At 40.8% G+C, this 121456-nt stretch overlaps 1 protein-coding gene across 2 annotated transcripts; it reads left to right on the top strand.

Annotated features, from left to right (window-relative positions):
- Positions 1-15301: 15301 nt before the first annotated feature.
- On the top strand, positions 15302-116038 carry RBM20 (RNA binding motif protein 20). Of its 2 annotated transcripts, none has more exons than XM_039381135.1 (14): positions 15302-15457; positions 92469-93648; positions 95302-95363; positions 95520-95611; positions 95954-96045; positions 99893-100036; positions 100944-101075; positions 102885-102964; positions 103782-104469; positions 106298-106396; positions 107830-108499; positions 110896-111015; positions 111750-111871; positions 115764-116038. In XM_039381135.1, the coding sequence occupies exons 1-14, from the start codon at positions 15324-15326 to the stop codon at positions 115872-115874; spliced, it is 3726 nt and encodes a 1241-aa protein (XP_039237069.1). In that variant the 5' UTR covers positions 15302-15323; the 3' UTR covers positions 115875-116038. The 2 variants fall into 2 exon arrangements, with proteins under 2 accessions (XP_039237069.1, XP_027591056.1); XM_027735255.2 differs by lacking the exon at positions 15302-15457 and adding an exon at positions 50761-50812.
- Positions 116039-121456: the final 5418 nt, after the last annotated feature.

Below are 121456 nucleotides of genomic sequence, written 5' to 3'. Positions count from 1 at the left end.
GGCAGCTTCACAGCTGCTGCCTCCTCAAAGTAGAGCTTCAGTTGCTGTTGCCACCCCTCTTTTGCTGGATGCAGCTCGGCACGTTCAAGGTCACTCTTTCCCGTTCTTGCAGTGCAGAATGTGGTTGTGAGCACTCGCATCTGATTCCTTGGGATTGAATTCTTACTGTAGTACTGAGACCTGTCCGGGGGTGCCATATGTCTAATCTTAAAATAGATCCACCAGATGTTTAGTATCTGAGTGCAGTGTGATTATTTAGTGAAGATTATATTTCTTTGGGTTTTAAACAGCGACGCAATTGTGCTGTATTTTTAATTCTGTGGTCATTGCAATGAGTGCAGCCAGTGCTGCAGTGGTGGAAGGCAGGTTTTGAATCCATGTGATGTATCACTACCACGTGCTTGGTGCCTTGCTGCTGGCCTGATCTTGTGAGGTGTTCATCACAGTCCAAAAATAAAACTTGCTCACAATGTGATGTATGGAATAGTCTTACAGGGGAAGATAAGGGAGAGCTTTATTGCTTGTATCACTTCACATTGGGACTGCATGAAAACTGCAAAATATTATGCCATAGCAGTAGCCTTTCAAATTGCCTCTGGGTTTGCAAGCAGTGATTACAAAACTTCATAATCCATTATATAGCCTTTTTTTTCTTCATTCCACTAGCTTAGTTCCATAGAACTTCTTTCTTTTGGTGAATGTCAAGTAATCCTGAAGGGTAAAGGGATTGTTTTGGTAAAACATTTGCTGATGTTTCTATCTGATTCTGACGGTCTATAAAAAGGTTGTATTAATAAACAAATTATTATTATTATAAACAAATGAAATTGCATCACTTAACTACACAGAGCTAGCATTTCACTGCAACCACTTTCAGCTACAGCTATGCCACTTCAGCCTTCATCTCCTGAGGCTGCAGTGCTCCCACTATAAAGCAATTGGTCACACCTCATTATTGAAGTTATTTGCAATAGTGTACAAAGGACCAAGTAACAGATGTTTTGAAATGGCTAATCAATTTTTATAGATTTAATTAAGTTGATGCCTGCACATCTTTCCAACGTGCTTTTTTTACCAAAGCTAAGAAAAGGATCTTAATTACAAATTCAGTCAAGCCTCTGTGAGGCTCAGGCTTCAACATTAGAGCACAAATATTGCTTGCATGCAGTTATAATATAATATTCTAGTGTGGTCACTTGCACTGGAGTTTTGTGTCTCTGAACTTTACTCTTAGAAAGTTACATTTGGACTAAGATGTATGACACTTGTTGTTTGGAGTGACACACACAAATCCCCATAGACCAGAATGAAAATTCAGCCCTAATCATCAAAGGGAAGTGAGGACTAAATGAATGTGTCATGCGTATCCAATTTCTCCACTGATGATCCAGAGAAAATAAATCACAGTGGATGTCCTTCCATTTCTTCTTTGTTTCAAAAGCTAGAAGGAGCTCTCTATTAAAGTCACCCTGGGTTTCCTCAGGGAATACTAAAATAAATTAATATTGGCTGATTAAATGTTTTGACCCATATTGAAACCACTGAAAAATGATAGACCTATTTTATCATGGCAGCATGCCAGCTTATGTTTTGTGTACTACTGGAATCAGAGGATAAAACTGGAGGAGCACATCTTAACTAATAACCAGTTTCATTCATTTTTCATAAATCCTTTTTCTGAGATTGTACTCTTTGAGAGAGATTTCTTTTTCATCAGTCTTTTAGTGATATCTGGTGTCTATCTGTGCTGGGATCTCCTGTCATCTTCCCAATTATGCATCAGAAAAAGACAACAAAAGTGATACACAGAAAAGAGATAAAAATGGGGAAAGGCATTGCAGGAAGGTCTGGCTTGATTAAGTGGAAAATTTTAAATGGCACCCAGTGTAGATAGGTATCCAAGTCACATTGGTTTTCAATGAGAATAGGATAGCTCACGGTCCCTCATCTCTCTGAAATGTTCCCTTACACCCTAAGGCAATTTAATTTGGAAAGAATTGTTGGAAGAAATCTGATAGGTGTATAAAATGAGCAGTATAAAAAGCATGCTGCCACAGCAAGGGCAGTGCCTTGAGACTCAGAACCTGCTCAGAAGTTAATTGAAATCAATTTGAAAGACTTCTGTTGATTTAAATAAGCTCCGGGTGAGCCCTTGGGAGAGCTGGTTTCAACACCCAGGTTTACCATGGATTCTTTGAATGGCTTAAAGCAAGTCACTCAGAATGGAGGCCAGAAATTTTAAAGGGATCGCTTGAAGTGGGGGGAGTGTGAGAGGTTCTCCATGCAGCTTCACACTAGGGCTCTTTCCAGAAATGTGTTATGAGCTGGTAATGTAAAACAAATAATTTCTACTTAACCTGTGGTGCTTACAGTTGTAGGATGCTGTCAAGACAGTTTCAAAACATTTTAAAAATTAGGATTGAGCATTTAGGATTATTAAAACAGCATCTGTAGTCAGATTAGCTTGGATAAAATGCCAGGGGCCACCAATCCTCATGTTTCAGAGCATAAACTCGCCACCAGCTGGAATAACGAAGCAGACACCTCAAAGGAACAATATGCTACTGTTAAGCAATTTATTGTATCATTTACTATATGCTGTCATGCAGCCTTACCTTTATGTGGATGCTCCCTTGGAAAGGGGATCTGTTCTCACTGTCTGGGGGAATGGCAGAGCCATCTGTAACTTGTCTAACTGGGGCCATTTCCTTGGGGTGATGGAGGTTCCTGGTGAGTGCAGCACACTCAGACCCCCTGCGCTGGATCTTTCTGGCTGCTTTAACCTCACATAAGCTCTCACAGTGGTTCTGGTGCTGTCAAAAAGGCTCTGCAAGCTACAGGAGCGAGGCAGTGCCTTGTGGGATGGAGCCTTAGACATCTGTTCTGGTTTAAAAAATATGAACATATCCCTGTGTCTCTGGGATCACATTGGAATTGCCTGTTTGTGCTGAATCACAGATCTAGGATGGTGTTCCTGCTTTAATAATTCATCACTGTTCAGCCCAGGTCCCTTGGGGGTGAGTGCTGAATGCCTCTCAAGGCTCTGAGGAGCTGATACTCACTACCTACAGTTTGGTAGGTCAGTTGCTGCTACTGCTTTGCCAAGCGATACCTCAGAGACCCCAGTCTGGAATTCCAGCCAGTCCTTGGCTCCTTCCACCCTTCACCTCCTAAATTCTGTCTATTTTTAGGAATTGCTTCCTTCCCTCTGGATCCCAGTCCTACTTTCCTTCTTGAGAGCTCCAAACAGGAAAGTGCAAAATCTGCACCTTTCCACCTCCTCCCTCACCCTAATGCAGCACTCTTCTCCTTCAAAGGACCCAGTAGGAAGGCTGCTGCTGTCAGCAGGAGATGGGGTCACGGTCCCTGTGCCTTGTATTGCCCTAACCATCAGCAGCACTTGTAGTTTGGGAAGCTGGGATGAGTGTTAGCAGCTCTCAGATGAACACACACAGCCTGGGCTGGGCACAGATCACACCAAGTCACTGATGGCTCATCCAAGTCCTATGTGCAAAAAGCAGGAGATGGTTCAGATGTCTCAGAAAACCTTTTCTACAAGGTACTAGTAAGGCAGAAGAATTACCAGGAAAAAAAGATGGAATTTAAAGAAATGCAACACAGATAATGCATTTTTTCCCCCAAACTTTTAGTCACAGAGGACAGAGAGAAGGAACCACCAAATTCTGAGATTTTTTTGTATCTCCTCTTTAGAAATTATTTTGTTGCTAGATGAAAGTTTACTGACATTTTCCTGGATTGTCTGAGGCTACCTAGTGAGGCTGGTGTCACCTTACTTTAACATATCTAACAAATATTGTCCTCCAGGCTGTGATAATGGCTGCAAGTGCTACAAAATGAAGTGAATGAAAGATCAATTAGAAGTTAATTAGGGCTTTTGGCTTTTTCTGTCTACATCAAGAACAGAGCAGTAGAGATTTCTTGGAAAATACAGTTGAGGAGAGGATAAACATATGCTATCACACTGCACTGTTTGAGCACCATGTTCCGTGCCAGTGAAGCAGAATTTCTAGGGAGCTCATTGCCTACCTCTGACAATTCTCTTGCAATGATTCCACTGAACCTCAGGTTAAGATTAAGAGTGATTGTATCTCCCTACCTCATCCCCAGCTCCCTGGGATACCAGCAAGGTGCAGCCAGTGTAAGATGAGCAGCTTTAGTTCCCACTGCCTACAAATCCTGTATCCCCTTTGCACTTTGGGCCTTCTAGGAAGAGTCCATGGCTGCCTTGTCTGCTGGGTGCTGTTTCCAAGGCAGACAGAGGTATCTCGTGAGCAAACTCCTGATGCCCATTTGTACTGAAGTGGGCTGCAAACTTCTTCCATACTGACAAACTATTTCCCCCCCATTGTTTCTCCTACTCTATAATAGGCACGAAAAAAGCAAATCTTTAAGACAGCTGGTTGGATTTCCTGCCTTCTTCAAGTCTCTTCTCCATTGTGAGAATTTCTTGATGAAAAGTTTAGAAAGTTGTTTTTCACAATGTGAACTGAATAATTCATTATTCTCTAGTCATGTCTTAGAAAAGGACAGATAGTTTAGCTGCAGATATTAAAAAAGGTCATCTGGAAGAAAATATTGCATCCAAAGAACTGCTTCTGGTCATTGGCCAAGCTCTATGTTGTTTCAGCTTAACCCAAGAAACAACTTTTATGAGAATATTTTGAGAACTGATGGAAGTTGTTTTACACTTGCATGTTTATGCCAAAACAAAGAGAAAGAAAAATAATCACTGATCTTGTGAAAGCTTCACCAGAGTCAGATTTAGGGAGAGGTGACTTGCATATGAACTGAATTCCTGCTGCTTTGCCTTCTATATGTTTATGTTAGCTAAAGCAGCTTCAATACAAAAGGAAGATACCTACTGAGAGTCCCAGAAACTCAGAAGACTGGAAATTAGGGTAACTTTGGAGAGATGGGAACCTCTAGTTCAAATTCATCCTGTGAAAAGGTAGAGGAAGAGTTTGGACTTTCCTGACATTTCTCTTTACTAAGAACCTATTTTAATTTACTTACAATTTTATCAAACTGGAACTACTCAGGTTTAATTTTCCCCTTTGGGTTCTGTCTTACCTTCCCTCTGCCTGTCCTTATCACTGGGCTTTTGTTTATATCACAGAGGTCCTGAGAAATTTCCTCACTTCTCTCGAGCATGTGACCTCACTTGCAATGTCTGTGACACTGCTACACTTTTAGTGTGTGTTCTGAGAGGGTAAGGACACAACTGGGACTGTGAGGAAAATCAAGATGAATGATATAATTCTTTCAGGAGTGTTACCTTTCTTACGGGCTGAGTTCTACATGAGCCGACTGACAAAGCTTGCCCAAGGCTGCATATTTGGCGAGTGATCTGCTTACTGGAAAAAACTGTGTGAAATGTCAAGCTCTCTACGAAAAAACAAGTGGAAAGGGGAGAAAAAGGAAGAAGAAAGGTATGATTTTAAAAGTTGCTTTTTCTGTTTTATAGCTTTTTGTTCTGCTGGTACCCTGCTAAAGAAAAAGAGAAAAAAAATTGAAGTGTCTATGTTTTGTAACTACAACCTAATTAATTTCCTTGTGAATTACTAAAGCCAAGGGAGCTTAGTGCCTAAAATTGTTTGTATGTTGTGTTCAGGGAAACTACTGTGAGGTTTCCCAGTTTTATAACTGAGCATTTCTGGAAATCAGAATTAATTTCATAAGTGATTTTAAGTAAAGACTTTTCCTGGCCAAAGGCTGTTTTTGTTTTTCTTTGTATCCCAAGCAGGAAGTAATCCAAGTGCTTTGCTTTGGTCTGTTTGCAGACTGTATGGTAGTTCTTGCATTCCAGATTGTATGTGTGTAATATTTGGAAGATTAGTAATGATGTGTTATCACAGCCAAGGGCAGTCCAAGTCAAAGCTTTGTGGACTGTGACTGATGGGTGGGTTTTATGCCACTTCTTTCACTCTGGGATTACTAGATACATTCTCATCACACATCTCTTTTTAACAGTGGAGGGGAAAGGGGCTGGGTCTATGGACTGTATTAAAGCATCGGACTCTGTTCAGACAAGATTCTTTAAGTGAGGAGTACCCTAATATGATCATGTTTATTTTATATTTTGTATGTGGAGATATGTCTTCTTTGAGGCTCTTGCTTAAACAGATACTGCCTATTAGCCAAAATATTTAATAATTTGGATTTAAACAAGTATCAGTTAAACTGAGATTTCCTTAGGCTCCAGTTCAGGGCTTCCTAGGTGGGGCTGAGTTTAAGGCACACTCCATGTGTGAAATCTTGTTTTCTGTTCAGGGTCTGTGCCTGCAATGGCTTCTCTGTCTGGGAGAGCGATGCATGTCTTAGAGACACTCTATGACTTCCCTTCTCACCAAGTACAAATACAAACACTCAAAATGTTTGTGTGATCTCTCCTTTTGTCTCTCTCCACTAAAATGGCCTTTTCTTCTTCTCTACTTTGACTGTATCACTTTCAAGGCCCTCTCCAGATGCATGGTCATGCCATTTATTAATATAAATTGTTGACCATCTTCAAACCTCATGAATAAGGGAGGACTGTGAAGAATTGCTGGACCTGCAATAAACACAAGATATATCAACTTCTGTACTTCTTGCTTTCCAAGGGATTTGCATATTTCATTGCCATCCCAGAGTCTGCTCACAATCCTGCAAAATGGGACACCTAGGAATAGCTCTTGCCCCAAAGGTGGATCATGTTTAACTCATTCTTGACGGATATTTTGTGTAACCTATTTTTAAAACTGATAGTGTCAGGTGTTTCAAAATTTGGCATATTCTCTCATTTACCATTAGCAGGTTTAATCTGAACTTCTCTTGCTGTGATTTAAGTCTACTTTCTTCCATCTTCTTTACCCTGGGTATCATAACCAATTTATTCCATTCTTCTTTAAAGGTTGTTTTCTGCTTTCAGTCTTCTCATTTCTAGACCAAACAATGCCCTTTCTGTCATCCTTTTTTTTTTTTTGTAGGCTTTTTGTTAGTTCTGTCCTTTCTTCTGAATTTCTCAGTCCAATTCCTACTTAGATACCACTGCCAAACTGGATGTAGTGTTCTTACTGAGGCTTTACCACCACCAAGAAAAATAAGGGAATAATTATTAGTCAGATGAAACTCCTATTTATACAGCTCAGGTTGATGGATGCCTTCTTTGCATGATATTGTTGACTCATGTTCAGCTCTGATCCTCTGTAATACTCCCCGAGTCCTATTCAGAACAACTGTTATCTGTCTAGTCCTGTACTTTCCCAGACAATATTTTCTCTTCCTAAGTACAGGACTTAGCACCTGTCCTTGTTCAGCTGAATCCCGTGTTTTTCAGACAGTTTCTCTGATCTCTCCAAATCATTCTGAAAACTCTTGCTCTGCTCCAATTTGCCTACAGCACTTTACCCCACATGCATGTTTCAGATGTGTGATCTGTTCTGTTACCCAGACTGTTGAATAACAAGATAGGAAAAGGACTTAACCCTTACAGATTCCCAAATTATACGCCTTTCTAGTTTGACAGCAAACTACTCATACCAGCTGTGAGTGCAGGTTTCCAAGTAGCTGCGCATCCATCTCCTTGTAGCCTCATTTACAGTGTGTGACTACTTTTCTTTTAAGATTATTTTCTGAGATGGTGAAGCTTTTGCTGTGTTACCTGGGACCATGAGTTTTTGCTCTTCAATTCATGTTTCTTTTTATCCCAATATTTGTCTTTGCTGTTTGTTTTCTATGCCCTTTCCCACAAGACGCTAATAAAGAAAGAGGTAAACTTACTATGAAAGTGGGGAGTAACAAAGGAGAAGCCCTCCAGAGTTCAAGTCAGAATGTTTTTTATTCTTATCATTTCTGTATCCTGGGAGGCAGAAGTTTCAATAAACTAATCTGTCATCACAGATAACAATTTTCCCCTCCACAATTGTCTATCAAGACTGCTTTGCCATTTCTCAGTCCCTATGATAATTATTTACAAAATCTAATTCTACAATCCTACGGATATTCTTCAGAATCCCAATAGGAATATGACTTTAAAAGCCCTTCTAGTTTTTCTAAAGGGGAAGGATTAGGTTAACAGCTGTGGTAGTTCTGTGAGACAAGCAAGAACTGTAGTTTATGAGCTGAAAGGCTAATTTTAGAAGATGCCCTCAACAGGTGAGCAGATCATTTCAGGTAACTTCAGAGTCCTTTGCTTCTCTGCATCAAATGTCAATGTGAATTTCCCTGTTGACTCTTACTCTGAATATATAGATTGCAGGAGCTGAGCTAGATTCCAGATCAGTAAGATCATGTTTTCCACTGGAAGCATTCCAGATGATGATAAACATCATCAAACAACTTCAGGCTCAGCATGAATGTTGATGAAAGCATACCCCAGACTTCAGGAACACATAGTCTTACCTACCTTATCTAAATGCCGTGCGAGTTTGAAATCAGTATAGTATCTGTGCAGCAAATGCTGCATGGATTTGGCACGCTTTTGCAAGACATCTTTCCTTTCAGCTGTAAGTCTGGTCTTGCTGCACTGGGCTGCCTCTCTTTACAGGGCTGCATGTCAGAACATCAGTGGATTCCCCACTCTTATTGTTCACTCAGGGCCCACGGCTCCCTCAAGAAGGTTGTCTCAATGTAATGGCTCAGCGCCACTGTCTGGCATGCAGAACATTCCTGGTTTGTCTCCGGAGATCCGCACTGCAAGTGCTGACATGTAACACCACAGCTGTGCAATTTGTCAGCAGACAAGGGGAAGGAGCCCTGCAGTCAGGTCAGTCGGTCCGTCAGGAGGCACTGCAGCCCTGCCCTTCGCTCCGCAAGGGCTTTGCACCTTCCCGCAGGCAGAGCAGCTCGGCAGCTCACGCCAGCAGACAGGCCCTGCACAAGTGGCCTGTCAAAAACTCAGTCCTGCTGAACATCCTTCACAAGTGAGAGGTCCCAGGAATAGATCTGTTTGCCATAGGCCGGATCAGCATGTGTCAGTCATTTTAGTCCGGACCAGCCTTCCTGACAGGGTCTCTCATCCCCGGCTACTTTCAGTGATATTTATCTTTTCCTACTGTCCACCACATGCTGGGCTCTAAGAACATCAAAGCAGAGCTTAGGTATGATAACTCCATCAGTCACCAGATCTTTCCACTAAGTAGTTCTGAGAAAACTTTACTCAGAAAAATAATGATGAGAAAATAAATCTGGTTCTGTGTTGGAGACAGCATGACAAGCACAACCCCCCGTGGACAGTGCTCCTTAAGGAAATAGATGTTTTTATTGATAACTACACACTCTTGTTTTAAACACAGATGCTTTAAATGCTCAGCTCAGTCCACGCAGTTCCAGCATCAGTAGCAGTGTATAAGAACTATCAATAATCAAGCACATCCTTAAGTGAAGTGAGCTTTGTTTTAATACTAAAATTGAAGCAAAATTCATGCAGGACTTCGACAACAAAATTAAAATTTTTCTTGGTGAACAAGGGTCAGCTCTACAAATTGATAAAATCACCACAGCCAAACATCAGTTATAGCTGCATAAATTGTGCAGTGTTTGGTACTGTTCTACTTAGGCATACTTTTAGAAATCACTCATCTTCACATAAAATATAAAAACATCTTTGTAATCTGTGTCCAGTTTGTCCTTGTGCATCAGTAGTATTTATCCCTATCAAATAGTACTCAGCAGTTATGCAGAAATCAGTGTTTTATCATGGAGAAGGAAACCATTAAGGCTTAGACTTTGCCTTCAGCAATGCATATATCCATAGAACTTGTATGCACATAAAGAGGAATTGGTATTTAAAGGCTTGCAAAGTAAGCTTTTTAAGGGCTGGATATTATTTCTAATCTACTCTCTTATAAATCAAAAATTACTGAAGTAAAATCTGTACTGAATATATTAATTACAGGTATTTTTATTAATAGTAAAGGGGTACTAGTTATTAACTACAGCTTTGGGGATGAGAAGAAAAAGTCCCCACCCATGCATTAGAAAGCAGTGGGTTAAACAAATAGACAAGCAATTACTGTTAATTCTCTTGTGTTTCTGGGGTCATGAAGGATGAGAAACAGAAGTGAGGATGAGTGGAAGCAGATCAGTTATGCCATGATATGAATGGAAGTATGTAATAGTGAGGGCATGGAAAGATAAATTGGATTATTAACATGCATATTTTGGTTATCTGAAGAGCTGAAAGTAACATCAAGGATTTTTTTAAAAGCCTGCTGTTCCTCAGAGTTGTTTAACATTCATTTTTTACTGTGCCCATTATTCTTTCCTTAATTACCTTTTGCTTTTCTTTAAGAAGTTGGCTAAAGTAGTTAAAATGGTAAACATTTGCCATTTCTGAAGCTAGAAAGGAGCATGATACTAGCCCTTAATGACATAAGCCAGTATTCTGGGATCAAACAGTGTGTATAAACATCCTAGGTATGATCAGTTGCACATTCTAATGTTTTCTAAATTTATAATATGTGAATTGAGGATTGTACTGTCACAGGCTTGATGCGCTGAGGGAATACACAGCTTTTCACAGTAACCACAAAAAGACAACATTAATTTATTCCACATTGTTCTGCATCAGGACTAAAATTCTGCAGTGTTTGTCTTTCATTAGCTGGCTGCCCCAGCATATTTGAGAGTCTCAGCCTCCCATGGTTGAATGTCTGATAGCTTGTCTCCAAAGCTTATCCTTCTGCATCTTGATCTGCTTGAATCTTGAAGGCACATGATCTGCACACTGCAGCAATCAGTCCAGCCCCTGAGTTTTGTCTTTCACCTTTCTCAGGTCTGTAACAAGGCTGTCTCTCTCAGTGCATCATTAATAAGCTTCATTTTCTGATTGTTCAGGGGGTGATTATTTTGCTTCTAACCTTTGCTTAGTCAAATTCTTCAGGTGATGCTGTTCTCCTATAAAAACATCTGCTTTATAGCCAAATACTTCTAAAGGACTAGATCTCCCCTGTATTTTCCTTCCAAACCATTAGAAAACTTTCTGCTGCTTTCGAGTGTCAGAAAATTTAGTCTGTTTGCTTGTTTGCTTATAAAGCAACTTGAGCTGAATTTTACCTGGTCCTTTGTAAATGTACCCTGAGTATTTCTGTGCACCACCATTCCACTGACGTGCAGTCATGGGCAGCTCAGCCCGCGCAGGTGCAGGAAAATGCAAAGCAAGAGTAACTGCAAAAGAACCTACCACTTTTAGCCACCTGTTGCCATTCACACCCAGTGAAAAGAAAATCACTGAAAAGAAACAAGTGAAAAGTGGTGCTGACTGAAATATTTTTTAGGAGAAGCCAATAAAAGTGAATAGAGACTTACCCAAAAGGCAGATTTCATATACCCAGGCACTGTGAATTTCTGCTTCAGTCTTCAGCTTCTCTATCCAAACAACAATCAGAGAGAACAAGAAAACATGTACAGCAAGCTCCAGAAACAAAAGGGTTCAGCATCACCTGGGAAAAGCTAATATGGTAATAATCATAATCTGCCAGGTCTGAAGTTTTTTTCATTTTTTTTTCTGGACTTTGTAGGTATTTTCCTTCATTAGTTTTGGAAGTCGAGTAAGAGAGCGCTTTCCTGCCGCCTTCCAGTGTGTTAAGGAGTACGATGTTGCCATTCTTCCTAGATGAAGTCTTTTATTCCTGCAACTGGATACTTATATTACTTCAATCCTATTTAAGAGATGACATCTCATTCTATATGAAATCATGTTTGTATTTTAATGGCTATTGCTTCTGCAGAACCATCACAACACTGTCTAGATCACGCTTTGTAAATATGAATTAAAATACCTGTGCACTGTAGTAACAGTGAAAAACAGAGTTTATTCTCTGCTTTGTCTGGGTGCCTCACCCACTTTGGGGATAAGCCATGTTCCACATGCAGTGGCACCTTGGCTAGCTCTGCGCTTTGCAGCTTAAGCGAGCAGGGCACTTACTCTGGGGAACAAGGCTTGTGGCCAGGCCAACCCTGGCCAGAGGTACTTGTGTTACCTGGGTTTTCCATCTTTCTTTTTTTTTTCAACCACGTCTTTTCCCTGATAATGGAGAGATGATTATATATTAATTTTCAAAAGATTACATTTAAGGCAGTTGATTCATAAAATATTAAATTTCAGGTCACAGAATAACAGGTTCAGGCACAAATCAACAATAGGTGTTACTCAGACTAATAGGCAGATTGACTTGCTATAGTCTTTTATTCTTAGATGTGGTTCCTTGCTGCTGTGTAATTCTACGGTTAGTTGAGCTCTTAAAGCAATGAAATTATAGCTGGTTTTGTTATTTGATGCTGAACTATTTGGAGACACGGTATCCTGTGTGTTCCCATCTCCATCCCTTTTCTAAATTATGCTTGTTTTCTTTTTCCTGGGTTCTGCTGTTAATCTACCTCCTAAAAATGTAGTATTCTGGATGTGAGTTCATTTATACCAGAGACCTGCTTTTGATTTGTCCTCATGCAAGTTAGAACAGCAATTAGATCAGGATTTCAGTTTTAGCATGCAGACTCCTACAACTGGAAACCCCAAAAAGGCATTATAAAACATGGGGATTATTTAGTTGTATTTGGAGATGCAGTAAGCATATTAATCTCAGCTGAAATTATTAGCTAGGACTGTTTTTTTGCACTAGCACTCACCCATGGCATAGATACTTTGAAAAAAATCGACAGTTTTAATCTAAAATCATAGATATTTAATACATAGGAAGCCAGCAACAGGAATGTCAGCGTTTTGCCAGTATCATTGACAAAATTCCCATTAGCTGACAGTTACACAAATACAGAATATGACTCTAGCTGAGGGAAAAAACATACAGATACAATTTCTCTATGTGCATAAGTAACCATGTTCGCTATTAGGAGAATAGGATCTTGTGTAGCAGTTTGCACTTGTTCAGTTCTACTGCCAAAACCAGACCCTAAAACTATGTTGTTTGGCCCAGCCACTGTTCTTATGGCAGCGTTCCAGAAATACTGTTAGTCTTGGACAGAAAACTGCTTATGTTGATTTCTTGAATAAGAGGGTCCGTGGACCTTACTCAGACTGTGCTTGCTCACACCCTCCCATTTATTTCACCGTAGGACACCCTCTGAGTGAGCCTTGTGCTGGTGCATTGAGGTAAGGCAGGGACCAGCTGGCAGTGAGGGGTCAGTGCTCCTGATCTGCCACAGCAGATCATGCCAAGCCAAACAGTGAGGTATGGCAGAAAAAGAGAAAAAAACCTTGACAAGAAGCAGACATGGGGATAAGGACTGTGGCATTAGAATGAATGGAGAAAATCTTTCACAGAGTTTTAGGACCCCATGCTGAGACTGAATGCTGAGTTGTACACTGTATGCATTAAGTGCAGAAATAGTAGTGCCTAGTAAAACACACTTGATCCATTTTTACAAGTGATGTAATATGTCTGTGCGAAGTAACACGTTCTTGTGACTATCCACCTTCTAATCCAGGGCCATGCATTAGTGTCATAGCTGTGCTCCTGCTGCCCTCTGAGCCATGAGTCACCATCTTTCACTTCCTCAAATAATTACAGGCAGCAGAAAGGGCTGTCACTTGGTCTCTCGAGAGCTTTCTCTGCTGCTCAGGAAATTCACACAAAGCCGCTTTTTCTGTGAATGATCAGTGAGCACCTGAGATTTGCTTTAAACTTTGGGCAGAGATGGCCCCGCATCCTAAATTTTTGTTCCCAGGCATTGCCTCACCTGTCTGTCAGATCTTACTGTTCCTGTAGCTACAGAGTGATGGCCACCATTTGGTCCTTGCTGAACCAGAAAACCCATAATATTGCAAAATTTCCTTCCTTGGGGAAAGAATGTGAAGCCTCATTGTTTGTATTTCTCAGAATATAGTGTGTGCAAGTACATATGTCTAAACAAGTACTAATTGCCATTCATTTTTAGAAGGTGCATTTGGTCTTATGTTACCATTAAGTAGCTGTGCAGCTGAAATGCAGCTCAGTTCTCCACTGCCCTGCACCTGGTTGGTGCTCTCCATCTGCAAAGTGCAAAGTACGTGATTAATGCAACTAACTTAAAATTTTCCAGTCACCGGAGGTGGCATTTTGTTCCCATTTAGAAGGCTACATACTTGTAAATGACTATGCCAGGTGCAGGGGGGGGAACCTGACCCCCTTTAAAATTCATCTTTCCCCTGAATTAGGATTAATTTTTCAAAGAAGCCAGGATGTTTCTGCTTTCCTTGGTGCGTGTGTGAGTCTGTGTGCCAGGGGAGGGTGTGTGGCAAGGAGAGGCAGAGCAGGAACAAGAATTGAAATGGTCCTTGACTCAGCCCTCTCTAATAGAGCACGTTACAAAGGAAGTGGGAAGACCTGGAAGGAACATTTTCCGTGTTACTTATTTGGTACAAGTGTACAATTTCTGCTTCACTGGGCACCTGAAATTTCCTCCCAAAACATGGGCAGGCAAAACTTTTTGTCCCACTGTGTCATCATGCAGCAATTCCACTCCTTAATCCTGTGTTATTACAGCAGTGGGTAAAGCCTTCCCGGGTAGGTCTTGATCCTGCTCATGTATGTGTTTGGAAGGGGGTAGCCCAGGATCGACATCCTTTATTAAAAGCCCATATTAGTTGGGCCCAGACTTGGGGTTTGCTACAGAGATGACTTGTTACTCGAGGAGGTTTATATTGTTGGCTAGGGGACACTCTCCTCTCCCGTTTTGTATCAGCTGACAGAGCCTATGTCTGATAAATGACTAATAACATTTCTGCAGAGGTGCTACCGGCGAGGGATTAGAACCATATGCGTGCTTCTCCCCCTGCCCTTGGGAAAGGGAGAGATTCGGTGTTTGTAAACCGCTGCCGGAGCGCGCAGGGGCCGGTGCCGCTCGCTCTTCGCTGTACAGTCCGTTCTTTGCTACGCGCGTTCTCGCCCCCGGGCAGGGCCAGGTGCCCCGGACAGGTGCTCCCCGCCCGGCGGGGACAGGGGCAGAGCCTCTGGGCTGCCTCGGGCGCGGGTCCCTCCCTCCAGGCAGGTGCTGTGGAGGAGGGAGGGCACGGGCCCTGCGCCCAGGTGGGGCCGGGCCGGGCGGGGGGCACCGCCCGCCCCTCCCTCCGGCCCCGCCGGGGCTCCGCGCAGCGCCGGCCACCCCCGGCGGTGGCCGCAGCCCTCCCCAGGGCGGGCTCAGCCGCAGGGGGCTGCCTGTCCCGCCGCCGCCAGCCCGGCGGGGGGGCGGCAGGGGGAGCGCGGTTGTCTCCAGGGCCGGTCTTCTGCCCCCTCCCTCCCTTCTCGCTCCCTCCCTCCCCTCCCTCCCTCCCGCCGCCGCGGCCGCCGAGGGCTGCGCGGCCACCCGCGCCTCCGGGGCAGCCCCGCATGGTCCTGGCCGCTGCCATGAGCCAGGCCCCGGCTCCCCGCGGCGCTGACCCGCCGGAGAGCGATGCCCGCAGCGGGGCCCCCGGCCGAGGGATGCCGCCGCCGCCGCCCAGCCTGCCCCAGCTCCTGCACAAGTAAGAGCCGCCCCGCGTTCCGTCGCGCCGGGAGGGCGGGCGGGCAGGCGCGGGTCGCTCTCCCTCCCCGGCGGCGGTGCCCCCCTTCCCTCCCCCGCGCCCAGACTGACAGCCGGGGCGGAGGGTCGGCCCGGCATCGGCCCCGGCCCCGGCCGAGCGGTGCCCGCGGGGCTGAGATCTCCTGGCCGTGCGGGTGGCGGCGGGGCCGTCCGCTCTGATGGGGGCACGGAGTGCCCCAAAGACCGGCCCTGGCCCCGCTCCCCAGCAGAAGTTTTCTGCCCGAAAAGCCGCCCGTGCCGGTTTGCCGAGGGTTCACCCTGGCACCGCGTCTCTCTCCCCGGCCCAGCTCCCGGGCCGGGGAGGTCTCCCCCGCCTGCCCCGGGGCGGTGTGAGCCGCCGGCCCGCACGGCCCGGCCCCGCTCTGCTGCTGCGGATCCCCCCGGCAGGCCTGGGGCGAGGGGCTCGTGCTGTGCCAGGAGCGATCGCATCCCTGCAAAACTGTCACGGGAAAAGTAACCTGTATGTGCGTGGAGGGCTTATTAATGAGCACAACGATGCGAGTAGCATTTTGCTGTTTCGTTTTCCATCCAGAAAGAGGGGGAAAAGCACTTCTGGTACACAGATGCAGTGGTGCCAGCGATACTTTTCTGGCTAAACGAGAAGCTTGAAGACAAGCCGAATGCTCTGTAGTTAGTACGTGAAGCATGAGTAACGCCTAAGTTGATCTATGCTGATTCAAGGTGGTTTCGTGCACGGTATCTGACTTTTCCCAGGTCATACTGTATTAAAAGAGGTAAGGGCTTTTAACAGAGCGCTTGATCTACTAATGAGCGCCCAGCCTAAGAGCTGTTAGAATTGCCTTCTATTACTTTAAGATTTGCTGCTTGTGTTGACGGGCAGGACGCTGGGTGCTGCGCAGTGGTGAAGCGCTTTCGATATTATGTCCCAGACCACCAACTGAACTGAGCCCGTGTCCGGCCGTCAAGCAAAGCGCGAGTATGACAAAGCACTGCGGAGCTGCCGCGGCCTCGCCGCTGGGCTTGCTCTGCTTCCCTGCAAAACCCCTTCACGAAAGGCGCTGGCTTAGGCATCTCCGTCATCAGTTTGTTAACAAAACCAAACAACGTAACTAACAGCAAATTATTTCAATTCTCTCACTTACATTTGCAAAATACATACGTACCTATGTATAAATACATACGTGCGTGTATGCTTTTGCATTACAGCAAACTTGAAGTCATGAACGTTTTTTTAAGCTGAGAATCACATCAACTTTTATAAATATGTGTGTGACTGGGCTTTTAGAGTTGCTGCAGAGTGAGGCCCATAAATTTGATGCTTGGTTTTCTTTTAGTCTGTTTGCTTTTAAATCTTGGTTTGTAACTTAATCGTGAAAACATTCAAGGTTCTCATTACCTACATTTTTATTTCTAATTGGAAGTACAGGCTTGGGGGTTTGTACTGAAACTGAAACACTAATGGTCTCTTCCTAAGTCCGCTGGGTAGCTTCGGTGGCACATATGAATTATTGTGCAACTATTGTGCAAGGTAATTTACACTTACTCAAAATCCATCTTAAATTTTAAACTACAGTCTCTAAAGACAGCCTTTATTTTTTCATGTTTCTCAAGACTTTATGTGGATGTGTATTGCGAGTCAGATAGGTAGAACTGTTGAGAGCGCTTCACGATCGTATTTCTGGTGTGGCGCGTGTTATGTACGAGGGCATCACGTTTTTGCTGGTCACGCTTCCTAGCAAATTATAGGTAGGAAAACTTGAAATGGTTTCCTTTTGAGCCTATCTTTAATGGAAAGATTTGAGAGAGGTGCCATGTTCTGACCATTCTTTGTCATGGTAATGTGACGCCGGATGGCAAACACTGAACATCTCCATCTAAGGTCCTGCAACTCGTATGGTTTTGTAACCCCGTGGTTGTAATTTGGTGTGAGTCTCCGTGCTTACCTGATAATTAGTAAATGCATTGCCTCGGAAATGCAGGCAATTTGTGTTTTGTTTTGCTGATAAGAACTTGGTACTTTATAATCTGAATTGGATATCAGTGATTTTTAGGAAGAGATATGTTGGGGAATGTCCAAAATTCTCTTTGGAATTAACTTCTAATATGCCGGAACAGGTATTATGACTGGTAAAATAGGATGATGAGGAAAGCAGTGATTCTTCTACAAAATGAAGTCATGGTTTCATTACTAGGAAAGAAAACATTGACCTCACTTCCTGAGCATTTTGATTTTCTTGACTTTTTTTTTAATAACAATTGCTATCCTTTTGCTTTGCAAGCTGCAGTAAACAAGTGTGCAGCTGCAGAATGCTAATTCAGAATCATGTAGATGAGAATATTCCATGGTGTTTAACAGAGCACCTCTCTGTTTCAACATTTTCATTTTAATATTGTATAAAATATACCTTTTTCATTATACCATTTAAACTTTAAGAGCTCTCTGGAACCTTTCTTTCTTCCCCCCCCAGTAGTTTTGTTAGAAAGTTTAACAGATTTTAGGTGAAGAGCAATGTAATTCTAAAAAATGGCTTCCTAGATGGACAGCTGGTAAACATTCACTGTGAGTGCTGAGTTTGAATAAGGATTCAAATTTAGCAAAACTGAAGATGTGAGATGTTTTTGGTAGCTGCTACATTGGCTAAACTCATGAAACACGGTAGCATGTACAATATCCATTAAATGTTTCTCTGCTTTAACATTTATAATGTAATTTTAAAAATATTACTAAATCCTTAATTTGAAATTCCTTGCTGATAGTACCCAAAAATAAGGTATAAATTGAAATATGCTGTGTACATTTTGTACTTTCCCCTCGAGTGACAGTGTCAATTCAGTTGATAATAAAGGTCCAACGATAAGATTTACACTGCAGTTAAAGCATTCTATCTATGCAGGTCTTTGTGATGTGTGATGGGAACATACTTCTTATTTTCTAAAACTGAAAGCTTTATTGCAGTCAAAGCCTGCAAGTTGTGGAGCTGAGAATTAGAAATTGCTGGAGAAGGGAGACCTGAATTTACGTGTTACCGAGGATGACTTACAAAAACCTACCCTTGCACTTGAAATAAAGCAGAAGACTAAGAAGAACAGTTGTGGTGGTGTTGGCCAGTGTTCATCACCGCTTTCTACTGCAGTTGTGTGGAAGGAGTGGAAATGCAGGGTAGTGCCAGCAAGTGAAAGATGTATGGGAAAGCTCTGAAAAAAACAATATGTGGTTGGAACTGCTGATTTGGAGGTTTTTTTCCCTCCTTTGGTAAGTCTGCTCTTATGAGAAAATTGCTGTTTATGATTTGGAGGTTTTGTTTATAATTTTTGCAACTGAATTGCAAAATGTAATTTTTAGATGACAGGTTAGTGGGTGACAAATTTTAGCACCTGCTGTTAGATTGGCTGGAGTGCCTAAGCAGCATGAGAGAGTGGAGACTCCTATTAATAATTCCAGGTGTGTGATTCATTGCAATCTGAATGAGCAACTTGCTGGAACTGAGAGAAAGGACTGAGTGGCTGCTGTGGGTTAACTATAAAGATGTATGAGGAGTCCTTTTTGTGAGAGTTCTTGCTTGAAACATGCCACAATTAAACTCCACGATTATAGGAGACCTAATTGTATTGAAATGTAACTCTTTGTATGCTTTTGGTTCTAATGATTTGTCAGGGGTAATATCTGTCCAGTGGAAATGGAGCAGTTTTTAACTGCCTGTGTTGATATAGAAAGATATGTTTGTTTTACAAATTTAATAAAGATGCCTTAAAAAAATGGAGGGGAACCAAAGTTAATATTTTTTTTTCCTAAGGGGTTTTGCCCTGGAGATTTTGAGCTCCTCTGGAAGGAAGATGGAATTTCCAACATCTGTGCCCAAGTTGTCATCAGTTTGTGCCAGGTCTGGGGGCAGAGAGGAGTAAGCAGGCTGGTGCTGAATGCTTTGAATCCTTTATTTTCTATAGCAGCAAGGAGGAAACTTGTCAGGAAAAATTACCTCCAACTTATTTTTGTGGTGTTTTTTGTTTTTGTGGTGGTTTTTTTTGTTTGTTTTGTTTTTTAAACTTGAACGCATTATGTTAAACGTGCTATTTTTATTTGCTTTCTTGTCTGTTTGTTTTCTGTACTGTGGGATTTCCTTTTTCTTTTTTCTTTCTTTTTTTTTTTTCCCCTCCAGCTCAAGGTCTCTCAGGAGAGATAAAATATGAAATGTACTCCCATTATATACATTAGTCATGGCAAATAGTTTGGCACATATGGCAAAGGCTAAGCTGATATTTAACAAGGGGACATTAGGAGAAACACTGGTTTTACTGTTTCTCTTCTTACTGTTACTGATACAGGCTTTCAGTATTTATTTACCTTTTAAAAAGTACATCTCCAAAATCGGAATTGCTTCCCTACCCGACAGAGCCCTGAAAACTCAAGGAGTTTATGTTGAAACAACTGTAACAGCCCTGAAAGGAGATGAAAACAAAACAGAAAGGGCTGTAGCTGTCTTAGCTGAGCAGCTTTACTGAAACAAGGGGCAGGAGCTGCAAAAGCAGACTGCATGGTGTGGGACTTGCCAGAGAATGTGGGAACTAAACCTGCATTATTAAACTCCTCCTTGGGTTTCCCATTCATTGTCTCCGTATGTTATGAAACATACAGTGAGGGGACTGCAGTTTTCCTGGAATTGTCTGGCTTCTTGCTGTGTAGCTATCAGGACTCTTCTTAAACCTCACCTGAGGTTAAAATCAGGACTTAAAATGCATGTACCAAATTTTTGTGTGCATGGAGGGTGCAGGGACAAGGACCCCTGGAGGGTGCTTCACTTTTAAGTTTAGTTGTTTTCAAAAAGTAGCAGCAGTGATGATGATGATGATCTTCAAGTCAGCTAATTAAATGTCTTTTTTATTCATTTATATTTTATTTATTTTCTCTTTTGAGGGAAAACATTGATCCCTCCTGTAAATCAGGTGTGACCCAAAGCTTAAAGATGACTTAATCATATGGATGTTCTCTGTTCTAAACAAAAAAGAATGAAAGCGTGGGGGTTAAGTTGGTTTGTTTGTTTGTTTTCTTTAATCTCTCATTTAAAACCAAACAGCTTGTTGTAGAAAAGCACAGTAAGATTGAATTTAAGGCTTGAAGAGGGAGCATAGAGGTACAAAGTGGAAAAGAGTCAGAACAAAAGAATTCAGAAGGAATGCTTTGCATGCAAACATTTCCATGTTATCTGACTTGTCTTATCAGTTATCATTGAATTCTTAATTGTCCAGAAATGTCAAAACTCTTTCAAATATTTTAGTGGAGAGACAGATAACAGTAGTGATACCACCTTTAGTAAAAAGTTAAATAATATGTAATTTATAAGAAGCAATGTAGTAACTGGCTTTTGGAGTACGACACATGGCAATGGAGTTCTCTTTAGTAAAACTCAGTTGCCTGGATATTGCTCTTTTATTGGAAATTTAATACTACTGTTCCCATCAATGGGAAGACTGGAAAATATGTTCTTTTGGTTTTCCTCTTAATTCAGCCCTTGTCCATCCAAATCTGTGTGTGCCTAACAGCGAGAGTTATGTGTGACCTGCTGAGCCACTGCAATGCTATAGTGATGGTTTTAAAATCTTTTTGATCTCATTTGGAGGAAAGGAAAGCAGAGATGGGTAAAAAACTCCATAACTTCTAGTTCTGATCCGTTATGGGGGATGTCAAAACAGGATGAACTAGATCTTCAAAGATGTATTTTTACTTGATAGCGGACTGGAGAAATTTATTTAGGAGGGTAAAAAATGGATTGTTTGCGTGAGATAATAATTTTAGTCACTTTAAAATACTCCTTCAAATAGAATCTGCTTTTTCAGAAGAGTGAGCTGTCTTGATTATTTTTTTGTTTAAATGAATTCATTGCATCTGATTTGCAGCTAGACGCTTTATCAGACTGACTTTATTCCTCTGAATATACTCCCCCCTTTTTTCCTCCTCTTCATCCTTTGTAACATTTTGTAGTTGATTTAAGGATGTAATCTCTCTGTTAGCCTCTGCCCCTCTCTATGTCCAGCTGCTTTCTCTTTGTCACGCTAATGACCCGTCACAGTGAAGCTGTCACTTGACAAAGAGGGTGAAACCAGAAAACCTGCCCCTTTGGGTTTTAGAAACGTTTAATATCTGTCCTGTTCTGACAGCTCAAGCCTAGCCTATTTTACAAATGCCTCTTGCCTATTTAGAAAAAATGCCCAATAAAAGCCTTGGGTATTCTGTTGCAGGAAGAGGGCAAAGGCTTGTTTTCTTAAAGGATCAGTGTGAGCGCACAGGTGGTTAGTTTGTACCAGGCTAACTGCATTTTCATGTGCGGGGATGTAAACTTCTGAAATGTGAGTTTAGCTGATATTAATTGTACCACGAGTTGTGTATTTATCTCATGCATCTGAGGAACCACAAGGAAGATGAATTTGTTTTTTTTCTGCATGTCCCTGGTGGGAGGTGAGCTGTGCAGGACCAGGGTGCAGCTGCGCCATGTGGCTGTTGCACTCAATGATGCTGTTCAGATTTGTCCTTCATCAGCTCCACTGTTTAAAAACATGCAAGTTTCTCAGCAGCCTTTGCAGAATGCTCCAAAGATGCCATGAGCCCTGCCTGACTCTGGAGGTGATACGAATCTGTAGCTCTACTGGTTGTGAGGTGTAGCCCACCTCCTGCATGGTTTTAACTCCACAGCCTGTGTTACTTGAAACGTTAATGGTGGTGACTGCCTTCAGAGGGATTCTGCTCCACCACTTCTGCATTACTTCTTCATGGGAAAAGATAGGGACAGGATAAGGAAGTGTTTCACTCCCATTATCTTGAGTAATGTCTTCTGCTGGCCAGGATAGACAGAAAAAATGGTATCGTGGACAGGTTATGAGCAAGCTCCCTTGCTGGTTTCTGATCACCAGGTCCCTTCCCTGGCTTACTGGCTTTGGGGATAATAAAATCATCTGGTGTTACCTTGTCTCAGCTCTCCTCAACTTGCTGTAAATCTTGTTATTTTCTCTACAGTAGGATGCAGAGTATTAGAATTCAGGCAATGGTAAATGTCTTGAATTTGGTAATGTCAAAGGCTACAGTTTTATAGATTGTGGCGCTTCTTTTTTCCTGGGTGGGGGAGATGTGTGAGTTGATGGTGTCTGTGAGCTAGGGCTACTTTGGAACTGTGCAGGAGTTGTGCTTGCATTTTTACTTTAATATTTGTTTCAAGAAACAGACTTTAAATACCTCTGCAACAAGTGGCTTGATGGCTGATGTTGCCTTTATTGAGATAACAAATACTCTTCTGTGGACTTTTGCATGTTGTATAATTGAAAAGCATCAGTAGGTTGACCATGTTTTATCTGTGCAGTAAGAAATCTTATTTCTGTCTCTGCTGAATAACATCAGTAGGTTGACCACATTTTATTTGTGCAGTAAGAAATCTTATTTCTGTCTCTGCTGAATAACATGTTCTCCTCTTAGGGAAAGATGTGATAAATAATTTTATTAGATTGATGACACATACAGTTCATTACACTGACCAAGTTTTATTGTTCTCTTTTTGGCCTCATTTTTTAAAAAAACTGTAAGATAAAATTGCAAAATATTTATTGAGAACAAAATGCCATACAGTGTTTTACTAGTGTCTTTTTCACCCTTCTTTCTGTTTTTCTTGGAAATAGAGTGAGAGCAGATTAACTTGGATACAGAAAAGTTTACTCCAGTCCCTGCAGAGCTGTGCATACCTGTGTGTGTTTGTGTGGTTTGTAGTCTGGATGCTACTCCAGAGATTTCCTCTGCTCCCCCACGTAAAGTTCAGTCAAAGATTGTACACAATTCAGACTGAGGACAGGATCTGGAGCAAAGATGGCTCTTGTCTGCTGAAAACATAGAGAGAAATATTAGCAAACTAGGATGAGATTTTTTTTTCCCACCCCTAGGCTCTTCTTATCTTCTGAAGTCTTCCATTAACACATCTTAACATTCACACCCTTGCTATCCATGTACTCTGCACCATCCATTTGTGTCCCACTCATGGCACATTCTTGTGAAGTCATCTACAGCTTTCCACCATCCTGCCAACTCACAACCAAACACTGGGCTCTTTTCTCTGTTTACTGTTTCATTCAAGGTCACTGTTCTATTATGTAGCAACACATTCTCATGGTGCAGGCAGGGCTGCACCCTTTTGTTGGCATCTTTCTGTTGACTCTCTCTGAGACGGCCCAAGAGGTCTGCCTCAAGTCACTGTGATATGGATTACACTTAGGAAGGTGTCACTGATGTGTCTATAGGTGAGCATGTTTTTAAGTACTGCAGAAGAGTAGTGGTTGGCTGGGATGGTGTTTATAGATACCTCTGTAGGCAGCATGGGCAAACAGGTTCACAGGTAAAGTGCAGTAAACAAAAGAATAGAAGTTCTGTGGTACTTGAATCCAGGTCAACTCCCGTGTTTTCTGCACTGGTCTGGATATTATTTGAACATATCTTCCCTTTTCCAGCTTCTGGAGAATTAAAAAGTGCTAACTAAATACTGCAAATTTGGCAATGAAATTTAAGTTCATTGCATGCCATGTGTCTTTGGTGTATCAGGCTTCTAAAAGATATGGGATCATTGCTGTTTAACCTAGGTTTTGTAGGTTTTCTGCTTTGCAAAGTATTAAAGGATTGAATTTTCTTCTAAAGAAAAAAAGGAGTTAAATCAAAATTTGCAAGGACTAGAAGTGATTTTTGTAATTGTATGTAGATGATTAAAGTGCATCTGTGCAGAGTAAAGCAATGTGTCTTTATGTTATAAATTTATAATGTAATAAATAACATAAATATGTTAGGTGGCCAAGACTTTGCTTGTCAGTGGTAAATAAGACTTGAATTCCTCTTTGCAACTCATATATACTATGAGACTTATCTTGTAAAGCCTTATTCATACACGAGGATTATTTATGTGTATAAGGCTTTAGAGGATCAGATCCTATCATCCGAGTCTGCAAGGCTTCATGACTTTACTGCTTGGTTTTTGGGGTAATTACTAATAGGAGAGACCTAATGGAGTAGAAACCAAAGAAAATAATAGAAAGTTACCTAGTGTTCCAGCATTGAAACTTCTCTTTTGAAAGAGAACATGGATCTGTGTAGGGAGAAATACAGAGCCGTGCTCCCTTGTGGTGCTTACTAGCATATTAGTGCTCTGACGTGTTTTAAAACAAGTACTCTGGAGTGTTGAAACCTCACTAGCTGGAGGCATTTGTAGAGTCAGAGATGGAGAGGGGTTTACAAAGAGCCCATCAGCTCCTCTGCACAGCGCTGCACTTACAGGTGGCCATCAGTGCTGTCTTCCAATTTGTGCTGAGCATTTGGGAGAAATAAGGCATGGCCTTACATCTCTCATCTGAGTTTGGCTACTTGCTTTGTTTTCCCTGTAAGTTCTCAGGACTTTGTTTTGTTACATTTGCTGCAGTTTTTGAGGGAATAACATGAAAATAAAAGATATAATTTCTCCCTATATTCAAAGAAGCTTTTATAAATTTTATGAAGATCCCTTTTTATCCCCATCCATACGGCAAGGACATAAGATATCAGCAACTAATATTATTTACTGGATTGCTGGGATAATTTATGGGGGGAATCTGCTCTAAACTGCAAGACAGCAGTTTGTAGCCTTTTCTGTACAACCTACTGTCTCCTAGTGTTTATATTGGCAGTGCTTGTCATCTCCTCCTGCTCTGTACAATATAAGACTCTTTTACATAAAGATAGAAACATGCAGAAGAGACTCCCCACACATTTCTTATTGATCTATTTAGTATGATAGATTTTTTTCCTTGCATGTCCTCCTCTAAAGCGTGAAAACCTACTATTTTGCTTTGATGTTTCTGTAGTTTCAAGCTGTATTATGTGGAAGTTGGTAGCAGTGTTCAAAGCCAAGGACTTGATTGGCAAGTTTTAGCTGTGAGTAAATTTTCACAGCTGATCCATAAATCCCCAACAGACCATTAGGAGCTTCAGAGCGGCTCTGGCAAACTCCCCTACAATAATTGTAGTTTTAAGTTTGTTATATTTAGTTTTCTCACCTCTTAGCTGAATGCCGGGGGGACCTCACTAGAAGCAAACCAGCTCTGTATCTACTTTTTATTCCAAGTTAGCAGTTTGCACAAATAGCACAGCGTGGGAGGAGGGCTCACTGGTTGGCTCCCAGTGGACAAAGCAGAGACTGACCAAGGGTGTGACTTGTGACAAATGGACCCCAGATCTGGGGTTAGACATTTCAGTTATTCAAGGAGACTTGGAGTATGTAATTTTTTGCCCTCCACCTCCATGCCCTGTTCTCAAGAAATAACAAAACCATCAAGGGAGGCAGAAAAAAATGCTTCTTCGATCTTGAACATGATAGAGTTCAGTATATAACCATGTGAGACAGAGAGGCAGCTCTTAATTTAAGTTCCCTGAGGTAATTGTACTTATTTATGTGTAGCAAAGCTGGCAGAGTGACCAGCTTTTAGGAGTGACCACTGCTCTAAGAACAGAAGTGCATGGGTGGCAGTGGTGAGAGCAACAGGCGTTGCTTTTGGGTGCCAGGGTTTGATGGTAGCAGTGTTTCTGAACCAGCTGGAAGCCTGCTCCGAGAACACATCCCTCTTGGGTTCATTGCTCTTTACACATGCAGTAAAACTAGTGCTATAGTGACTATGTTGCATTTTCCATAAGCCCTGGAGAATGCTTCTTATGGAGTAGTGCCCCACCAGAGAGCCTAATAAAGCTGGAGGAGAAGTTCCTATCATTCCCCCGGATTTGGATCCTTCTGTGTGGGTTCTGGAAGCAAACTCAGACTTGGCTGCTTGTTTGAGCAAGTAATGAGTATTTTGTACTTTTCCTTCTGAAATCTGAACTGCTTTGCCAAGGCTGTATTCACCACTTGGTGGAGTCTGGTGTCTTACCTTGCTGAAGGGACAAGGGGGCTGTGTAGACGGAAAGAGTGTATCTGCACGGGAAACTCTTTCAAAGGGATATTTTTCCTTTTCTAGAGGATGGAAAGATAACTTGAATCTCTTTATCCTCTTCCAGCCTCTCATAACTGTAACCCATGAATGGTTTGTTTACACAGGAGGGTGAAAGAGAAGCATTATCTGAACTACTTAGGAAAGGAAATTAAGCAGATTTGGTCTTTGAAAATTTTCAAAAATTTTTTTGAGCAGGAAAAGCAGAAATTTTATTCATATTAACAGCTCCTTCAAACAAAAATGACTTCATGTTACAATTTTAATTTAGGAGGATCAGAAGCTTTGTTGATTAGGGTCTTGTTAGGATAAGGATAGAGTAAGTAGCTATAAATAGTGATACAGTGAGTGATGATCTCTCCCTACAAACTTTGTGTTGAACTTAAGTAGGAGAAGGTAAAAATATCAGCCAACAACCTTCTTGCAAGGAAGCATCTCTGACTAAAATAAAGGAATCTTCAGTAAAACAAAAGGAATTGGTCATTTCTTCAGTCTTCAGTTTCAAGTGCTTTGACTTCATTTAATGCAATAAGTCAAGTGGAAGTTGTCATTCTTGTGGTGGGAGTAGAGGGCTCTTGATGCCTGGGCCAGTTTTACTATCTGACACTTAAGCTAGAAATGCTAGGAGTGATAAGAGTAAATGAGCTAATTTCATGTGTACAAATGAAATGCAGAACATGCTTCTGCTGGGAGAAAAGATGGTGCCCTTCATTTATATATCATAATGAAAAAAAGTTTTTAGAACTGTATGGAGCTTCTAACATGGATTTGGGATAGGTTGGATTGTAGAAAAAATACAGTAATTAAAAATGCAAAGCGGTGTTAAGATTAAAACCAAAAGGTATCAGTTACGTGAATGTGAGTGACAAACATCTTCCTGGGGTCACCTGTGTGAGTGTTGTGCTCTGCTTTATTTCCTCACGAGCTGAATGGATGAGAAGCAGGTCACTAAGCATGGACCTCCTATGCCTTGGGACACACAGTTCACTAAGATAACGGGCTATAGATTAGAATGTCAGGGCATCCTCACCTAGGAACTGCTGACCAGCAGGAGGTTAATGCAAACTTCCACTAATTTGCTTCCAGTAATTTCCACTTTCCACTAATTTCACCTCCCTGGCAAATAAAATTTGCAAATGCTTGTTCACAGACGTAGGTGGAGTGAATCAGTGACCAGTATTAATGTAGTATTCCTCTTTAGATGGAGCCTAAGGTGAATCTACAATTAAAGGCTAAACATAAGAGGGGGTGGGTGATTCTAGATTCTCCTGCTGATTTTTGCTCCAAAATACAAGCAAGAAAATGTAACAGTGGAAGATGAGGGGAGACTTTAGCAGGCTTGTTTTCACCACAGGATTAACTCCTGCCTAGGCTTTAACTGTTGCCATATATCAAGAAAATAAACCTTAATTTAAAAGGTGCTTTTGAGGCAGTTGAGGATTTGGGGAGAATCTGATCTTCACTTGGATAGTTGACACTTTGGGAAGAATATGCCAGAAAAATAATCTGCAAGCTGGTTATCCTCCATTTCCACCCTTCCCTGAAGGACAGAAAAGTTCTCTGGGTGATGCCATTGACCAGGAAGGGTTTCACTCCTGCCCCACTGTGAGAATTTGCCAGCCCCAAACAGTGTTGGATGGGCAGGGACCTGCTGTGGTGAAGCTTGTGCTGGTTGATCAGAGATACGACAGGAAGGTGAAGTGTGTGAGGGAGCCATACCCAGGGGAATGGCTTTATGGGGGAGTACCTGTGTACTTCTCCCCAGCTACTTTGGGAGAGCCTAGGCATTGTGCCAGGATTAAGTCAAACAACTTTTCTTCCCCCCACACCCACATGCCTTTCTGGTTGGTATTGACATATTTTTTTCCCAGCTGTTAATTAAAATGAGAATGAAGTTAAACTTATCTCAAGGTGCAAATTCAGTCATTTGCTTTCCCCCATGCTCATGAGAGAAAATTACAGCTTTAGTAATTGCAAGAGATGATTGATGGGAAAACCAAGTGGTTTTTTTTGCTGTGTGGATGTTATTTACCTGTGAAGTGGCCAGGGCAGTCGGGCTGTTCTCCAACTTTGTGTGTATGTCTTTGAGAGTGCAAGTGATTTGAAGAAATAAACCAGAACTTTTTCCTGTTTGAAAGGGTGCCTAGACTTATCTAGGGCTACAACAGGATATTAATAGAACATACTGCATTTCCTTCACATAAAAATACGAAGGGCACTTTGCTGAGAAAAAATCCTGCTGTCCCTTTCTGTCTTTGGGACCAGCTCATCACCCAGCTAAAATTAAAACGTGAAGTCAGGCAGTTCTTGCTCTCTATTTTTAAACTGCTTCAGCATATGAATGTGAGTGTGAAATCTTTCTTTAGGCCTCTCTTAACTTAATTACCTACTTATTCAAAATATTCTCTTCTCAAATTGCAGAGCTATAATTATATTAATCTTTTCTGTAGACACTTTAGCTACTTGATGTTTGTTTAATTAGTTTTATGCTTAATTTGTAGTTCTGTAGTTACTTACAGTGATGGAAATCTCATGGTAAGTGTTTAAAACTATTTTGATATGTTAAAAATTAGCAAGTAGATAATGTTTTTGTATATCTGTTCCATGTTTTCTTCTGGAAAATATCATGAGGAAGTGCACTTAAAGTATTCAAATGAAACGAAAACAAATGTCTTGTTAGTCTTTTGTTTATTCGAGTCTTTTGTTTTCTGCAAGCTCATTCCGATTTTATTTTGGTTTTCTGTCTTTTGTTTGTGTGGAAGGGGTGATGTGGTCCCAGAACAGGAGGTGCAGTGGAATTGCTTATAAACCGTAGATTTGTACCGTTTTTCTGCTGATTTGGATATCCTGAATTCTTCCTGCATTTCAGTCAGTCTAAGAAAAATCCCTGCAACTGCCTTTCAAATTGAGCTGTCTTTGCTTACATACAGCAGTCGTGTTTTCCAGCGCCGCAGTCTCAGCCTGCAGAGGGTGTGCTTCCTCCTGCAAACCCTCCTCTGCCAGCTCAGCTCCCTCAACGCACAGTCCCACGATAACTGTGCTGCACCCAGAGGTACCAAGGGTGTCTGTCCACCTCTGTCCCCTGTGGCATCTGTCCCTTGATTTCTTTGACTATCAGCTGTTTGGATGACAGGCTGTAAGACTTAATTCCCAACTGACCCCTTTCACTGAAAAAGGACACTCCTGAGAGAACACAGTGTTCCTTTGCGTACTCTTTTGGGACTGGCTGTTCCTCCTAACCATAGTGCAAAATGGAAATGGATGCTCTTTCCTTCTCAGTGTTTCCCTGGTTCCTTTGCTTTTGTCAGTGAGGAGATCTTGGGAAGAATTCTCCCTGCAGTTTCCCATGTCTGGTCAAGCAGTGTTCAGGCTCCACTGTGCTGGGTCGTTTGTGTTCTGTCAGGTGGATGAAGCTGGGTAAGGTGGGAAGTTTTGAAAGGCATTGCCTTCAACATCTGCATTCTCCTGGGGCATGCATATGGGACTCTATTTGTAGTCCTGCCTTTGGTATCTAAATGAGTAAATGGCCTGCTGCAAACTGTCTTTAGGGTGGCTGGTACCTGAGGAGGACAGTAAGTGTGGTTACATCTCCCCAGGCAAATCCCACCTGCTGTTCTGACTGGTGTATTTCCACATATTTCCTGCTTACCAGAAATACTGAAGATTTCATAGATTTGGGTATTAGATGACATCGCATTTGTATCACTGGTGAGAAACATGTTGCTATTCACGGTGTTTAGTGGCAGTATAATTAGATAGCTAGACAGTGATGTTAAGTAACACAAACCTGGAGCCAGTCTTTTGGACGCATCTTCCCATGCCAATCTTGGTGCTTGGAACAGTTTGCTCATTAATTTGTTCCAAGCTTCCACCCCCGCCCTGCCCTCTCCAGAAAACCCTTGGCAAACCATCTCTTCTGTAAATGCTTCTGCCTTGGCTGGCCACTGCCCCTCTGTTCATGCTCTCCTGTCCTGTTGCCCATTTTTTACTTCAGATTGAAAATTTGTCAGCACAAAGATTTATATGAGCATTTTTGCATCCTGTAAAGAAATACACAGACCCCTTATTCTTTCAAAAATGAAAAGTTTCATATTAAGACTTAAATACAGATGTGATGTTCACCTAGACAATGGTTTGGGGGTTTGTTTATAATGATAATTATATTAAGAGATTGGCTTTTCTCCAGCTGGAGACCATAGTTCCATATTAGAAATGCTAAGCTAACGGTGTCTGCAGAACTTCTGCTGCTATGATCTTTGTCAGCATCTTCTGCTGCCATTTAGCTGATTGTTTTGTATGTTTGTTTTTGTAAATGGATTAGTGAAACATATTCTTGACAAAAGTATCTTGGCAAAATCAGTGGGTTTTAATGGTGTTCACATACTTCTGTGCTTGAAATGAAGCCTGAAGAATTTGTCCTCTGGAATGTTACATTATGTTTTGGCCACTGGAAATGAAGCACCTGACAGCATTAAGCTATCAGAAGGATTTCCAGTCATGGGCAAGCAGCCATTATGTATGTGTTGATCCACAGTAGGAGAGTTGGACAGCTTTTGATTTACTGGTGCTCATCTGTTCAATCTGAGCTGACGATCACAGCAGTTATCTTTAAAATTGATTGAAGAGTACTGAAAGGGAAAGGAGAATCTCATGGGTATGATGCAAATCTAGAAGAATTGCTGACTGTTCTTCTACATAATGTTAAAAGTGCACTTCTCAAGGTGGCAAAAAGAACTGTTTTGTAATTTCTATGCCTGGTTAAAAATACCTTGCCAGTTTTGTCTTATTTTAAAGCAGATGCTTTAAATTCTCTAATATCCTTTTCAATAGATTGGGTTAAATAACTGGAGAATTAGAAACTGTATCTGGTTTTCAGCAGCTCGAGCATTTATACATTTGTTTGAATGCTGCAGAGTTCACATGAAGAGATTTATTAGCTGAGCTAAACATTTGGTTTTAAAACAACTATAAAAATTCTTATGTTTTCGTAATATTATGGCTTTAAATAGTTTAAATAGCTGTAATCTGAAGAATTTGAAGCATCCTCATTTTTATTTCCAAAAATGGCGCATGAAATGTATTTATTTAAGTGGATAGTAAAACTAAGGAGCCAGGTCATAAAGTAGTGTTCACTGAAACCAGCAAAAATAATGACAAGATTCCTGTCATGTGATCTGATAAGGAAACCAGAGCAAATAATTTTCTTGTGTAGCATATCATGCAGATGGAATAGAAAACATCTCTTTCAACATTAATAATTAAGATGTATGTAATGTATTAGTATTTTTATGTGTGCGTGTGTTTTTTGGTGCACTTACATACAGTTCTGTTTATTTAAGGAGCTCCTGTTTTAGAGATTATGCAGGATTTTAGCTATTAATATTGCTAACCTTTCCCAACATATAAATACTCCACTGTGGTCTCCCACACGTCTGATGTGTCATCCAGAAAGGCCTGTGCTCCTTTCACCAGGGAATTGTGTAAAAACAGTGTTAGGATGGTGATGTATATGATAAACTATATTGTCCAAAAAGTCTGTGGATTTCTTACCATATTTCTGGGGCAACCTGGCTCAAAGCAATGGGATGGTGGAAACTGTCTTTATATTTTCAGGGCGTGATTTTAAAAACAAACAGACCTGAACTGTTCCAAATCCCCTTCAGTGATCTGGCTTTTCTGTCAGTTGAGATTTCAGATTATTGCATGGCCTGTGACACAACCTAACTTCTACAGCAACTTCTAGAAGGTGCTCCTTCTATAAGTTTTACCACATTATTAATACATTTGTGATGAGGTTAGCCTGACCTGATTGTTTGGAGCATTGGGGATTGTGAAAGAGTTGAGAATGTTGTATGAACATGGCTTTGTGTAGAATAGATAGATAGATAATGTTTTCTTGAGCTGTGGTTAATAACTTTGTTGCATATCTCCTGTGGAATACTAAAGTCTTGAAACTAAAATGAGAATGGCTGCCTGGAAAAGCCAATCCACAGTTTTCGATTACGGAGCTCTCTGTAGGTTGCCCTGTCAAAGGCTTGGCTTTGTCTTTCTGGAAAAAGATATCTGAAGGAGCATGGTGGGATATGTCAGCCCAGGGCTCTTTGTAAAGGTGATCCACTGTGAAACTAAACTGCTTCGTGTTGTTGACCCTTGTTGGCTTTCAGCCGTGGAACAGGTTTCACAGAAATGGATCTAAGTGGTGTTGTATAAACTTTGCTTTGCATGTCAGAAGCAGTGCTAGTCCCTTGCTGGCAAGGAGGAAGTCTGGCTTATCTTGTAGTGAGAGTGAGCCCTGCAGCACACATATCATGAGCCAGGAATAAGCTAGGATGCTGTGCGTTCCTCCTGGGAAAAGTGGGTGATACTAAAGGCAGCTTTGACTATACAAAACACATTGTTTGTCTCTGAGTTGCTCTCTGGTGCGTTCTTAGGGTGGCATTTCTCTTCAGCAGTTGACCATGAGCGGTTTTTTCTGCCCGTCAGCACAGGAGCAACGTATAGCCCAGGAATAACCTATAGCCCCTGTGACTGCAGTGGCTCTGCCTGCTGCCAGCCTGTCCCACCCACTCACTGAGCCGTGACCGAACTTTGTGTTGTTGTCTAATGCCATCACACCTTTGAATCTCGCTCCATACCTAGTAGAAGGTGCTAACCAGTGACTAGGGAATCTTCCAATCACCTTGCTGGTCCTGGAGAGCTATATCCCAATATGGTTTCTCTGAGCTAACTAATCCACCGCAAGAATGGATTTAGCAAGACAACTTATCGGTGGAGATTTGCATTGGTATATAATTGGTTAAGGATATAAACTGAAATTCAAGTTTGTACTTAGATATGGTTTTTATTAAGAATAATATCCTACTTAGGATTTCAGTAACATATTTTACAAATCACTCTTCAGATGCTCTTTCTGAAGCTCAAACAGTTACGTTATAAATGAAGAACGGATTCAGGAGGCTTCACAGTATTAGTGATTATCTTGTAATGTTTTCCAGATGGCAGAATATGATGTAATCCATACTGCCCAGTTTGTTTCACTACACTGTATACTGTTATACCCAATAAGTAACCAAGAGACTTTAAGAAGCTCATCAGGCTGTTATGACGATAGCTGGTTAATCCATATGTTCTTTTTACATTAGGAAAACTGCAGAATAACAAATCACTTGTTGGTGAATTCAGGAAGATTGATTGCGACTCAAAGCTCTGAGAGAACTGGATATGCAACTCGGATTAGCTTAGCTCAAGCTGCACACTGGTGAATGAATTCCATTTTCCTCAGGGCTATGAAGTTTACATCTGCTCAGTTGCAGATTTCCCTAGCTGCACTGGGTAGTTTTGGTTCCTCTCTAGAGAAGTGGCAGGAATGTTTATTTGTTGTTGTTTGCATTGATCTGAAATAAAACCACAGCACTAGCATCACTGGTTGTGTGGGCTTGGTGGCTAAGGTCAAATTAATTGCAGCTTGCAGTTGCTCATAATTCTGCCAGTGTTCGTGCAGTAATGTTGTTTACTAACTGGTGCTTTTATTAGGCTGACAGACCATTATTTGAATGGCAAACCCATCAAATTTAAGTAGGCTCTTAACTCAGGATTTTCTCAGCATTAATTGAAGGCGCCAGGGGTACTGTGTGGGACAGGTGCAGTCTTGCTGTGCAGAGGGAGGATTTGAGGAGTACATGGGGAATGAAAACTCCCTGTGCATCCTGACATCCAGCTGTGTAGGATTTCTCACTTGAACCCACATGCAAGAAGTCTTCAAAGGAGATTAGAGCTGGGGTTGGAGGTTTCAGTCTACTGGCAGCTATCCTGCAGAGTGGGTTTTGTAGGCACATCTTTAGGCTATCCTGCCCTTTGGTTAAGTCCAGAAAAATGGGATGAAGAGAATAACAAAAGAGTCATAAATATATGGTATTAACTGGCTTCTGGAAAGAAGAAAATTTCCTGAAGTGGGTTTAGTACTTTGTGGTTGTCTCATCATCTGTGGAGCAGCTGCCTGTAGGTTGCCATAGGTAGGTACAGATCACTGGGCTGGTTGATCTGATCTGGCAGAGCACTCTCTACTCTGTCTGTAGGCATTCAGGCAGGGAGGGTTGGAACAGGAGCTGAGAAACACTGGAAAGGAGAGCAGTTTCCAACACAGTTGTCGTTTTGATGGCTGTGCTGTCTTTGCTTGTGTTGCTGTTTTCCCCAGTGACTCCCTCATCTGGTTTTTATCATGTATGGCATTGATTGACTGGTAGCTTTTTTTATTTTTCTTTTATCATGTCTCTGGGGAATTCCACAGTTCAGTGTCAGAACATCCCCTTGTAGGGAAGGAGGGAAAGAGGAGAGGTTTGCATAATGTACCTCTCATTTTACAGTTTCCTGATGATCTTCAGTTTGGCTGCTTGTAAGGAGCATTTGTTGTTCATAGTCACTCAGCCTGGACTTGTTTATTGATTCAGGCCATCTTTGCTCACTACAGTGTTGCTGGTGATTAATGTGCTTTGCCATTCTGATTGCTATGGCTTGTCTTGTGAAACAAAATTAATAACAGTGGCTTATGGAATTGAAGAATAGCAGAGACCTAATTACATTTTTCATTAAATATTCCTCTGAGAGCAGGGGAAGAGCTGTAATGCTCAGTTTAAGGTAGCCTCTGCCTCTTTCTCTGTATCTTTTGAGTATGTGGAGAATCACTAGGTTGCTAGTGATTTAAGGGCTGGGAGAGGGGACAAAGAAGGGGAAAGAGTCCTGAAAGGATGGTGTTTTTATGCCCTTCTGCCACAGCCCTTCTCCCTTTCTTCCTCTTCTCCTCGGCACCTTTTCTTTCAGTTTTCTCCAACACAAAATCTTTTAGTCTTTCTGACGTCCTGTTGTGTCCATGATCTGCCATATCCCTAATTTCTTCTCCTTTACCAAACCTTCTTTGGTTTTAACAGTTGTGTGTGTGTGTGTGTGTAATAATTGACTGCTTCTTCCTCAACAGCTGAACCTTGTGTATAAAGCACAGAGAAGAAATATCCATTGCTTCTTCCTGTTTGCAAGAAATGCCATAGAGAATCACAGCAGATTTGACACCTGGAAGGGTTTTTGCTCAGAAATCCAGCCCACTGACTTGGTTTGAGATGGTGGGAATGGAAATTCAGCATTTGATGGACTGAGGCCAGAGATTTTCAGACTTGAGAGAAAGAGAAAACTTTATCTTCTGGAAATGTAACATTTATCAGAAACCTGAAAATGCTCTATTAACAACAGCTTTCTAGCACTATAGGGTCTCTACTCAAAAAAATGTTACTTTCTTGATGAAGGCGGTAGCAACTGTAAAAGACATTACCTTCCTGGGGAGGAGTAGGGAACCTTTCCTGTGTTTTAAAGAGACTATAAAATGAGTCGAAATGCTGCCTGGGAGGATTTTTGGCGTGCAGGGCGCTGCTGTAAGCATAGATTTTGTGTTGGCTCAGCGCTCAGACTGCAGGTCTCATAGCCATGAGCGCAAAAGGTCAGGATCACATTTAGCCCATAACTATCAACTCTGTGATACACTGTTAGTCATAGAAACTTGAGAAATTTGTTAAGAAACCCTGAGTTTGGTTTTGATATCTCAGGACAGCTTTTAAAATTCCATCACAGTTTAAAGTGGTACTCCCAGAACAAAAGTTAGTTGATTAAAATACAGTGTTTTTAAAAGATTTTACTCCTCTTATGCTTTTTTTCTGAATTAATAGTCATCTTCTAATTTTAAAAGAAAAAGGTTTTCTGTAATTGTAAAACCTGTCTGTCTAGAAGTAAATTTTTTAGGCATAATATGGTTAAAATACTTCAATGGAATGATTTAGTTGCAGGAATAGTACAAGATCATTTTAGGAACAATAGGTTAAAAAATTTATTCAGATACAAGTAAGATTTTTATTTTTTTTTTAAAATTGTACATGTTCCCTTAGCATTCTTAATTACATTTTGCTTCTCACCTCAGCCCTCGATTTCTAATCAATTCCAATTAGGCAGTTTTTGTTAATCAGTTGTGCGGTACCGTATTTTGTCGTTGTTTCTTAGGAGCCGTTTCGTTAAGAGCTGTTCTTTATCTAAATCTGCTGTGCCAAACCATGACTTTTATAGGAAAGCTACAGAGCAAACCATAAACCATGTCCTCTGCATAAATCACTTTAGTCTTTAAACATCAGGTTGTACATATTAACCTTGCCCTTTTGCCATTTAAAGGTTTTATGAAGCAGTCACGTGACATGGTCTGTTCAAGACTTTTGTTCTAATAACAGAAAAAAAATAATTCTTGCAGAAATAACAGAACAGGATATCAAACTGTATTGTTTATTTTCTTCTCATTGATAATAAGTAAGATCAGACCTATAATCATCAGAAAGTCTTGTCCTATGCAGACAGTCTTTTGAGTAGGTTCGTGGGGAGCGATGGGGCACTGCAGTGTGGATGGGACAAGCAGAATGGAAAATCACTCAAGTTTGTCCATCAGTAAATAATAATATACTGTGGCACATCAGATAATTTTACTGTAATTAAATATTTTCTATCTAGGTAGATTAAACAAAATAGCATCCCACATTTGTTCGTATTATAGCTCATTCTTGCATACTACATCAGTGTATTTATTCTTTCCAAGGCAACTGCAAAAAGGTCCCATTTTTTTCTTATTCTCCAGATAGGTTGAGCACAGCAATTTAAATCATTAGTTCAAGTTACTTTATGAGAGATACTGGATTAGTCTTATTTTAAATTGTTTAACATCCGTGTTTATATATGTAGGGCAGAAGGAAAATACATATTTTGGTTTCTATCCCATGAAAAAGATTGTGTGTCATATATATATATATATATATATATGTGTCACATATAGGAAAAGTTTTGAAACTTTCTCCATTAAATGATGTTGGGTGTGTTTGGTTTTCATTTTTGATTTTTTTTTTTTTTTTTTTTTCAGATCAGGCTTGGAAATAATTCATTAATTTAATTTATGAATTATGTGTGAATATGTGAATTTATGAATATGTGTGAAAAATATGTGAATACAAATCTTTTCAATAAGAGAGAGTGCACATTCAGGAACAAATTTAATGTAATAATGCCAATTTCATCTGGTTTAGTAGTGATTTTTATCCTGGTCTGTATGCTGATACTATGTCAAATGTGACTAGTTAAGTATTACTAAATAATACCCATCCTTTCAGATACTATTTACACATCGTTTCCCCCCTTGATTTAATGAAATTTTTGTTCTCTCTGCAACCAGTCAATGCTTTAGAATTCCACTAAACCAACAGGTTTTGAAATGCAGATATTAAATATTTTCAAAAGCTTACTGATATTGAATTTAAAACACATTACAAAATTGTTGTTATTGTGTATTCTTGAAAAAAAATCTGTCAGTGCTCAGTTTATAGACTCTAGAATATATGATTTTAAAATAAGAGCAAAGATTGTCCTTTAAAAAGAAAAAAGCTTTTTACACAAGAGAATCTTTCGCTGGGAAAAGCTTTGTTTTGTTGGTTTGCGAAGAAATCTGCGTGTCTTGGCTTAAAAGCAACCCACTACCTTTTTATTAATTAAACTGCAAATCTCAGGAGCTGGTTTATTTAATTTTATTATGAAACTGTAAAATTCTGTGGTGGAGAAAGTGTGGGTTCAAAATCTGCCTATTTGAAACAGATGAAATGAATTGATCAATAATTGGTAGCTCCTGGTGGAACCTGGCAGACAGTCTTGTTGTCAACACTTTTACTTGGTCATTAATCTACAGTTACTCAACATTAACTTACAAACTGTCCTGGCCTGAAGTTCTGTTTCAAGCACCCTGTTCCCTTTCAAAAGATAAACTTTCCATGGACCAGTGCTTATCTGCCTGGCTTCCTGACTGACTGAGTTTTAAGCTACACGGGCTCGGACAACGCGTGCAGTCGAACTGTGCGAACTTACGTGAGTGCTCAGCGACAACATGGGGAATTACTGATTTTATGTCACAGGAAAGCAGACAAAATTTTATAAGAGGAAAAACTCAAAAGCAAAGATAATGAATCAGAAAAGGTAGCGTATTTCATTTAACTTGATGATATTGTTTTGTTATAATTGCTTAGAGTAATGTGGTAGTTAATGCTATTTCTTTCCATGGTACTTAAAAAGGAGGAGAACACAGTGTATCTCACTGCTGCGTGTGGCTGTCCAGTCGTTTGTTAGAAGCGTTTGTGCCTCCAATGTGTAATATTATTGTGTTAAGTAACAAAGGCAGAGGAAGGTCTATGTGTTTTGGTTTAAATTTTTAGCATTAATGGGGTGGTGGTGCTTTTGTAAAGAAGACACCTACTTCTGTTGAAAGCCTAATGCACAGACACAAGAAAAAGGACTTCAGGGTAGGATTTATTTTCTTAATTGTTCCTATTGCTCTTGAAAAACATGCTTTTTCTCAGACATCATTCAGAGTTGTTGTTCCCAAATGATTCCACAGCAGATATGGATGCTGTTACATGAAGTGCTTAATGCGGTTTGAAAAACAACTAAGAATGAGATAACTGTGGAAATGTTCTCTGCTGCTTTCAGATGCAGACAGTCTATTTTTGACCTGGAGACTAGTATCAAGCCCTGGGTTTTGCCAGGTCAGGGGGGTGGGCACCAAAGACCTTATCTCTTTTTTCCTTTGTTGACAACATATCATTATCCTTCCTGGGTCCTGGGGTGACTGCTTGATAGTACTGGTATTTAAAACACCTAGATAGGAGAAGTCACAAACTTTTTTCTATTTTTAAAGATGCACTTTAATTTAAAGTGGCTAGCAAGGCTCAGTGAGCTTCAGGGCTGTGGGATGAGACTGGAGCAGAACACTGCTAGTGAGGCCAGGAAGCCATAGAAAACCATGCTGCCTTCAGCAGTGCTTTGTTAAATAGAGATCTATTAAAAGCATGAATTAGTGCTACATTAACATTAACTTGGAAGTACAAAATATTTTATAAACTTCTTAATTAATTTATTTATTGTTTCTATTTATTAGGTCTACTTTCAGGAAGTGTTTCTCTGGTGCATTTGGAATTTTTTAAATTAAACGGTTAATTCTTCTGGTTGTTTTTCAGAAGGACTGCTGCAATTGTATAGTGTTTTACATAAGGAAAACTTATTTATAAGTGCATTGTTTTTTAAGATTTATTGTTACATAAGCAGTCAAAACTCAATTCTATGCCTTCATACAGGTAGGCATTGAAGGAAGCTTTAAAACAACAAACAGAAAGAGCGCATCAAATTTCGTGCAAACCATTAGAATGTTTAGTGAAGGATATGGTCTGTGCTGGAGCATGCTAGTGGGCAGATTCACTCACATTATGTTAATTGATTGTTTTTAACCATTTAGTGTTTTGGGCTGACACTGCTCTCCTGCTCCAAATTCTTGGACCCTGCAGTGTTGAAAGAGCAAAGCAGTTTAACTGCAGAATTACTACTCTGTCTCTGTGGGTTAGTAATAAAGAATTACATAACTAAGAAACTGTATGTTTTAACTGGCTTTATTTATGTTGGGATTTAAAACCAGAACAAAATAATGTAAACAAACTGTAACTGTGACAATTTATGAAATCTGCAGCTATAAATAATGCCCTGTTTTTTGGGAAGAAATTATGAATATTGACTTGAAGAAAATCCCATCAGAGACTGTGCAGAGCTTCTCATTGTTATGGTATCACTATGGATAAATATGGGTGGGTTTGGCAAAATGGTAGTTTTTCCTCTGTTTTCACTCTCTTTTATATCATAAATTCCTTTACTGGAAAGAAGGGAACAAAGGGAAAGAGAAGGAAGAATTTATTCAATATAGGCATTTAGCTGGCAAATGGTTTCCTATCTAAAGACACATTTGCAAAATCTAAGCAGAATTTTGAAGGAGGAAGTGAAAATGCATGAAGTTCTGTGCTAACAGAAAAATGAAATGGTCTTTAGTGTGTTCAGATTGTATAAAAATGTAATTATTAGTAATCGCTAAGTTACCTCTATCTTTTCATCTTAAACATCCATGGAAAATATATTACAGGAATATTTTCCTCATGGAAAATATGGAATACTCTTTTCACTGGTTACTGAGGGTTGCTTATGCCATTTGTTGACATGCCTACTGACATGAGCAATCCTTGTAGAATTGGCAATAGTGGTGAATTATACCTGAAAAAGAAAATGAAGGTGACATATAATATTTGAACTTGTGTTAATGAAACCTGACAGAAGTTCCTATTTAATGCCTGCATGTGTATAATTTTATTAGGCAATGGATGCAAGTCTCTGCATGAGGAGAAAATACGGCTGTGAATGAAAAAAAAATGAAATTCTTTCAAAATAAATTCTTAATCAGAGAAAACATAGTCATCATTGAGACAGTTCACACAGTCCAATAGCTCATTTAAGGTCTCCCCAAACATCTTCAGTGTGTTAACTGCTGTATATATAAATATTCGTTATCTGTAGTATTAATCTCATGGGGTTAATAAAATGGTTGGAAAGAGTTTTATGAAATCTAACTCAGTATTTGTGTAACAAATGAAAAAAAGTGCTATAAGTTGGTATTGAGTAGGATTGAAAAGTAATTAGAAGAGCTGAACAGATATTCTTTGTTATCATACTTCTTACTTGTATCACTGTATATAGTTTCTCAATTACAATGTGGTGTGAAAACCAGGAGTTAAAACCACAGTTTAAATCATAGCCTAATTATGCTCCTGTTTTTCCTGAAGCAACAAAGATCATCATATCCTTTAGGGGAAATTTGACAGCATATCTTCTTAATTACAATTACAATAAATGGTTTCTGCTGTAGTCATCCTCATGAGAGATGCTCCTATATTAACTACAGTCCTAGTTATTAACTAAAAAAAATCTGAATGAGACAACTTGATCACTCCATGCCCTGGGAGTTTGTAATTCTGGCTTCATAGATTTGTTACGTGATCTTCTAAAAATTATAAATTTAGCAGCACAAACCTCTCTGAAGCACTTTGTAATCCTATGGATTGTAAATGTAGATTAATCCCCAGTGACTCCTAGGACTAGATGAGTAGATACAAAAATGTTTACCCGTTAAGAGGTGTACTGTCTGTTTTTCAGTGGATTATATGTGGTTTCTGGTTAGAGATCTGTGGAGTTGTTGAATGGAAGTTTTTATCTTTTTTAGTGTCATTCACCTGTTGTGCATTGTCGAAGAAGAAAAAAAGTACTGTGGTAAAGCTGGTTTGGTCTCAGCCGGATCCTCTCTACCTCTCCAGTTAGAGAGTTGGGATTTCTTCTTTAAGCCACGTCTTTTCAGGGATTTTAACAGCCAAAATACTCTGTTTGAGTAGTAGAAACAGCTTAATATCTGCAACACACTGATATTTTCTATGTTAAAATTTGTCATGGTGACTTTTTAAATTTCCCAAAGCTCAGCTTTCAGCCTCTTTGTGTATCAAACAGGTAATACAAGTCAGCAGGGTATTAGAGCCATGCTGAATGTAAACGATTCCTTCAGTGGTATTTTGCTGTCCTTCACTTGGACTTTATTTCTAAAGCAATGACACCTTTTTTTTTTTTAATTGTAGTCGGAGTGAAAACTTGAGAGGCTACTTTTTATCAGGTCTTACTGCTGATCTTCAATATGGTTTGAGTAAAATGTTTCCTGGTAAATGAAGTGGCAAAGAAAACCACCAATCTCATAGCTGTTGCAGCGCTGTACATCCGAAAAGTAGAGTTGCTACACTAGGAGCTAAACTTTTCAGTCCTGGCTGAAACCTGCTGTGTACAACACTGTAAGCAAACCTGTGAAGGACTTTAAGCTGCAAATTACTCATTTGCACAATACCACATTAATGGGATGTTAGGTTTATTTATCTTCTACAAATACTCCAAAGCCATTGTTGAAGTACACTTAATAAAATCAGGATGGAATTATATTCCTTAGGAATAATTAGTTCTGAAACAGTTCTTTACTTGTGCCTTTTTACTCAGCGTTTATACATTATAGGCATAAAACTAAGCAAATCATGCAGTTTTAGAAATCTGTTATGCCGATAAATATGTCCAATCCTGTTGCCCCTAAAGAGCAGCAGAGGCAGCATGAACTCTTCTGTTTCAGGAACACATGAATACATTTTATATTCTTTTCTGTATCTTCAGCATATCTCACAGCAAGTTTGTACAAAAAATTAATGTTTTAGAGACTTCTGTTCAAGTCTCTCAGAATTTTACTTGCATGCAAAGTTGCCAAAACCAGTTGGTTTGCGCTTTTCTCTCCGTTATTCATTAGTCCTCCTGGAATGTGAAAATTTCTTTCTTAGGATTAGCAGTTCTTTTTCTGAATCTTTGTTTGATGAAACCTGTCAGGGAATCCTCCGTGTGCTCTCTGGTATCTAAGCAAAATAGATGTTAATGTCCACTATTAAGCTTTGTTAAAGAACCCACAGAATGCATAAATGCTGTATTTCTCAATAAAAAAGGTAAAGAGAGAATGGGAATCTTGGCTTTGTTGAGCAGGAAAATTATCTCACTGTTAGTGATTCCAAATACTCCTTTATGACTAGTTTATGTGGAACAATTTGAAGCTCAGGCCCAATTAATTCTCACAACGGATCTTAAATTTTAGAGCTGTTATTCATGGAAATTCGTTCACTTACATTTTTGGGCTTGAGAGCAAACCAAAGCAAAAATTACCTTAAATTAAACCAACTGTCCAACCTGTGGAGATATTGGTAACCTTGACCACTCTTATCGAAAAGTGCTCCCTAAAGAGCCCATGGAATTAGTGATTTTTTTTTTTCCTTCATAACACAACTGGGACAGAGAAACCCCATTTTCCTTAGTAAGAATGCTTGGATGCCCTCCAGTAGACTGGGAACAAAGAGTTGTCTGTCAGGGTCTCGGGAGCCCCCACATCTGCTTTTTAAAACAGGATGTGGGGAAGGGTAAAAATCCTCTCCATTTGTGACGCTAACACAGCTTTGAGAACACCTGGAATTACTAGACCCAGCATTTGATTCTTATCACTGGAGCTGGTTTCTGATAGACCAAATGCCTTTAGGGGCCAAGTTTCTGTGCTGTGTGTGAGATTGTTGTTCAGGCAGATTTTCCACTGGAGGATCTGGACTCTAAAATCTGAATCCAGCCCTCTCTTGAAAAACTGTAAAATAATTTCAACAAATAGCTTCTGGGAGACTGTTTAGCCTGTTTCTAGCTTTTATTTAAAAAAAACCAACAAAACCACAAACCAAAAAAAAGAAACAAACAAAAAAACCCCCCAACAAAATCATTGAGTAGTTTTTAGTGCATTTCACTGTCTGCTCAGAATTTTGTAAGCAAATGCGTCAAATTTATGCCATTATTTTTATTAATTGCATTCTGTTTTACTTGATTTCACTTGTGTAAATGTCCAATGGAGCGGAGAACATTAAGCACACAACCAGGTTGTTTAAGGAAGTTCCTTCTATGCTTGAAAGAGTGCTAAAAATTATCTGTGTGTTTTCAGTGGAGCGTGAAAGTGTTTCCTCTGATCGGTGTGCAGTGAAAATGGCCCAGGTACATCATATTATCAGTCAGCTTTTAACAGAATAGATTTCAACAGTTTCCTTAGATAATTGGCTAGCTAATAAAAAGAAGAAATATTTTGGTAGACAATTTGTCAAGAGAAAATTGTTTCTAGACTTCTTCATATTAATTATTCATCTGTCTCTGTTTTCTACTAAAGATGCTGTTGGTGAATTCTGTAGATTTGAAATAAGTAATACTGTTTAATTTGATTAAATTTGGGTTTGGTTTCTGTGTATCATGTAAAAAAGATTTGTTGAGTATCTACTGTTTTGTTTGTTTCATTTGCAATGGGGAAACAATAATGGGCTTCCATTCCCTGGCTGTAACACTGCTACATTTAAGGAACAGCAATAACAAAACTTATCTGGGAAACTTATAAAAGATCTGCTTTCTATTTAAAATATTGGTTTTTTTTAAATCAGTGGCCTAATTGCCTGCATATTAATTATCGTAAAATTTCCTAATACAAAAATAATGAATCTGGCCCAGAATACGTGTTACAATAAATTTTACAAAGCAGTCATAATAAAAAAATGTGGTTACAGTCATCTTTATTTCTGGAATTTTGAAGTTTACAGGAACGCTCTGAAAGCAAAGGGTTGACAGTCATAGTTGTCATTATGTGTTATTGAGACTAGTAGGGAAGTATGTTAACGACGGCTTTTTGTATTCCCTACTCATCATTTAGGATAGGATGTAATCTTGAAAGTTCATCAACTTGTGTTTGTTGTTTTATTATGGAAACCCCTCTGCAATTAAAGAGGGTATGCAGTACTTAATGAGAGGCAACTGAGTGTGTTTTTTCTTGTTTCATTTTTATGATAAATCCCGACAACTACAGATGTTTGCAGCTTTTTCTGTCAGGTGAGTTTCTGTTGGTTTTCTTGAGTACAAGTCTGAGTGATGTACTCAGAGTTTTAAAATTTGATTGTTTTAGAAGTCAGCTTAAGTTATTGAGAATGAATATTCAATTTCATCTCTTGTATAATTTTCTTCTTAAAAAAAAAAAAAATCTTTAAATTGCCACAAACTACAAAACATGTAATGTCTCAGATGGGTTAGATACATCTTTCTTAACACAAGAATCTGTGAAATATTGGAAGTATAGAACTGGACATATCTATTTCTAAGTTAAAATAAAGATTATGATAGGATTGTTTCAAGGTTTAGTTTTAAATTTTAAAAATAGAGAATATTTTAAATGGAAAAAGTTAAGCTGTGGAAGGAAAATCCTGATGACAGCATTTGTGTTAATCTGGCTCACAGTTTGCCTTCACTCTCTTCCGACAGTCTTAATCCTCCGTAATATAAAACTGGCTGTGCACTGCTTTTTTGTGAAATAAAATATCATCTAGAGGGAAAAAGAAAAGGAAGAGTAACAGTTACAAACAAAAAACCAACGTTTATAATAGAGGCTTTTCTAATCACTTGGGAGAAAGTATCATAGTCGCTATAACTTTTAGAATAATTTTCCATTACTGTACTGCTGACCATCTATTCATCATTTAAGAAATTCATATTTCTGTATTGCTGTTCTGAGAAGTTCGAGTTGCACATTCAGCTAGAAGCTGCTCTGCTGTTGGCTTGCTGGAATATAGTACAATATTTATTTCCCTAGATATTGGCTGCTATAGTAGTGTATAATTTCTGTTTCCTTGAAGTTAATATACTCATATTAATACTGACAATGAAGAAATTTTCTTGAAATCCTCACTGAGCTCAGTAAGTTCTGTACTGTCCAGAGGAAACGGGGGAGGAAAAAGCAAAAGCATTTTGATGTTATAGTTAAATGTCAGTGTACTACAAAGGTTGAACAATATATGCTTTTCACATCAGAAAAATCTTCAATGTGTTTGGAACTAAATTTTGGGGGGCGGATATATATAACAGATCATTACATAAGTGTTGTTAATTACTATTAGTCCACGTGTTATGATAGACAAGTCAGCTAATGATTGTTTAACTATTACGGTGTTTTTAATGTTGCATTTTAAAATTGCAAAGGATATGAATTTCTTTTCCTTTGCATGTGTTTAAATATCTTGAAGAGAGTTTAGTTTTCTTTCAGTTGTACAGCTGTATTTTTCCTTTCTGGAGCCATTTTTGTTCTTGTAGCTTAGAAGGAAGTGTTTGCCACACAAAAATACCAAAGTGTGTTACCCCTTCACTTTAAAATGTAAAATACAGAGCTGTCTCATGTGTCATGAACTCCCTGTCTAAACACAGACACATATCAGGAGGTGAGTTTAGGAGGCTTGAAACTAGCTGACTTTTTTGAAAAATAGAGTTTGTATTTGATTCCTTTCAAATTTTATTTCCAAACCAACTATCAGTGCTTTCTTTTCAAGTACTTTTTAAGGGATATGCAAAACAAAAACATCTGAAAATTATCTGATAGCTCCTGTAAGATCTGTGTAGAGTAACGACTGGAATATAGGGAGGATGAAATTACAGACAGTGCAATAATCTGCCATGATACCGCAATAACTAATTAAAAATGTAATAACTAAGTAAAAGTGTGAGGATGTTATCTTTCCCATGATATTTAGGGAAGGCACGGTCTGTCGCTGCTAGGAAAAGAGTGGGCAGTTGCAGTAAACCTGCTGTCCGACCCACCTGGCCTCAGGCATGTGGTGTGGGACTGGAGGTGTGAGGAAGGTTTGCCCCTGGCTCCACGGTGGCTCCACTCTCGAGGCTCCCGACGGGGCAGGCGGGTGTCCCACGGCTCACAGGGCCGCGCGGCCACTTCGGAGCCAGAGCTCTCACCGTCGGTGTCGCCGCGGGCTGGACCGCACGGGGACCGAGTGGTCTCTGTGCCGTTCCCCTTGGTGCTGTGCGCATCTAGCAGCAGTGGTTGCCTCTACCTCAAAGATTTTGTTAAGGATTAGGGGGCTTTAGCAAGGATTGTGTGGTTTCGTTGCTCTGAGCGTTGGAAAATGTGGTTGTGGCTTAACACGGGTAGAGGTTACAGCCCGGTGTGAAAAATGAGCTACAAGAGGTCCCCTTAACACCGTGAATTAAATTATGTGAGTTAAAGCACAAGAAAGAACAAGATAAAGGTGGAGAGAACAAAGGAGAGGAATAACACCAACAAGTAAACGGGGCACACAGGCTAGTTCTGGGAGTACGCTGGTTGCCTTGAGTAAACAATTTAATAGTAATTTGCCAGTATATATTTGGCTACTGGAAGGCTCTGCAATGTCTTGCATCTTTTTTCATTTACATATTGATTAAAAATAGAACATATTACTCTCTCTCATGTGAATGAACTGGGATACTCCCTGAGTGCAGTTTAAGATCAGTATTATAATTTAAGCCATAGAAAACACAGGTGCAGAGAACATAAATAAGATTGCACATGCTTTTGCCATTCCATATCATGAACTGCTTAATTATCCTTCTTTGCTTGTAATTGAATATATCCAAACCAGGCTTGTGTTTATGAACAGCAATGGGTGGTATTTCTTACAAGATTCCTTGATGAGATTGCCATATTAACTGAGACTCTTGACCAAAAGTCATTTTATTACCTTCTAGTCTAAGATCAGTAGGTGGGGTTTTTTTCATGGCTTGATGACAGATGAGATTAGTGCTGCACATGGGAATATTATTTGTGCTAAAATGTAAATGAAAAAGTTTTATAGCAGAGAGTTTTGATGTGCGTCATCAGTGGTAATAGTCAACTCCAAGGGAAAAAAACACCTGCCTGGAAGCTTCATGAGGTAGTGAAAGACTGTCTGTGTTCAGGCCCATTGTTGTTAGTATAAAGCCCACTTGGAAGTATCTGAGGTTGGATTTTTTGGTGATTTCTGCACAGCAAACTGATATGTCTGATTTGGATTCCCAGTGAATAAGCATCTATCTCACCAAGGCTGCCTATTGTTCTCAGCAAAGGGAGACTGCTGCATTACTTTAACCTCTGGAAGGAGCCAGCGTTCTCTGTTGTGTGTCAGCTCTGTGGGTTTACTTTATCCGTTTCTGGCTGTGTTGCTGCTGTTTGGTGCATCAGTAGGATGCTGGTGGCTTGGGTGACTGTATTTTCTAGTAGTTTGGAGACCTCTGAATTTCAGCTTTCCTGTCAGCTGGGGTTATGTGTGGCTTTCAATGGCCTTCTCAAGCTGCTAAAGTGGCCACATTTTGTTATGTGTTTGCCCATCTTGTCCAATTGCAATTGGGACTTCTCCATTACTCCTGTAGAAATTATGAGTGTATGGAAGAGGGATGAAACCCGCATTTAAACCAGTGGACCTCTGAAGTTAGTGTCAGAATTGCAGTCAACTTACTTATTAGTAATTAGGAGTGACATTTGAGAAATAACCTTCCCCCAAAACAGACAAGAAAAGAAACATCACCTTTTCTTGAAGCTCACTACATGGAAGCAACATACAGGCTTTAACACACTTTTTTCAATTTGGGGAGGAGCTAGGTTTATTCAGGCCAGTGTTAGGCTGGAGAGAGAGGTTTGCAAAGAGGTTACCAAGCTGTTGGAAGAATTACTGTGATATTACTGCAGTTAGTGAGTTTGTCGTGTTGGGGCACTGGAGTGACAACGTGGCTGGTTGATCTCTTCCAGAAACCTCTGAACTCCGAGAATAAGTTTAGAGGTGATTATAGTAATGCTGTATCATTTACATAACTTATCTATCAGTAACACTTCCCATATTGTCAAGTGTGTGTGTTTATATATATGCCTGCTGAAAGGATCAGGTTCAAAGGATAAACTGTGACAGTGATGTGGACTCTATTTGACCTTGTAAAAAGGTAAGTACCTCCTCTTTGGCTGTAATACTTTTCATAAAAGAAAAAGCAAATGCCTGCCTTAGCCGTTTCTTCTCCCCCCTACACAGGCAATGCAGGACTTGCAAGAAAAAGGAGCAAGTCTGATTATAGCCCTTAAGCTTTTGATGACAATCTGGTTTGGTTTTTGTTCTTAAGCATTTTATGTTGTTAAAGACTGGACTCACATTTAGGATAAAGGGCTGAAATAACAAAGATTTGGGTCACTGTTGATAGCAACGTCCGTAAGTGTGGCTTTTCACCAGGCTTCATGCCATATTAATCACAGTTTGAGAGCAGTGGTGGGACTTGTCTCCTCACCATCAGTGCCCAGCCTGTGTGCTGGATGTGTCAGCACAATGCTGCTGGCAGATGGAAGAGTTGCAGTAAATATGCAGAGTTATGGTTTAAATGAAAAAGCTGTGGGAAAGGAAATACATTAATCCACTGCGGCTGTTTTTTCTTTTAAGTAAACCTCTGTAATAAATTGTGAGTTTTTCCTGGACTTACCCTTTAAATTTCTAGATTCCTTTCTTGAGCGGAGGACAGAATAGAACAGGAATTGAACTGAAGCATAAAAAAAAATAAAATGCAGAAACAACTGAAAATTAAATTAGGTCATGTATGTGGAAAGAAATTGTCTTCCATGTGGCCTTTTTTCTGAACGTACTTCAGGAAAACCTAGTCTAGCAGATCATAAAATATGCACTATGCATACAAGTGCATCACCTGTTTAGGTCATCTGATGGTGTGGAAGTGATGTTTAGGAAGTGCTTTAAAGCCAGAAAAAAAATAGATCCCCGAATATGAGAAGAGCTAAACTTGAGGAATGATTGACTACAAGTTTGATCTTTGAAAGAATACTAGATGTTTGATCTTTTAATTTGTTGAGATTTAGGTACTTTCTTCCTACGTAATCAGGAATTTCATGTCTGATTCTCTTTGTTCGATGTTCTCAGTTTTAAGAACATTTAGCATATAATTGCTCTCATGAAAAAGGAGAGAATGTTGAATATTTTACGAAACTTTTTTTTAAATTCAAAACTATTAATATAGTTTTGAAAACTCTCTTATGTCTCAGATGCCTAATTTTTGTTTTGATTCTTATGTCATCATTTTGTTATTTCCTTCATTTGCCACAGTTTTTGTATCCTGGAGGGACCAGGTATGCTAAGAAGGCAATTTCATGTGCCATACAAATGTGGAGAAAAATAACGTATTTTTCTCTCCCACGTCCCCATCTCCATTCGTTGTAAATCACCTTTGAGGTGCATGAAAACTTTATTCCTTACTTTTGCAGAGGCCCCTGCCCAGTGTGGCAGCAATGCAGGATGCTGTCTGTTCCAGTGCAGTGTCTCCAATGTCTCCATAGGGTTAGGAGGGGGAATGTTTAGGCTCTTGTTCTCTGTGGATGCCACAGCTGCTGCTGGGATATGTGGCACAGCCAGTTTGCCTGTTTGATGTCGATGTGGGTGTTGCTGCAAGGGCTGGTGACAAGTGGCTGTGCAATGAGGACATGGGTAGCAGGAGGCTAAACTTTCTGTGCAGAAGTGCTGTTATAATGGAATAAAATGCCTGCTCAAAATGGGGTAGGAGTGGCAGAGCCCGCTCACAAAGCTGAGCTCAGAGGTGGGCACTGATCCAAGCCTAACGTATCTACAAGTTGTGCCAGTTGCTTTTGATCCTTATTGGGATAGATGAAGCTATGGCAGAGGTCTGTGTTGTTACATCTGGACCCATTTTTTGTGCTCAAGCCAGTTTATTTTAAGCTATCTTGAAGTATCTCTATGCTGCACCATAGTGGGTAATGTATGCAAAGTCGTGCATCTCAGTGCTATCAGTTGCAAATTGCTCTTCTGTCACATGGAAACCTTGCGAGGAAAAAAAGATAAATAGATGTAAATGGTGTAAAACTCAAGCTAAACTGTTGCTGACTCTTAAATATTGGTCTCTTGCTTTCCAGAAATTTTGTGGAAGCTGGAAATACTCTAGGAAAAGGTGGCCAGCTAAGGACACTGCTGAATTAAGCCATGGCTTATGTGTGTTCTGTTGTGTGAGTAATTTCATATCCTCCTAAGAGCTCGTTGATCTTTTTACAAGGGTTTGATGTGAAAAAAATTGGGGCAGAGGATGATGCAAAATATGTATTACACAGCCAAGTCATGCACAGTGAAATGGGTAAACCCTGTGTGCATGTGCCCTGCGGGCACCTCCTCGTTGGTTAAATGTTATTTTCTTCAGGTCTGTCATGGTACTTATATGCATGATCAATTTTGTTCACCTTCTCGTGGCTTTTCAACACTGAAAACACATTGAAAAAATGCAAAGGTTACCTTAATAAGCTCACAGTCAGGAAAACCATAGCGGAACAGATTTTTTTTCTTTTTTTTTCTCTGTCTGGTGTTCTTTTTTTTTTTTAAATGTCACTGAAGTGCATTGTGAGCAGAATAGCTTCAAGTTCAGCTCTCAAAGCAGCTTTTGTCCTTAGACAAAATCCCTTCCAGAGGAAAGTTGTGTGCTGGCCAGCGCTAGCTCTGGTGCAGATGGGGCACCTAATTCCCTTGTGAAGGAGAAATTGTAGTCATGTAAAAAAGGAGGAGATGCAGATGTTTTCCTTGTTCAGATCCTCTGCTCAGTTAATGCTGTACTATGCACCATGTGTGCACCGTGCCATGTGGATCCTGCAATTCTCAGAGAGGCTTTCTTTAAACATTCACTGCAGCATTCCAGAGCTGTGGCGACACGGATGCCCATCACAACCTTTCTCTTTCATGCTTCTTTTCTAGTGCTTGATCTGTGCCAGATACAAAAGTATCTTAGAAATTGGGCTTTTACAGACTAATTTTCCTTGTTGCTTGTGTTCTCATGTGGTCTTTAGTCTGTTTTCTTTCACAAGTTGCATTTGTTTGTTGTTAGATGAAAGGTGTGATTTCTTACTCGCAACCACAGGACTGCAATCCGAAGTTTCATTATTGTTTGCACAACTTTCTGCCACCGTTGCATTTTTGAGATACAGAACGTGAATCTCTTCTACTCCACAAGTTGACAGATTACTTTCCTTTAAAGTGTTTAATTGTTCTGTAGGTTGTCAAAGTAAGATACCCCAGATCTTCTACTCAAGAACAGCCTAATGTCTTACTGGGACAGTAAACCATGATTCTAGCCTCTTGTCTGAGTGCTTTGAGAGCAGTGTACCTAGTGGAAATATCTGCTGACACATATGGAGACTGAGAGGAAGGATAACACTATGTTACTGAGGCTATTTCAGCATCAAGGAAACAAATTCTTCAGCTGGGGCAATGAATTCCTCAGTCTGTTCTATTTTGGAAAATAAGATTCAACTTAATTATCTAAAACATTTTTAAAGTACCTTTTGTTGCACTGGAAGAAGAGAACATAGCAATCTTACACCAGCTGTCTTTTTGATAAGTGACCCTACATAGACTACCAGAGGCCGTCACATTCCTCTTACCCCATCTTGATAATCTGAAAATCTTCTGCGCTGGAGCATCTGCTCCAGGGCAGTAATGCAGGAACGTCAGATAAATTCTGTGTTTCATTCCCTGGTGGATACATTAGCCAGCAAGTTACACAATAATCTTGTGTGAGGAAAAGGGGTTACACCAAAACCTAATGGGATCTTTTCCCTAGGAATCAGAAAATTAGAAATACATTAATCACAGTACATAAAGATATTGATGACTAGATGAAGTGGGACTGACTCTTGACATGGTTGCATTATCTAAGGAAGAAATTTTACACTAATCTTCAGAAAGAGTACTATAAGCCCAATGCTTAATCCTGTATTATATCAGAGCCCTAGCTTTGCAGCACTTGAGCTGCAGAACTCCTTTCTGCTGGGTTAGTAGCAGCTTTTCTTGGTCTGTCCTGAAATTTGGGGCCTCATTGCATGACAGGATAAACCTTCTGAATTTGGGGATCATCTGCTGTTTTGTTTCCTGAGATACAGCATCCCTCTACTTTCTTTCAAGTTTTATTGCTTTTTTTTTTATATGAACATGTGAGACTAGCACTGTTGTTCTGATCACATCCCAAAAGCAGCAGGAGCTCTGCATGTTCACCTACATAGCATTGAACTCCCTTTATCTTTAGCAGAGCAAAACTGAAAGCTTGAAAATGAGTTGGGGGGACAAGAGAGGCAGGAATCTGATGTGCAGGAGATCCAGATTGCCCTACACTTGTAAGGGTCATACTTCCAAAAGGGTTTTTAGTTTCTCAGATATCATGAGTCCAAAGAGACATACATCAGTCAGTTGAACATGGTTTTTAACCAGCCAGTTTCAGTTTCCTACTGATAGTTATCTTGATGTGTTTTAGCATGTTCATCAGAGGGCTGTGAGACTTTTAGCCTTCCTCTGAAGAACTGACTATTGCTGCAAATACATTATGTTTGTTCATCAGTAAGTTAATATTCATTGTACTGAATGACATTAAGTATGCTGATTAAACAGTAGTTGCAATCAGTAAGTTCTAACAAAATTAGCACCGAGTGCCCTGTTTTTTCTCTTGATGACTCAGATCTCTGAAAACCTGTTAGAACTCAATCTCTTTCTTAAGAGTCTCGCTGTTTGTCTGTAAAGACATACCTCAAGACATCAGACATCTTGCCCTTGTTCACCTCTCCTGTGCTCTGTTAGTCTTCAGAAGCTCTCTAGAGCCCATGGCATTGCTCTTCAGGGGGTTGTTCAAGCGTGCTGGAATGCAAAGTGACCTCCGCTCTTAACTAATGCTATGGAGATCAGTGGGAATGCAGCAGCATATCCCAGCAGTAAATCTGGCATCCTTAATTTCAATTACATGTATTTTTCTAAATCACTTGTGCAACCAGGCTGAAGTTTGGGCTCCATTTGGCTCAGCAGTGTAAGCTAATTCAAGGACTATGAACAAATCTTACTTTTAAAAATTGTCTACAGTTCAAGCTGCATTGTCAGGAACACAGATTTTGGAGATGTTGAGCTGCATCAATAAGCAGTTGAATGAAGCAACCTAAAATTTATTTCCCTTGTAAGTTTTTTTTAAACAAATTTGACACCTCACACAAGAGCTCCATTGCACAAAAGTATGTGAGAATGATGCATAATTATGTTGTTGCACAACCCAAAGTGCTTGCCAAGGAGTAGATAACTATAGTCTTCACAGATGTGGGAGATAATAAGGTGTTAATCTATTTATTGTCCCAGCTACTAATATGAGCAAACATCTGATTAGTTTGAGAAGTACATATGTATGTGAATATATGTAATAAATAATTTCTCCCGCGTTCCATTCCAGGACAAGATTATTATGATGTGCTGGTTTTGGCAGAAAATGTGAAATCATTTGGAAGATAAAGTCAGTGCAGAATGTGTCAGCTTGCTTTTTAGAGCAGTGTCCCTCTATGAAAAAACACAGCATGTACTGTATGATCTGAACTAATAGGCTTTTTCTTGCAAGCATATAAGATATAAAATTTCTGACTCATGTTTTTTTTCCTCTCAGATGATCCAAGCAGGAGCTCCCTGCTTGAGGGGCAGTGCCTCTGCATCATTCACAGCTGAGATGTTTGAGTTGCTTTGGCCCTTTGGCTCAGGAGGCTGAGCTGGAGGAACTCCCTGCAGAGAAGCTGGAGTTCCTGATGGTTTCAGCAGCATATGCCTGGGTTCCTAGGGCACCCAGCCTGGGATGGAGGCAGGAGCTGAGCCTCAGCTGCAACCAGTGCTTCAGGTTCCTGCCTCCACAAATGCGAAACTCAGTCATGCACTGCCCAGCACCTTGCTGATGATCCAGCAGACCAGCCCTGAAAGCCCTATCCACAGCCAGTTCTCCCAGGGCTTGCCAGGTTGGCAGCTGGATGATGGAGAACCAGTAGCCCAACCTTGGAGACTGCAGACTATAGTAATCTGTCAGGAAACCCCAGGAGACCTGCCAGTGTTGTCTTGCCCAGTACTTTTGCACAGAATATTTTGGTGGCAAATGAATTAAGGACTCAGAGACAACACTTTTAAAGGCATAAGTGTATGGTTAAGAGAATTCATTCTTTTCTGTGGAAATAAGTAGAAATCTTTTTCTTGGCTTCAGCAAAATTTGGAATAACATCAGGATGGTTGTTTTTAGTTGCCCTGAGTATCCCAGGGAATGAAGTTGAGGAGGTCATGGTAGCTATGTAGTAGATATTAATTCACTGTGTAAAATCATTTGCATTAGTATTTATCTAAGAATGACAAGTGATGCAGACTGAACTTGGGTTCTCATGGACATTAATTGCTAGAATACTTGTGTTCACACAAATAACAAACAAGAATTCATCCAGAATAATTTATATGGTAAACTGGAATTGGTGAGGAATGGAGTGATCATTCTGTTTTGAAAGTCAGATTTCAGAATTGTTTTCTGTGCTTAGAGAATGGATTCCAGGTGGGGCTGTTTACCTGATTTAGATGCAAGATGATCTATGCATTATTTAACATTAATTCATTATGAAGAGAAGAAAAATGGGTGTCTGTTTTGACTTAGGAAGCTCAAATTCTATTAATTAGGCTTATAAAAAAGGGCCAAACTTGTTTTAGTTTCTTGCGGTAATTAGAGAAATGTTGCATTGTTCCCAATCTAGGCAGTCCAAAATCCAAATTATAACCATCATGTGACTTTATTTGTTTACCATCAGTGTTATCTATTGACTGTACAGGACATCAATCAAAGGTGACTTAAAATCTAGGCTTATCGTATTTGTGTTGTGGTAGGCAAATATAATAATGCAGAATTCCCAGGGAGAATTGCTTTGATTTGGAAAAACATGCAATTCCTTCTTTCATCCTTTGTATTATTACCAGGTAGAACAGTAGAGCAGCTTTTCTGGGCTGAGCTGCAGTCACTGTTTAATAGAGCAGAAAAGACCCATCACATAGCATTTCAGTCCTGATCCTGTAAATCATTTCTTGTGTTTGCCCAAACCTGGTCAATTAAGATCTTGTTGCCTTTTGCAGCGTCCCTCAGCCTCCTACCCAAGGCAGTCAGCAAGGGAGAGGTGGGCCAGGGGGCTTTTTTAGAAACTTCTTCATGAATTTGCAGTTGGGACATAGAAAGAAGATGATAGACAACAGGAAACTAATACAAACATAACAGGTGATAGAAGCAGAAGAGGACATATTTGAAAATACTGTGCAAAAAAATGGCTTTGCATTTCATATCTGAATATTTCACAGGGATTTACGAATACATGCAGGGTTAATTTGAGGTGAAATAATATTGAAATTGATAAAATGTGAAGTGGTTGTTATTCAGTAATGTATCCAATTCTCAGGTCTGGTTTCCTGAATTCTTTCTTCTTTCTTTCTGCAGAAGGGCTTCTTATGTTTTCCAGATAACTTAATTACCTGCTGTTTCTGTGAGGTTTCTGGGGGGTTTTGGCTTTGCATGTCTAATTGGCACTTCCCACTTGAAGACCTGAGCAGCATAGAAAGCCTGTAACTCTGAGGGCAGCAAGTCCCCTGTATGTTTCTGTAGGCACAAGGGTTGAAAGAGGCACTTGAAAGACACTGCAAAGGTCGTTGCTGTAGTGTTCACTCAGAAACTTTATGGCTGATAGAGAAGGGTTAAATTTATTTGCCTGTTGGAGAGTAATAAACAGTTGTCACTGATCATAAATTATCTCAACTGCAGGTGGTCTTTGGTAACCACAAATGCAAACTTTATGACCTATGTTCAAGCTAGTAAACACTCCAGTGCATCTCTGTGCTGGCTGGGCTAAAAATAATCCCTAACCCCAGTGAAATCTACTTTAAGGATTTCTGTGCTTAAATAACATTTGTGTTTTACTATCTGCACTGCAAAAGGGTCTGAGTAAGAGGGCATGATCAAAATAGTTTAAATCCTTATGGAAAATAAGAAAAGTCTAGGGGAGGAGTGATTGCAGCAGCCGTGTGTGAAGGCTGATGGCTAACACTATAAAGATTTGTTTATATTTGTATCTTAAAATTATGTCAGTGCTAGAAGCAAGGAAGCAATATCCCTGCAGCATCTCTAAAATCTCAATCAGCACGACTGCCATTTGCTTGAAATTGTTCCTCAGTGTTTAGATTATTTTTATGCTGTAGGATAATTATTATGTGATCATGTGATCATGATTCCAATTAATTACTAGAAATCTTAGGACTTCTGCATATGGTTATGAATTGTAGCTGCAAGACAAAGAAATACATCAAGCCTTAGAATAGACAAGCAGTCCTTCTTTCCTGGTGTGTTTCTGGAAGTTGCAGTTATTTAACCTGTACAATGTTTCAACCAATATCTGGATAAGCTTAAATGAGCAGTGAACACCTGTGCTTTAGAGCACTATTGATTTAACTTGTTGAAGGCTTACTGAAGTCACATGGGTACACCTCCTGCTAGTTAAATGTGTGTGCTAACCCGATTCGTTTAAGAAAATGCCAGTGTCATGGTCCTGCTTATGGTGGGTTTGCTCAATTTCTCTGCCTTCCCTCTCACATGTAAAAAGTACATTACACTCAATAGTCAGCAATCCAAAACCGCAAAACATAACTAAGCAGAATTACTAAAGCACCTTGGAGTTCTTGAAAAAAGAAAAGACTCTGCAGATTGAAACATCAAAGACTAATTTTGGGGAGGTAAGGCCAGCAATACAAATCTTTAATGCAGTAAATCCAGATTGAGGTGATTTCTCAAGCTCTTACAGTGTTGCAAGATGGGGAGGAGTTTGAACAGCAAGAATTAGTTCTGTGTATGTTTGCACAGTGCATACCAAAACCTCTACATTTTGCTGTGAGTGGTAGGCACTAAGACACAAAGTATTTTGCCTGGAATCTGTTTTATAATTTCCCTGGAAAGTGCTATCCCCATGCAAGCAAGGATGTTAGCGGAAGGGGTGGGATTCACTTGCATCTTTCCTCAGCAAAACACTGAGGCTGGTTCTTATCCCCTGTCGAGAGTGGGAAGGAAGAAGGAAAGTTACTAAAGATCAGCGTGGTGAAGTGCTGATAGTATTTCCAAACAGTGTTTTTATTTTATTTGCATTATTATGAATTATGATTGACCAAATTGTTTGGCCTCACAGGCAGGTTTGTCTACTTACAATTCCTTATTCTGAAGACCCTCTAGCTGTTAAATTGATGTTGTGTTCATTCCAATGCCCAGGAGTTCATCCATGCTGTCCCCTTTAACGAATGGTATAGGATACCTGTAGTTTTGGATAGGTGTGGTCCACTGTCCTGTGGATCTCAGTTATCTATGCCTACCTTTATGCAGAGAAATAAGTCATTATATTATAAAAAGAGAAGTCAATAAATATTAGTTTGCATAGAATTAATTTAGTTTAATTTAATCACAGATGATTCACTATGCCCTGTTCTGAAGGCATGTGTTGTGCACATTTGCTCCAAGAAGGACCTTAAGACAGGTTATGGGAATAAAATTATTCCTGTGCTCTTTTCATTGGAGGGTCTGGCTCTAGGCATTGAACTACTCAGAGTTGGGTTTAAAATAACCCAAAGGGAAGATGGGAGGTATATTGTTTCTATTGTAAGGTTGGCTACAGAGAATTTTTATAAGGGTTACTCATACTAAATTATAGCACTGAGAGTAATTTCTCTTTCTGTAACTACTCTGAATGGGCAAATGGAGAGATAGAAAAGGGTTCCTTACACTCTTTCTTTGATTTATGTTTTTTCAGTGTACCAAATTAGCTTTTGTGCTATGCTCTGCAGCTTGTAACAATCCCTTGCTGCCCTTTGTGTGGGAATGTGCAATCCAGTTCTACTAGGTCTGTCTTGACTCCTTGGAAACAAAAAACAACTTGCCCATCCACATGTAAATGTTACAAACTACAAATTGCACAGGGGCAAGTGAATTCCTTTTTGCATCTGTTTCTATGGCAGGTTTGATGTTCCAGGTTATTTATATCCTGCAGTCATTGCCAAATATATGATGTAATTTCCTAACTTGTGGCCTCATGACTATTTGCTGATGTTATTCTATTTCACAAATAGCATGAATGAAATACAAACTTTGTACACCTAAAAGAAATCTTGTCTCATCTGCTTCTCCCACCTGTTGTCTCTCTGTATCTGTAGAAGATGCTGCTGCCATGGCTGCCTTTAGAGATCACGTGGCGAACTGCTCCTCCAAGTGCAGTTCTTGCATGTGCCAGTCTGTGAGAAATACAAAATACCTTTTCTGTCTTGTGCTTATATATACGTTGTAGGCTCAGGGTTCATATATATCCCAAGACACTGGTGCCTATGGTTTTATCTGTTTGCATATGTATTTCAGCTGGTCCAATAGCCTCCCATTTCTTCATCTGACAGGCTTACGCAATTTTAAATCCACTGCCCTTGTAAAAACAATAAATTTATGGTTTATAGCTGTGTGGCGTGTGCACAGTAGGCTAAGCTGATTGGTAACACCAAGGTTTCCCGTGAAGCTGGTGGGATTGACAGCCACAGCTTGATGATGAAGACAGATGGAAATCTGCTGTGTCTGCAGGCGGCCATGCCCAGCAGGTTTTAAGGCTGCAGTTATGTGAACACCAGTCACACAGTGAAGTCCAGGCCCCAAACCTCTGGTCCTTGGAACTGGTGGGATATGGAGGAATGAAAACAGCTTTCCCTAAATGCCTTTTATTGTTAGGCTTCTTGGCTTGCTGCTTTGGAGAGTTAAAACAAGATGCTGGTAGTAAGACAAGCAGCAATCTCGTTGAGGTCAGGAGTGAAGTCTAGATATATTTCTCCTGCTTTCCTCAGGGAGGACCCAGGCTACCTCTATTTCACTTCTGTTGTTGATGCATTTGCTGAGTATGTCAAGAAAAACTGCTGTCACTTGACATTGCTTGTGTGCAATGACTGTTACCTCCTCTGGTGAGCTAGGCCAGGACAGGGGATGACCAGAGTTAGTGGTTGTGTTTGGTGGTGTGTTGTGGTTGTCTCTTCTGAGACACTGGGATCTGAATGCTGGTTTTAATCAATACGAAGAAATTTTCCCTTATTCCTCTGTGTCTCCTAAGACAGATAACCAGAAGCAACACTTTTTTTTCCAGCCAAGAATAGGAAAAATTTTGTTTCATGTCCATTGCTCATCTGCAAGAACATTTAAAAAAATACATTGTTCTCATTTTCGTTTACATTTCACATATTTTTGTTTTTATTTTAAATCAAAGTATGGACCATTTCAATAGGAAAATGTTTGTTTAATTTCTTTATATTTGCCTCTTTTTTTTTTACCATACAGATGCAGTCACTGTAAGTATGTGACAGTGGGATACAATTATTTACCTTTACAAAATAACATCCATGTTTTGATAGCTGGCTTTAGTCTCTCCATCATCATCTAATTTTGTGTTTACAACTTGGACCTTTTTAGCTTTCTACTCTTACCTGCACGAAATGTCTCTAGATGTAGCTAAGAAAAATATCCTGTTGTTCATCTTGGTTCTGATCTATAACCAGAAGATAATTGTCAGGAGAAAGGAAGAAAGATATGCAGCATCCTATGAACCGTTGCCTTATAAGCCAACAAAATTCATCCTATTAGTAGAGCCCAAGCACAACTCTGGGCCAGGTTCCAGGGAGCTGCAGAGCTCCCTGCATGCAGCAGCTCATACCTCACAAACTGGAAGGCAAAGCATGTCTGGACATTATAAGAAGCAGATATGAAGGCATTGAATTAACATTTCATTTACAGGATTGGGTGCTGTTGCTAAGTCAAATGTACAAACTGAGCTCAGATTGCTTTGAAGAGACTGATCCCCTATTACAAAATACGTTAGAGAGAAATTGCTCACATGGCATTGGTGGGCTGTGGGAGACCAGCAGGAGGGAACTGATATTCTCAGTCATTTTAAGAAATGTTGCTAAACCCTTGGGGAGCTGTTTGTGTGACTAGGGTCATAAAGCTCGTGAGATATTTCAGTGGTCAAACCAGTGCCAGGTCAGGTTATTGTGACTGAGCAGTGGCTTTGAGCATTAGATGCAGCTCTTGCTAGGGAGCTCACCCAGCCCCAGTGGAAGCAAGTTTACATCTGCCTAAGCCAGGGCTCTGCCATCGTACTTTCTGGTCCTTGCCTTGCGATGTGGTGCCATTCACTTCCCTCTCTGCTCACGTGGTCATCCAGACTCCTAGGAAAAAAAAGAGAGAAATTATGGTGGATGTTATAGTATTAAAGAATTGATGAGTAACTCATATCCACTGAGTTTTGACTACATAAGGATTAATTTGATAATCAAGTTCTGGAAAAGAATCCATTAAATAAAACCAGAGACTGATGGGAACTAGTCTATTGTATGGCATCGTGTGGGAGGAGAAGGAAAACAGATACGGAATATTTAAAAATGAGCCATTCAATATGCCAGAGATCTGATGCAGCCAACAGTAGCACACTTAGCATTGCTAAAAACAGATAATAATCTTTTAATGCAAAAACCACAGCACACAGTACCAGCTGAACCCATTTCAGACGTCATGAACAGGGATGCAGATGAATTGATCAAGGGAGTGAGATTTTGTGGTTGCCTAGGGACCAGTGAGCATGACCTACTTCCCAATGAAGAGGCTTATGCTGGTTTGTATGGGTAACATGCTGATTTGGTGTTTCTGAAATGCTGAATTCATCACTCTCAGGAAAATCTTTTGAGCAGAGTTGATCAGGAAGAAAAAATAGAAGTGAATAAATTAAATTGGAGTTTTGTTAAGACACACTTGCAAAATATCTACTGCACTCTTCCCACTCAAAAACTGAAAAACCAACAGGGGCGTTCTGGCTGGGAAGTTAAAAAAAAAAATCCATGGTTGATGAAAGAATTAGATGTTTCAGGAGAAAGACACTAGAAAGGAATGAGACCCGGTACCAGCTAAAGAGACTGTAAATGAGCTAGAATTAATACAAAAAAAAGCAGAACTGCTCAATAAATACGTCACTTTTCAACAAATACTTCATTTTCTATTTGGAAAAGAACAGGATAACCTTGTTGTATCGAATGAGGAGGATGCAGTACACACTTAAGTCAATATTTAGTAAGGATATGGTAATGTTTTTCCTAGTAGAACTGCACTGAAAATCAGCCCATCTGGTTAGCTGCACCAAAGATCTGAGAAGTTGGATCCTGAAGTTCCTAGAGATTTTCACCCTGAGAATGTAATTAAAAAATCATGGAATGCGGGAATAAATTCAAACTGAGGAAGAAGTTGAAAAATGATGACTGGGGTGGTCTGTGTAGCAGTAGAGGGGTTAGCCTAATAAAAATAAGAAAAAATATTATAGGAATTTTTAAGGTGAATACAATTGATAAAGGCAATTGAAATAACGAAAGCTTAGAGGGTAGAAGTGTAATTATTTTGGTCAGTGTAATCTTCTATTAAAAGGAGTTAGCTGAACTTTTTTTTCCAAATATTTTTGGCTTTGTTTGATAAAGGTAGATAAATAGATAGTGAGATTTCATGTTTGCAATGTATTTTGCTTCATACCTCCCAGTCTTTTTATTTTTAGGGAAGAAACACGTTATCTGTACAACAACTTCTGACTGTATTTAAAAAAAAAACAAACTTAGAACTATGTCCAAGAACCATTGGCAGTAGTGAATTTCCTTCAGAAAGGGATCTATTCAGTGTGATACTGCAGAGACTTGGAAACGGTCTTATTCAGCATTTTCGCCAACAGTTTGGAGTAAATCTAGATGTTGTTCACTATGGAGGCATAAAGATTACCACAGTTTTGAATAAGACTGTAACCTCAGTTTGTACAGCAGGCCGAGTCCTTGTTAACACAACATATTTTGAAGCCAAATCCAAGTAATAAGTTCAGAAATGTGTATTTAAGTTGCAATAAAATTCCATTGCAATAGTAAGAGTAATTAGCCACTGCAGCACAGCAAAAGGAGACAAATCCAATCAATTGGCCCTCTCACGACTAACCTAGATCAAGACAGTGGTGTTTTGCAGGAGGTCTTGCTCCCAAGCGAATGCATGTTACTGGATTAACGAGGTGAAGCATCCCAGGCTGTGGCACACAGGGCAATGCAGGGTGACCCCGTGGTGTGTCCAGACTTGAGCTTTACAAAACTGGTTTTACGCAGCATTATGAGAGAAGGAGTGGAAAAGGCAGATGAGGCAGTGTCAGGATTGAACCAAAGCATGCAAAAGGAAAAAAAGCTTGAAGAAGCTGTTTCTACATAGAAACAGGGAACTCAAATTGCATTTATCCAGCGGGGAGACAAGGAAAAGATTAAAAGGGGAGAAGTGGTAAAAAGTGGTATAAATCTCTCATCATCCCCAACTGCTTTGTCTCTCATTGACTTTGATCTCTGGCTCATGAGCAAAGATTTTTTCTGAATTCCTGTTTGTGTTCCTTTTAGAGTCATGGAAACAGCTTGATCACCAGTAGTCAGCACTGAGTACTGCCTCCTCATGCCATGTCATCATATCCTGCTGTGTTGCTGTGTTTAGTTAGAACTAAAACCAAGACAGGCTGGGGATGACCCCAATTTGTCTCTTGCTAGAGCAAAACAAGCCCCGTGTGAGGAATGCTGAGATATTTGATGGTTCAGGTATGCCAGTCTCCAAGCTCTCAGACAGGGGATAACTTGCAGTGGTTCCATGTTACCATAAATAGGGCTGTCCACACGCTAGTGAGCAGCCTGTAATGGGGTGTAATAAAGGTCACGAGTCTGTGAGTGTCTGGATCTTGTGTGTTTGCTGTTGCAGTATCAGAGGCTTGTCTTGAGTTTTCTCTCAAGCTGAAGATATTTAGGTTCTGTAGGGACATTTGTACTGGACAAGTGGACGTCACGCAAATACTGTATATGACTCAGCTGTTGTGTGTTGTCTTTGATGTAGAGGAGGCTCATAACTTAATGGAGTGTGAAGAGATGTTTATCTAGGTCATTTTGCTCATACTGAAAGATTAGCTCCTCCAAAGTGAGTGTGTATATGTCACAGCAAGGATTTTTGCTTTCTTTTGCTGAACACTTTATCCTACAGTGAGGGTGCAGCAAATGCTGCCCTGGAGTAAATATGTAGATATAATACCATACTACAGAGCTTCATTGACTTGTAGTGTCTGGGGCCTTAATCCACCAAAGAATTTCAGTATTTCTTATATTGGAAGCAACAGAAGTGATTATTTGATTTATTCTTCTGCCTTAAACCCCTAAATAGGCCACTGAATGTTAAACACATGCTTCGGTGGCCTGGAGGAATTAGTGGGAAAGAAAATAATTATGTGATTTTTAGTTTGTTTGTTTGTTTTTTTAATTAAAGTATTGCAGCTTTTTGGCAAATTTTCAGCTCTAACCACGGGTGGTAATGCCGCTTCAAAGATAGTGGAGTATCTTTTGAGGGAGGTTTGTAAAACTTTGACAAGGAAATCTTAAGTTTGTGGCCCTGTTAGGGTGTTTAATTCAGTGTTTGAGAAGGGAGATAATTGTTCATAAGCTGTGAAACATCAGATTACAATTGGGAAAGTTCCTCTGTGCTTCACCTAAAGCAAGTTACGTTGAGCTGAATGGGAGTCTTGGGTTGAAATTGCTCTGCTGGTGTAGAGGAACCTGTGCTTTTACATGGATGTAGATGTTGTGAAGCCGGTGTGAAACCAGTGGGCTTTGTCCTGGGACCAAGAGGTGAAGTATTTGCTATTGGTTGACCAGTGAGGTGAGTTTTAATTCAGAGCTCTGAGACTTTTCACAGGTACAACCTCCATATTCTTGTTAGGCTTCTTGAAAACATTGAGATTTTTTTCATACTGCACTTCTTAATAAGGACTAAACTGATACACTTCTAGCAAGTTCTTTCTCTTTCTTCTTTTAACAATGCTATGAACATCTAAAGGAAGAAAAGAAGGCACAGGGATCTACCATAGTGGTGGTGAGTGGCTTAGAGCCTAAGTTAGGCAGGTTTGATGGTGAAGGTGCAAGATCCCTGACCTTCAGAGAACATGACAGTTCTACAAATCATTGCCCCTGGGTAAATTGCAGTGGGTGGAGCTAACTAGGAGGCCCAAGGTTGCCCATGAGATGTGGTTTGCAGCTTCGCCAAGTCGTAAAAATAATTTGGAGAATCTAGTTGTCTTCATGAATTTGGTGTATGTGTCTCTTAATGTGTGTATGATATGTGTAGTTGTTTATATTCACACAAAGGCATCCACATATATGTGTGTATTTCACCACAGAGACTTTTCATTTCTATTTCATTTCTACAATTTCTAAGAGATATTTGTTCTAATTTCAGTTACACATTTTTGTGTACATCAGAAAGTATTAAGAAAAAAAAGAAAGACCTCTAAAATAACTTCCACTGTTTAAAACTACACAAAACTACATATATTGAACATTTCTAGAGTTTACTTTACCGGCACACATACTACTGATACCATCTCTAAGTGGGCTTATTCCTTTTCACTGCTCCGAAGCATATGTTGTTCTGGCTGATATGAGGTGGGTTGTGAAAATTTACAGGTTTTCCCCAGCACTTAATAATTTCCTCTTAACTTCTTTCCTGGGTTCAAGCAAATCCAGCTTGAGCAGATACTTCATTGCATCCAGCTCATCTGCATGGCAACTAGTATTCATAGGTAGCTTTCTTTTTCCCTTTTATTTCTGCAGTAAATGGCTGCTGGGCCTCCCTGATGAGTCTTTTAAAAAGTAGAAAAGGTCACATATGTGTACAGAGTACTTCAAAATTACAATAGAAATGAATCTACAACATTATTCCCTCGAAGAAAAGTTGTATTGTTTATAAGCATTTTCCACTCCCTGCAAGCAAGTCCTGCTGGAACAGAGAGGGCACAAGGGCGGTATTGTCTGTGAGTCCTGGCATAAATCTCTGTCCTTGCTGCCCCAGCACCCTGGAGCAATGCAGAGGCAATTGCTTTAGTGCAGCAGGCAAATTACTTTTGTAAGCAATTCAGCTGCTGCTCATGAGAAACAGAACTGCAGGAGTGGTTTGACTGACTTTCATATAAATGTGGTCAGAAGATGTTTCTGGTGGGGTTTTGAGTCCCAAAGATTTCACACTTCCCCACTGCCCTGTGCAGGTGCCAGGGTACTGATCTTGAATGTTGGCCCAAAATTCCCTGAGAGTCAGTGTTCAAGTGCTGGATGCAAGTTATGAGACCTCTACAGATGGTTGCAAGGTGGTTTTTTAAAACACTTTTGGGAATGTGAGAGTTGGCACCAAAATTATTTTGGAATGCCGTCCGTCAGAAAGATGTGATGTAAAACAGATTTCTGTGCACTGTTACAAGTTGGTACAATATTGATGGGGTTTAATTAGTATCATCCAATGTAAAGAGAGATTGTTTTGTGTTTCCTCCCTGCTTTTTATGAAAGTTTCTGAAACACAACAAGACATAATAGTATTTTTTGAGATGAGTTTTATTTGTATACTGGATAGTACATGAAGAGAAGGCACTTAAAGGGCTGCTTTCCTCACTGGTGTGAATTTTACAATTTCACTGGAATTATGGCCAATTAACCAACAGTAAACTTGATCAAAAAGCTGATCTAGCAAACCTTTGTTCATTTTGATGAAGATCCATGAACCAAGGCAGGGAGTTGGGAAAACTTCTACCAGTTGGTGTTCTGGGACAAACCCTCTGTGAAAACCATTTCTTGGCTCAATTTTCATGGCTTCATGTGCCCTATAAATTACTGGGAGCTGACATCTGTATATGTAACATTATTTAGCAAATGCACCTTTTGCAGATTGGGACATGGAGTGTTTTAAGGCTTGAAATGGCATCTTTAGTAGAAGAGGTTAAATGATGAGCATTTGAGAACTTAAGGGAGATTCAGGGCTTTGCAAAGGCTTGGCAGGAAGAGGATGCTTTTCTGTGACAGAAAATCTAAATCGAGATATATTTCTGTATCCCAAAGTGTCATCCAAATCACATGCTGCAGCTTGCTCATCTTTCTGGTAATGCTGTTTGACACATACTGTCAGCAATACTGAGTGTGTTTTTTCCCTTCCTCACTCTGTGTGTGTCAACATATTTACAGCTGTGATTAAGAATCCTCTGTTTTATGTTTCGTATGTTTTTGGATTACATTACACTGAAATAAGCCAGTCTTCATGTGAGGGTGCTAAAGAGCATGTACATCCCACTGCTTTTCCAGAATAAAATTGCTCTGAGAATGAACCACGGGTGAAATAATAGAATCACGTGTGCAGACCTAGGGAAAAGGTTGGTGAGAAAGCTGAAGACGTGTAGTTGGGCGGGAGTTTACTTCTACAGCATGTTGAAAAATGTCATAAATGCATCCACAGATTGTTTACATTCTGAAGGAAGGCCAGAGGGTTTCTAACATGGCAAGTGAAGATTTACTGCCATCTACTGTGCAGCTGAACACTGGTTATATATAACACATTTTTAAAAAAATATGATGAATTGGGTCAGTGTATGTTGTTTTGAAGGGAGGGGTATGGGTTAGGATTTGAGTTATCCCAACCAGACGATGGGGTTTGAAGTTCTGCTTGAGCAATGGCAGGGTGATGGTCCAGAGCAGAAGCCAGTGCATCAGCTTTTGGACCGTGTGTGACCAAGTGGCCAGGTACAACCCTGGGCTGTCCCACAGGGCCTTTAGCTACAGATGCCAAGGGTTTCTTTAAAGACATCCTTCAAGTGCTAGAAGAACATGCAGGTGTTTGTAATGGATCTGATTTTTATTATCTTCATAAGGTAGGTAATTAATTTAAAAAAACCTACTACTGGTGGTACCTCTCAGCAGATTTGTACTACAAGGACTCCTTTCCAGAGGTAGGGATTTCTTAAAATTTCTGCCTGTTTTGTTAAGGTAAAAGGCAAAACACTGAGTGAGAAATATTTAAAAAGTGTCTCAGTACTGTGGCAGGGAGGGGAAACTTAGTAAGTAGATTCTTGTTACTGCCCTCCTACCTGTAACGAGGAGCCTTCTGAATTTCTCTCACACGTTTTGCCATGATATGTGACTTTTTACAGCAATGTAAATCTCTGCTTGGTACATAACTGAGTGGGCTTCTGAGCACTTGCATCCTGCAGCTGGGGAAGTAGGTCCCTTCACAAGGGCCAGGAATGCAGGCCTTTGGATTACTGAATTCCTGTCTGCCTCCTTAAACCTGCTTCAGGCTCTGCCCTGCCTCCTATTACTGCAGGTTTGTTCCAAAATGTGGAAGATGCAGTGACTGGTTAGGGTACCTGTGCTGGCTGCTGAATCCATAGCAGCTTGGCCAGTGGAGAGAAGCAACTGGGTGTTCAGATGTGGATGCTGCCATTGAGACTTTCCTTTTGGGATCTTTATTGTGCTTCAGACTTTTGCTAGACAAGTCTTTGTAATCTAAGAGAGATTAAATGGTCTTCCAGTATTATTGCATCTTTTCTTTACATCAAACCCATGCATTTATTTTAATAATTAATTAAGCCTAGAATTAGAATTAAAATTTGAGGCAGTTCTAGACAATGGGGAAGCTATAGTGAAATAATCAAGGAACTCAGGCTGTTGTTAAATCCTTTTCTTTCCCAAGCACAGAAGTCCAAGGCCTTCTTTTCACGTGTCTTCACCTATATAAGTTCAATGTTATTTGGGATCAAAACTTAAAACCAAATTTAATATTTTGGAAAAAAACTCTTGTAGGTTTATGTTCCTGCAGTGGAAGCACAAGAATCATTTAGGAAAGTACTGGGAAGGCTTCTTCTACCTTTCGCTTCTTGCAAGATTGTAATTTCTTCTGAAAAATTCTTATACATAGGATTGCAAGTGACTCAGTGCAGTACCTTGTAGTGTTTTGACAGCGTGAGGAGTTCTAATTTTCTGCTGTCTAATATTCTTCTACTCTACAGGATCTGTGGTTCTGGTCTTATTACAGCCACGTACCACCACAGCTCTATTGCATCTAGTTTTATGTCTTTTACTGTAAAACTGCAGTAAATTCTGAGAGTAATAACGGTAATTATATCAGGAAGGAAAACAAACAGCACTGGCATTAATGAGTAGTCCTTTTTCACACTTTCAAGACACCATTACAGAGAGATGAAATTTCTTACTGAATTGTCTGGAAAAAAAATGCATCTCTCTTCTCTCACCCTTTCTACCATGTTGTGTAATCATCTGTTTATCATAGTTTTTCTTGTAGTTTGCAACAATTGGAGAAGATTTCCACAAGGATAGATATGTCTGGTTTCTAGCTGAGGCTGTTCCCATCTTTCTATAGAATGTCATATGATGTAGGTGTGATCTTTGTAGTCCAGTCACTGAATATCTGATGGATATTTGTGCATGTCAGTTGTTAGTTTAATTTCTATGAACTCATTGTCAAATTTCTTGATAGATCTTTCCTGAGGCCTGTATATAAAGCATTATAAAGCATATATAAAGCATGTTAAAAAAAAATCCCACTGCCTACAGAAAACAGATCCTGGGACACTAATTCAGATTGCTGTGAAGGATGAAGTGGAAAGATAGATTTTTCTGCTTGCTTTTAAGAGTTATGCTCAGCTTTGTCATAATTAAGGCTTTTTGGTATGGTATTGGAGTTCGGTGTGAAACTGTACAATAACTATTGTATTATTAATACAGTTTGCTCTTACTCCATCAGAAGAACACCTTAGGGTGCCTACTGTAAATGAGTTCCTAAGATCGTAGTATGGCTTGTGCATTTTCACTTATAAACATGTGTGACCCAGATGTGTTAGAAATGCCAATATGTATTTTTTGCTAGACTACTTAATATTCTGCTACTTAAAATAGTGGTACTTAAAACTGGCAGATATTTTTAATGGCATTTTGGGTTTTCATGTTTGAAACACAGTAGTGTGGAATTCATTCATTTGGAGGAGGGATCTTACAGCATCTGCTTCTCTTTTCACCCTCACTGTGCACCCTGCTGTTGTAAAACCTGTGATTCCCTGGAGCATATTGGGATCACAATATCCAGATGTAGAAGAGGGACAAGGATTCTTTCCCCAGAGGAATTTGGCTTTTTGGCAGTCACTATAGGCAGACAGGTGTGGACAACTTTGGAACTGGCTTTAGGTCTGTCACTTGATAGGGCTGCTAATGAGCTGTTTTATGCTTCCTTGATGTAGTGGATGATGTTGTAATTCCGAGGATGGTCTCAGGTTTCCTTTTGGGAGTATTGTCCGCAACTCCTCAAGAGATCTTTGCACAGGATCTTTCATGGAGCTGTAGTTAAAGTCTTTTCTGATGTGGACATATAGTTACTCTTTTAGTAAATGGGAGTGCCCACCCAGACACTGGTATGCTCGAGCATAATGCAATGAATTACTTTCTTCATGCCTGATGGGAGGGAATTCCACAGCCTAATTGGCTGCACAGAGCACTGAGCAGGACCAGAACATGGGGAACACCGTGCCTTGCAAATGGCAAAATGCCCCTTTCCAGTCAGATGTGGAGCGTATCAGAGTCTATAATGAGCTTGACTGAATCTTTACCAGTGAGAAGGTATGGAAGTTTTAGAATTACATGGAAAAATTTTATTCTGTTACTGTGGTGTGATAGAATTGTATTGGAAATGCACTGAGGCTCCCATGTGACCATTAACAGCATCTTCTCAGATCCCAAATATGTTACATAAAATGCCCAGAGGGGGCTGAGTCTGTACTGCTGAAATCAGTAAATATTTTATCTTTGGCTGAAATGAATGGTAGATCAAGAATACAGCCTGCAGTGCTTTTTGTATTTATCTTTACTTTTCAGTAAGTTGAAAGTTATGACAAAACATATTGGACATTAACTGTTTCTTTTGTTTGTTTTCTCAGAGTTTGAAAGCCTGATCAAATATGTGTCATCTCTGAAATGCAGTTTTAGAAACAAATTAAAGTTTTTTCACATTAAGTTGAAGAAAACTTTTCTAATACCCCTTTTCCTTATTTTTTTACCATTTTTCACTCTAACACAATGGTGTTTAAAAAGGAGATGCCCAGCTACTTTCAAAGCAATACACAGTGTGTTTTGTTTGTAATCTTCTTCCTTTGGACAAGGAAAAGCAATCAATGAAAAGTTTAAAAGACTTCATGTCTTCTTCAGTGTGAACAAGTATTGGTTAGAAAGTTTTTATGTGAGTAAATAGTTTTCAGCTGTGGAAAAAGGAAGATCCAGTTTGTTTGAAATATCCCCAAATCCGTCTGTATTCCTAAAAGGGTTCCCCAGGCATCTTCTGTGGGTTTGTTCTTAATGTGAAAGCTGTTGTGAATCTCTCACATACTCCTTCAAAGAAAGTACTTACGTTCAGATATGTGTCATTCCTACATATGATTGTCTGCATCTACAGGAAGGTATAATCAAATTCTCTTGCAATTATGAGCCAAGACCAAACATAAAAGAGTCTGACTTTGGTGTGCCGCCTTCTCTTGACATATACTAGAATTTTAAAGTGATGTATGAAATTTTTTAGGTATCTCTGAGTAGTTCCCCACTGCTCACTGCTCTGCTTCTCTGTGATTATTTGGCCACTTGCTTTTAGGGTCTGGGGAGAATGGTAGTATTAGAAGAGGGGGGTTTGAAGATGGAAGGAAAAGGGGCCTTGAATTTTAATGCAAAAGGTAATGCACTCTTGAGGAGGAAGAGGGACAAGTGAGCCAGTGGTCCACAAAGCTGATTAAGTGGGAAGGAAAAGAGCATTGCCAGTGCTGTGAAGAGGGTGAGGACTAATAACAAAGCCTTCATGCCCCAGGACCTGCAGAACCATTTGAAGAGGAAGAATGTAGGTAGGTGCAGGAGCTCTGTCATGGACTGAAGAGGTGAGGGCCATGCACATGTAATGAAGGGGTAGGTTGCATTAATTTAGACAGGAGATGCATGTTGAAGTTCTAGCTGTAACCTGGAAAGAAAAAAGCATGGATAGAGGATCAGCAGAATTTGGCCATCAGCTGCTGGAGGGGAAGAGGAGAGGACCCATAAGGTTATCAGGGTGGAAAAGAGGACAAGCAGATAAGAGGAGGATAAAGAGCAGGTGAAACTACAGAAGATCCCTTGTCAGAGAAGAGAGATGGTCTGAAGGGTGAGAACCTGCCAGGAGGTCAGGGGAGATGCATCAGCAGTTTGCTCTTGTTTGGATATTTGTTGAAACTATTTTCAAGTCAGTTTGGGAATGAATACACATTGGTCTGATACCATTTTCTACCCGTTTTCTCTTGTACTGTTTATCCCTTGCACAGTATGAATCAATTCATTGGTCTTTCGCTCAATCCAGAAAAAGACATGGAGAAGGCGAGTGCATGGGCTCTGCTTCTCTTTTTCTCCTTTTTTCTTTCCTCTTTACTTCGTAATACACTGGAAAGGCTTTATCGCAGTTTGTTACGCTGTTTCCCACTCTTGGGTCTGTTACATTCTGAAGCCGGACATCCCCATCTAGTGGTTATTCCACCTTCACTCACCGAGTACCAGTTTGGGGAGACGGATGCCAGCAGTAAGATCAGTTGTAGCCCCTTAGTGTTTTCCTTGTGGATGTCTTAAACTACTGTGAGTACAGAATAAAGTACTTAACATTTTCTTCCAAAAGGAAGGGGTTTTTTACTATTTATAATTTGCATGTGGGAAATAATTTACTGCTATATGGAAGGGAATTGTTTTACTACTGTTTCTGGCACAGCAAATGCACATGAGGATGTTTGTTGTTATAATCATATATAGAAAGTAAAGCAGGATCAGTCTTATTTGTTAACAAGAAAATGACAAAAAGAACTAGTTACTAGACACTACTCTGAATTAAATTATTGCATTAAAGTAAAATCTTTGGGACCTCATAGTGTGTATAATAATGCAGAATCATATTTCTGCTGCACATAGCCCTTTGTGGCCTTCCAGAGAAAAATATAATCCCTTGTTTTTCTTGTTGGAGCCCTGCTCCCTGCGGGTTTCCCCACAGCTCACTGTTATGTTGCTGATGAGCGTTGCTGGCTGGCTGTGAGTCAGGAGCAGTACAAGGCTGGTGTTTGTCCCAGAGTTGCCCAGGCCAGGGCTATAGTGCAGCCATACGACCCTCCCTGTCTGCGAGGGAAATGGTGCCAACAAACAAAAAATTTCAGGCTTTCACAACCTGAAATGGGGAGACGTTTTCAGGACCACTTGGGATGGGAGAAAGAAACAGGCAGGGAATCCCCCCTGTTATACAAAGGCAAACTCAAGGTGTGCATCAGGTTGGTGATGGCAAACCCCCAGCTTATTCCTCGTAGGAAACTTCATATTGCTTTCTCCTCCATGGGGTCACCTCCCTGTGTGGGCAAAGAAATCTCTTATGGACTTGATTTCAGGAATGGAGCCAGAGTTTTCTTTCTCCTCAATCTTTTAATTAATTTTGTTTCTCTTCTTGGAGGCCCTTTTACTTTTTCTACATAGATACATATTCAGAGATCACAAGACAATTTGTTGGATCCTTCACCCTCCCCTGAATTAAAACCTCTCGAGAGCCATTCAGTATTTGCTTTATGTCCGGAAGGGCTAAAGTGTAACCAAGGCTTACAGCTGCCTGCAGGGTTTCCTTGGGTACTACCCACACAGCTTCCCCTGTCTGAGACTCAGTGCCACTCACTGCACCTGGGAATAAGTATTTTTTTACTGTATAAACTGAGTGCTGAGTTTCTCCCTTTTAAAATCTGTGTTGGTTTTTAAATGTCTGGGGGAAAAAATTGCCCAGAGGCAGCTCCCATTACTGATCAGGAACTGTGGTTCAAGGGGAAGGAGAAAATGGCTGTTTATCACTTCTCCTGTGGTGGGGGAACATATTCAGAAATGCATGGCTCAGTACTGGGTGCAGGAGCTGGTGTCCACATCAGCTGAATTGTTCACTCATGTTTATTGCTGGAAATGATAGTAAGAATATTCACCTGAAACTCTGAGAATTCGTTCCATTTCCACCTCGCTCAAATGAGTATTTTTAACATGTAATTTATATAGTCATTTTTCAGAAGGTCTCTTTACTGGAAATGTCCTACCCAGGCACTTTCTGTTCCCATAGCAGAAGCAGAACTGGTTCTATGTTACATCTGATTTTATTTTATTTTATTTTATTTTTTTGGTAAGCTGTTAATGACTAAAAAGCCATTGGGTGGCAGTATCAGCCAGCAAGCACCTCCATTAGTTGCTGAGCTAAATGCAGAAGTCTAGGTAGGAAAGATTGGAAATGACAAGATTCTTTAGATTGAAAACATGCATCGGTTTGTATTTGAAGAGGCTGAGTTTAACTCCATACCTTATAAGTTTTGAAAATCTTTTAAAATTAAGTGTAATCTCTTTGCTTTAATTTCTTCAAAAGCAGAAGTCTTCATTTGTAATATCAAGATTTTTTTTTTAAATAAATACCTATGAATGTAGAATAAAATTAAGCAGGAGCTCTGGGCCAGGCACTGTGTGCCTTTAGGGTGTACTTGCATAGGGGCTTAAGTGCTGTTTGAGCTTGGTGGTCTTGAGCTGTGCACACACTTCAGGGTAACAGCATCTGGGATTCATGTCATACATTTATTTTCATTTTCCTTTTGATCACTTTTCAGCTAATAAAAAGCTTATATATGTGTTCAGCTTCATGTTTGGAAAACAGCATTTGTGATGACCTACTATATAATTGTACATTTGGAAGCAGCAGACTTTAAATATCAGTGTATTTGTAATGATGTAAAACTTGCAAAACTGACTAAGAGTGCCTGCTTTAGGCTCTATTTGTAGCTAAGGCTGTGTTTTCTGTGATAGGAGTTGTAGTTATATTTGTCATAGGGTATGGTGTCAGCTTGATTATAGGCATTTTCACAGAACTACTGTTCTTTATGTTCATGCTGGTAGCTCTCAGCACTCTCTCCAAAGTTCAAGGCTGGCAAGACTATGAAAGCTGCAGGCAAATCTTAACTTGTTTGTAATATCCTTCACTACACAAACCCCATCTGAACAGGAACATTTTGAGTGGTACCATAAAAAGCCCCCCGATCATGTTCTTCACATCTTGCTTTCAAATGCACCAGATAATGCCACTTGTTTAAGCTTAGTCATGTCTGGGGGAATGTCAGGAGTTTGCATCACATGAGCTGCTCCTCAGATTTCCCAGCCTGCATCAGCATGTTTTGCTGGGTAGAAGCAGAGTGGTGATGTTATTAAAATGGCTTATCCTAGATGTTAGTATTAATATTTAAGTCTCAGGTTTATTCCTGTTCATTTTCATGCAGTATTTCACATTTACATTCAGCTTCTTTATGTGAAAACACTTTAGTATCTTTCTCTCCTTAAGGTATATGCATCAAATGGAAGAACACACATTCTAACTCATTGCCCTGTTTCCATTCTTGTTGACAATTTCATTTTCTGCTCGCTGCCCAGACTTACCACCTTGGGGCAGCTTTGAGCCCATCTTTAGATTAATTTGAAACACTTCTGTCGTTTCCACAATCTGTTTATAGACCTGGTATTGCTTGTCTTCTTTACCTCCTTGGAGATCAGGAGGACAAAAGGGTCGTTGGCACATTCTTGCTCATGCTACAGATCAACAACCTTCTCCAGAGCAAACACAGCATGCAAGGGACGGGGGAAGCACCCGATACAGTCTGGGTTTGTTCCCTGTTGTCTCCTGCCTTTGTGGCACTGGTGAGAAATGCCCCACACCTGGAGATGCTCCAAACTGGGCAGATCATTGAGCCTTTACTCCTCAGCATCAGTTTCGGATGCTCAAGGGCCACTGTACTCATCATGCCAACTGTGCTGACTCTGGAGAGAGTGAGAGATGAGGAACCAAAAAAGGCTGGAAGCACTGAAACGCTGGGCTGTCTTACACCTTGCTATCGGGGGACTTTTATTCAGGACAAAATCTGCTCAGCGTGTCTGACTCCGCCCCAGGGCTCTGTTCCCAGGGCCTCTGATCCTGTTTCAAGAGTCAGGAGTTGATTGGCTTTGCTTCCCAAGGCTTCAGGCCTGTGTTTTGTCCATCCCATCCCCACAGTCCCTCCCCCATGGTGCACATGGAGTTGGACGCCCCGCATGTGCCCATGTAGGGAAGGGTGTAACTATCTTGTTGACATCAGCTAATCCAGCCAGGCATGTGAAGGGGCAGCAGAGTGTGATGCTCACATGTAGCGTGGCAGATGGCACTTGGGACTGGCTGTCTCCATCACACCCCTCAAGACCGACATATAAGACAGGGAAGGAGCTTTTTTGCGTACCTCTGCATACTCCAGACAGAGCTGCTGAAGAGCTGGGCTGTCCTAGACCCCATGTACTGAGCCACACTCATTCCGAGAGGAGAAAATGAACGAGTCTTTCCTGTGCTGCAAATTAATGGCAACTCTGCAGTACTTTTAATTTCTACAACATCTGCGCATTGCATTAGATGAAAATAACTGAGCAGGACAAGATGGCCTGCAGTAAACACTGTTCTGTATTAGTGAAAGCCTCGCTGACTGTGTCCTTTTCCAGAGGTATGGTCAGATGGGACAAAACTAAATGCTTTGTTACTGAGTTTTCATCAATGACATCTAGGTATCCCTCTGTAAGTTATCCTTATGCTAAAGGTGGAGTAGGCAGCAGAACTTATCGTGCGTATTATTCTCTTTCAAGCTCCAGTGATGAACAAAGACTTTGCTTTCAGTAGACCAGTCAAAAGGTGAAAGCTTCTGAAAGTATTACGGACACAGAGACCATGAGCCAGATCACAGCTAGAAGACCTGACGGAAGGGTTAATTAATCTGATGAGAGAGAGAGACTTCGAGACTGATCCATTGTGCTGGAGGATTTTAGGTAATTCAATTAAGTAATTGAAAACCAACTCACCTATGGAAACTGCTCAAGATCCCTTTATAATTTTGCTGAACACTTACACTGTCTTCAGCTGCTGTCCCATCCACCAGATTATTTTCCTGTGTGATAATGAACTACTGCATTCACTGTGGACTACAATACAAAACCCACTAGGAGTAACAGAAAGGTATGAAGAACACCATTAAAGCAGGTGACTGTCCTCTGCCCTTAGATGGGAAGCAGCTGGCAGTAGTGCAGAAGCCCAGCGTTTCTCTGCAGTGAAAGTTTTTCAGCTTGTGTTATTACATACGGGCAACTGCAGATTTGCTGTTCCTGCTTAAAATTCAACTATTTTCTCTGGTAAATCGTATTTTCTATGGAACTAAAATGCTTGTGTTAGAGTATTTGATTAGCATAGTACTTGCACCAGCCACAGAAGTGTGAATGCTGGACACACGAGGAAATGTCAGCTCAGTAGAGGTTTTCTTGGCTAGAAAAGGCCACTAAGCAATCGACTCTGTCCTTAGGTGTAACACAAGGTGTCTCATCCTTGGTCACCCAGAGGGTCCTTTGCCTTCCCCAAATCAGGTTTCACAACTCATCCTAGCAGGTCTGATACCAGGGAGCAGGAGTGACCCTGACCCTGGCAGCAGCACTACATTGTAATCTTACTATTATATATGGGCAGTTAGATTTGATGCTGCCAGTCTCTGAAGACTTACTCTACAGACACTTGAGCAATTAAAAAAAAGTTAGAAATACTGATGTGGGCCTGTTTTAGTATTTAACAGTAGTTACACCCATAACCCTAGAAGACTATGATAAGGTTTGTCACTGTTTCTTGATGTCGTGTTATAAAAGTATTTATGAACTTTGAATGGGTTTGCTAGTGGTTGTCAAAAAATGTCAATGTCCAGGCACCCCAGAATTTTGGAATAACAGATCTCTGGAGTATTTCTGGTCTTCAGTTTATTAGTTGAGTTATAGACATGTGAGACAGATGTTCAGTTTTCCTGTCTGTCATAAAGAAGTTGTAGATGAAGTTGTCTGATTCTAGTCCCAGTAAAGAGGCTGGTTTCGTGTCCTGGCCAAATCAGGCTGTAATGCTGCTGCAAAAAGAATTGCAGCTGCCTTTTTTTAAGATCATTTGTTTGAATATTGCTATATGGAGCAGGATGAGAGCTCAGGAGGACTGACTGGCTGCAAGTAAGAGCAGAAAAAATATATGTGAAGTTTTCTGCATGCAGTGTAAAGACAGCTTCTTAAGCTCTTCTTTCTTGGGTGAAGAAGATATTGCACTGTTTTACTGTGCATTACATTATAGAGGTTGAGATGGATGAAGCAAACTCCTTTTAAAAGAACTTATTTGATTATTACAGAAATACAGGAATTCTTATAGCAGATCCAACTGCAGTTCTGTCTTCGAGCATCTCACTTCTTGGGTATTATAGAAGCATGACTCTAAAGCTCATTTTTGTGGAATATGGAGATAAGCTTCTTCAAAACTCCACCCTGTAGATGGTGGTTTATGCCAAGAGATCTTCAGGCTCATGTTCCATCCAAATATCAGAATGTGTCATTATTCAGTAATATTCTATGAGTGGGGATTCTCCCATATCTGGAGATCTTGGTCTGTTTTTTCTTCTGAATTCCGCTGTTTAAATATTCAAATTGATCCGTCACATTCCTGCTTGGCTTGCGTTGATGCATCTGACTTCTCAGGATGTTTTCTAAATGACGTACTGATGTTTTTTGTAATAGTAATACTATGATGCAGAAGCTCTGGAGATAGAGGCAGAATGTGATATTTTTTTTTGTGCTTGCTGTAATAAAATGAGATTTTTAAAAGCATGAAGAGACATCAGAGTCCAGAAATTGTGCTGGGCAATTTATATGAAAAGATTAACCTCTCAAGTAGAAAGCCATTCTTAAACAATCTCAAATTAGAGTGTTAGAGAGCGAAATTTCCTGAAAAGCTGCATCACAGGACTTAGAACTCCTCATCAAATATGTTATTGCCTTTGACTCAATGATTTCTCAACTGCTCAGCTAAAATCTGTTCTCGGCTGCATTACTTCATCTATGGTTTGGGGGTTTTTTTCGATCCAAGTAGTCTGAATGATTTTTTTTTTCCTTACCCATACTAATATTCAAAGACTGCCAGTGATCCTTTCTCATCTCACCAGCCCCTGGGAGCATCATATTACCTTAAAGGAGGGCGTCAGGCAGTTGGGAGACCTTGCATGTGCCGACAAGGTGGGTATTGAGACTATCTGAGAACAATGAAGATGCTCCCAGCTGAAATTTAACCAGCTGAGTGACTTCACTGTCTCTCTGAAGTGCGTTAGCTTTCAAAAGTAATATTTATTTTTGGTCACTTTTAAAGTTGCAAAAAGAGCTGAAAAAGCACATAATAGTGAATGTTAAGTCATTTAATTTGAATGGCAGGTCTTTCCTTGTGAGGAAGCAGGGAAAGGACTAGCTACTGGTTTCTTTCTTTTTTTTTGTTTTTTTTATCCTCCAGCTCAGCAAATAGATGAGGCAGGGACATGCCACAGGGATGAGACTTGCCAGATTGCGTGGAACGCCGTTGTTTTGGGGCAAGATCTTTCCCTGGGTGTGAAGGGAAACTCGAGTATCTGATGACAGATGAAAATGCAGGTTAGGGAACACAGAGAACTGAGAGAGTGAATTTTTTCCCTCTCCAGAGAGATCAGCGACCACGCAGCCCATGAGTTAGGTAGCGTTTTCTGAAATCAAATCGCCCATGTTACTCGCCTTGCTTTCCGTCATTGGCCTGCTTTGACTCGGTGGAAAAAGTGCAATTCCATCTGCTGACACAGTGCAGTTGGCTGGCACTGCCCGTGCCGCCGATTGGGCCGGCAGCTGCGGGCAGGGAGGAACCTGCAGTGCTCGGTCACGAGCCATATGCGGGCAGTGGGGAGGATTAGCTCTGCTCCCAGCCGGAAAGGTCCCGACACAGTTCCCAGGCTGAACTCACCACATGTGTTTCGCATGACTGTCCTGAGGTTGACATGAAATGGAGAGTTCAGATTCAAGTGAAAGTTGGTTTGTGTTTCTTCGCCCTGTTTAATGAAATGCAGATGCAGAGCAGAGCGTGAGGGCGTCTGTGCTGGGGGGTGATGTGACAGGCTGTAGAAAAGCCCTGTAGCTTTTACTAATTCCTTCTACTTCCCCTGAATTTTCTGCTGTTTCCTGATGGGAGTTGTATGTGGAAGGAACCCCCTTGGACCACCTGTTAAACGCCTTTCCCCTTTCAGTCACGGTCCTTGCCATCTCTCAAACATTGTGGTTTTTTATTTGGAGAAAAGCCAGAAACTTGAACAATAGTTTGCTCCTTTAGAGGGATGGGGAGAACTCTCTGACATGGCACAGGAAGGAAGAAAGAAGGCAAGGAAAAAATTAGAAAACATGGATGGAGACCCCTAAGAGGTGCATATTCACAGGCTGATTTAGTTTGCCTTACTGCAAGGTAATTTTGGAAATGGCATCTTCCATAGAAGGCTCATGTCACATACAGAATGCTACTGCTATTACAAAAGACTAATTTCCAGACTAATGCTGGAAAAAGGAAGTTTAACAAGCTCTTGCTGTAAGGAGTATCATCTGATGGACTAAAGAGGCTAATGTACCCTTGGCAAAAATAGGAATATTGGCCTTATTTTGATCTTTGGATATGAGAGAACAGCTCATTTATTTCCTTATAACAGAATTTATTTCTTAATTCACATATATACTTTTGCATGTTAGAAACAGGAACAGGAAAATATCAGGTTTTGTGTCTATGTTAATTTCTGAATAGTGTGAAATATGGGAAGGATCATTAATTTTGTCACCCAGATGTAAGGCATGACATATTTTGGTTTAGAAAAGTGCAAAACTTATCCTGAAAAGCTTTGGTTTACAAGGAAAAGGTGGATTGCAACAAGAAAAGACCTGCTGAGATAAATCATCAGACTGCATTATGGATGTGCGGGCTTTGTGTTGCCTCTTGCCCTTGCTTTAGAGTCTCAGCAGAATGTGTGGCACAGGTCAACACTCGTGCACTTTTGGGGCAGTGGATTAGCGCTGGATGAGGAGTTTCCTTCTTGCCGAACGTTTCCAAGCAGGCAGACAGCTGACTCAAGCAATAGCCCAAATATCAGCACTGTCTCTGCTCAAAACGTCAACTGTCCTTAGGAAGAAGCCAGCCTGAACATGGACAGGTTGCTCAGGGGATAAGATGTGATGTATTCGAGCGCGTGTTTTAAGAAATTTTTAAAACTTTGGCTGGGTAATGTTTCTTGCCTTCCAGAGCAAGGACTTGCTTTGTGAAAGTCAGTCCCTCTTGGTCTTCGTTAGTGAGCTGTGTTTTTTCCGCAGTTTGCCTAATTAGACTGTGACCCTCTTCGCAGTAGGATCCCTACTGCACTGTACGGAAACAGGATTTTGGTGCCGATACGTGAAGAGGCCGAGAACATATGGCATAAACATCAACTGATATTGTTTGCCATCCACACTTGCTGCGTGTAATGCAACAAGACCGGCTCCTGGCGGTCACGTGATCTGCCTTCCAGTCCTCCATTTGGGGTGGGTTTTTTTCATTCCTAAAGTTGTGACTTTCTGGAAGGAAGCTTGTAAATAGCCAGGGCACAGAGAGCAGGTAGAATGCCAGTGGGATGTTACCAGGAGGCATGTGCGCCACACTGACATCGGCTCCTGACCACGCTTGCTCCGCACCCGCTCGCTGCTCCCGACAGCCCTACATGTTGCTAGAAGGTAAGATCATGTCGTGTCATCCGTGTCCTCCCACCACCGTGCTGAAATGCCCGTGTCCCCCGTCTCCAGCAAGGAGGGACGCCGATCTGCCCAGAGTATCTTAGCGATCTTTAAAGTTTAATTTTAAATACAGCTCTTTCCATAGCAAAGGGAAAAGACAGGCAAGTGCAGCTCTGGCGGCAACGGCTAACTGGGATTTCAAATTAACGATACGATCTGGTTTGTGCAGTAGCTTCTTATCGTGCTTAGCTTTTTGTAATACAGGGCTTTTAGACTTTAAAAGACATTCCACACCCTATTGTATCCTATTGATTTGCCATGGTTAGCCGCCCTGTAATAAGCTTCGTAGTCTGTGTGAGAAGGCACAAAGCAGAACTATATTAATGTTGTTTACAACTAGTGGGCAAATTATTATTTACAAAACGTGAAAGAAGTCAAACCACCAAAACATTTCAAAGACGTTTGAATTTGGAAATGCCTTCATTAGACTATGAATAGAGTTCCTTGGAATAAAAAAACAGAAGAATCAGAGCAACATTGCTATTTTTTGTTTGGTTTATCATCTTATTGTTTGGGGATTTTTAATGACTTTTACTTTATACTTCAAGATAGCTTTTTATTTTCAGAAATAAAGCCTGGTAAATAAATATGATAATTTAAAAGAAAATTTTTTTTTTTAGAAAACCAATAGCACTCATAACTTTCTTAGACATCTTTTCACACAAAAAATGAATCTGAGTCCCAGAGCGTTTTGTAGTGTAAGCTTCTTAGACAGTTGGACAACAGCTACTGAGCAGGGCATGCTCATTATAGTAAAAATGGACAAAACCATCAAGAAAAATTAAGAGGAAATAGTGCAGTACTTAACCAAAAAGTAGTGGCCAGCCATCTCCATTGACAGTTCTGTCAGCAGGACTGGGCAAATGCCCAGCTGGGTGTCGTGGATGGGTTAATATCTTCACACTTTTTCCTTGCTCACAGCTGCCACATGCAGTGCTCTGAAACGTGATATTTTTCATCAAAATCTGATTCTTATTTTCCATCTTAGTATACTAATCAATTTTACCATGCAGAGCTTAGAGCATATTAACTGTCAGTTAGTCCTAATTAATACTGAAGGCAGACAGAAAGGGAGAACAAACTAATTGACATTATTTAATATAAAATGCCTCTCCCAATTTTGTTTCCTTTGTGGAAAACTCTTTGGTCACTGTTCAAAATTTAAGTATGGTCCTGTTTTATGTTTTGTTTCACAAGGTTGATTGAATGGCAGTTTATTATTCAAGACAATAAATTAAACTCCTCAAAGCCAAAGAGTTGCAGCAGTTCTGGCACAGGCTGTTTTCTGCCAGAAGGAACGTGTTCAGGTCTGATTCATACAACTGTTGCCCTTTAACGCAAGAAAAATAAAGAAAACCTCGTATATATCTTTTAAGATTCACATTAAAATTTCTTTAGCATAGAAATTAGGGTGCATTAAAGAAAAAAGTGAGCAACATTCATTGCAAAACAGATAATGAAAGCTTCTAGGCTACAATATGCTGCATATTACTTCTGCATAACAGCATATTATGGCCTAGCATTAAAGGCTGATTTCAAAGAGATCATGAAAAGTTTATTAGAGTTACAGAGTATTCTGAAGAGAGCAAACTTCTTTGATGTTTTATGTTTAAATTAAATATAACCAAAACGAGATACAGGAGTATTGCTCTTGCTACAGTGAAATCAGGAAAGGCTTTGCAGCACACTTCAGTAAGAGCTGACTTAGGTTTGGACTTCATAAGGCTCATGTATAATTTATGTATGTCAGTAATGCGTGTAGGTACCTAAACAATAGGAAGTTATAACATTTATATTGTTTTAAAATATACATAAAAGGAAAGCCAAAAAATAGGCCTACGTATATAGTCATGTAATATATATATCTTAGGAAATCCACAGAGGTTCAGAGGTTCTGTTTTTCTAATCAGAAATCCGATTGAAAAATAGCTGAAGCTTTGAGGGGATTTTTATGAGGGTTTTTTTAGTTTTTTTTCTTTTATTTGTTTGGTTTTTGGTTTGGGTTTTTGTTGGGTTTTTTTTAGATTTATTGTTTTAAGTTGCCTACTTTTCAGTATTAGCGATAAAGTAACTCATATTGGCCCCTTCAGAGAGGAGCTATTTCAGCCTTTCTCTTTGTGCGCTCTTGTGTATGTTGGTTAGTAACACACAGCATAGAAACAGCTTTTAGAGGAGATGGGGATCCTGGATTAATTAAGAAATGACTGTGATGCTCCTGGGTGACTTGTAGTCCCAAGCTGTCAGTTTTCGGCTGACCTGGGGTACAAACAGAAGAGCTCAGGTTTACGTGCGATTTCTGTAGCCTGTGCCACTCATGTTCTCCTAGAGATTTAATTTACTAATATGCTTTTTAATTAATCTTTCCAAGTGTATCATTGGGACTAATAGTTAAAAATCAAAAGTGAGTTTAATATTTTTGGGGGTTTTTTTTCCACAAATGACAATCCTTTGAGCACAAATGAAAATACTTTAGAAATAAAAATCCTTCTTAGTACTTTACCCCTTCCACAGTTATATGTCATTTTCCTGTCTACAAACTGAAGATATTACCTTGGTAAAAGGGCTTTTATATTGTCTTATGTTACTGTGAAATAGAAATGGCTTATTCAAATGAGGAATTATCCGCCTACCACATTATAGCTCCTACTTTAAACATACAAATGAAAACAGCTGTGCCTCCAGGCACTGTGAGATATTGATACATTCAAACTTATTATTTTTGTAGTAGTTAACAATACTATGCAGAAAACACATTAGCAGGAGGTGTGGTGAGATATTACTGTAATATCTTTTCTAGTAAATACTATACGTCAAAGATTATTTTTCTGTTGGGCATTTGCCTACGTGCTCATGTAAAAAGCCTTTGAAGGGTTTCTGACTTGTTTTCTTCTTTTTTAAAGGCTGTGTTCTCTTTTTTTTTTATTAACATAAGCTTTCCAGATAATTTCTGCCCAGATTTCTTTCATTTTCGAGGGGAGGCTTGGAGCAGCACAGCGAACACCAGGCCGTGTGGCAAAGCAGCAGGCACCGTCCCCAAAGCAGGGGTGTGTTTGGTGGAGCTGCTTGCCCTGTTCCAGCCGGAGTTCCCTGGCTCTTCCAACTCTAATCCTTGTCCCTGCCTCTTTGCTCGCCCTGTGGGTTTGCATTACAGTCCATACCACCTTTTCTCATGCTTCTCGCCCCACAAAAGGTCTTCTGTGCTCCTCAGCCTCCTGGCAAGTCGCCGTCAGTTTGCAGCCTGGGGCAGGAGCAGGAGGGTCTTGGGGCACGGACGCACAGCACCCGGACACCATCATCTGCACAGGGTCTGTGGCTGTTCAGGTGATGAGGTTATTGAGGACCCTTCCTTACAGGAACCCTGCTGGGATGCTGGTTGGCAAGGATAATCCGACCTGTGGACTTTGCATGGTAAAGGGGTATTTGAAGCCTGGCTGATAAGAGCTGGAAGGGCACTGGGGAGGCAGGCACAGTGTGGCACTGCCGGAATGTCGCAGCATGCCCCGAAAGCTCCACAAAACTGTGGCATGATTTCTCTGCTAATTTAGAACTTTGCAATATGTTACCAAGGGCAGTGATCTGGTGCTATAGCTGTTTCTGGCAAGTTTTAGCATACATTTAAAACAATTTTTAAAAAATACATTTCTTTTAACTTCCGTAAATAAAGAATTTAATCTCCTTAGGAAGAAGTTGCAGCTAGATGGTTGCAGTATAACTAAAGGAATTAGTATGGCTGCCTATTGAAATTTAAAATGTAGACCAGTGTTCTGATGTGCACACTAATTCTCAGAGACACCTTTGACATACTGTGGCACATCATCAAAACCAAACAACATTTAAATATCATGAAACAATATAGTAATTTTTGCAACTTCTGCAAATCATTACATATAGCCTTAGGTTTAGGTGGTACATTTGCTAGACTATATCCCTTACTTGAAAAGAGCTGGACTTCGCGGAATTAAATATTTTTGGAGAGATGTGTTGCATGGGGTAAGGCAGAAATAAGCCTAGTATACAATCTGGAGTTATACACAATATAAAAGACAAATTTTCAGTATGAAGTGTATACTGGGTAACATACACAGGAAGTGTGATGGCCAGCGCAGACTTCAATGGTACCTGGCATTGTTGTTCTGGCGTTGAAAGTGCCAACTGTTTTTTATGGCACTGTATTCAGCATTTGAAAACAGCTAAATGCAATAGAAGCAAATGTTGTTGCAAAGAAGCCAGGATTGGTTTTAAACAACAATCCAAAACAACTCTCCCAGAACTATAGAGCAAGAGTTGTTAATAAGAAATCAGTCTCACCAGAGATGATCCACCCTTTAATTCTTGCAAATGCATGTAGAACAGTAGCTTTTTTTGAACAGAAGTGACTGTGAGGGAGGAAAGAGCATGGTCTCTTCAGCATGCAAAGCAAAGCTGCAAGGTGAGTAAGATATCCTTGAATTACTGATGTTTGGAGAGCAGATGGAAAGTACACCACAGTTCCCTTACTGGGAACACTCCTCAGTCTATTTGATGCTTTCATTGATAACTTGGATGAGCAAAGCATCCATTAAATCTGCAGTTGGTGCCAAGAGGAGAGGATTTACAAGTGCTCTGGAGGCAGCATGGGAATCCAGAGTAATCTTGACAAGCTGGATCCCATGTACCCCGGATGCAGTACTGATGAGGACAAAATGAAATGGTGGTACAATTAATCTGTTGGATAGTCAAAAGAAGCAAGGACTGAGCTGTTCTTTATTGTGTGGGAAGTCAGACCAGCTGAGCTCCAGGAATTCTTCCTAACCAGCATCTCTGGGCAATATCCTTTCAGGAAAGTGGCTGAGTGTAACAGGGAACCACAGAAGGGGCTGTGCTGTTATGAAGCAAAGCAATCAGACTGGGCATTACAAACAAACACAATACACAATACAAAATGTGCAGAAAAAGGAGCTGGGATGGTTGTAGAGAAGATATGATAGCAGCTACAGGACGGTGAGGGAAACCCTTCTCTGCGTGCATGGGCAGACTGGTTTATGCTGTCAGCAGTGAACCATGTAACCATCCTCCTAAGATCATTTCCTATTTTATTTCTGTGATTACAATGAACTGTTATCCAAGATAGAGCCATATGTTCTGCCCTTTTATCTTGTCCCTTTCTTGGTGAAAATTGCTTGGCAGAGAACATCTTGGATTGAAAGTTTAAAGAGTAGAAGCTCCTACTCTTGGTAGGAGCAAAGCACTTAACTTCTATCAGCTTTGTAAACATCGAGGTTAGCAGCTCTGTGATAACATTTTACATTTCATCTTCCTGCTAACTGTTAGGCTGGGTAATTGTCCAGATGATAAAGTTTAGCATTGCCAAATGTATGTAAAACTCACTTGGCAAAGCACGTGTATACATTGGCTGATGTTTTATTTTCCTCTCTCAGTAGTATAATGGAGGGCTTTAGAAATCATTATTTGGGATAAGAAGGGTTTTACTTGCAGCTTATACATGTATTAAAGTAGCTTAAGGTTTTTAGTGCTCCCCATAATTAGCTGGGAAACATGATCTCTTTTTTTAATAATTTCTAACCATAACTCAGCACAAAAAAGTTTAGTAATAAATGATTTCAGAGCTCAAATTATAAAGGTGGAGGGTTTTTCTTCTTTCAGCAGTCTTTCCAAGCTTTTCTGACCAAGAAAGCAATTTTACTAAAACCAAAAGAAAATACTTCTGTAGAGCTGAAGAGAAAGTGAACACTCATTTAGTATCGGCCAGAAACAGTCTAGAAGTATAGGAAAAAGTTCATGTATCCATTTTATAACCAGTGTTCTAGTCTTTGTTACATAAGTGCTGGATTTATTCAACAAGCACAAATGAAAATAAACCCTGTGTTATTAATGGGATCAGCAAAACAACATAACATAAAATGTAATTATAATATAATTATTAGTAGTATAATGACTAATTACTATTATAATTAATATATGTTGTTGAGATTGCTGAACTTTGTCTTTACTCCTACTGGTGTTTGAAACATGACTCTGCAGTTTCCTTGTACTCAAGAGGCTGAATTCTGTCCTCACATACAAACATAATTTCAGTGAAGTACTGTCACATGCTGCATTTTTCTTTGAAAACTGTCTTGCCAACTTTGTCTATCTAACAGTTGATCTGTATATTTTTAAGGCTTTTTTATTTGCTTTTTTAGTACAGCGCCAATTGTTTTGGGTGAGTTTAGAGAAGGCAGCCTCGTGTGTTTTGCATTGCATAAATGATACGTTGCAGGGAAGGGATATTCACATTTCTGCATAACAGAATATAATTTATTTTGTGCTTCGATAATTAGGAAATGGTTTTGTGGAATGTATTCAAGACTCCTGGATTACAAATTTATAGTTTGCTCACTGTTAGAAAAATTGATTCAGAAACAGCTTTAGAAACCAGCACGCTACTGCAAACATGGTTTCAAATGTAGTACTGTGCTAGTGCAGGTGATGATACATATAGAATACTTGAGTGTCTTAATGTCATTGGCCACTTTAATTCTGAAATTTTAACAGCTTGGGGAAAAAAGTGTACATTTTGGAAAAAAAATATTAAAAATTTTTCTTGCAAAAATTTTGACAGGTAGGTGTAATTATATATAAAAGCAAATATGACATAGGGAATGGAATGTAAAAATCTTAGAAGATATGCAAGATTCATGGAAAATGCAAGAAAACAAATTCTGCACTGCTACGAATTACTTTTTGTGGGATTTTTTTAAGTATTCTAATTCACACTCTTTGCAGTATTTCAGATGTCTTTGGGTCTAAATTCCTAAATAAATAGTTCCAGCTCAGATCATCACTTTATTAATTCAGATTTTTTTTTATTTATTTCTTAATTTTGAAAGGTGCTGGGCAGCACTTGAAAACCCTTAGTTTTAATACTTGAAAATCAAGCTCCAGGTTGTTAGTCTGTTCTGATAGACATTTTGTGGTCGGCCTTTTCATCACTCTTGTAGACAGGATGGCTCAAATAATTGAGACATCTAGATACCTCTGATGCTGTGTTGCTCTCTGTTTCTGGATGCTAAAAGCATAATAAGGATTACAGGGATAGCAGATGGGCTGAATTGATTTATAGCAATATGACCTTGCCAATGTTTGCAATCTCATTGTGAGTATTGTAGTAGTCTATGTACCACTTCAACTCCTATCTCCCAGAGCAGTGTGAAAACTAACCTGGATTATGGATTTCTGTGTGGAAACTGTACGGCAGCACTCCTGCCTGTGAGTATTTTAGCAAAGAAAGACCATTTCTGGCTTTCCTGGTTGTGCAAGAGATTGCTGGTGCAGGCCAGCTGTACAGTGGATGTTAAATAAATAATTGCAGAGGACAACTTCTGTTTACTTTTTACATTGCTGACCTTATAATCAGGAATGTTTCGCACGGGATAGAGCTGACTTTGTCTGATGCAGGCCAATTCCCTGAGCACTGGACGGAGAATGAGAGCTTCATTCAGCTGCTTTCAATCATCTTAGAGCAGAGACCCCCCACGAGCAGGTGGGGGCTGCGTTTTGGTAACCTGAGGACGAACTGGGGTGGGAAGTGTGTGTGTATGAGTGGTGAACGGCCCCCACAAAATGTTTTAGTGCTATCTTCACTTTGTGTTTACACTTTCCAGTAGTTTAGTAAATCTCTGGCAGGGTTATTTACAAAAATGTGTTATCAAATACATAAGCATTATGTTTGTAGAAGAGAAAGAGGGAAAGAAACTTTCAAACCTGTGCATGCTGGCCTTGTGCATCTCTTATGTCGTGTATTTCGTAGCAGAACAGAAAACCTCAAATCTGGGTGTCTCTCTGAAAGATGCTTTATACACAGGTCTTCTCCCAACCTCCCATCTGCATATCTGGTTTTCCCACTGACCCATGAACAAGCCCTTCCTTCTTTGCCTTGATTAGATGATAAAATATTCTGTTTCTGCTGTGGGAAGCTAACTCTGCAACCTGAAACACCCTGAAATCTGGAAATTCATAACAGACATGGATTTTGAAGCTGTGGCTGTTCCCAAACCTATTGCTGCATGGGAGCCACTCTCCTTATTAATTCTGTCCCTCTATGAGTGGATTGGAGGCTGTGGCTTCTCCTTACAGCATTCATTTTCCTGCAGGTGAGGTTTCCTGCAGTCCCAGACCTTCCCACGGCTGGCTTGCAATCGGGGGATGAAGCCGATGGGTGCTGCTCCACAGCAGGGCCCACAGACTGTTTGTCTGAGGTGGCTGGTGTGGCTGTGCAGGGCATTCCTGGCCTTGCCTTCCCCATGCCTGGCAGCAGATCCCAGGAGTGAGAGCTGGGGAGCAGCAAGTGCCCAGGCCTGCTCAGCGGGGGGTGCTCTGACAGGGCACTACTTGTGTGCTGGGAGGTTCTTAAAGACAGCGCTCCGAATCTGGTCAAAATATGAGGCTGAGGCAGCTTCAGGGCTTGTGGCAGTGTCAAGTGAGATGTTTCTCTGGAGAGAAGGAGCCTGTGCCTCCATCCAGCAGGTAGCCAGCCGCCAGAGTTGGGAAGTGGCTGCAGCTGTTGGGATACTCTCGCTGCTGCGTAGGCTTGCAGCACAGTGGAATTCTATTGCTGGTAACAGGAGTCATCTGTGGCTCCTGAGCCTGAAAACAATATATGCTGCTGGCTTTTCTTTTTATTTTAAGACCACCAGGCAGTTCTTATTTGCATGCTCTATAAAACTTTTTAGAAGAGTTTTGCAACTTACTTAAAGAACAGGTATAGCCAGCTACAAAATGGAACAATCGTCAGGACTGTGGCAAATCCTTTGCAAGTACAACATAAGTCAGGACACTCCAGATGCTGGTGGCACAATAGAGCCCAGGCACAGGGTCAGACCATGTCCCCTTCAGCGATGACAATATGTGTCACAATGTGACATCCCCTGCTTGCTGAGCCCCTCACACCACATGGAACTCCTTGGTAGCTTTTATGGGTCCTCAGGATCTCACAGGTTTTTGGGGCTGGGGTTTCTGAAAGCTTCCATGTTGTTTTGACTGCCCTTGAACCCTGACTCTCATCCATAATCAAATTTACAGCAAACTGTGTTCTAAGTGCAAGTCAGAGGGTAAGCGATGGAAACCTCATGGGAAAACAAAAGGCACCTCAGCTCTGAAGCTGAGCACTGGTGTCAGCTTGTGCTGGCAGGGAGTGGTGTCATTACATAATGATGCACTTATCCAAACGGCGGTTTGTATTTTGGGAGACAGATGTGCCTTGCAGTTGCTAGTGGAAGTTAAATGTTAAATATGAAACCCATTCATTTTCTCTTAGTCATACTTTGGATTTAAGCAGATGTTTTCCTAATTTGTGGTTTTCAAATGTAGCATGCTGACAAGACATTTATCATTAACTACAACTTCATCCATGCAGTTTAGCAAATTGGCCAATTATTAACAGTGAGGGTTGTGTGATGCATAGCTCCTGCTACTTTGAAAGGCCTCAATTGAAACCCAATATGTTTTTACAATATAAATTAATTGAGCTTTGGACCACAGCCCTGTTGTGTAAGTGCTCTCTGCTCTCATTGTCAGAACGAACAGCCATTTGTAATGCACTGAGTAGCTGTGCTGTCTGTGAGCAGAGGTCCTGGTGGTGGAAAGGGAAAGATAACATTTTTCTGGTGGGGCATGGACATGGCTGATGGTATCCACATGTAGGCAGCATGACATATGGAGGGAGTGTGGCCATAGGGTGGTGTAGGTGCATGGAGACCAGGCTTGCTTTGCCACAGATGATGCAGGAGGCAACCTGAAGGGGTGCAGGGAGAGTGATAAAAGCAGGGTGGGTGCAGCTGCCTGGAAGTTAGTGCTGCCTAGTATTTTCCATTTTGCTTGCATGTAACTTTGCTAGACTTTCATAGAATCATAGAATGGCTTGGGTTGGGAGAGACTTAAAGATCATCTAGTTCCAACCCTCCCTGCCATGGGCAGGGACACCTTTCACTAGACCAGCTTGTTCAGAGCCCTCTCCAACCTGACCTTGAACACCTCCAGGGATGGAGCATCCACAGCTTCTCAGGGCAACCTGTGCCGGTGTCTCACCACTCACTTTACCCATATTGATTTATTTTTTCCTGGTTTATGTTTGCAAGGTTTGACAAGGTGGGAGGAGGAAAATTTGGTGGTGGTGCTGTGAAGTGGTGAGGTGTTCCAAAGGTGCTTCCCAAAGCAAGGAACCACCATGTGCCTGAAAATGTCATCTCCTATTTTCTCAGTTCTGGAATTCAAGCAGGCAATTTAGTAATCATTCATTCATCCCATGTATGGGACTTGAAGGAGAACACTGAGTGCACCTCTCATTTCTAGAAAGTATAAAGACCTTGATTTTTACCAGCTGGCACTGCAGAAATTTTGCCTTACATTCCAGCTGAACAGGGAGAACTCTTCAGGACAGTCTGTTCATAGTTGCTTCAGTTTCTGGCAGATAGTTCACTTTTTTTTTCCTCTTCTGTATTTGCATCTGCTCAACAGGGAATCTATATATTTTGTTATAGAACAGGCTGCTGTGGAGATTAATTCCATGAGAACTGTAAACAAAATAAATGCCTGTGGTATATTTATATTTTGCTTTATGCAGCCAGATGTGCTAGGTGTGAAGTACCTACAGGGCTGGCTTTATAGTCCCATTTAATGTCCTTTTCTTCACAACCTCCTGTTCTGTGGGAAAAGGGAAAAATGGTAACATCACAAAACCAGTCAGGAGCAGTGATGTCTCAGCAGGGAGGCTGGAGGTTGCATGAAGTGCAAAAAGGGGAAAAATTGTTGATTGGAAGATGGTGTGGGAGGGTCCGTGTGGCCTGTTCCTGGTCTGCATTAAAAGCATAAGCCCCATGGGTACTTAAAATGAGCTGAAGGCCTGATCCAGAAGTTGATGAGGGATGCAATGAGGGCTTTAAAGTGAGATCTTCGGCATAGTTTTCTCCCCTATGAGCTTTGTAGCTTTTTGATTGAAAGGGATGCAGCAGCAGATGTGGAGGGGAAGATGACTTGTTATGGATACGTTCTCAATCACCCTCTTGCTTTCCCTGAGTTTAGGTAAGCTAAATCTCTGGAAGCAGCTGTGTATCCCTGGGCTTCAAGATGAGACAAGTGTAGGTAGATGTGGGGGTGAATTCGGCTAACCCAAATCCTTATCCCTTGCAGTGCTGCCAAGCTCCTGGAAAAGAGCCCGTTCTCTGTTGGCGCCCCGAGCCCCCTGCTCCCCTCGCCAGCGAGCCTGCAGCTGGCCCAGCTCCAGGCGCAGCTCACGCTCCACAGGCTGAAGTTGGCTCAGACAGCCGTTACCAACAACCCAACTGCTGCCACCGTCCTTAACCAGGTTCTCTCCAAAGTGGCCATGTCCCAGCCACTCTTCAACCAGCTGAGGCACCCCACCGTGATGAATGCCCCACAGGGCCACGCCGCGGGGCCGCCGCAGGGGCCCGGCATCGCCGGCACGAGGTTCCCCTCCAGTGGCATTGCCTTTCCTGCCCAGAGCCCAGCCTTAGCCACGCCAGGGAGTGGCCTGGGGCCTGTCCAGGCCCAGGCCCCCAATGCCATCGTCATGAGCCCCTTTGGAGGTGTCATGGCTCCAACCTCTGGCCAGCAACCCGTGGTGGTGGGCCTCAACAAGGCGGGTGCCTCCACGTCCGCCGCTGCAGGGGGCTTTTATGAGTACAATAAGCAAAATGCCGCCACGGCCACCCCTCAGGCGTACGCCTCAGAGGGCGACCAGTCCAGCCAGCACAGCTTCCTCGCTGGTGGGACCCACACCGCTGCCTCGGCAGCAGGGCCACGCTACGAGGGTCACTTCGGGGCTCCCAGCCAGCTGCAGCACGAGGCGTCGGCAGCATTTCCCAAGGAGTCCTACGGGGCAGCAGCACAGCACGGGGCAGCACGGGCCTTCCCCAGCGACCCACACACCAGCTCCCATTCAAAAGGAGATCCCGGCCCCGTCTTGCATGGCAGTGGTACAAGCAACCAGTGGGAAAACATCCCTAATTTCCCCAGCCAAAACAAGCCTGACCTCATGCCCAGCGACAGCCTGTGGCCGTCAGCGAGTCAGCAGCAGTATGAAATAAGAAACGAGCTGTACAACCCCGAAGAGCCGACACCTGACACAAAGTTCAGCGCGGCCGCCCCCCCCGCCTTCGGCCGCCTCAACCACAGCACACAGAGCTTCGGCAGCCCTCGCATGAGGCAGAAGGAGGAGCAGAGCAGCAGCGTGCCCGACCTGACCACTCGCTCCCTGCCGCCACACCAGCTGGGTGACCTCCGTGGCGTGGCCCCTCTCCACTTCCCCCACGTCTGTGCCCTGTGCGACAAGAAGATTTTCGATCTGAAGGTGGGTGGTTTTAGGGTGTCCCTGGGGCACAGCTCGGACCCTTGAACAGGCTACAAGGTGGCTGATCTGGCCATCAGCTCCTGCCACCCCTCGCTGCCAGTGTCCATCACAGCCAAGGTGCCCTGAGAGAAGCAGAGACAGAGAGTCATAAGTCGGCTTAGGGTGTTGTGCATCTGTTTCATGGCAGTTACTGGGGTTTTGAGATCTGGTTTTGTTCCGCATCTTGCCGTGAAAGATGGTGAGATTACAGCGCTGGCATGAGGTCTGGGCTGAGGTCACAGCTCACCTCATGGGCCCAGAGCGAGGCGGGGAGGAGCTTGAAGCTGATCCCCCAATTCTCAAACCACTGTTGTAACCCCACGTCTGCAGTTTCATCTGCTTCTCCCTTTCTGATCCCAAGGGCTTCTCCCTAAGAGCTTTGTGGAAGCAGCTTGCTTACACAAATCAGCACATTTTTTGATAAAATTATTTTAATAATTCCTCTGTTGGGATCTCTTCCTCCTAGTATGTCTCAGGAAAATTTAGGGCTCAAGGTCCGCAGCAACTTTGGCCTGGAAGCAAAGAAGCTGCTCAGGACATGTGGTGCACCCCGTGTTCCTACTTCTCTGTTACACTGCCAAGGGAGCTGCAAGTTCAACTTCACCCTCAAGAAGCAGCTTCCCAGATCCCCAGAGAGCCTGTGGGCTAAGTCATGTTATATAGATCAGGTCTGGAGATGACCACTTTTGTGGCCCTCTGAGCCCCACAGCTATCCATGGGCTTTGGCTGGTGTTGTTCTGCTTTCCCGGTGAGCCCTGTACGAGTCCCTGTGACCTTTTCTATCATATCACAGGACCAGCACCTAACCACAAAGGCATGTATTCTCATGCTCGTGGTGGCCTGACAATAAAATGACAACAACATGTATGTAGAAAGGAAAATGGACAGCAAATGAAATAGTACCTGATACTTACATACCCTGGGGCTTTGGGATATTTGAATATATTTGCTTTCAGCTTTCCCTTTTACTCTTTTAACAACTGCTTGCAAAAGGGTTTGCTGTGATTACTGCAGCTACAGGGCTGGGCTGAAGTAGCCCCTGTGTAGGGCATGCTGGGCATTTCTTCTTTTCATTAAACATTTAGAAAGAGCAGGGGAAATGTTATTACAGTGAGTTTCAGTGGGTCTGTTAGGTGGTGTTTAATGCACTGCCTCAGTTGGATCATAGAAGTGTAAATAGCTGAATGTACCTTGACAAATGCTGCTAATCTATTGAAATAATAAGCAGCGTTGTGGCTGCCCCGAGTACTGAACACCTTCTTTATGGACATTGCAGGAGTTGAGAGTGCTTAGCATCTTGCAGGATGAGCTCTTCAGCTAGAGTGAAGTAACTTAATTAATTGAAATATACTGAATTTAAAAGTAAATACAGAGAAGCTCTGCTTTTGTAAAGTAACCTATAATTCAACCTACAAATAATGAAAATGCATTGGATGAATAATAATGCTTTGGATAAATAATAATGCATTGGATGCTTGGCTCCAGCATCACATGGTTTGATCTTTAGCATCTGAGTATTGGTTTTAGAATAAGGTAAACTGAACAGAGGAATAATCTCTTTTAAATTTGTCTCAGGATTTTTCCCATGCTCATCATTTCTTTGTTTCAACATAGGACTGGGATCAGCACATTAAGGGAAGTCTTCACATCCAAAAATGTATGGCTTTTTCAGATAAGTAAGTATTATTTTAGAGTCACTCTTCAAACTGAACTGCTAACAGAGCGTCGCTTACTTCAGTGGCTTTACACTGGGAATTTGCTGCCTAATAATTAAGCTTGAATATTTATGGCACATTATGCATGCTTCTAAAATTCTTTTCTTTCTTTTCCAGCACTGGTATCCGGTGTATGTTAAGCTCAGCAGATGGAACATTGCATTTATCACCAAATAATGCAGCAGTTTTCAATCCACCTAGTATCGAAGGTAAATGGTTGTATGTGCAATAGTTAAAAACAATTCTTTTATTTGAAAGGGAATTCACTTTCTGGGGAGAAGTGGGCTTTTTAAATGAAAAGTGATAAAAGTTTCCAAGGAAAAATTTTGAGAGGTTGTGCACAGAAAGGTTAAAAGCCAATACTGTGCCTTTCTAAGTATGAATTTATTTTTCTTTCAAACAGTGACTGTTTTTTACAGTACAACAAAACAGTGTATAATTTGGTGTAGAGGCTATGAAATTACTTACTATGTAAATGGGGCACTGCTTATTGAGCACATTAATGCAGTTGATATTAGTCAAGATTTTCATGTGTGTAATCCATTATTTAGATTATCCACCAAATGTCGGCACATCTTTTATCACTACGCCAGCAAGATCCTTTGGCCAGCCAGGTCCTACATTTTCTTCTCCTCCATCAGGGGTAAGAGTGAGTACCTAAGCAAACTGATCTCTGTGTCAAGGTTCTTGTAGAAGTCACTTCTGCTTACTGGAATTTAAACCCCAAGGGCTTCCTTTCAAACAATAATCTGAATATTCAGTCTGTTATTTCAACTTCCCTGCAGCTCTTTTATGCTTTTGATTTTGGCCAAATATGAGTTTGATTGTAGTTTTCGTTTTGTTTTGTTTCTTTTCCAGTGCTAAAAGTTGTTTTCTTATCAGGGAGATTTGGGCAGCTGGGTGAATGGTTTTGTGGGTATCCCATTGACCTTTCTCCCTCATTTTCTGAGTCATTTCAACCCAGGGAGGTCAGCTTCAGCTTGGAATGAATATTTGGATTAGTCTTTAGTTACTCTCAGTATCTATCCCATTAAGCAGCCTTCTATTTCTCTGGTTATTTATTTATATCAATTGCTCTCTGCCTCTCCCACGCTGGGGTCCTTCTCCCGGGTTGCAGCAGTGGCAAAGATAGTGGCTGCAGCTTCACTGTTATTCCCCTGGAGGTTCCAGATCAGTTCATTATACTGGACTAACTTCTCCTTAGCTTCTTTTAGTGTAGTATTTATAGCATCTGCTGCCACTGCTGGCCTATCAGCAAGTTTGCTTTGGTGTAAAGCCTTCCATGGTTTAGGTGTACTGGTCCCCACCCTGCATTCAATACAGGTCCCCAGTTATATTGCTCTAATGCACGCTTGAATTCCTAGCTCTAATCAAAAAATGCCAGAAAAAAACCCCCAACATTAGAAGTGGTTCTTACACTAACAAAACAGAAAGATTTTAGAAGGGAAAAAAAAAAGGCAAATAAAAGCAAATCATATTCATAATGAAAATACAAAGTTGTTAGGTTAAAATTAAACTCATCACATATCAGAAAGCTGCAGCTAAAGCTGGAGACACCAAGAACTTATGTTAGGGCGTTCATGGAATAGCAGCAGTAATCCAGGGGTTCAAGTTTTCACCTTGTTAGCTTTTGTGTATATATCCTGATGTGGTCTCAGACACTCTGAAAAGCAAGGCTGAGTTGTGTCCCTGTGCCACTCCGGTTTGCAACAGGCATTGCTTACAGGAAGGTCACCCAGATTTCCTTAATCCAACCAATTTTGTACCGTGCAGTTTTACTGCGCAAGAGGTTATTTGAAGGGGTTTTAGTTTCTGCCTGTCACAGACACTGTGTGTGCAGGGGAGCAAAGAGCAGAGCTGCTCATGACAGCTGCCTCCAAGGTCAGAGGTGGAGTAGCAGCGGGTGCAGAGGAATGTTCCTTTTCATCATGTCTGTCAACTTCTCAACAAATGAAATTACTGCTAATACCAGTGTCATTTCTCCTTAGAATCTGTCACTATTTATCATTTAAGCTGCCTGCAGAAATCCTCCTCCTGAATGACCTGCAGTATTATGAGAGATAAAAGAAACAATAACTTTGATTTTCCTGTAAATCCTCTTTTTCTTCAGAAGCTCATCAGATGAACAGGGAGCTATATTAGAGGTGTTAAGACCGAGTTTGCCAGCTGTCATTCACTCTGCAACCCAGGTGGCTTATAATTTATTGCACCTTTGCACGGTAGTATTCACTTTCAGCTAAGCTGCTGCCATTTAACTGAGCAGTGGGAGATTATACTTGACCCTGCATGTAATCATAAACAAAGTGTTCAGATTTCTGGAAGGGCTTGCTCTGTGCTGTCCATCTGCAAATAACTCTATCCGTCTTTAAAAGGCAAATGCTGCCAGTCTTCACTCGGGTATGGAGAGACATTAGCACTGGGGAGATGAGATTGGCCATTTCTTATTGTCTTTAAAAAAATTCATGTGAAGCTTAAGAAAGGGATAAAGAACTTGAAAAACAAGAAGTAAACAAACAAAAAAAGCTGTAATAATTTGGTGAAATAATATTACAAATTATATGAGGTGCATTTCACTGCTGTGCATCTTTTTTTTTTTTTGTAATATCATTGGTAAAAGCTGCATTGGTAAACCCCCATACACATCAGTTACAAAGCAAGTTAACTTAGAATCTTATCGAAAAATGCCTTCAACACTTGTCACGCAACAGCTCCTTTAACTTCCTGATTGTGGATTTGGAAGCTGTATATTCCTTTTCTGGCTGTGATTTACAGCCCTATTTAATGAATAGATCCAATTTAACTGCAATCAGCTGACAAGATCATTGCTTGATACAGCCTGTTGACTTCTGGCATGAGTATGTGACCACTTCTTAATCATGAATTACAGCAGGTTTATGGCATAGCATTTTAATTTAAGCCATTGCCAATTGTGGGGAAGTGGTAGCAACTTACATGTGGTAGCAACTTAATGTACTGAGGACTGTGTGTTGGAACATGGGCTCTGGAGCCAACGTAGAGAACAGCCAAGTCTAGTCCCATAGACTCTTACACACTATCTTTTATCAGATCTAACAAAATAAACAGAAGATGCCCAGTAACCTGGGGTGTTTGTGCACTGGGACTGCATTTGCTGTCTCCTTTTCCTCTGCTGGCTATAGTTGTGTTCTTCTGTTCTGTGCTACATGCTGCCATGCCAGATACATACAGACATCACTTCTGTTCAGTGGAGTTGAGTTGCTTCATCTTTTTCTCGGGATCAGATCTTTGTTATTTTTCTGCTAGAGAAAATATCTTACTTATGGACTTTTGCACTTCTTTGACTTACCTTACACACCTGGGCAGGCTCTGTGAGATGCAAGCTAAGTAGCAGACCACTGTATAATGCAGGGTCTTGCTGCAGCAAAAATACACAAATGGTTAAGTGGTGAAGCCTGGAAGGAAGGCAATGAGACGAAGGTGTAAATAAGATAACATTAGCTCTGTAACTTGTGAACTTGCTGACAAGCCAAACATTTGCGATGGCTCTGGTGAACTTGATCCCACAAGATTACATGATTTGCATCTTCCCTTGAATGGCACAATTTTAATTGAAGGTAGAGTTACTTCTCCAGCAAAATCCTAACAGCAGAGGTCATAAACATGGAAGTAGTCTGGAAAGATTTAATCCCATGTGACTGATTTGTTGCTTGTCATTAGCTGGGGTAAATTAACTTTCTGTCTGGGTATACCCTGATGCCTCTTTGCATAGAGAGTGTAGAGCTTGCTTTCCATGTCAGAGAGATGGGCAGTTCTCTGGGAACTGCCCCAGCACTCTAAAATAGACTTCCACCCTTGGAAAGCAATTACCACTCCGGTGCTATGGGCCTGTGCCAGCCCAGTTTGGGAGATGTGGTCACTTGTCAGTGACCAATTTGGGAGACGTGTCCAGTGGTGACTGTGCCCCCAGGGCAGAAGTCCCTCCTACTGCGTGTTGTTGCAATGAGAGGGGAAAGTAGAACGTTTTCTGACTCGAGGTAGAGCTGTGTGTCCTCTCACGAGTTAAATGAGATCACTTTTACCCCTGGCCCAGTCTTTTCCACTATGGCAGAAGAAAGATTTAAATTCAACCCCTGCCGTCCTGAACACCTCTGTAGTCACCTAAACTGATTTCTGACATCCATAAATTCAGCAGGGACTGCAGTGAGCAGTTAGTTTTTACAGCAATATCATTAATCCTATTTGAAGGGGAGCATCTCCTCTAGAAATCCTCTCTGGACTTTGTAAATATCCAGGGATGGAGACTCCATTGCAACCTGCACTGCAGTTAAACATGTATTTCTAAACATTTGTATTTCTAAACCAGGATGTTAAAATGCAAGTTTTAAAAGAAGAATATTTGTCCTTAATAACAGGTACACAGAGCAGAGCATTTTTTGCAAAAATGTAGTATCTAATCTAGTAGATTGAATATCTAAGATAAAAACATTGGTTTGAGTTGGTTTTTTTCCCAGTTTGCCCAGAGGAAATCTACACTGGGTCGAGTTGTTCACATCTGCAACCTCCCTGAGGGAAGCTGCACGGAGAATGATGTCATTAACTTGGGCCTCCCATTTGGAAAGGTCACCAACTATATCCTCATGAAATCCACTAATCAGGTACTGTGCATTTAGGGCACCAGTATTGACATCTGTTGGCTTGAGACAGAGTGTTTGGGGAAAATCTCTTATTTTATAATAGAAAGTTATATATATAAAGCCTACTCCTAAAATAAAAAAAACAGTTGGTGTTCACAGAATGAGATGACAACAGACACAAACATGGCCACTGCCTCATAGTTCTTGTTAAAAAAAACAAAACAACAGAAATCTCAATGGAGAAGTGTTGTAAAACTGTGCTTTTAATAATATTTTTAAAGGGAATAACTTGGCTGCCTTCTCTTAGCCATTTAGTAGGGTTACTTTCAGACTTGTCTTATTCTTCATGGTAGCTTAAGTCTGCCCTAAGTAACTTAAGTGTACCAGTGGTGTAAGCTGGTAAGAGTAGAATATCTTCTCTCACATACCTGCAGCAAACAATATGGTTGGATGTAGAATCCACACCAGTGGTCAGTGTTTGAAATTGTAATGTTTCAAAATAACTGAATCACAGAACGGTTTGGCTTGAAAGGGTTTTAAAGACCATCTGGTTCTAACTCCCCTGCCATGGGCAGGGACACCTTCCACCAGACCAGGTTGCTCAGAGCCCCATCCAGCCTGGCCTTGAACACTGACAGTCAAGAAAGATTAGATACCAGTCATTCAGTTTTTAACTAAACTGGCTTCTAAAGTCGCATATTGGCTTTAAGAGCTGGTTTGAAAACATTTCTTGCAGTTAAAAGAAGGCTGAGAAAGGGACCGAATGTTACTGTTTCAGCTTCAGGGCTGGAAAGCTACTCAGTTTTGTACTATCAAGACGTTTTGCAGAGGAGGAATCTAAAGGAAACTTATTTTGCTGCCTTTTCTCTCTTATACTTCGTATTTTTAATAATGTAATAGATTGTAAAGTTCTCCCCATTTGTGCTAGGCCTTTCTGGAAATGGCTTACAGTGAAGCAGCTCAAGCCATGGTGCAGTACTACAAAGAAAAACCTGCTATGATAAATGATGAGAAGTTACTTATTAGGATGTCTAAAAGATACAAGGAATTGCAGCTGAAGGTAAGATAGTTATTCCTGATCAAATTTTCTGAGTTTCTGTGGCATGTCCTGGAGAATACATCTAAAAAAAAAATCTTTGCTGATTACTGACTTCTAATTGAAGCTTTATTATTATGGAAAAAGAAATTAAGAAAGATAAATTAACAAATATATTTTAATGATATTTTATACTTAACTGCTTGGTTTTGTTCTAAATTTTAACTCTTGGAAGAGACCCCATTTTCTCTAGTCCACTCAAACCATTTCAAAAATCCCTTCTGAGTTTCCCTCCCCACATTGCTTGCTCTAAAAAAGGTCTAAAACACAGCCATGTGTAAGATACAAGATGTCAGCAAAATAAGGTTGTCTGGTCCTTTTAGTCAGGCATTAAGCCTGAAGCAATGTCTTTTTCACTGCTTGCATGCTTGAGCCATAGTACAATCTTGATACCAAGCAGTAATGACCAAACAGCACATTGGTTTCTTTTTATTTCCTTCTTGTGAATGACCTAAATTAAAAAACACAATTTTCTTTTTTTAAATAGAGTCAGAACAGAGCAATAGCCTTTAGACTTTATCTGTAGTGTGTGTGACACTTCTGTTGTAGACATCTGGGTGATGTCCAAAAATCACTGCTCTTGTGAGCATATTTATGAAGGCTTATCTACTGCCATGTGTAGTGCTAAGAGGGTATTTTTATTTCATGGTAACTTGGACCAGAACTGGTAATGCGGAGCTTAAAAGCTCCATATTGTATTTACTAACATGGCACGAAGTTATTTTATAAAACAGCTCTGTAATGTTCCAATTTAAGAGGCCTTTTATGAGCCTTGAGGAAAAACAAGGAACTCAGATGGTTTGGTCTAACCTTTGGAAAAGTCTCTTTCTCTCTTGTATCTGTATAATGGTTTAAGGAGACAAAGGAGTTGCCAGAAGTTCATAAACCAGGGCAGTCTTTCCAAGTGTGGTACATTGAGGGATTCAGATGTTAGGTGGTGGAGGCTGTGCATCTTGATGTAGAGGCAGGAGTTACCGAGGAGAGGTGGTGGTTTGCCTAGATTTCAGGAAGATTTTTCTGCTCTTTCAATGGCAGTTTTTTCAGGTTATGGAATTACTTTGCTCTGCATGAGCAAGAAAGCAAACAAATAAAAGCACAGTGTAGAAGAGGGTATATGCATGAGCTATTTACCACTACAAACTGCTGAGTTCCTGCATGATTATGTTGCTCAGCTGTGCATGCTCCAAGTGTTTGACAAATTGCATGCACTCCAGCCTGTGTAGTGCATTCTTCGTAAATGATCTTGAATTTTGAGTAATCAACACTGTAGTACACATCTTTCTTGCACTTGGCTTTTCTGAAGCTCTCCTATCTAAGCATGGTCTTCTAGAGCTATACCACAGGATGAACTGACTCCGAGATGAAGATAAAGCAGTTCATTCCCAGAGGATGAGAGATAGGCTGCTATACATATTTAATTCCATACTAGAAAAATTGTCTGTTTTGTTTCCTCTTAGATCCAGTTCCTAGAAAATTCTCTGTAGTGATTGTGTAATAAGGAAGGACGAGCCAGTTTTCAAAGCCTGTCATAGCAGCCAAGTATGAGGAGACAGTGCTACAACGTAATGGAGCAAACTTTCCATTTGTATCATTTTACCGCTTTGATCGTGTTATTGAGAAACCAGCTGCAGAAGAGTGTAACCACAACACTGAAACTAAATATTTCTGAGCAATAGTATAATTGAATGCATGGATACTGTTCCTTGAAGGACAAATCACATATATTAGCTTGGAGTAGTGCAGCATGCTAAGCAGTTTCTTTGTTTTTGTTAGAAACCAGGTAAGAATGTGGCTGCTATCATCCAGGACATCCATTCGCAGAGGGAGAGGGACATGCTGCGTGAAGTGGACAGGTAAAGTTTCTCCACAGTTTGGAACTGGAAGTCTGTAAACCTGTAGGTAGAAGCAGCATTATCCCTGTGCTTCCCTCTCTTATTTCATTTGCTTTCCTAATTTGAATTTCACTTATAGAATAGTGTGTATTTTTATATAGTCCAATGGTAGGTACAGGACCTGTATAATGAGATCAGATTGAAACTGTGCATGTTATGAAAATAAAAGATCTCTTTCCTGCTGATGATGATGACTCAGAAAGTACGCCTGGCATGTGAAGAACGCAGAAATGAAGCTGTTCCACTCTCCTCCCTGTTGAGTGAAAAGCGTAAAGGGTGGGGGTGCTGTGAGACCTGCTGGGAAGGAGTGGATTCAGATTAAAATGTATTTGGGTACATTTCTGATCTGCCTGACTTCTGGACCTTTCAGCAAAATTGGAGAGGAATTACAGTCCTAAAACATCTCTTTTAAACAGGTGGCCATTGTCACTTTTGTGTCAGAGATGCCCTAGCTGAGTGAGTATTCAGGGTGCAGACATTAGGGTCATTGTAAAGGTATTAACATATTATAAGCTTTTAATGCTAAACCCCTATGAGATGCTTTTAAGAATGAATGAATATATTCTTGACAGTTCTATGGAGATTTGGTTAAGCTCTGTGGATATGACACTGCCTTTTCTCCTATTCACTGTGTTTGCAGCTGTGCAGTGCATGTCTGTGAAAGGCCTGGGGTCTCAGGTTCACAGTCCCCAGGGCAGTCCCCATGAGCTTCCAGCGTACAAGAACTTGGTAGTCAATAGTGGGTCAGCCAGTTAACAGCTGCCTTTTCCCTCTGCAGCAGGTATGGAATGGACAGGCCCCGCTCTCGCAGTCCCATCAGCCGCTCTCTGTCACCCCGATCCCACACTCCCAGCTTTACTTCCTGCAGTTCACCACACAGCCCAATGGGGACCAGCAGGACTGACTGGGGAAATGGGAGAGAGGCATGGGATCAGTCCCCGTATTCTCGACGGGAAGAGGAAAGAGATAGCAGAGAATGGCGAGAGAATGGGGATGAGAAGAGGGACAGGACTGACACGTGGGTACACGAGAGGAAACATTATTCCCGACAGCTGGACAAGTTTGATTTGGATGAACGGCTTGAAGGAGGCAGAGGATACCGAGAAAAATACTTACGGACTGGTTCCCCTGGCTCCCTTCACCCTTTATCTGGCTACAAGAACAGGGAGGATGACTATTACCGAAAATCCTCTAAGTCAAAATCTGACAAGTTTCAGAGGCAGCAGCAGGATGTACCTGGGAGATCTAAGAGAAAGGAAGAGGCAAAGTTAAGGGAACGCAGGCATTCTTACAGCGACGACACTGCCAGGGAGGAGGTGGCTGAACAGAAGCACGGCAAAGCATTTGAGGGCTCCAGGCAAAAACAAAGTGAGAAGAATAAGGCGAAGAAAGCCGAAAAAGACGAAGAAGAAGATGCTACTGCTGAAAGCAGTGATGTGAAGGAAACCAAACCACCAGAGAATGAGGTAAATAGAGATCTAAAAGTGTATTTAAAAGAAAGTAAATGCTGAAGTAATATATTTTCTGAAATATCTTAGAGCATATGTTGTAGGTGTTGTGCCACTGACATGAGATGTTTTGCCATGATAAAATCACAGAATATAGTCCTAGAAGAGACCTTTGGAGGTCCTCTTGTCTGTGTCTTTGCCCAGATCATGCAGATCTGTTAACGCATTGCAGTGTTGGGTATACTGTCGTTCTGTGTCAAGCACGGAATCTTTGGGTAACCACTTAGGGGATAGGGACAGACAACTGAAAACAAAACCGAGTGACAGTGTGCTGTTTGCATGCAGGTTGTATGTGCAGGGGCAATTGCCCTCCTGCTCTCTAAGTCTGTGCAGAATACCCCATAGCTGCTCTCCATAACCTCCTTCCACTCAATAAGGATTGAGTTATCTGAGAATTAAGTGATATTTTACAGAGGTGCGCAATATTTGTAGGATGATACGTGGAAATGGTTGTTTCACTACTAAAATGGGGAATGAACTTTCTATGAGGACGTTTTCTTTCTGGATAACTCAACAGAGGAATTGGTTTCCATTAATCATATGTCCCTACTCTCAACTGTGGTAGGGATAATTCACACCACTCCTTTCAATGTGCTGGCAGGAATCTTCTCCCATGGCAGAACCACTGAATCAGCTTACCTATAAAATTACGGGATCTCTGGAGAAATACTTCCAGTTGTAAGGTGGCAATGTTTGTGGATTTGATTCTCCACTGGGAAGAAGTGGGAGGGGGAACAGATCAAGATGCCTCATTTGCTCAGTCTCAGTACAGCCCATACTCATATCCCCACCCTGTGGGGATCTGGTTACTGGCTCTTGGCCACCTTGCCTCCCCCAGCTCCCACTCAGTGATACGCTGCTGCCATCCACCCCCAGGGCTGCTGGCACGGGAGGCTGCAGAGCTGCTTGGCTGACCAGGGCTCCATTGTCGGTTGTTTTCAGCTGACCTTGCGTTTGTTCTTCTCATGTGAGGGCAAAGTTGATGGAAATCTCTAGATTTATAACTCCACTGGTCTGTACCAGCTGCAGCACTACCTCATGCCACAGATATGTGTGTTTGTACCACCTTTTATCATCTTTCTCCTTTGGCTGATATTTCACTGTGGCGTATGGTTCCTTGGGAGGAGATGTCAGAGAGAAATGTCAGACAGCATCCTAAATCACCAGTGTTGCACACTCCTCTGCATGTTTTTCAAGTTATTTTACAGTAGCTTTGCTAAAGGCATACCTCTCCAGGGACTACTGCTAGTAATTTATTTCATAAGGTAGAAGTAGTTTTGAATGTCTTGAACTCACATGTTGCTTTGCCCCTCTTTTACTAACTGCCAGGTAGTACTGTGGTTTTGTTCTTCCAAATTATGAACTGAGCAAGCAGTTGAATTCTCAACTGATCCTACATCAATGAACAAAACTATTGAGGTCTTCTGCAGAGTTTTGACACTGATGCTCTCCTTACCATGTCTGAGCGAACATAACAGATACGTAGAGAACAGAGGAGTGGAGGCTGGAAATTTTAATGAATTGACATTCTCCCCCACCTGTCTTCTAGCCAATTCTGTGATATAAATTACACCTCTCTAATTTTGTTTAAAATTCTTATTCTTATTTGTGCAGCTCTGCTAATGGAATCTAATTGTCATGCCTTTTCTCACAGCCTAGTTGACTTGCATAAACTTTAGAAATAAAGAATATGACCTTGTGAGTGACTTTGATTCTCTAAACCCAGAATAGAAACATACTAGAGCACCACTGTGTGTTGCTATACATGTATATGTATTTATTTTAGCTTGAAAAAGAGGAGCAAGTTCCAGAGGAGAGCTCACCTTCAGATAATAAACAAGGAAAAGAATCCGGAGAGGTTCTGGAAAACACAAGAAAAGAGAAGGTCGGTGACACATTGTTAGTGCAGCTATATGACCAAATGAGTAAAACCCCAGGTTTGGTAGCACATTTTCCCAAATGAAATATTAACCCCCCCATGAAGAAACATGTTAAGGGGTTGTAGAAGGAGGCTGTCTAAATTAACTTGCCTTATCTTGACCTCTGCTTTAAGGGACAGCTTTTCCTGAAGTCTCCAGAACTCTTTTTTTAGTTACTCTTTGCCCATGTACATTGCTTCACATGCACAGCCCTTGGCACTGGCAGCTGTAAGGAACGTATGCCCAAGTGAACCGTGGAACTTTGCAAACCATGCCCAAAAATAGGAGATGGAGTCAGTTAGCGGAGAAAGAGGGGACTAATGATGAATACTTTTCAGAGCATTGGCCCTATGAACTATAGATAGTAGCCTCTTCTGATTGTTTCTGGTTTTAATTAAATAATGCCTTTACAGAACCCCTGCTACTGCATCACGGTCAGGGAGAGCAATGTCCTTGGAATTCCTCCAGCTTCATATCTGTAGGGTCATGGGTTGATGGTCAGATATGGAAGCTATTGATATCTGTTGCTGTAGAAAACTGATCTCCTGGCAAGAACAGTGTCAACTCCCAGAGTTTTCATGCTGTTTTAGGATTCTAGGAGGGGAAGTGTGGGAATGGCCAAACAGGAGGAGAATACGGATTATTAATAGATTATGTGTACACAAGGAGTCTGGGAGTTGAAACCTAAGCTGCAAGTGTGTCTTAGAAGCAACATATACCTTTTAATTCTAAGACTTCTGAAGTCCAGTATTAGTGTCTGAGTCCTACAAGTCCATAACCACATGAATGAGGTATTTCAGAATATGTACCTTGGAGTATAATTGTAAACCTGATTTTTCTGAAGGCTTAGGCCAATCTCTACCAGCACAGTCCCTGGCAGAGGACTCTTGCTGGTGGAAGGAAATGACTGCAGAAGGAAGCCACATCCATAGGAATTAAAAGGACCTAGTCCAGCCAAGTGAAAACCCCAGCGACTCGACTGGGGTTCAGTATGTTTTCATTGCACTGATATGGAGGTCGAGGAAAGGGAGAGGTTCTTTTCCTTGAGTATCACACAATAGCATCAGTTGCATAATAAAGTGTAACAGGTTGTGCCTTGCTCTACTGCTTACAGAAAAGTAAGAAGCAGGAGACTGGAGAGAATGTAATCCCCAAAGCAGTTACAGAATCTCCACAAAGTGAAGTTTATGTGATAATTCAGTAGAGATTGCTTGTCCTTGTGCATAAGGTTCAAAATTACAACACTCAGGCATATTGTTCTTTGAAATAATAACGCAAAGAGGGTTAGGCATGGCCAGACCAAGTTTCTTCCTGGTTTCAAAGCCCACTTTTTAACAGTGTTGATCTATAATCACCAATCTCTCAAATGTTTGTGACCAATCTCTCATCTTTGTGACAGGACCGAGACTGGGAGAGTGGAAGTGAAATAGAAGGTGAGACCTGGTATCCTGCTAACATGGAGGAATTAGTGACAGTAGATGAAGTGGGAGAAGATGATTTAATTATGGAGCCTGATATAACTGAGCTTGAAGAAATAGTACCAGTTGATCAAAAAAATAAAGCTGCTTCAGAAATGTGCCCCTGTATGTCAACTGTGTTAGAACTGAAAAACAATCACAGCCACTTAACCAGGAGTGAAGACAAATGTGCCCATAAAGCTTTAGAAACAAATTTGAGAACAGCAAAGGGCAGTGCAGCTTCTAGCGGCTGTCAGGATGATGAGGAGGATGATGGTAATGATGATGCTGTAACTGAAGCATCAAGCCTAAATCTGGACCCTGAACAGAAGCCAGAGGAATGGAAAGAAGACCAATCTGCTAAGGAGTCTGATCCCCAGCAGAAGGAAGGAAAAATTGATAAGAGCTCTGACACACATTTAGAGCCTGAAGATCACCATATACCTTCTGTTCATCTGAAAGAAGAGACTCTCCAGCTCTCTGATGCATTTATAGATGATTACAAACAGATGGGATCACAAGGAGCTGAGAGCAGACAAGTTACGGAAACGCTTGTTAAAAACACCAGTGAAGAAACAAGACATGGAAGCCAAGAGTGTCCAGAGGCCAAGGGTAACTACTGCTTTTTTTCTCTTCAGCCCGCAGAGAGCCTTACATATTTTCTCTGACAGTAGACTGAAATTTATTGCTAACGAGAATAAGTGTTGCTAATAGTATCAGGACTTGTCCTTGGAGCCGCTCAGTAAAAGAACCCCAGTGGCTTTGGCCAAGCTAAACCATTAGAGCCTCTTAGCTGAATAGTGTAAAGGAAATATGATAAGCAGCTTGCAAGCTTTCTAAAAGGCATAAGCTGCTATAATTGTCATGTCAAGGTTCACATGAGTTTAGCTGAAGTCCTTCAGTGCCTTGCTAAATTTATTTTGAATTGTCAATGAAATGAGTGACAGTCTCTGAAGGTCAACAGAAAAGTATCTGTAATGTCTGGCTGGCTCCTGGACAAGGTGGGTATTCTTACACACTGTACTGAAGCATTAGTAAAATGGAAATCATCTGTAGATTGTTACTTCTCAGGCCCCGTTCAACACAAATAAATACCTTTTGTCAGGACTTGCCTTATCTTCTGTTATCTACTGCATTCTACTTTTAATACAACTAATAGGACATGCTGTGAGGTAGTGTCAATAAATATAATCATAACTACATATTAATGTTTTAGCTGTCAAGAAAAGAGGGATCTTGAGTGTCTGAAAGTGAGTTCAGTTCCTCGTCACACTTTCAAATGATACTTGAGTGAATGGGCTGTGTATAGTGACATGAAGTAGAAAACAACAGACTGTGTTGGCCAGGAATGCTCTTTTGTTATTGCTGCCAGAGCCCATGTGGTGGACAAGGGGTTGTGAAAAGAAGCTGATGGAAGATTTTTGAGGGTGCAGTGCTGGAAACATTTAATGTGAATGTCTGATTTTCAACTAATTTCTTCCTCCAGGATAAATTTCAAACTCACTTGGTTTTCAATACTTACCTGTTTTGCCTGAAGACACCTTGCCAGACTTGGTGTATTTGGCGATAACATTGCCATGCAAACTCCCTGGGACTGGGCATGGCAAAGCTGGCTACCCTGGGCTGCCCAGGCAGCCAGCTGATGAAAGAGTTGGATATCTCAGGAGCATAGTTACTTTAGTGTTTTCAGCATCTCAGCTTCCAGCTTGTCAGCAGGGAGCCTGGAAGCTCCAGGGCACCTCATGCTTCCCAGGTTTCTGACATGGACTTGATATCTGGGATCTGCAGTCCAAGACTCTGAAACCTCTGCAAATGCAGCTGCCAGCTCAGAAGCACTGAAATCAACTTAAGTGGGACTTAGGTTTCCACAAAGGCCCTGGATGTCTTAAGAGCTTACTGGAGGTTTTCCAGTTCTCTGCTGCAGATTTGGAAATCTGGGATGGGCTTAAAATTAACTTGAAAGCCAACCAGTCGGGATTTTAAATTATTTTCTTTTAAAATCCTGTAATAGACATATTTAAAACAGTGAAGAAAAATTCTTTCTCATAGCCAGAAACTTCAGATCTTTGAACTACAGACCTGAAAGACAGGAAGGGTTTGGTTTGGGAAAAATGTTTGTTTTATGAGAAAATATATCCCTTATCTAGGTGAAATTTGCAATGCAATAGAAATTTTGTCAGGGTGAGGGAACTAATTCTTTGATCTAAGAACTGAAGAATAGGTATCAGATCAGTTTATCTGTAATTCTGTTGCTCTGTGATAACAAATTTCTCTTTTTTAAAATAAAAGTAATTCATATGTTGAGAATCACAGGAAGGGAGAGCATCATTTCTTTTCACTGGCTATATCTGCCTTAGCAAATCAATCCAGTGTTTTACACACCTTGAATCTCCTGCTGCATCCATTAATGTTGGTCAGCAGGGACCAATCATCCCAATCCTTCTAGCCAGGAACCAAAATCTTTTAGTGGGTAGGGGCCATACAGCAGAAACTGTCCTTTGGAGGGCTGAGGTTGGGAGAAGAGTGGATCCAGGGAGAAGATGATAATGATGCTGCAGGGATCCTACAAGAGGCAGGTTTGGGGATTTGCTGTCACCAGGTCCTGCTGCCCCCACTATCTCAGGAGCCACTTTGTCAGCCCGGCTCCATCACATGTGGTTACAGAGCTGCAGTCAGACCGTGCTTGTGCCGGAGACACGTGTAATGTTATAGCTCTACTTAGAGATTAAAATATGAAAAAAAACCCCAAACATAACAAGAAATTAGAAATAGAAAAATGGTGTACTCAGAGAAATATGGGTGACTGCACAGTGTAGTACAGCTGTTGGAGTTGCACTAAATAGGCCTCTGATTTGAATGGAAAAGCATTTTTTCCCAAAATTTACTTCATTTTTTTTCTCTCCAAATTTTACTTCATTTACAGATCCACCCAGAAAGTGTTCCCAAGAAGTGTACAAAAGTCTCTTTAATAAACTGCTTTCATTCAATATATTTATTCATTTGTTAAGCAAATTCTAGGTACCTGGAAATGAGATCTCTGGAATACCCGGAGGTGGAATCTAAACAAAGGCACTCTCCACCAGGCTGGGAACAAGAGGACGTCTTCACCGAGCTCAGCATTCCCCTGGGTACGTTGGGCCGCCCACTGCAATACCCAGGGCTTACAACAAGATGTCACTTTAAGGCTACTTGCTATATTTATTTTTCGGAACAGATGTGAGGAGAGTGAAGGAACAGGGTATATGACAGAGGGATAGCTGTTGAAAGAAAGGGTCTTTTGATTATAGATCATTGCTAATTTCATTCCAAATGAATGGCAAAATGTAGCTGTTAATGTCACTGGTGAGGTGAAATAAGTTTTCCTTTGAATGATATATGAAATACATATGAAAAAATACTTAGTAATTTACAAGTCTTTGTCATAAAATTGTTGACTATCCTTTCAATATAAACAAAAGTATTGGGTTTACTGTGTAAATACTGATTATGAGTAAAACACTTGGAAGAAGTACATCCTAAAAAGCAATTTTTGTAATTTAAGCATGAATTTACTGCTCATAAGTACTATTGCTTTTCTAGCCCTTGAGGTTACAGAGTGAAGTTTCCAGTCAGTATTATGTGTGAGAAAGTGCATTTTAAAATATGTATACCTAAGAGAGAAAAGAAAGGTGTATTTGCAATGCACAGGATTTTAAACTGCAGCTCAGTATTGCAAAATTAGGGAAATTACAGAAGCGAATCCAGGATTCAGTCTTCCTGTCCCTGTCACTAAACAGCACCTTTTTTCTTTGAAAACAAGTTTATTGTGGGAGGGGTAAGGGTTTCAACTGGCACTTTAATGTAATTCAGAATTTCTCAATAGGTGTGGAATTTGTGGTGCCTAGAACTGGCTTTTACTGCAAGCTCTGTGGACTCTTCTACACAAATGAAGAGACAGCAAAGACAAGTCACTGCAGGAGTACTGTTCACTACAAAAATCTTCAGGTAAAAACAGACTTGAAGCTACCTACAGCAAGGATTCTGTGTAAGGTAGAGGATGCAACAAAAAACTAGCTTTTACTCTGTGGAGAGAATTCAGATGAAGTGAAATTCAGATAAGCAAACTTTTCAGTAGTTCCAAGCATTAGCACACTGATTTCTCACTCACAGATCCTTGAAATGAACTTCTGAATCATAAGTAAAATGGGGTCAGGTGATAGTTTGGTCTTCTAATCTACATTTGACCCTTGTCACTAGCACAGCATGCAACTCAGATCTTTAATTCTCTGCTCTTGGGGGTCCCAGACGTTTCTGTCGCCAGGAGTGGGCCCTGCAGCAATCTTTATTATGTCTTAATTTCAGGAGCACTAAACATGTCACTTGTTCAGTAGTGTTGCCAGACTTATTTTTGCCCTGGTGTGAATTTGTGCAGCGTGTTTCAGCACGCAGTGCTCCGTGACGCACAGGCATTTCCTGTGACCCGCTGAAATCACCCCCGTGCGCTGCAGAGCAGCCACAACAGAGCACCACTGCTGAATAATTTCTATAAGGACATGCACAAGCATGTCATTACTTGTACGGTTTCCATAAGAATATAACATGAGCATGTCAGCAGTTGACACTAGCACGCAGAGAACACGTGTGCCTGCAGTTCAATGAAAAGACCCTGCCTTTATCGCTTTCTGATGCACTGTGTATAGGATCAGTCATGAGCGTTCACTGCCCCGTGCTGAGGACTCCTCAGAGAAGGTGGCTCTGCCTCTCAACTCCAGTCCCTGCCTGTGAGCAGGGGGTGTACAGTGCAGAGGACACTTGTGTTGGCATTCTCACTCGTGTTGGCATTTTCATACTCTTAGCAAAAAGTCATGAAAGAGCAAAGCACAGCTGCTCCTCCTTTCTCTGTTCCTTCCCTCTGCCCACAGTAAATACTGTAACTCAGCTTCTCTTCAAGTAATAGCTCTCTTTCCTTAGCTGGCTAGTAGGCATTGAGTTTTCCAGTGATGCTCAGAGTCAAATAATTTCTCTGAGAGAATTTTCTTCATGACTTTCCAGAAGTTCCATAACTGTAATCATACAAAGGCCCCTAGCTTACAAAGACTGGGCCTGCAGAGCTGTGATGCTTGCTCATAATGGATCCTCCAAATGCAAGCTTGAAAAGCAGGTGGCCGGTTTGCATGCCTTTTTGATGCTTCGTACAAAAAAATCCAGAGGGATGCACCAGAGGTGGCACCACTCAGTGCAGGCTGTGTATCCTATGCAAGTTTGTCCTGAAGAAACTCATACTAAAGCAAAGGTAGCAACTCCAGCCCCTGCCCCTGGAAACCGGTTCCATGGGAAGAAGAGGAATTTTTTTTTAATTTTCTAAGTTATTTCGTTTAAGTCATAAGAAAAAACAGTCCAACTAAAACTGACTTAGTGTGAAAATAACCTCTTTTTCTCCCTGTTATGACATTTCCCTTGAGTGCTGTGGTTGATAACTAACACTGAGCGGAGATAAAAAAACAAAGACTATAAAAGCTGTTAAAAATAAATCTGTCAAATGTGGTAATGAAAACAGACTGTTCTGTCGAGGCCTACCTCTTATCTTACTAAATACAGGAAGTAAATATCTTGGCCAACTTTTGCCTGCTCAAGTGGAAACTTAGCAAATTTTAAATAATTGTTCTGTGTTACTGGAACCCTTTTAGTTGCAATAATGCTCACTTATGCACTCTGCAAGAAATGTCAGTCTTCTCCTGTGATGATGCAAGTTAATGAGTGTATCCACCAATATAGGAACTTGGAACTATGACTGTGTGTGAAGCTATGGGAGTGCTGCTGCAGACTGTGTTTCTGTTCTCTTGCCTTCATCCAAATACCACCTTCTAGTGACAACAACAATGTTACAAATGCTGTCACGGCTTTGAGTCTTTTATAGCTGATTTGCTACTTGTTGTCTTTCATGTGATCTCCTTGAACCACATGCAAAATGTATGCTCAGTGTTTGGATTTGAATGCAAAACTAAACAGCTGGTTTGCCAGTTTTCTTCCAAAAGTCTTTTTTATATGATGACAATTTTGTCTTGAAGTAAAATAGTCAGCTTCATCTGAGTATAATGTCTCTTGAAGAATAGCAATTGCTGACAAAAAATCAAATGTTTCTTTGTCAGCCTTGCAGACTTCTTGCATTTTTCAGTTCTCTTCAGCTTAATAAATGATTTTCCCAGTCAGTGTTTATATTCATAGATCCGCTGTGTTTTCCATGTACAAAAAAATCCATCATTTGGCCATCACTACCACAAAAAGCTGTCAGATTCATCTGGTGGAAGCTACCTTGGCAACTCAGTGCAGCATTTTATCCTGTTTTCCAGGCATTCATCAGAACTTGAATTTCAATGAAAAAAGGCACAATTTTTGCTTGACTGCCATTTTGCTACAAATTAATCTGAATGTGTGAACTTCAAAACTGGTGTTTGTGGTACTCATGATAGATAAACATGGTGTATAAAACTCAGTCTTATTTTGGTTGGTAATCATTAAAAACCAAAAATGCATGGGTTATCTAATCCAGTGACAAGCGTTAGTGATTTATTACAGTCCATGGTGTACAGAACATGTCTTCCCGCCTTTATGGACCCTATATCTCTGCATGATATTGTAATATTTACTCTGGCTTTCTGCCACATGGAATTTTGCACCCAGAGATCAAAAATGAGGGTTGTGTAATTTCCACAGCCAAAACTCTATATTCTGAATAACAAGGACACAGTTGTCACTTTGTCACGGATATGTCCATTCATTAACAGCACTGAGACCCTTTCAGATGTACCTCTTACACAAAACTTGTATTTACGTGACAGAACCTGGCAGTCCTAACACAGCTCTTAGTGTTTTTACATCCATTTTACATTTCACCTCTTCCCCATGAATGCCAAAAAGCAAACTGTAGTCTGGGGGAATCCTACAAGTAGATAAAATTTTGCAGTGATGTGGGATGGTCTTTTCAAAACAAATCAGAATGTGTAATTAGCTAGAAAAGGGAGTTTTATGATCCTAATAATGTGCAGGTCAGTTATTCTTGCATGTGATAAATGTGTAAGTCATTAATAAGAATACCTCTGCATGATTATGCAGGAATTTCCCACGTGTCTCTACACTAGCTGCTGCTGAAGAAGCTTCTTTCCATCCATTTCTATGTCTGCTGACCATGAATAAATACTTTGAGCACCATTTTCAGACCCACACCTATTCATCATCCATTTTGTGTGCAGCTCTGCCAACTAAGAGCACTGCCAAAAGGCTGAAAGCCTCACTGGCCATGTCTGTTTTTTTAAATCTCACTGAGTACTTAAAGCAGTGAAAGGCTTTATCTTTGAGAAACACAATAAATGTAAATACTCCAGCCAAGCTGCTAAATTGTGTTAGTTATTACTGAGTGTGATTATTCCCTTAAAACAAAATGTACGAAAGGTGTATCTCTGAACTGGACACACTGAACATGTAATATATATGCTTTAAATTGTGACTCTGAAATTGCATCTGTTTTCTGACATACCAGTACTTTCCTAGCATAATTCAGTTGACTCAGTGGAGTTAGTTCCTGCTCTATAGCACATGGGAGTAGAGAATAGGTAAAGTCAAGTTACACAGTTAGACTGATGGGAAGCAGAGGCCCTCCTAGTTCTGTCACTACTTCCCCTTGTGAACCACTGAATTTCTGAGGCTCTGAGTGTATTCAGGTAGTTTGCCTGACACAGCCATATTTCCTGGCTTGAGCTTTCACCAAAGTGGGGCTTCTGTGTGCTTTCTTCCCTTTTGACATGATGGAAGAGTGAGAGCTCTGAAAAGGTATAAAGAATTCCATGTTGAATATTTTCAGTTTTGGTAACAATGCTTTGGTTTTTTTATGTGATTGCAGAAGTATCTATCCCAACTTGCAGAAGAGAGCCTGAAAATGAAGGAAGAAGGCAGCCATCTGCCTCAGGACGACACTGGCATTGTTCCTCACTTTGCAAAGAAAAAACTATGATGCAGATGAACTGGAAGAGCTATAATGAGTGAATGCTGATATTTTATTTTTTTTTAATTTCTATGATATAACTGTCAATTTGCACTGTACAGAGGAGGGGAAATAAAGAGCATGTTTCCATGCATCTATGCCCAGAGTGCCATTAAAAACCAAAATGCCTGAAACTGTTTCCCACGGTGAAGCAATGCTGGCATATCTGTAAGAAGTGGAGCAATTCTTTCTCACACTCTGCGTGCTGGGAGTGGTTTCCTAGATTAAATCAGAATTCTCAGGGATTCTTAAAGTTTTAATTCTGATGTAACACATCAGGTCAGGCAGAGTACTTAGAAGCACTCAGCATCCTCCAGTGGACGCTGGAAGGAAAGGAGATGTGACTATAAATAGGCTTTAATGTTGCTTAAAATATCTTCAGCCATTTCACTCATTGCCCCAGTGAGAAGTAGGATTTGCATAGGACATTTAAAGCCATTGTGTTAAAACTAGTGAGTAGATGGCATAATGTAAACCCCATCAGCATCCACCTCCATGTCTTAGAGCTTGGTGAAATGATAAAATGTTTGTGTTGTTAAGTACTGACTGTACAATGCAGGTATTGTGAACACTGAGGGAGCCACAGTCTGTCCCAGGGACCTCACAGCCTGAACCCAGTACCGCAAGAGCAGTTTGAATGCACATGCTGACAACCAGCCCGCTCTGGTTTCAGCATTTTCCGTAGCGTGGTCAGGATGTTCTCCAGGTACCACTGTGTTTGAAACTCTTGTTTTTGATAATTCTAAAGGGTGCCAACTTTGAGTCTTACAGACTTGAAACTCTCACGAGAGGCTTTTTAAAGTGCCACATGTTTGGACCATGTCTCTTTTAGACATTTTACTCAAGATCCTTGCTTTTGGGGTCTTTTTGTTTTCTTTAAAGCTTGCTTTTCCTCAGCTTGGCAACACTGAATTTTCCTGATTTTCATGGAAAGATGCCAGAATTTTAATATTGTTTTTGTATTTTATTTCCCTGAATTTTTTAAGGTGAATACAACTACTGATGGCTCACGGAGTGCTGCACTGAGAACACAGGATGCACCAGCAGCTCTGGCATTATTATGAGCTATTGTTTCTGCACAGTTGTTGCTTAGTATTTTGCGAAGTCCCTTTGAAATGCACTGTACAAGTTTCTGGTTCATTTCAATAGGGCTTTGTGTACTAAAGTGAATACTCATGCAAACCATTGCCAGAATTGATCCCAGAGTTTATAAAATGTCCCATGCAATCTGGGCAGATGGGGATTTGCAGGCGCATTTCCATTCTCTGCCTGACTCTAATATTCATCACGGTATGTTCTGTAAAAATTGCTGGTGCTGGATGTCCTGTTTAGATGTTGTGCAGAGGAAACAGATTCTATCCCTAAGAATGACATGGATGTTGCAAAATATTGCAAAGTGGCTAAATTGCCAAAACTGCTTTCACCAAAGTATTTGTGCCCTTATATCTTGTGCCATGCTCGTTCTCTGAGGTACCCTGTAGCCAGGCAGTGTGTCTCAGAGGTGCCTGGTGTTGTTGCCTGAAGCCCTGCTCCATTTCATGGCCTGTGCTTTCCACTCGTTTTTACCAGAGGTAGGTTCAGATTTCATATTTGGAATTCCTGCTTCTTGCAAGTTGAGGGATTCTTTGCATCCCAGATTCAGACAGGGCCAATCCAAAAGAAAAGGGGAAATGAAAAACGTTACAGCCTAAATCCTCCTTTGTCCAAGCTCGAAGTATGTGAAGACTTGGGTCCATCTGTCATTTAAAACAACCTACATTTTTTTGTTTTTCCCCATGGGGAAAAAAAAAAAAACAAACAACAAACCAAAACCAAACCAATATTGCAAACCAGGTATTTTTCCTTCAAGGGTTGGGTTTTTCTTTGACTGTTTGTTTTTCACACTGCAGTGAAACTTGAGCACAGGGCTGTTAGGACAAGAGCTTGTATTGCAGGCTGTAAGATGATGAAAATGGCAGTAAAGATTGTGCAATTGTCTTCTAAAGTGCAGCTCTCATGTATCATCTGAATATGAAGTTCCCTTCATGCCCTTCAGCACAAACTGAGCACTGGGGAAGGAAATCACTACAAATGCAAGCATCAAATCTTTGAAGCTAACCCTGCTATCAAACCGGGGCTCTCACCGGCCTAATGGGAGCTTGTTAGACCCTGTGGTTAAGCTTAATTGGACGTGAGACATAGCTGACTGTATATCAAAGTCATATGCCTCCAGCAACTTTATCCCCAGGTAACCTCAAATGAGAAAAGTATCACTGTTATTATTCTTTATTTGTATTGCAGTAGAAGCTACAGGTCCACTGCCTTTATTATAGGCAAGGCACAATTCCACAACAAAGACTTTCCCAGGCCAAAGAGCTTTAAATCACACTTTCTGAAAACAGACAACAGGTGGATACAGGCAGGCAGGGAAAGCAGCAGGTAACCATGAGATTTTGACTGGCAGCAGAAGAATAATTAAAATGAGAGTTTACCCAGGGGCTTATTTTTGGATTTACAAGAGATGATTCAAACTACTTTTCCCCTTCTCTAGTTCTGAACCAGGTTCATTCCCATTATTCACAGCTTGCATTTAACCTCCTTTTTTTTCCTGGCCAGTTGCATTAGAAGTGCAAAATCCCATCTTGATATAGTGGGTCTTAGAAACCTTCCCTATTCTTAGGGTTAGAGTTGCTGTTAGGGTCACTTCAGTTTTGGTCTCCATCTGGAGCTCCAAAAGCTGGAGTCTTGACCAAGCTCACCAGGAACTGTCTGGTCTCCAGATCCCCTGCTGGGGTCACGGGTGCAGGCCCTTGCTTGTCACTGAGGAAGGAGGAGGCTCTAGATGGCATCTAGGCCCTGTGCAGTTTCCTCTGCTGGAGGTAGATGATTCAGATGAGTGATGCAGAAGCAGAGCCCAGTCCTGAAGATGTGATCAGACCCAGACATTTGTAGAAATAGATTGGACACCCTGTCCCTTTGAGTTCTGTCCTGATACAACAGCAATCTTTAAAATCCTGGGAATGGCCAAACAGGCAATTCTTCTTTCTGAGAAGGTCTTTTCTCCCCCTAAACCTCAGCATTTGAAAGCAGTTAAAAGCAATCCCAAATCTCAACGAGCTCCTAACAATCCCCATGTTCAGTTTTCAGCCCGATGCACTTCGAGAACTGGGAGATAATCTCCTTCCCTCTCCAACAGGCCATCATGCAATGCTGACAGGCACTCAACTCCTCAACTTCTCTCTACTACCTATTTTGCTGAGGAAGAAGGCTACTGTAGGCAGCCCCTTACCTTCCTCAGCTTGTGTAAAAATGTGTTGTTTCTTTTGGTTTATTATATTTAAAATCTTGACTTTTTTTAGTTGGCATAATTCTTCATCACTATAATCCACGCTGTTTATTTATATATCTATATATCTATATATATATAGCACAAAGAAGGCTCAGGTCTAGCCAAACAAATATTGATATTTAAAAAGGAGCTTCCTTAATATATACAAACCATTTCAACACATCTCAACCAAAGATTGCACTTTTTTAATAGGGACTGTGTTTTTCAACTTTGTGAAATCTGTATTGATCTCAAATAGTCTTTAATGTCAATCTGCAACTTACTTTCTTTGAAGTAAAAATTGAAAGAATTTAACATTTGCCCCGTAAGATTAGACAAAGTTTCATATTGGCTTTAACACTAAATTAGTGTTAGGCTGGTTATATTCAGGGTTTTTTCTATTCTCTAAGGATTAAGGCTGTGATTTGTTGAATTATACTTGAACTGGACCAGATGTACTATTTATTGAGCTTATATAATCTTGTTAATTTAAGTTTTGGCTTGTAAACAGTTGGAATTTGTTAGTACTTGTTTAATTATGTAGGAACTGTCACCAGTATTAACTGATCTGTGTAACTGATTGCAAAGTGTTTCAATTTGTGTTTCTTAAAAAGAAAGATTTTAATAAAGAGAATAATAAAGCATATACATTGGTGGGCAGTTGTCCCAGCAACAACTTCTAGCTTCCCAAGGGATCTATTAAAAATCACAAATGAATTAAAAATAGTTTGGGGGGTAAAAAGGAAGCAGGGGGATAAAAGGTTTGCTTTTAAATATAATTTCTACAAGTTGTGGTTCTTAGCAGGCAGCTCCCACTGTACAGATTGAGAGTGATTGCCATCATCTGGTGCTGAAGTTGAAGTGAACACATCTCAGTGGTTCACTCTGTAATTATTATTAATTGTTATTACCCACTCCTGTCCCTCTAGATATGTCCTCACTTCCCTTTTTCTCTTAATTTGTGACTGAACTGGGCAAGCTGTGTGTCCCCACTGGCTTTTCTCTGTCTCCATCCAGGTTATCTTCTCAGCCTTCTGAAAGCGCCATATAAAATCTTCCCCAGCCAGGCACTTTCTCCATCTCATCTCAACCTAAGTCCCCTGTTTGCCCAATTACTCTGTTTCCCTGTGCTCTCCCTCTGCCTTTGCTGGGTTTTGTTCTTTTCAGCAGACCGTCCTCCCTGGTGTGCCCCCAGCTGTACAGGGACCTTTCCCGCTCTCTGGCCTTCCCTCTGGCTCACTTCCATTGCCACTATCTAGAGCTCCTGGGAGGAAATAAAGCTCAGTCAGAGTGATGTAAAGACACATTTGTACTAAATATTTAAAGAATGCAGTAAGGACAAAAGCTGAGGGGAGTCTTTACTACGAAATTTGCTGAATTCATTCAGTGGAAAACACTGGGAGGAAAACTGAGACAAGGCAAGGTCCAGTCCTTGTGAAGGCAGGGCATAGGGCACTATCAAAGCACAAACTACACCTCCCACCACCCACTGAGGGAGGGAAATGGATCCATCTGCCCCACTGAAAAGCTAAGGAAATCAGTCATGGGCAAAAAGGCTGGCACTTGGGTTTTCTGGCTCCCCAGTTCCTTAAATCAGTGTATCTTGTTTTGCAGGTGAGGTACACAGGTAATGTATTTTAAGCACAAACAGCTTCAGTTCTTCTGTCCTGGATATGTTGAAACCTTCTTTTATGTGATACTGTCTCATTGGATCTATGAATCCCTCACTCTAGAAATCAGGCAAATTGACATCATATATCCATAACAAAAAAATTAAGTTGAAACCGTGGTGTTCAAACATAATGTTTCAAGTCCAGATTTTGTCACACTTCATTTTCTTGCTGGAAAGGGGAACTCAGGTCTGAAAAACTTCACAGGTGAACACCAGCCCGCACCCAAACACCAGCCTGGCCTTTTGACACAAGGCTGTGACTGACCTCAGTGGGACACCCAGGCTTTAACCCAGCTGTCCTGCCTGACCCACAGAGCAGACCAGGTCAAGGCTGTCTGAAAACAGGAGCCCTCCCTGGGAAGCTGACTGGAGGAGGGCAGGGGTGTGCAAGGAGTTGAGGACAGTGCTGCCTGCTTTGGATCAGGCTGATATGGGGTCAGCTGGTGGATACTGCTCTGGCACATCAGCCAGGCTGATCAGCAGCTCCCTGCAGCACATGCTGGCCCTGTGTGAAGCAGCCTCCCTCTGCCTGCTTTCCAGCACTGAGGCAGCCTGGGACTGTGCTGTGTTTGT

This window comes from Pipra filicauda, unplaced genomic scaffold, assembly GCF_003945595.2.
Source record: "Pipra filicauda isolate LSUMZ 115617 unplaced genomic scaffold, ASM394559v2 scaffold213_size2393758_pilon, whole genome shotgun sequence".
Taxonomy (NCBI): domain Eukaryota; kingdom Metazoa; phylum Chordata; class Aves; order Passeriformes; family Pipridae; genus Pipra; species Pipra filicauda.
The sequence above is the reverse complement of the archived record's forward strand: the minus strand, read 5'-3'. Positions and strand labels throughout refer to the sequence as shown.

Bases quoted from the DNA above. Each gene is read 5' to 3' on its own strand.
- RBM20 (XM_039381135.1), top strand. From the start codon at position 15,324: ATGGTCCTGGCCGCTGCCATGAGCCAGGCCCCGGCTCCCCGCGGCGCT. The intron at 96,046-99,892 runs GTAAGAGTGAGT...TTTTTTTCCCAG, and splicing joins TTTCTTCTCCTCCATCAGGG to TTTGCCCAGAGGAAATCTAC. The intron at 111,872-115,763 runs GTAAAAACAGAC...ATGTGATTGCAG, and splicing joins TTCACTACAAAAATCTTCAG to AAGTATCTATCCCAACTTGC.